The sequence below is a fragment of the Hyperoodon ampullatus genome, assembly GCF_949752795.1.
Source record: "Hyperoodon ampullatus genome assembly, chromosome: 10".
Taxonomy (NCBI): domain Eukaryota; kingdom Metazoa; phylum Chordata; class Mammalia; order Artiodactyla; family Ziphiidae; genus Hyperoodon; species Hyperoodon ampullatus.
The window spans coordinates 68,657,671-68,764,504 of NC_136923.1; the positions used below are offsets into that span (position 1 = coordinate 68,657,671).

Genomic DNA, 106,834 nt, shown 5'->3' on the forward strand with positions numbered 1-106,834 from the left:
GCCTCGACTGCCCTGCCAGGTGGCCTTCTCCTCCCGATGCTTTCCCACGGGAGCCCAAGTTAAGGTAAAAACGGGCTGCTGGTTATGGGAACTTTCTTCTTCTCGAGCTATGACTCCAGCCGGTACCCACTCAAAGTGGATCGGAATGCAAGTCAGAGGGGCATCTAATTATAAGGACCGTGGTGAATCAACTCTAATTTACCATAAAATCGTCTAAGAAGCAAGCAAGTCCCAAACTTTGGTATAATTAGCACCAATTTCTTGTGATGTGCTGGTTGGGAAAGGCTGCCTGGAGGGCTAACCTGAGAGCAAACTCACCCCGAGAAGGAGAAATCCCCTTTCCCTGTGATCCTGGTCCCTCATGGTCACAGGGACTTACATGTGAAGAGGGACAAGGAGGAAAGTGGTGTTTACTGTGCACCTAGTGCAGCAGGCCCTGTGAATGTCACATGCTTCATGCGTGCACATCTACGTGTCACTCTGACCACACAACGATCCTGCAAGAGAGGAGTGACAGTCCCATCACACAGAGGAGCAAGTCATCCTGGGCACATGACCTGTGTGGCATTTAGGCTGCCCCAAGAGCCCCGCTTTGGTGGCCACACATCCTGGTCCCTCTCACTGGTTTGGCGTCGATACCTCAGGGTAGTAGGATTTCCTTGCTTATTGCTCCAGAGCAGGGGTTAGGCCCATGAGGGTGCAACTGTGTGTGAGGCAGTGTCTCCAACCTGAGCAGGGCCTGGCACTAATGCTCAGTATATACTTGTTGAGAGATGAGTGATCAGATGCAGTAAAGTCACCCACGGAATAATCTGATCATGTTACTCACATCTCTCACTTCCTCAGTGGCTCCCTGATTCACTCAGAGTAATGCTGAAGGCCTTTCTGTGGCCTGCAAGGCCCTGCACATTCCAGATTCTCTACCCCCAACCCCATCTCCTGCATTCTCCCCTCCTTAATGCAGCTTCAACCACACTGGCCTCCTTAATGTTCTTCAAACACACCTCAGGGCCTTTGCACTTGCTGCTCCTTCTCCTTGGAGCCCTCTTGCCTCAGATATCAGCATGCCTCCCTCTCTCATTTCCTTGGGGCTCATCTAACTGTCATCTCCTCAGCAAGGCCCTCCTTCCCTGACCACCTCATCTAAAATATCACCCTGTCATTCTCTGTCCTCTTATTCTCTTATTTTTCTTTGTGACTCTTATCACCACCGGAAATTATATTATTTACCTATTACGTGCTTCCTGTGTTTCCCCTGTCCTATCTGTGTGTCTGTTGTAAGTTCCATGTGGAGACAGGGCCTATGTTTTGTTCATTGCTGCATCCTCAGTGCCTAGCATAGACCCTGGCACATAGTAGTTGCTCAGTACATTTTTTTGAACAAAAGAATGGAAGAAAGAGAGAGGAGAACCTGGACTCCGTCACACAGCAACATCTGTGCTATTTTTCACAGGAGAAAGGAAAACAAGGAACTTTAGTAAAAGAACCAAATTTACTTCAGTTTAAGGCAAATTCCACACAGAGACTGTCTTAGAGACAGGCACAGACCAGACAGCAGAGAAACACCACCATCATGCATGACAGGAAGGGAAGCAGTGTCTGGCAACAGACGGGGTGGGGCCTGGTCTCCACCCAGGAACGGGAGATTCAGTGGGCTGAGGAGCCCCATGCAGCAGGAGGGACTGGCATGCATGACCATGTGGGTAAAGGCTGGGCAGCTGGGTGGGCCCAGGGGTGAGATCATCTTTCTCACCTTTCCCACAGCAGGGGCAAGGGCTCAGGCTCAGATGCCAGAGCCCAAGGCTGAAGGACAAGGGTGGATTTGGGGTGATGGGATGGAATAGGGTGACCCTAAAAGCCAAGACGGCCTTAAGGGGTTGCACTGGTGAGGAGTGGGATGGGGGAAGCTGGGCGTGGGATGAATGTGGACTCTCAGAGTATCAGAGCTGAAGGTAAACCCAGGGCCATCTGGTCAACCCTCTTGCCTTACAGATGTGGAAACTGAGACCCAGAAGGTAGAAAGGCCTTGCTCAGGTTCCCACAGCCGGCAAGGGCTGGAGGCAGGACTTGAACCCAGGACTCCCATCCCCTATCCCCATAGGATAGAGGGGCAGTGTGGGAGTGCTGGAGCTGGGCTGCTTCTTGCCCAGGCCTCCAGGTGGGCAGCAGAGGATGGTGCCCCAAGGACCCCGGGCAGTCTCTGGGGAGAAAAGGGGAGTCCTGGAGCCAGGAGCCAACTGTGGAGGTACCTACGGGCTCAGACCACGGAGAGGCCTGTGGATCTGTGTGTCTAGAACCAGCGTCATACTGGGCTTGAGAGGCTACCAGAAAGGACTCTGTGCCTGAAAAGCCTCCATTCCTTGCCCACCATGTGGCCTCCATCCACTATCACAGCATCCCCTTCATGGGTCTGTAGGACTCCCACTGCATGCAAGGGTCCCAAGGAGGGGTCACATGTTCAGGCACTCCTGCAAACCCAGCAGCCTCACAGGGTTCACTGGAAATGGGACAGGATAGATACTGGGTGGGGGTCAGGGGCCAGGTATAGGAGTAGACACCACAGGACGAGGGGAGGGAGAAGGGGGCCTGGAGGTGGGAGGCTTAGCCCAGGCTTCAGGGTGATATAGGAGCAGATGGGATTACCCAGGTAATAGCTCAGGTGGGCTGAGCGGGACCCCAGTCGTCCTGATTAACATCTTCCTGGCTGGTCCAGAACCAGGTGTCAATCAAAGGAGAGAAGAGCAGGGGCCCAGATCTCCACCTCCACCACCCGTACCCCCAAACTCTAGGGGCTTGGGCAGTATGGGAAGGAGTCTCCAGAAGCCCCACCCGCTGTGGGCCTCCCAGGCACACGTGTTCTAAAGGCTGGGCAGGATGGTCTGTAGCTGGGTCTGGGTACCCCACCTCGCTTTCTACTGGCCTAAGCCCCAGCCATCTGAGCAGACCAGGCTCAGATGTGCGTGTGCAGGGGGGAAGCAGGGGGCGTGCGGGCGGGGGACTGCGGGGGCGAGTGCGCTGGGGCCGCGGGCAGGGTGCGAGGGCGGATGCCCTGCGCCTTCATGTAGGACACCAGCTGGTCGGGAATCTCAGCCAGCACATCGCGGGCCAGGCGCGCCATGCTCAGCACGTGGTTGCCCGTGCGGTCCACATAGTCCCTGAAGGGCACAAACTGTCCAGTGGGGGAGGCAGGGTCAGGCGAGGTCTCCCTCTGGACACCAGTCCCCCAAATCTCCAGGTCTGGGATCCTGTCCCACTCCTCCCCAGCCTCTGCCCACTTCACTCAAGCCCTCCCCGTCAGGGTGAATTCTCTGAGCGACTGTATCATAGTCCCTGTTCTGTCATTCACTCAACAAATAACTTACTGCACACCTATTCATGCCAGGAAACAATACACCACTGAACAAGATCCCTTCATCTCTGAAGTCTTGGCACCAAGCACAGGCATTTAGCAGGCACTCAGGAAATGCTGAAGGAATCCCCTGGCTTCTGGAAAATGGGCCCTGCGGGTCTCCTCCCACCTCTCCTGCAGGGCGTTCTCTTTCTCTGCTTCTGCTCTTCCCTTTCTGGGCCAACACCTACAGTCAGGCCCCTCTGGCTTTATCCCAGGAGATGTCTGCCCCCCTTCCCAGTGCCTCGGGCTCACTCCTGCCTCCAGGCCTTTGCATACACAGGTCCCACCTCCCAGACTGCCCTTGCTCCAGTTTCTAGCTCCCTGTCTTTGGTCTCTACACCTGGAATGACCCCTCCCCCTTAATTTTTTAATGGGGGAGGGAGTGGTATAGAGAATGTCAGTTTTTTATTCTGAATCTCCTAAGCACTAGGGACTCCGTGTGCAAGAGGTTCACAGAGGGATGTGCTTACTGAGGTGCATTCTGAGGCTTGACTGGACTGGGATTCCCTGAGGACAAAGACCTGTCTGCTCGTTACATTTGCCATCCTACATGGAGACGTTGATATTGATTCAATCAACCAAGCAACATTCATTCTTGGAAAGGGCTGCAGCAACACTAAAGACACCTCCCCCCGCTTCTTGGGGTTTGCCATCTCACTTAGGAAGGCAGCCCAGCAGAAAATAAAGGAAGGCACAAGTAATTAGGCCTCTGTGTTCTACAGGAGACCCTGGAGGCCTGGGGCTTAGGGAGGGCATGGCAGAGCATTCCAGTCAGGGCAACACAGTGTTAGGGGTGAGTCTCAGACATGGTAGAGGTGGGTCCAGCCCTAAGACTGACTCCTGTTTCCTTCTGTGTGGCCAAGCCATTCTAGGGCTCTCAGTGCATCCTTCCAGGGCCCCTTTCCAGAGAAGCCCCTAGAAGGGGGAGTTAGGTCAGCCTGCCTAGAGGGGCTCTTGCATTTTCCGTGGGGCGGGCAGGGTCTGGGCTTCACCTGGACAATGTCCCGCTCGGCCAGCTTTCCCCGGGAGGAGATCCGCACGTCATCACCATCCAGCTCCACCATGGCTGTGGGGGGGGCGGGGGCAAAGGCATGGGGTTGGGGGACTAATTGGTGGGCACCTGGGCCTGGCAGGACAGAGACTGCCAGCCCAGACCCCCATGTTAGAGATGAGAAAACTGAGGCCAGGAGACAGGAGGAGCCCAACCACGTGAGTCTCTGACTTCCAGCCCATGGTGCCACTCCCCCACCCTCCACAGGCTCCCAGGGTGGAGGAGGGAGGAGTGACTTGGGGCCTCCTCCCCACAGCCTTGGTGTGTGGGTGTGCAGTACACACCTTGACACACCCCTACCTGTACAAACAAACGTACACTCACACCCTGCCTGCTCATCCAGATAGTTGCACACACCCTGGGGTGAGCTCTCACTCTTTTGGGAGGGGACATTCCCAAGGGCCTGAAGCCTCTGGGGGGAACATCTAGGGGGGTGGGGACTCACCATCGAACTCTGCCTGGCCCACGCCGATGATGATGATGGACATGGGGAGTTTGGCAGCCTGGGAGACAACATGGGAGGTAGGCGGGGTGGTACCCAGCCGAGGGGCCAGTTACAAGAAACGGGAGATCACAGGTAAGGACAGGAAGGGGTGGGTCAAAAGAAGAAAGGCAGGAGGACAGGGAGGAAATGGAGGAGAGAAGGATGGAGACATACAGAGAAACACAGAAAAGGGGGAGGAGGAGGGAGAGAGGATAGCCAAGGATACAGGGACACCAGAGAGGAAGAGGGGGTGGAGAGGGCAGGAGGCAGAGGGGGAAATGGGTCATAGGTTTGCTTCTGCAAGACACTCCTGTCCCCTCTTCTGCCTCTGGGCCTCCATCACGTGTGACAGCTGTCATGTGGGACAGCTTTTACGTGGGCACAGAGGGAGGGCCAGCTGTGGCTGGGGCCCCTATATAGGAAGACGACCCTGTAGGGGGAGCCATGTTCCTGGGCCTCCCGCTCTTTGGACCTCCCTCCTCTTCTACCTAGCCAAGCCAGTCTGGGGTTTGGGGCAGCAGCCCTAGAGATGGGTTAATGAGGGCACCATAGGAGTCTGGAGGGAGTGGACCATCCAGTGTGATGAAGAGGTAGGTAGAGAGCTCGCCAGCCAGATCCTTCATCACCCGGAACCCCCTCCACCCCCAAAACCCTACTGCTGGCCCTCTAGGCTCTATAGCAAGAACCCAGGAGTGGTCCCAAAGATGGCAGGGAGAGGAGAAGTCATGCCCCAAGGGTTTCCCTAAAGGAGGGGGGAGGTGCACCCCCAGGTTTCCCCATGCTCCATCCCCATCCCTGCTCACATTGACGATAGCCTCCTTGGTCTGTGCCATGTCTGAAATGACCCCATCCGTGATGATGAGCAGCACCGAGTACTGGGAGCCGTCCTGCACCTCAGCCGCATTCCTGGGACAGGGTGGGGGCAGAGGTCTGTCTGGTGGGACTCTGGGCATGTCGTCCCCCCAACACAAGGACCCTTAACACTGGTGGGGACAGCTCTTCGGTGGGAGGGGGTCCCTTTATGGTCAGGCCTCCCTGAAAAGCAAATCAGTGGGAAGGGACACTCCCTCCCGCCTTCCCGGGAGGACAGTGGTAGAAGGAAGCACCTTGCGAGCTGTGGGGATGGTCCAGTGACCGCCACACTCACCTAGCCACATGGGTGACCACGGGGGCGAAGTTAGTGGGGCCATAGAGCTGCACCGTGCGCAGGCTGTGGTGGTAGGCCTCCAGGATGCCATCAATGCCACAGCATGAGGGGTTCTCCTGGTTGCCGTTCTGGGGAAACAGAGGGCGAGGAGGCTGAGCCCAGGAAGAAAGGAGGGATGGGAAGGAGGGCAGCTGGGTGGTCTGTGGGGGCAGAGCCAGGGTTGGGGAGGCCGACAGGCCTGGGGTCTCCTAGACTCTTCTCTGGTCGGGCTTCGGGGGTTCGGGGCAGGGGAGGGAGCCCTCGGGGCCCACCGTGAAGGGCAGCACATGCTCTAGGTGAGCAGGGTCCAGACCTGCTCCTTGCCCGACTTCCTGTACCTGCTCAGACAGCATCCCCCTGACCCGCAGAGCCCTGGCTGCTTAGGGAACCTTGGGCAAACCCGCCACCCCCTAAAATGATTGCAGAGTCTGAGCTGCTCTGGAAGGGCCAGCGGCTGCTCCATCCTCCTGTGTCCTGTGCCCAGCATGGTGCCTGGCACCCTACGGGCATGGGAGGGACATTTGCTGTGAGTGATCCAGCAACCGACTGAGTGTCCCCAGCTCATGGGAGGGAGGGGAAGGAGGTGGCCTGAGGAGGCATCTCCACAGGGCCCCCATTTCAGACCAACCCAGGGAACTCCTGGAACTACCCACAGTTGTCCATATCCAACCCACACCCTTTTAGCCTCATTTCTGGGGCCTTGGGGAATAGTTCAGCCACATCCCCACTCCACCTCCACCTGGGTCTTGTTAGGAAAAGGAGGGCAGAGCCCACTATGGACGGCTTCAGACTTGGAGGGGACGTGCTCGTGACTGAGGTGGGGAGTGGGTTTCTGGAAGCTCTGATACAAGCTCCCCTACATCCAGCAGGCAGCCTACCTCTGCAAAGACTGCACCTCAAGTCCCTAGGCGGGCAGGATAGGAATGCCCCCCACCCCAGGCCTGTCACCACACCCCCAGCCTGGTCAGCCCTCAGCCCTTTCTCCCAGGACCTCCTACCAGCGGGAACTCATGGGATACCCTGCCGTCAGGGGGTAGTTTGGCCCCGAAGCCAAGGGCAGGGAACATCTTGTCGCTGTCGTAGTGCTGGATGATCTCCCCGACGGCGGTCAGTGCGAGCGCGTAGGCGTTCAGCTGGTAGGGGCTCATGTAGTGCAGGGACGTGGACTGCGAGGGGTTCCCTGCAAGACAGGGCATGGCGACATTTGCCGGCCTGGACACTCCAAGCCACCAGGCTCAGAATGCAGAAGGGGGCATCCAAGGGAACGCCTTTCTTTCTCTCTTACCGCACATTCATTCCTTTAGCAAATCATGGCTGCTAAACCCTCAGAATCCCACCTATACTTCTCCCCTCCTCCATGATACCATCCTCTTGCTCATAGGACTGCAGCAGCCCGATCTCCGTCTTTCCACCTTTGTGTCCATACTCAGCACACCAGCCAGAGTGAGTCTATGTCAAAACTCAGGCAGCTAATCACACCTCTTCTCTGCTCAAAATGCCCCAGTGCTCCCGTTTCACCAGGAATTAAATCTGAAGTCCTTACAAGGGCCCACAAAACCCCACTTGATCTGGCCTGCGGTTACCTCTCTCCTAATCTCCTACCATCCTGTCACTCACTCAGTTCTGGCCTCTCACCATTCCCACCTCAGGGCCTCGGCAAAGGCTGTTCCCTCTGCTCTGGGACGCTTTTCCACAGATATGCACATGGCTTGCTCCCTCACCTCTTGAGGTCTGCTGTGGTCTTCCCCGAGCAGCCTATTGAAAGTTACAGCCTCCTCCATACTCTCTATCGCTCTTCCTGACTTGTTTTTCTCCACAGCCCTTGTCACCACTAATATTGTCCATATTTTAGTTACTCGTTTATGAATAAGAGGCAGTACAGCACAGACTGCCATGTATTAATCCTTTCTACCTCCTACTAGCTTTGTGATCCTGCATAAGTTTCTTAACCACTCAGCCTCAGTCTCCTCATCTGTAGAATGGGGGTAATAACAGTCCCCACCTCGCTGAACTGTTGTGAGGATTAAACAGATGTTATTATAACTGTCCTCACTGTTATGAATACTAAGGCCCCTCCCAGCTCTGACATCCCACCACTCTGTGATGGGAGGGCCCGCAGCCATGAGGGGGGGTTTCTGACACACCTGTGGAGTACGAGACCTGGGCATCTTCTGATTGGCACAAAAATGAGCATTGAGCACTGCTAATGGGGGTCCAGAATCCAAGGAAGATTGTGATGTTTCTAACAGTGTAAAGTTTGGCATTGATTGCTCCCGGCCACTTGGTCACAGCCCGACACTGGAGAAGGTCAGAGGAGGAAGGAAGCCCGAGCAAGGGTGAGGAACGGAGCTCCTGGGCATTCCTGCCTCCCTGAGGACCACAAGGCTCAGTCTTGCCTCTGGCTCTCCCCTCCAGCTTGTGGGGTGGACTGCACAGGGGCTGCGCAATCTGATCCTGTGAGGAAATACCTCTGCTCCACGGCTCTCCATGGGCCCAGAGGAGCTGTCTTATTCCCCTAGGGAGAGTGGGTATCCTCAAGGGCAAGGCTGTGGCTCAGGGTATGTAGGCCCAGAGGCCAGATTTGTTAGTGACCATGATCCAATCTGGGGGTACCTTCGCCACCTTGGTTGCATCTTTGGTTCTCTAGGCCTAAGTTCCTCCTCTTCGGTGAGGATGAGGCCAGAGAGTATGGGAGATCTACTCCCAGCTAGGGCCAACTACCACAGCCCTGAAAAGCCCTCCCCTTTCCAGGCCCCCAGCCCCCATCCAGCTCCTCTGCCCATGCCCCCACTCACCATTGGAGGCTGTGAAATCGATGGCCACCGTGAAGTTGATCTGGGTCCTAGAAGAGGAAGAACGGCAGGGGAGTAACCTGGACAAAGGCAGGCCTGTACTGGACAGGGAGTGAGAAACCTGGCCTCCACCCCAGCCCCACTGCTTGTCAGGTATGTAGCCTTGGTGAAGTCACTCATCTCCAGTTCTGGAAAACCGGGATAGTATCATCAGCTACACCCTCCCCCAAAGGACTGTTGTGAGCATCAAAAGAGTTAGGCAGTGTGACAGCTCTCTGGAGATGATTATGTTCTGCTGGGCACATGGCTGTGATTTCTTATTTCCTCTCCAAACCCTGCCCCTGGGTCCACCTGAGGCCAGGGAAGCAGGGTTTCCCTGTGTTCCTGGCACAAATTTGGAGTCAGATTCAGGGTTAAAACTTATTTGGCAAAAAAGAAAGACAAACAGGCATTGTGCATCTCCTGAGGGAAGAACAAATGAAGTCATCTTGCCAAAAAACTGAACTGGAATCTAACTGAGCTTCCAGAACTATCTACTGGTTGTTTACAGGAAACACAGGGGATAGAGGAATATGTTAAATGACACCATGGGGGATGCGGCCAGTAAAAGCCAGTCTGTGGGTCTGTGGGAAATACTGTAGGAGTGCTACTGGAAGAGCACCCACGGACCAGCAGAATCAGGATCACCTGGGAATCTGTGAGGAGTCTCAGGCCCCCCGTGGACCTACTGAATCCGAATCCCTTGGTGCGGTGCAGGAATCTGTTTTAGCAAATCCTTCAGGTGCTTGGGGGAATCACAAGATGAAAAGATAATTAGGAATTCCCTGGAAGTCCAGTGATTAGGACTGGGCACTTTTACTGCCGTGGCAACTAATCCCATGCGCCACAACTACTGAGCCTGTGCTCTAGAGCCCGTGAGCCACAACTACTGAAGCCCACGCACCTAGAGCCGTGCTCTGCAGCAAAGGGAAGCCACCACAATGAGGAGCCTGCGCACTGCAACAAAGAGTAGCCCCGCTCGCCGCAACCAGAGAAAGCCCGCGCACAGCAGCGGAGACCCAGTGCAGCCAAAAATAAATAAATAAATTTATTTAAAAAAAAAAATGATGAGGCAGGGCTCACCTCACCTGCATTTAGCAGATGGTCCCTATCAGAAACCACAGCCCTCTTTCCACTTCATCACAGCAGAGCTGCTGCTCAGGCACCCTTCAATCTCCAGGAAAGGTGAAGGACATGGTTAGCAGGAGACCCCACCCAGGGTCTGCTGGCCAGAGACAGTCCTCCCCACACTCTTTCCCCCTCGTCTGCTGCCTGGGGGCAGAGCATTCAGTAGACTCCAAGCTCTGAGGGAGAAGGAGCCACAAGATGACAAGAGGTGGTTCTGGCCTTCAGGACTACAGCTGAGGGACATTGTTGGCCTGGCTCTTCCAAATAAAGGGTGAGGGGAGAGTCAGGCTTTTTTTTACTCCTTAAGTAAAAACCTGCTCTGGGTTCTGAAACAGCTAAAAGAAGGAAGGGACTGGAAAGCAGCTACTTTTGTGGAAAAGGTACTCCCTGCAGGCTGCTCAGCAACCAGCTCCATCTCGGACTCTGACGTGGGGGCAGAGGAGCCCACAGCCTTCCTCCTGGTCCAGGGGGGCGGGGGAGGGAGGCCAGGGAGGAGAGAATCCTAGACAGAGGCCTCCATCAGCTGCCTGCCTGGACACACACACCGGCCTCTCACGCAGGTTCTCCAGAGTGTGAAGACGGCCGAGGAGGAGGGCCAGGGCTTGCCTCCGTGAGCTCCTTCTCAATGAGACAGCACCCAGCCCTTCAACTCATCCATCTCTATCACACCTCACCTGGGAGCTGCGAGGTGGGTTCATTACTATGGAAGTGGTGACGGAATGCCCTGCCACCGACTAAGTGCTGGGGCCTTGGACAGGTTATGTAAAGTGGAGATAATCATCTTCACCCAGCCCACTGTGTTCTGTAAATCGGGGGCACTATGTAAATGAGAAGGATAAACAGGATGAGGATTGTTTGAAAATTACCATGGAATATAAGGGGTGGTTGCTTAATAGATGGAGAGCAGATAGAGCAGTTTCGATGCGGGAAGGGAGCCAGGGCAGGGCCTGGAGAAGGCACGGAGGAAGGGCAGGAAAGCCTGTGGGTGACTGCAGGAAGGGCATGTGCTCAGCGGGTAGGAGGAGAGCTCGAACCTGGGCGCTGCAGGCTCAAGGCAGCAGGGAGCCTTGTCATGAGAAAGTAAGTGTGGCTTCCCAGGGCCTGACTTTTCCCTCTGCCCCGGAGAACCAGGCGGCCAAGCGCCCGCTTGGCTGGGATAAGCCTTTGGCAACCGCCCTGCCTGTCTCCTTTCCAGACAGGTGTAGTCACTCACCTGCCTGCACCTGTCGGCTCGGCTACCCACACCCGGCCCTGGCACCTGTCCTGGCAGGGAGCGTGCTGCGTAGGACCTCACCTTGGAGTCAGACTCTCTTTCCATGAGCTGTTGGCTGGAGCCACCAGGTTTCTCTGCCTGCCTGGATGCCGACCCTTCTGGTTCTTTCTGCTCCTTAAACTTGTGTTTGACCATCCCCTGGCTCATTTCCCAGTTCCTCCTGCCCTTTGTAGGTCTCTAATGACACCGTGAAGGTTAATCACTGCCCGCCCCCCACCAGAGAGACCATCGGTATCAGAAGCTCAGAGCAGGAAGGAACCTTAGAATTCACTTAATTCCAACTCTCTGTGCAGAGGAGACTGATGCCCAGGGAGGGAGAGTGACATGCCCAAAGTAACCCAGCAAATTCAAGGCAAAGAGGGGCCTAGGGCCTGGGCCTCCTGCCTCCTAGACGGGGGCTCCTTCCACCTCCCTAAGCCCATTTCTCTGTCATAGAGTCCCTACCACCTGCAGGTCCCATCTCCGCACAGGGACCTCACGGGACCCAGGCTGGCCTCCGTGGCTCAGTAGTGCCCTCCGCAGCCACTCAGGATCAGGGGCATGCAGGGCTCTGGGTGAGTTGTCTGAGGGTCTGCTCAGAGCCCATGATCGCGGGCTTCGGCCATGGCCTTGAAGAGGCCAGGTGGGGCTGCTCATGTCGATGTGCGGGGCCCCTTCCCTCTCCCTGAGGCCGAAGAAATCAGGCTGCAACTCTTCTCACCCTCCTTTGATGTAGTCAAGAAATGTGCACTCTGACTCCACAGCAAAAGAAAGCAGCGTGACCTTGAAAACAAAAAGAAGCTTGGTCAGCGGGGAGCACTAGGCAGAGGGAGAGCATTGCTGACAGTTATGGAGCACCCAGCACATGCCAGCATTTGCCTACTTCATTGCAAACAGTGCCCACAACAACTCTATGAGGTACTATTATTATCTCCATTCTACAAACAAGGAAACTGAGGCTCAAAGAAGTGATGCAGTGTGTCCAAGGACACTACCAGGACATGGCCAAGTGAGATGGGAACTCAGGTCTGTCTGGAACCAGACCCTGTGCTCTTGACCTTGATGCCAAACTGCATCTTTGGAAGGGTCCTGTCTCTGTCACTGGAGTACAGGGGCTCAAGCCAAGGAATTGAGTTTCCCCTAAGTGGACACGGGTGTGGAGTGTGGAGGGAGAGTGGGGTCTTCCTGACATAGGACTAAGATCTGCCAATGCTGACAAGCTCCATGCTTCCGCTAACTGTTAATCCTGAAATGTGTCTCTTTGGTCTGCAATTGTTTTAAATCTTACTTGTCCCACCTCATCCCTCTAGCGTCTTGATCTCTACCCTCTCAGACACAAGACCTTCCTGCTAAGCAGCCTGTCCTTTCCCTGGAGGTAACTGAGCACCTGGGGCCCCATCTCCCAAGCAGAGGTCTCTTGATCTATGCCCCTGGCAGCTCTCTGGCATCAGCTTTCCAAAGACAGGTAGCTATCTGGCAGCTCTTTATGAAAATGATTTAGGATGGTGGAGACAAGTGAAAAGGTTGGCAGCTAAAATCAATTAAATGAGGGAAGATTGGGGCGGGGAAACTTTTACCTGTGTCAGACAACTCCACTCTAGGATTTGGGGCGGCCCCTACTGGTACAGATTCAGTCATCTTTATCAACTCAGTGGGAGGCCAGGTAGTGCCTCTGCTTGACAAAGGGACGAGCCATTAGCCCGAATAATGGGAGGGTCTGTGAGTACTGAGCTGGGCCTTGGAGACCCCCACTCGCTGTGGTTACAGTGTTAGGCACCTGGATGGACAAAGCCTCCTTTCTCTAGGAATGGACTATGACAGTGGCCTCTACTCTGACTGTGGTCACTAGACTCCCTGGGAAGCTTTTAAAACATCTTGCAGCTGGAGTGAGGACCCCAAACCAATAATATGAGGGTTTTTGGGATAGGGCTCTGGCCCTGCATTTTTTTTTTTTTTTTTTTTAGCTCCTCACATGAGTCTAACCTGCAGCCAGAGTTGAACCCTGCTCCAGGCCCTGGGATGAAGTAATTGCCTAACTTGCCTGGCCATATGGATTGACCCAGGGACTTGGTACTCAAAGTATAGTCCCCGAACAACAGCATCAGAATCACCTTGATGCTGAGTAGAAATGCAGATTCTTGGCATTTTAACAAGATCCCCAGGAGACTCTGCACATAGTAAGTAAGGTATGAGAAGCACAAAATACAGATTCCTGGGCTCCAGCTTGGCTTTCCTAAAATGGAACCCCAGGGAACTGGCCTGGGCATCTGTATTTTAACAAGCATCCTGGACTCTGAGTGATTTTTTTATGGTAAAGATTGGGAAATACTGGAGCAAGGGAAAGTCAGGAGACCTCAGCCCAGTCCTGCTCTGTCCCTAACTCACTGTGTGACCTGAGACAAATCATATCTCCTCTCTGGGCCTCAGTCTCTTTATCTCTAAAGTAAGAAAGCTGGATGAGATCAGTGGTTTTCAACCTTTTTTTTTTAGCTGTACGTCTAATATTTCTTAGCTGGGGAACGTGTTGCCTCTCCTAGGTGCATTTGGGAGTCTGAGGGAGAGTTTTGGGGTCTCATGATGACTGGGGCTCTATTGCTAGCTATGCGCTGAGGCCAGGGGTGCTAAGCATCCCACCATGTATGGGGAAGTCCTGTGAGACAGACAAAAGAACTATTACTCCAAGCCTGCGTGTGAAACAATTACAATCAGAGAAGCAGTGGTCAGCCCCCTCTGAATGAGCAGAGTACTTTGCAATTTACAGTCCTGCATCTCCCATGTGTCTGCCACAGCCACCCTGTGCATTAAGCAGGGGAGGGATGATGTATTAGCCCCATTTTACAGATGGAGAAAATAAGGTTCCTTGGAGGAACGCTGGAGTTCCCTGTCTGTGACCTCTTCTAGTCTGGAGTTGCAGTTGGCCTGACTCAAATGGCTACATTTGGCTGTATTCGGTGATGGGGCTGTGGCCCTCTAGAGTGGGAGGGACATGAAGGGTACAGACTTGGGTGCGTTTGCACTGCAAAGACATTGGTTTGCACTGGTGGGCTCCACCTCAGGGCCTTTGCACATGCTGATCCCTACAGCTAGAATTCTTTTTCCTCAATATCCTCAGTACTTGCTCCTTCACCTTCTTTAAATCTCTGCTCAAATGTCACCTTCTCAGAGAAGCTTTCCTTGACTACCATAACTAAAATAGTAGTTTCATCTCTCGCATTCCCTATCCATTTACCTCACCCTGCTTCTTCCCACAGCAATCACAACCACCTGACACACACAGGTATTTGAGTGTATATTCATGTTCTGTCTCCCTCCCGCTAGACGATAAGCACAAGGAGGGAAGGGATTTGGGTCTGTCTTGTTCCCAGCTGTATCCCTCGTGCCTGGAAAGGCACCTGGCACATGGTAGCACACAGTAAATATTTGTTGAAGAAAGGCACGAATGTCCTGAAGATCAGCCCCCAGAAGCCACTGGGCCGGTATAATCCCAGCATGGTCATGGTTAAGCAGGGGTACAGCCCACAGCAGCTGCAAGCTCTGAATTTAATTGTTGTGCTCACTGCCATGTCTACCACCTTCTAGCTCTGTGACCTTGGTTGAGTCACTTCCCTGCCTGCGGCCTTGGTTTCCGCTTTCATGACGAGGTGATGATAATGTCTGCCTCTTAAGCAAACAACCTGTGAAAAGCACCCAAATGGGGAATTTCCCAGAGTAAGGGCCCAATAAATGCGACTCTTTTTCCTCTTCCTTCCACAGGAAGTCCCCATGGTAGTTTCTCTCTGGGATGTCTCATTCTGTATCACAGGGCCTGGTGTCTCCTACACGTCTACTTCGTGTTGCTCCATCGGCCCCATCCCTCCCAACCTCTAACCCTCCAGGTCTCGTTCCCACACCCCGCAGGAGCACACACAGACACACATGACTCCTGCCACCAGACCTAGCTCGGGGCTCAGGATGTCTACACCCATGGCAGAAAGTGGGTGGCTACTCACTGTGCCAGAATTCACATATTTCTTTTTCTTCATTTTCTTTTTCGGGTTTACCACCTGCAGAAAAAAAAGTGACCAGGTAAGAAGGAGCTTTTCCAAGCAGTCAGGGCTGGGCGTGGCCCTGAAGGCAGGAGAGAGGCAGGAGTCATGGGTGACTAGGTAGACACAGAAGGAAGAAAGAACTGGATTTCGGGCACAGGTGGGAAGTGCAGGTGGGAGGCTAGCAGGCTGTGCAGGTGGAAACTGAGAGCCTGGGGAGAGAAGCCCAGAACAACCTTGGAGCCACCACAGGCATGAAATTCTCCCAGATGACATGGTGCTCACTGACATATTCATGGGACGACAGCTTGCTAGGCAGCCTGTTGAGATGAGGGCACACTGCAGCCCCAAGACTACACTGTGCCTCAGTTTCCCAACCTGTTCTATGAGGGTGTGGAACTTTTAGAATTTACCGGATCTCAAACTTTTACTCCAAAGTAGCCCCCCCAGTGGAGGAGAATGAACATGGACTCCTGGGGGCCTGGGCATCGCTGAAAAATCTGGCCTCAAGCACATTTCTTTGAAGTCTTCTCTGTTATCTTTAAATTTGCCTGTATTCCACATTTCCACTCTCTAATTATAACTGTTTTAATATTAAAGCACTGTTTTGTTCTCAGATCTTCCTGTGAAGTGGGCACTGAGAAAGCATCCTGTTTGTTCTGAGGTTTCATGCATAACCTGGCACACAGCACCCCCCCCATACCAGCCTCTCCAGCCCTAAGCGGCTGCACCCGAACTCCTTGTGGGGGACCAGCACCCCCTAGGGGCCAGCCTAGCAACCTCCCAACTCCTGAGCTGGAGTTCCAAGCCTTCTCCTCTCCCTCTCCTCACATCCCCAGGGTCTCCAGGGCAGGTGTGGGGTCTGCCCTCCTGTGCAAGGGGCACTGAGTGGCTCCCAGGACCAGCAGCGGTGCTGGCTCTGGATACAGTGGTAAGACATTGCCCCCATTCCTGAGGACATCGTGGTCTTTGAGGGGGCAGGAAGTATGATAAACAGGTAATAGGTATGGGAGTGGGGTGGGGGGTGGAGCAGGAGCACCAAGGAGAGGCATCCACTTGAGACCTTGGGGTAGAGTGGGTGTGCAGGTGGGGGCTTCCTGAGGGAAGAACAGCAAAGGGAGTCTCCAAGGCCCAGCAGGCCCCACCAGGTGAAGAAGAGCAAAGGGAGCCCCAAGGGAGGCACCAGCACAAATGGAGCCACAGAGACTGAGACAGCATAGAGGTTCAGAGAGCCTCAGATGGCATGATGGGGCTGAAAGTGGGATGGGTAGAGGGAAGCGGACAGGGCTAGACCCTAGGGGCTCCTAGAGCTGTGATGTATATGGCTGCTTACACACACACACACACACACACACACACACACACACACCCGGTTGCACATAGACTGCGGGTCACTGGGGCGTGGCACCCGTGTGAAGGAGCTTGGACTCCCCTTGTAGGTAAAGGGCCCTTTAGGATCTCAGCTGGTGTGGAGGCTCCCCACTCCCCTGTGCAAACCAGGCAGAGGCAGTGGGTGACATGCACAGTCGGGGGTTAAGCAGGGCAGCAATGTGGTCAATTACAATTTTGGAGGAGTATTTGGGTTACTGAGTGGAGGACGGAAGGAGGCGGAAAGGCCACTATGGGGCTGTCACAAAGCCCCTACACAGGGGAGACGGTGACAGTGGGGGTAGACGGGAATGAAGAGGACAAATGTCAGAATATTTAGGTGGCAGGAGGAGTAGGATTCAGTCATGCACTGGGTGTGGGATGAGGGGCAGGAGGTGTCAAGGATGCCTCCCCAGGTGCCATGGCCGCTGTGATGACAACACAGGAGGAGGAGCTGGCTGGCCAGGGGGAGATGAGGGCTGCAGGGACTTTAGCCAGTGCATTCAGTTTGGGAAGGCTGAGTCTAAGGAGTGGCCAGAAGACAGCTGGGCATATGCGTTAGACACCCAGGCTGATGCCGGGGCCTGAGATGAGGGTCTTTCCTGGCAGAAGCCTGTTCTCTCTTCAGGCACTTCTGACTCTAGAAGGGCCTTCCTGAGCCCAAACCGGCCTCCCAGGGATGCCCTCCATGGTGCAAGTCCTGCCCCTGGGCTGCCAGAGTTAATTCCTTTTCTACCTGATGGCGTTTCAGATGTGTGAAGACAGCACTTCTTTTCGCCAGCGCTGCAGTTTCTCTCATTGATTGCAAGGGGGCAGGGATCGATGACTGAGAAAACAAGTCACTGAAGCCTGAGAGATCGTGGCCTCCTCATCTGAGCCTGTCAAGCATCCTTAGAATCAAACTCCAAGAGACCTGACCCCTTCCCTTCACTTCCCTAAAAATCTCCTTAAAAGAGTCCAGAGACGGAGCGTGCTTCCCTCTGCCTGGGTGAGGGGACAGAGACAGCTCTGTCCTTTGTCCTTACAAAAAGCAAAGCAATTAACTGTGAGGATCAGGGCTCTTTCAAAGAAATCCATCCACATTCCATTCTCACAAATAGTCTTGTTCAACTGAATTCAGTGTGAATGTATAATAAGCACCTACGGTGTACCCAGGAGGGCCCAGGCCAGTGTGACCAGGGCAACAGGAAAGGCTGTCACTTTGTCTGCCCTTGGGGAGCTTCAGTCTAGTTGGAACACAAGACCTGCCCACTCGGAACAGAAATACAGGTTGAGGGAGTGGATGCATACAGGGATTAGGGTTCAGAGATGGGAGTCAAAGCCAGCTCTAGCTGAGTGATGTAAGGATAGACCCAGTTTGTAGGATGGTTGTGAAATTTAAATCTCCTGGCACCCAAGCGCTCAACAGATGAAACTAGGAGATAGCACTGACGTAATGCTCACTAGTGGCCAGACATTGTTCTAGTAACTTATTTAATTCTCAGTGTTCATGGCACAGAGTGGGGCAAGAACTCAGCCAGGGTCGCACGGCTAATACATGGTGGAGTCAGGATATGAACCCTGGGCTGTAAATTAGGGTTATAAGTATCTGCAGTTCAGTAGGTCTGGCATGAACTATGCTATCCATGAAGTTCATAAGTGGGAGAAAATAGGTCACCAGAGGAGGAGGACCTGAGCTAGATGTGGAAGGTGGGAGGGTATCCTGAGAGGGAGCACACACACAGGCAAAGGCTCAGCAGTAGAAAGTGTCCTTGGAGGGCAGACGATATTATCCCCAGAGAGACTGGATGTCTTGTCCAACGTTCTCTGGTCTAGATGGAGGTATCCTGATTCTTGTTCCTCTCTTTCCTTCCAGAAAAGAGAAGATATTCTGCAGGCCCGGAGACTGCTCTGATTAAAGGCAGAAGGCTACTTGAACTCAGAACCTCAGGTCTTGGGCCTGGAACCTTCTGATACTGTTCCCCACCTTCTGCCCACCTGCACTTCTATTCCCCCACCTTGTTGGAAGAAGTCTCTCAGTGGGGGACACTATAACTCAATGATTTGGAGTCAGATAAGCTTAGGTTGTTTGCCTCTTGATTCTGCCACTTACTGGGCTTTGGTCAAGTCCCCTCACTTCTCTGAGATTCAGTCTCCTTAACTGTGAAACGGGACAATAACACCCACCTCACAGGAGAACATGCAAAAACCCCAGCCATGGGCTTCCCTGGTGGCGCAGTGGTTGAGAGTTTGCCTGCTGATGCAGGGGACACGGGTTCGTGCCCTGGTCCAGGAAGATCCACATGCTGCGGAGTGGCTGGGCCTGTGAGCCATGGCCGCTGAGCCTGTGCGTCCGGAGCCTGTGCTCCTCAACGGGAGAGGCCACGACAGTGAGAGGCCCGCGTACCGCAAAAACAAAAACAAAAACAAACAAACAAACAAAAAAACCCAGCCATGGCTCACTGTTAGTCCTCAGCAACTGGGAGCTACATATAGTCAGAGCAAACCCCAGCCTTCAGGTGTCTGCCTCACCTCATAGATGTTGAATTGGCTCTGCCCGCGGGCCAGCTCCCGGTAGCTGGTGGTGAACTCCCCAATGAAGTCATGGCTGCAAGGGAAAGTTGCTGCTGAGGCCGCGAGGCGCAGGCTGTGCGCTGCCTCTGCTCAGCCCCCTGCCTCTCATGTCCCTTCCCCTGGCTCCCAGTTCTGCCCGGGGCCTCTGCTCCAGGGGTACACACCAGCAGAGAGGGTGGGCCCCTGGGAAGAGTCCAATGTCACCCATGGAGCAAGAAACCCAACAGCCACCCAGCAAAGACCAGGGTCCTGGAGAATAGGACCCACTTCTAATACTTGGATTCTTATTTGAACGAACGAGCAATAGTATGTATTTTGGGGACAACTGGGGAAATTTGAACATGAAATGAATATTAGATGGTATTCAAGAATTATTGTTCAATGTGTCAGGTGCAATAATGACATTTGTAGTTATGTAGAAAAATGCCCTTATTTTTTAGACACTCCCAATGAGATATTTAGAGGTAAAAATGCTATGAACTGTAACTTACACTACATCAAAACATAGATAAGGCAACTGTGGCAACATGTAACACTTGTTAGATTCAGGTGATAGGCTTAAAGTGTTCATTAAACTCTTCTCTCTACTTTTCTGTGTACTTGACATTTTTCCAATAACATTTTTTGAAAAGACAATTAGCTCTAGGTCCGTCCAGGCAGCTTGAGGTGCTTTCTGCAGTGTTTACACCTTCTGCGTCTCTGCCCCACAAGCACGTGTTGATGGTAAGTGCAGCAAAACCTTGTACAAAGCAGAACTCCCATCTGCCCTGCGGTTGGCTGCCTTTCGCCACCACTCTCCCTGATAGAGGGCAGTGGTTAACATGCTGGCCGGGAATGCCTGCTGGAGTGTGATGCCCAGGAGGTGCCCCTGGGGCCTTGCCCCACCTTGAGTCCACACTGTCTTTTGTCTACATATTTACAGCTCTCAGCATTCAGACTACGAGCTCCTTGATGGTGGGACCCAATGGCATCTGGTAGCTGTCTCCAGCTTCCCTGGTAAAGGAAAGGTATGGGGAACTCCAGGGTAAGACGATGAGGTGAATCATGGGTGGAAGCCTGAAGCGGACTTGCCTGTGATGTGGTTAAAGCGAAGAGAGGAGGGGACAGAGTGAGCTGGCAGAGTAGTGTTGGCACTAGAGTTTCTCTATAGGAAGGTGTTGGGCAGGTGAGCTCCTTGGAAGGAGCTCCGGCCTAATTTAGAGCTGTACTTGCACAGCCCTTCACGGCATCCCCCATCCATGTCACAGACTTGATAGGCACCAGTGGAGATTAGAGGGCTTAAAGCCCTCCTATGACCACCCTGGTAGCACCACAGGATGGAGGGCTCACAAAAGTCAGGAAGGATGACATGCTTGGATTTGGTTCAACAGACAAGCAGGAGCCGGTGAGGGTTCTACTAAAGTTGTGAGAGGCCTGTTCTGGTCCTCGTCTATGAATTCCTAGTGATACTGGCTCCTTGGGGGCACTTAGATCCACAGAAGAGGAAGTCCCTGGCCTCCCCAAGGTCAGGCTCAGCCCTACTCAGGCTCTGCCTTACCGCTCCGGGGTCCACTCATCTGCTCACCTTTCCCATATCCCACTCCGTCAGCCCTGCTCCCCACAAACAACTCCTCTGAGGAGTCAAGGGCCTCCTGCTAGATTTCAGGGAGTCTCTGAGAGCCAAGCTCATCTTCTGCACTTCAGTCACCACACGATGCTTAGCCTCACACAGAGAACGTGGTCATGAATGCTCAGGAGGTCACTAATATCTGCCTGTACCTTAGAACATGCACATTTCAGAAAATCCTATATTCTTCCAAATGTGGGGAGATTTTAGACACTGGCTGGCTGCTAGGCAGCTATTTGAGGAAAAAAGGCCTCTTACACCCCTTGCACCATGTCCTGCAGGACACAGGCCCTCTGGTGCCTCAGTGGAGCTGGGCACGGAGGAGCCACCGAAGCAGTGGTCCCTCCACAGGAAACCCAGGCCCCTCACCCCCCGAGCTGCCATGGGTGGGGACCTGGGCACAGCTCTCTCCATGAGAGGGCAAGACCCACCTCCCTCCCAGGGGCTGTCCCCATCCTTGCTCACCTTCTGTCCTTCTGCCAGCTTACCTGCCATCTCGATCCCAGTCGTATACCTCCACCTTGATGGTCCTGTAAGGCAAAGGGCCCATGGTGGGATGGACTTGACCCAGCACCTGTGTGGCCTGCTCACGCTCCTGGGCCAAAAGGGGATGGAGGAACACCCACCAGGCTCCAAGGGCCCTCGGTGAAGAGGCAGCAGCACAGGAGACAAAGGAACTATCTTGAAGCCTTTAAAGGTCTTAGGGACAGAGGCAGCTCCAAAGCTGCATTGGGACTTCCCTGAATTTCAGGGAAGATGTAGAAAAGCAGCCTCAGACTTCAGTTCACCCCACCTTCTCTTGGCCAACCCAGATGGGGCACAGATCCCAGCATGAAGCCATACTGCAGTTTAGCAGGGGTGGGGCCATTAGAGTGTGAGTGTGGTGCCCCCTAGATCCAAGGCCTAAGCAGGGTAGGCTCTCCTGGTGGGACCCTGGGGTCCGAGGAGTCTGAGTGGGGGGGAGCTACCCCGCATGTCAGGGATGGACCCAGGGGTCCTGACTCGGGATGGCTTGCTGAGCTTTTCCATGCCAGACTGGCTCCTGAGTGAGGGTGTAATTATCTTCACATTTTAGCCTGGCTGCTTTAATTAGTTTGTTTTGACTCCTGAGCTTGGGGCTGGGCTTTGGGAGCCCATTTTATTTTTAGCCTGTTTCTATGGCAACAGGCTAGCAGACCAGAGGCAGAGGAGGGAGGTGGAGGGTTGCAGGTTAACCCTTGGTACCAGCAGTCCTCCAGGGATGCCCAGGGATGGGGCAGATGCCAGGGTCCCTCTGCAGGGTCAGGGTCTGGAGAGGTGGAAGAGGCATGGGGGAGCTGGGTCTCCAGCCTTCAGTTCTAAATGGGGCACACAGAGGCGGCTGCCCAGGCCTGTGTTCTATGAATATCTCATCATTTGGCCCATGGCCGCGGCCCATCTCCTCAAGTCTGCAGGGAGTCGGCCTTGGAGTTCCAGAACCCCCAGAAGGAGGCGCTGTCTCCCTTCAGATGAGCCTTCATGGGGCATGGGGGTGGGATGAGGATTCTCCTGCATCAGGGTAGAAACTGTTCAGGAAATGAAGGGATGCCCCAGTACGCTGTGCAGCAACTGGATTTTTGTTACCAAAATGTAAAATGGGGAAGGCATAGAAGCCCACCATTTAGAGAAATCCTTTAAATTTTTGTGAAAAACAAAAAACTATGTCTCTCTGAGGAGAATTATTATGGAAAGAAAAATAAAATCTAGGCCTCTGAAGGTAGGCTGGTGATCTGGAAAGAGTGGAAAGTGGCTGGGGTGTGGACTTGGATGCTGGGCCCTTTGCACTGGGACCTGGAGATGTTGCTTAACCTCTCTGAGCCACAAAATCACTTTAAAGTAGGGATAATAACAGCCCTATAGAATAGCTGTGGAGACAAGTTGGTAAAACTGCCTGGCATGTGTTGGATCTCTATAAAAATGCCTCCTGGGCTTCCCTGGTGGCACAGTGGCTGGAAATCCGTCTGCCAATGCAGGGGACATGGGTTCGATCCCTGGTCTGGGAAGATCCCACATGCCACGGAGCAACTAAGCCCATGCGCCACAACTGCTAAGCCTGCTCTCTAGAGTCCGCAAGCCACAACTACTGAAGCCCGCATGCCTAGAGCCCGTGCTCTGCAACAAGAGAAGCCACCACAGTGAGAAGCCTGCGCACCACAATGGTGACACAACACAGCCAAAAAGAAATTTTTTTAAAAAAGCCTCTTCTCCACTTAGCATTTGGGCCACACCTGGGATAGTTTTGTTTGTTTGTTTTTTGTCTTTTTTTGTTTTTTTAAATAAATTATTTTATTTTATTTTATTTATTTATTGTTTCTGGCTGCATTGTGTCTTCATTGCTGCACGTGTGCTTTTCTCTGGTTGCGGCGAGCAGGGGCTACTCTTCGTTGCGGTGCACGGGCTTCTCATTGCAGTGGCTTCTCTTGTTGCGGAGCATGGGCTCTAAGCACATGGGCTTCAGTAATTGTGGCACGTGGGCTCAGTAGTTGTGGCTCACAGGCTTAGGTGCTCTGCGGCATGCAGGATCTTCCCAGACCAGGGATCGAACCCCTGTCCCCTGCACGGGCAGGCGGATTCTCAACCACTGCACCACCAGGGAAGCCATGGCATAGTTTTTCACATGGAATTTACTTAAATCAGGGACCTGAGCCTGGGTACCTGGGCTCTGCAACTTCCAATTCCTGGAATGACAAGGCTGAAAGTGACCTTGGTGGCATCCTAGCCTGGCTACTTGGCAGATCACCAGGGAGCTTTTCAGACACACAGACCCCCAGGTCCAGTTCTTGGCAGCTCTGGACAGGGTCCAGGAATCTAGGTTGAAAGGCTTCCCAAGTGGTTCTGGTGTGCATGTTCTGGAGGGATGACCTCCAGCCCCTCATTTTCAGATGGGGAAACAGCCTTAAGGGCGCCCAGTGACTTGCCCAGGGTCACACAGCTGGTGCGGGTCTGAGCCAGGACCCTGCCCCACAATGCTGAAGTCTCCCAGTCCTTCCCCAGAGCCCCCCAGCTCTGCAGGGGACCTTCAGGGACCCCAGCAAGGAGTGCCTCTCTTCGGACCACCAACACCAGTCCCTCAGGTGACTAGATCAGTGACAGCCAACATGCTCAGAGGCTATAGGAAGACCCCAGTCATAGCCACCGCCAAAAAAATCACTGGGGAGAATTTTTTTTAAATCTCACTGCCAGAAGGCATGATTTAATTGGTCTGGATAGGGCTCAGGCACATGTAGTTTTTAAAAGTCCACTGGCTGATTCTAATGTGCTTCCAGAGCCACTAACCTCTCTAGATGAAATTACTGGTTTTCAAACTTGGTTACACATCGGATCCCCCGGGGAGCTTTAGCAATCCTGATGCTGATGCCTCACCCCAGAGATTCAGAATCAATTGGTCTGGGGGTGCAGCCTGTGCAGGGGAATTGTTAAAAGCTCCTCAGGGGGGCTTCCCTGGTGGCGCAGTGGTTGAGAATCTGCCTGCCAATGCAGGGGACACGGGTTTGATCCCTGGTCTGGGAAGATCCCACATGCCACGGAGCAACTGGGCCCGTGAGCCACAACTACTGAGCCTGCGCGTCTGGAGTTTGTGCTCCGCAACAAGAGGGGCCGCGACAGTGAGAGGCCCGCACACCGCGATGAAGAGTGGTCCCCGCTCGCCACAACTAGAGAAAGCCCTCACACAGAAATGAAGACCCAACACAGCCTAAATAAGTAAATTAATTAATTAAAAAATTTAAAGCTCCTCAGGGGATTTGAACTCGCAGCTGAGGTTGAGACCACTGAGTATGAGATTCCTGTGCCAACTCACCTCAGTAGCAGTCACAGCCAAGTCTCCAGGGATGGCTGCAGGGAGTCAGATTAGCTCGGAGACCGAAATCTCCAGAACTGGGGAAGAAGGAGGTGCCCAGAGGCAGGGGAAGGCAATGGCAGAAGCCAGACACAGCTGGTCAGTAGCAGTTCTTGGCAGGGAGCCAGTGTCCTGTGGGTCTCTGAACGTGTGGGGCAGGAGTGACAGAGCAGGGTATGTGAGCCTCAGCAGGCCAGCAAGGATGGGGGACGCTGGCAAAGACGCCAGGCTTGCCCCCCAGCACACCAAGCAGCTCTGTCCATAGCCTCCTCTGAGCCGAGCTGCAGGTCTGCTCCTAATGAGCCTCTCCCTCTCCCAGGCAGGAAAAACAGGAAGAGGTATGTTTCCCTGATGCTTACAAGTCCCGAAGGCTGACAGGCCTTGAGGGGTTCGCCCTAAACTAACTGAGTCAGTCCATTACTCTGAGAAGCTGCTGGGAGGAAGAAGAGCATCGAGCCTCACAGGCCCAGGGCAGTGAGGCTTGATGGCAGAGGTGCTGTGCAACCCCAGCTGTACTGCACTGACTGTGGCTCCTGTGTCTGAGTTCAGCTTGTGCATGTGTGAACCAGGGATAAGACACTCCTAACTGAGGCCATAGTATTGGGCCCAGCCCCTCCTGGTGCTCAGGGTGTGGTGGGGTTCAAAGGAGAAGCAACTGGTTCAATCCAGGGGGCCGAAGTTTGGGTGATGTGACAGCCCCCCAGCTCCTGGGAACCCTTTCCCCTCTCCAGGTGAAGACCCAGTACCCTTAACACCCTTTTAAAACCTACTTATTCACCATGAAGGTGTGAGTGAGTGACAGCAGCCCGACCCAGAGGAATTTGGTTTAACAGGGACAAATCCTCAAGTCGCAGAATATTCAAGGACAGAGCAGGGGGACTTCAGGGAAGGCAGAAGTGCCTTCATCACCCTTCACTCCACTTCACCCCACTGGAGGGCTAGACTAATTCTGTCCCTGAGTCCACTTCCTCTGACTCAGGTTCTGCTCAGCTGGGTCGCTTGGGTTTGGTCTTGTGTGGACTGGAAACACAGCAAAGGCAGGGGAACCCCAAACCAGGGGAACCCCAAATTAGAGGGCCAGCTCAGAAGTGACTTCTGGAGAAGGGACATGCACCTTCTCCTTGCCCTGGCAAGTGACATAATCTGTGGTCCTCCGTTTCCCCATCTGTGAAATGGGCATGTCACTAGTACCCACCTTCTAGGGTTATTGTGAAATTTAAACTCACAAAATAAGATACTGTATTTAAACCAATTAGGACACAATTTGGCCCATGTCCTAAAGACTCAGTGAAGCTTAATAAGATTAACTCGTTTCCACCCCATCATTCCAAGAAAACTGCCCTTTCTCAGCAGATCCCTGGTTCTCACCCCCTGGCCCTCTTTTTCACAATAGTAGTTGATATTTCTGTTTGAACTCTCTCCTCTCAGCTCCCTGACTACGGCTGCCCTCCCCCTGGTCCCTTCTTGTCTCTCTGACATCCCCCTACTCCTGACCTCTGCCAGCCCCCCTCCTGGGGACTCCCAGACCTCTGTTCTCCTCTCCCCTGGGAAGAACACCACTGTACCTGTCCCATAGCCACACACTCTGGCTCCCTGTCACTCTTCCCATTTCCACTAGTGGTACCATCGTCTCTCATCCTCCAAACTCCAAACCCTAATAATCTCTACGTCGCCTTCACTCCCATATCCAGGCAGCTGTCAAGGCCTTTTGAGTCTTCCTTCTACCTCCTATCTCGAAGCAGATGTGCTCAAGCCCCTGAGCAAACTCTCCTAGAGCTGTCCTCCAAGTGTCCCACCCCACTCACCCCACACCTTGACCATTCATCAGCAGAGCACTGGAGTTTAAGAACACAGATCCTAGAGCCAGCCTGCTTGGGTCCAGATTCTGGTGCTACTGGCAGTAAGACCCTGGGTGAGTTACTTAACCTCTCTGGGCCTCAGTTTCCTTATCTATGAGATGTGGATAGTATTTGTACCTTTTTCAGAAGGGGTACTAATTGTTGGGAGGATTAAATTAGTTCACATACATCAATTACCTCAGAAGTGCCACAGGAGCCTTTGCTGTTATTATTATGACCCATGTCTCCCACATTGGCCTGGGAGCAACCTCAGAAGGAGACTTGGGTCTGAGAGCTCACTGTGTCCACAGCAGCCAACACGGTGTCTGGTGCCCTGCTGGCCTGGAAGACAGGGCTGCTGGATTAAACCCAATGTGTACTGTGAGGCTTCAAGAGGTGCCTCGGAAGTAGAGGAAAGCGGCCTTGTTTTCCTGAACAAGGTCCACCCTCTCCTGCCCTACGGAGGCCTCCCAAATGCCTGCACCTCCTGAGTGGCTGTTGGGTATGTGGGTGACCCTAGGGCTCAGCAGGGGGCAGGCCTGCTCGCTCACCAGGCCAGTGTGACACACCTGACATCTCCATTAGCACCACTGTCAGTCACATCACAGTAATCTGTTCCTGGCTTTGGAGGAGGGCCCAAGCTGCCCAGCCATCCTGGAGGGAAACCAGTCCAGGGCTCAGCCTGGGAGGGGGATGGGAGCCCACCTGGGCTTTCCTCAAAGCCTGCACCTTCCCCCCACACCCGCAGCTCCTCCGATGGCTGAACGGAGAGCCCAGGCCTCTGAGCTGGGCTGCCCTCCTTACAAGGCTGGATTCTGAGGCCCTAGGAGGCCTTCCCTGGGATGCGGGTTGTGGGGGGTCAGCTGGACACCCCACGAAACCTCTAGGCAGTGCGGTCAGAAATCCCAATTCCTTCCACCCCTATGAGACTGGAGCTGCCATGTTCTCCCATCCCCCAACCTTGAATTTCCGCTCCCTTCCTCTCTATCCCAACCATTTTTCCTACATCCCTTGTCCCCAGGAACTGACGCCCCCCGCAACCTTCCACCCTGCCCTGAGCCTCCTTTAGACCCTATTGCTTCAACCCCTCCCATTCCCCACCACTCCAGAAGCCCCAGGACCTGGCTAGACACGGAACAGGGGTTTGTTTGGCTGAAATGCCTATTTTTGTTTCCAGTCTCATTTTGCACAATTATTTAGCTATCTAAAATATACGTGTGCACATCTGAGCTCCCTGTAAGCCCCCTGAAGATGGAAATGCGGCTACATCCCCTTGAATGCCACACAGCTGCAGGCGCAGTGCTGAGCACATCTAGGTGCTTAATGACCACCTATGGAACAGACTGTGGCTTTTCTGTCCCAGCCGAGAGGCAGGAAAAGAAGCCACTTCATCTCCTGGCTCAGCAGCCTAATAGGGAGGGAGACAGGGGTGCCTGGAGGCCATCCGTCTGCTCATTCCTGTCCCCTCACCCCACCGCACATACCCTGTCAGCAGCCACTGTGAACAGAGTGCCAGGGAGCCCAAGCCAATGCCACCATCCAGGATGCCCTGAGGTATCTGTTCTGACACCCTAGGGCTCCTGTTGGAGTGGCCAGCAGAGGCCCAGCTTCCTCAGGGCTGCCTGGACAGCCCTGCCCGAGAAGCCCCTGACAGCTCGCCCACCTGCTATAGCAACCACCAGGAAACCAGGCTGGGTTCTTGTGACTTAACACAGACCAATACCGTGTTACAGCGCCCATCCTACGTGTCCCCTCTCCCCCCTGCACTTGCCACAATCTGTAATTATATGTTTCTTTGTGCAATTATTGGATTAATGTCTGCCTCCCCCACTAGCATGTAAACTCCAAGAGGTTGGGTGAAGGGTGAAGACTGTGTGTTTTGTTTCCTCCTGACTTCCCAGCATTTAGTGCAGTGCCTGTCACATGGTAGGGCATCAATAAACGTTTGTGGATGAAATGCAGAAATGCTCTGCATACCAGAGCCTTAGCACGTAGGTTGTGAGCTTCAAAGCAGCCCTACAAGGTAGGTGGATGTTTAGGTACCCAGTTTACAGATAAGAAAACTGAGGCTCAGACAGGTCAAAGTTTGCTCAGGTTGAGAGTGCTTTTTTCATCACAGAGCCAGGATTGGAAACTAGGTATCTGGTTGCACTGCATCCCTCACCCCCATTTATGGCAACTTATCTGGCAGCGCATATCCTGGGATCCTGACTCCCCAGAGTCTCTCAGCCAGGAGTTGGGGCTGCCGGGGACCAGGTCACCTCTACGTGCATCTAGAGCTGCCATCTGGCCCCCACCTGCCCCTCACTGGACACAATGAAAAGACCAGCTACTGAGCTCCGGGCAGGGAGCCCAACACCCACCAGGGCTCCTCTGAAATCCTTGGTACCTCCCATCCCCCCAACCTGGGAGGGCTTCCACCAATGGGAACGTCAGACTGGGAGGAAAAAAGCGGGGTGTGGTGAGGGAAGGGCAGGGAGCCAGAGGGATCCCCAGTTCCACCCTGTGCAGGGCCACCAGCACGCAGCTCCAGGAGGCTCTGATCGCTCGTACTGATGGGATGGCCCTCATCAACGTGACCGTGCCACCCGCACCTGTGCTTGGGGACAGGGGACATTTTCTCATCTCACCGATCATAGTCCCCGTTGCAGAGGGCTCTCACAGGAATGGAGAAAGTTTGCCAGACTGGGTTTAGGGTGTTCTTCATGACCTCAGTCTTGTGGCAGATGGTGAACCTGGCAAAGAAGAGAGGGATGTCTGTCAGTCCTGACTCCAAGGGAGGCAGAATTCAGATCACCAGAGGGGCTGGCTTGTTAATCTCTGCAGTTGCCAGACAGTAGAAACAATGGCTTTGTGAGGTGATGAGCTGCCTGTCACTAGCAGCATCCAGGCAGAAGCTAGACAGCCATTCCTTTTTTTTTATCTTTGTATAAACTTCAGTTTATTTTATTTTATTTTTTTTAACATTTTTATTGGAGTATAATTGCTTTACAATGGTGTGTCAGTTTCTGCTGTATAACAAAGTGAATCAGCTATACATATACATATATCCCCATATCTCCTCCCTCTTGCATCTCCCTCCCACCCTCCCTATCCCACCCCTCTAGGTGGTCACAAAGCACCCAGCTGATCTCCCTGTGCTATGCAGCTGCTTCCCACTAGCTATCTATTTTACATTTGGTAGTGTATATATGTCCATGCCACTCTCTCACTTCTTCCCAGCTTACCCTTCCCCCTCTCCGTGTCCTCAAGTCCATTCTCTACATCTGCGTCTTTATTCCTAGACAGCCATTTCTTGATAACACTACAGAAAGGATTCCTGCACCAGGTAGGAGTGTCAGGAGATGTGGTTCTGGCCCCCGTTCTCTGTCTGACCTTGAGCAAGGCTGTCCCCCTCTAGGCCTCTATTTCCTCGCCTATAAACCCAGGGAGTTGGCCACTATTAGACTTTCTTCATCTGAGATCCATGGAAGGATCTGGGGATGGGCTTTAGGGGTCTGTGAACCCTTGAAATCGTCAGTGGAACTGGGTGCCTGAGTTTCATGTGCGTGCTGTTCCCCTGTCTGAAGGGCTCTCTCCCAAATTTCCATGTTAACGGCTCACCTCCTCCCTTCCTTCAGGTTTTGCTCAACTGTCATCTCTTTGACATGAGCACCTGCCCTGAGAACCATTATCTAAAATTTATAGCCCCCTGGTTCCCTGACTCTGAGATCTCCTAGTCCCTTCCCATACTGCTTTTTCCATCCCATCTGTTACCATTTGACATTTGACATGGTCTACATTTCTCCTTATTTCTTTCATAGTCTGTCACTAAAATGTAAGCTCCATAAGGGCAAGGGTTTGTCTTCCTTGTTCACTGGTATATCTCTAGTGCCCAGAATAGCACCTGGCACTTAGTAAGGTGAATGTAATATTTTTTTCAGAATGAACTAATGAATAAATGTATTTCTCAGAGGAGAGTTTCCATAGCTCTCACTGGCATTTCAAGCCAGTGAAATTAAAGCCCCTGGCTTAGATGATCTCTAAGACCCTTTCAGCTCTTGTAGTCTGAATCCATGAGCTTGCTTTGCAAACTAAAAGTGCAGAATTGGCTTAATCCCAGCTGGGCCCCAATCCAGCGCCCCTGCCCACTCCCCATGCAGTGCCTGACGGACCCCGCCCTGGAAGCCTGCCCTGCCACGTGGAGGGGCAGTCGGAAGCCAGAGTGGAGCTCAGGGCAGGGGCTGTCCCCATGAGATTTCCCAGCATCCACCCCAGCTACCTCCTGGCTTGGAAAGGTCATCCAGGAAGGTGCCTGGGCCCCGCCCATACCCACACAGCCTGTGCCATTTCTTCTCTGGCAATTTTCAAGTCAAAATGTCATTCCTGTCACCATGGCTCAGCGTTTCTCTTCTGTGCTCCTTCTCGCCCACCCACTGGAGTGTGAGGTACATGTGGGAGACCTCCCCACACACTCCAGAGCTGGTGATGGGGACAGGAATGGGGACGGGGAAAGGAGGGGCCACAGCTCCCCATGGCTGGGGCAGTAGGTCGGGCAGGAAGAGGAGCCTGGACTGGGGGAGGGGGCAGGAGGGAGAATCAGGAGGAGCAACTGGTGGTGAAGGGAGGGAGGTTCGCACCCTGCAGAAGCCCTAACCTCCCACCTGGAACAGTCGCACAGACCTGCTGTGGACCCTCCTCGTCTCCCCACCTCTTTGGAACCACTGCCTTCTCTAGCTCCTCTCGCTTGCCAGCCAAACTGCCTGACCAAGTCTTCTAAGCTATTAGCCTCATTTCCTCCCTAGGTCTTTCTTCCTGAGCCCTGTGTGGTCTGTTTTCTGCTTCAGACTCTTGCCTGAAACCACTTTCTTTAAACTCCCCCAAGCCCCCCCACCCCTTTGCCATCACTAAATCCACAGGCCCCTCGATCCCCTGATGTACTTGCCGTGGGGGATGAGGCCCTAGTGTGGAAATGGTCCCTGCAGTCATCTCCCAGCTCAACTCAATTCATTTCAACACACACTCGGGACGTGGCCGTGGGGTGGGGGTGTGAACCAACGCGGTCAGACAGATGTGGGCTCCGGCCCCAGGACCACTACCTCCAGCTGTGCAGCCCTGGGCAAGTGACTGAGCTTCCCAAAGAACTGTAACTAACGCTGCCAGACCCTGTTCTAATAACCCGAATTAACTCATTTAATCCTCACGGCTTCCCTGGGAGGGAGGTGTTATGATTCTCCCCATCACACACACCAAGAAACTGAACCGCAGAGGGTAGGGCCCCACTGTCCAGAATGGTAGCCACTAGCCTCACGTGGCTATTTACATTTAAATTAACTAAAACGAAATGACAAAGAATTCAGTTCCTCTGTCGCACTAGTCCCTTTCAAGGGCTCAGCAGCCATACGTGGCTGATGGCGACCATAAGGGACAGTGAGATACAGAACATCTCCACCATCACATAAAGTTCCATTCAGTTAGACACTTGCCTAAAATTACAGAGTTAATGATTGGCAGCGACTGGCCGAGCCTGGCTCTCCATCACCACATTCTTGCTCCCAGACCAGTGATTCTGATTGAGGAAGACAAGGTATGTGCAGTGCCAGGAGCACGGGTGCTCTGTGGATGCTTCCTGCCCTTTTCCCTCCTGGCGTGGCCTTTCACTCCCTGTGGTCCCTCTGGATCGGTTTCCCCAGCTGCCCTTGGTGTCCCCTCACCCCAGACAGATCCAGCCCATGCTTCAAGTGAAACTCGCCCCCAAATAAACCCCCATCGCCTGCCCCATCTGACCAGCTCCTTTGCCATTTTCAACAGTCTGGGTTCCCTGCAGCTCGTCTGCCAGGGAGGGGGCGGTGGGTGGTCCCCACCCAAGTTCCGCAGAGCCAGGTCTTGCCCTGACCTTTTGCCCATGTCCTCCTCTCTCTGCCTCCTCCCCTGCATTTCCACAGCTCGCCTGGCGCAGCACCTCCCACCTGTTCACCGCGTCAGTCACGAGTCTCTCCCTCTCCCCCGCCCCCTCCCCACCCAACCTACACACCGCTCTGCTAGAATAATCATTGGCAAACACTCTGCAACATGTCCATCTCCTGTTCCACAACCCAAATCCCTCCCTCCTGCTGGCCAGCCAGCCCTCGCCGCTGAGACAGGCCCTGGGGCAGCCCCTGCCCTCCTTTCTGGAGGGGACTTGCATGGACATTTCCATGGGCGCCCAGAACATTACTCAGACCTTTTCCTCCCTCCCTCAAATCAAGTCAAAGTCAACAAGAATTATTTAAAGAAATCCTGCTAGGAGTCCTACGGTGAGACAAAAGATCCTTTTGTTATGCAAATCATCGTACCTAATTTCCCTTGTTTTGTACTTAGTTTAAAAATCAGTTTTCCCTCTGACTGAAACATACCTCCTCCCTGCTGCTGCCCTGCCTCCCAACACACACACACACACACAGCACGCGCACACGCACACACACTCACACACACACACACACACACACACACAGAATTTCAGATTCTAGGGGTCTTAGCGAGGCCTCCCTGCCCTCTGTTCAGGGCACACTTGCTTTGCACACACTGTTTCTCTAGCCTGTTATTCTTCCCTGCTCCTCCCCCCACCCCCAAACCCCAAACCCCCGTGGACCCATTTTTTCCCTCTCCTTCAAAACCTTCTTCCTAGTTCCCTTCTCCAGCAGCGTTTCTCTAATTAACCTCCCTGGCCCCGTCGCTTCCTCATTCTGCAGAATCCCAGCTAAGCAGCCGCAGCCTTCCAGAGCTGTGGTGCTTAGAGACCATGGAGACCACCTAATCTAACCAGATCATTTTACTGATGAGAAAACAGGCCCAGAGAGGGGGCATACTTGTCTAGGGTCACAGAGTGAGTTGGAAAAGAGGCTTACATCCCAAGACCCTCAACCTAGAACCTGTCCCTCTGTGTACATCACTGACCTCCTACATTGCCCAACGAGTTGTGTGTCTTTCCATCATATTGTGGGTGGCTTCCAGATTAGGGAGAGGAGAGAAGGAAATGGAGGCTTCAAAGATGGGAGGGATTTCGAATGAAGCCTGGGGGAAAGGGGTCCAGATTTGCCAGGCTGAGTAGGAAGTAGTGGGGGGAATATGTGTAGTGGGGTGTTAGGAAGGCTGTGGGTGAGTGAGGACAAGGCTTAGAGATGTGGACTGATGCATGTGAAAGAAGGAATGGACTATCAGAGGGGCCCCTCATTCCTGCCCTAGCCCTGTTTTTGCCCGCTCCCTCCATCTCTGACATGCCCAGTGCCACCCATTTAGTAATGACCCTCAGAATGGCACTGTGGGCTTGCAGTCTGCCCGTTATCCCCCACCAGCCCCATCTGTGTGGCCAGGGTACTACCTTGGAGCCCCTAACTTCCACCCAGAGCCCCTGCCCTCTCTAGAGCAGGGGCCTCAGGGCAGCAGCAGGAGGAGATGGTCCAAGCCACCCCCGCCCGGCAAGTCACCACGGTCCATCCCTCCCCCCAAAGCCCATGCCCCCAGAAGTAGGGGGGAAGCGTTGCCGGAGAACTCACGTTCCGTCCTCGTTGCTTCTGTAGAACACCAAGAAGGGGTCAGACTTCCCAAAGAAATCCTTCTTGTCCAGCTTGTTGGCACAGAACTGCATTGTGGCGACATCCTGGTGGGAAGGAGGGAGAAGAGGGGTGTGAGGCACAGAAGGCTGGAGGGGGGCCCTGTCCCTATGGGGACACAGCCCCAGGGCCTGGGGATTCTGGGCCCCAAGCCAGTTAGAAAGGAGAGCAGCTCACACTGCCCCGCACCACGTGCCAGGCCCTGAGCTAACACTTTGGAGGGTCTCATTTCATCTTCAAACAATCCCACCCGGCAGGTCTGGCGGAGCAAGCCGGGCAGTGAAGCAGGTGGATTCTGGAGCCGGCTGACCCAGTTTGAATCCTGGCTCTACCACTTTGTAGCTGTGTGACCAGGCCAGGGAGGCAACCTCTCAGAGCCTCAGTTTCCCCTCTGTAGCATGGGTCTGATTGCAGTACACACTTCAAAGGGCTGTGGTGAGGGCTGAATGAGATCAAGTGTGCGAAGTCTAGAGCAGAGTGCAGGCACATCACCCACTTGGTCAAGGTTCATGCACGAGGTATCATCGCTATTGTACTGAGCGGCTCAGAGGGAGGTGCAATGACTAACTCAAGCCACTCTGAGCTTGGTCACCTAACCCCAAGCCCTAGCCCCAAGCCCTCGCTGGCCACATCGCCTCATTCCCTTACATGACTGTATGGTTCCTAGAGGACATTCAAGTTTAAGTATCACTTTCACATGCACTGACTCACAAGAGGCTCATCTAACTCTGAGGTAGCTAGAGCTGGACCATGACCTCCCCATTTTACAGCTGAGGAGCCTAAAGCTCAGAGCAGGGAGCAACCCCTACAAGTTTATCAAACAGGGCCCTGGGTTTCTGACTCCCCTGACTAGTTCACGGCTTTGGCTGACCCAGACCTAACACTCAACCCAAGAGCATAAGGAAGGTACCAGGCCTAGTGAGAATCGGTTGACCTCTCCTCTCACACGGCTCCTAGCCCCTCAGCTCGCTGCAGCCAGCTGGGCACTGGGCAGAGATGCCCCTGTGTCCTCCTCTTTGCCCATCCCCGTGTGGTCTCTTCAACCTGAAAGCTCTGCATCCTGACAAAGCAACTGTCAACTGGCCAGAGCTCAAGGCTCTGTCAATAGTCCCTGGGGCCTGGCCTGGCCCTTGAGGGAAGCAAGGCAGGAAGCAAGCCACCCAGCTCTCTCACGCTGCCCACTTCCTCTCAGTGGCGAAGAGGGTCTCTGGAGATCAGTGTCCTACAGCCCAGTGAGGACCAAAATGGTGGCAGGGATGAAGATGCAACCTCTCACAGCTTGAAGGACATGGTCAAAGGTTGGGGCAGTGGGTACAATATAATGGTTAAGAATATGGTCTCTGGAGCCAGGCTGCCTGCTTCCATTCCATCCCCTTACTAGCTGTGTGACCTAGGGCAAGTTACTCACTCTCTCTGTGCTTAGTTTCCTCATCTGTAAAATGGGGGTACAGGCAAGGCCTACCTCATAGGCTTGTGAGGATAAAATGAGTTAATTGAGTACAGCGCTGAGAACAGTATATTGCACACACTAAGTACTGTGTGTGTACAAGTTATGACGATTTGGATATTTCTCCCCTCCCCCCATCCACTGTGTATGGTCTCTGTCCCTGCCCCACTCCCACCTCTACCACCTCATATGCCTTCCCTCAAGGACATCTGACAACAGCAAACAGAACATCCCTCCATTCACTTGCTCATTCATTCATTCAACAAACATGTATTAGATACCATCTGTGTGGGCCTGTCGCTGAACTCAGTGCTTTACAGCCTTATCATATTTAGCCCTCAAAATAATCCTTTGTTGCTTTTTACAAATGAGGACGCTGGGGGTTGGAGAAGCTAGGTAACCTGCCCAAGATCACCAGCTGGCAACTGGTGGAGCAGAAATTCAACATGTATGAACTCAACATAATTTCAAAGTCATGCCTCTTCCAGCACAGAGCACACTATAGTTCACAAGGCCCGCTTCCCTGTATCTTTAGAGTCGCTGATTTCTTCTGACTCGGGTCAGGGCTGGACTCGGGTTAGCCTGGGCTGAGAGGGTCTCCTGAAGGGAGGCCCTGAGGGGCAGTGCTGGAGCACACTGGCCAGAACACGGAGGTGCCCAGGTAATGATGGCTTTTATCATGTCCCTCAGCATCACCCACCTGAGAGGGACAAGGAGGCCGGATTGGGGGCTTCCAAGGCCTAGAAGCCCCAGGAATCTGAGAGCCTCCTGAGAAATCTAGGACTTCAGACCTGGAATAGAGAATGGCTGATTTATCGAGCACTTACTCAATGCCAGGTGCTATGTTAAGCCTTCTCTTTACATACATTATTTCACTAAATCCTCATTATAACAGTATGAAGTAACTCCTCTAGTCTCCCCAGTTTACCGATGAGGAAACTGAGGTTTTTAGAGGTCATCCAAGATCACACAGTGGTGGTAACAAAGGCAGTTAGACTTCAGGGGTTTCCCTCACACCCTCCCAGAAAGATCTCTAGCCTTCTAAGTCCATCCCCAGCAGTCACTATCTTTCCCCGGGAGAAAGTCGCAATCCCATCCCATGCTGGATGGAGGGAGCACTTTAAATGCCTCCCTGGGGAGTTCCATCCCAAGGCCTAGAAAGAGGAGGAAGCCTAGGACCTGGTAGGCTCCTCCCGGCACTGGCTATATAATTTGTGGGACCCAGTAAAAGGGAAAATGTGAGGTCCTTTGTTCAAAGAGTATTAAGAGATTTCAAGACTGTAACAGCAGAGCATTAACCAAGAGCAGATCCTGTGTGACTGAACAGATCACATGCCCATAAAGTGGGCCCTGGCTCCTCCCCATGGATGGAACCAGCAGCATCAGAAAACAGACCAGACTTTGCTGAGTAGGAGCCCCAGCAAGGAATGCAAAGCTCTGAGTTCTAGTTTGTCCCAGCAGTCCTTCAAGCCCTCTGAGCCTGTTTCCTCATCTATAAAGTGATGCACTGGACAGGATGATCATCACTGTCCTTTTCAGCTGGGCAGTTTAGGTTTTGGTGCTGATGCCACAGGGAGCATACTGGGAAAGGGGCGACATCTGGGGAAGGCTGGTGCTCAGGGGACAGTCTGGGAATCCAGGATCCCTCCAGCCTCCCCAGGCATAGCTTGGTGGTCATCACAGTGACCTCTCCCACATTTGGAGGTCACCTGTGTGACACCTTCACCTGAATGAATACAGGCAAGCCGCACATGACACCTATACTGGTTGACTACGAAATACACACATATATTTGAAACAACCAAAACAGATGCTGCAAAATCCAGAGGCAAAGCTCTTATTTTTCCTTCCTAGGAGAACCCCTGAGGGCCCTGCAAGATCAAGGAGGGGAGTAGGAATATCAGAAAAATATTAATGCAGAACTTAATAGACCCTAACTTCCAGGACTATTTAGTGCTCCACTGGGAGGGCCATGGTCCCAGCACAGCACCTGCCAGAGAGAACAGTACAAAGGAGCCACAGTCACCTGGTTGGAACCCCAGCTCTGCCATCTACTAGCTGAGCAGCCTGGGGCAAGCAATTTAACCTAAGTCTTGGTATTCTCCTCTTGAAAAATGGAGTAATAATGCCCCCTTTGAGACTGTTGGGAAGACCAAGGGAGATGATATATGTTAAGTACCAGTCCACAGTGCCCAGCATAGAACAGCTAAAAGAATAGAAGCCAACACTCGCCGAGTGCCATCTACTCCCGGGCTGACCCATATGGAATTGCCAATGTTCAACTCGTGTTTATCTACGATAACTACAATCATTATTCCCATTTTAAAGCTGAGGAGACTGAGGCACAAAGAAGTTAATACCCTTTCCTGAAGCTACAAAGCTTAGTAAGAGGAGAAGCTTGGATTGAAACAAGACAGTCTGGCTCCAAAGGTTAATAACTGAGATTCCAAATGATGACCCCGAATCATCAAGATAAGTTTAATTATGTTCTGTAGCCTCAGTTTGAGAAGTCAGAGAAGTGTGGAATCCATTTTAGAAAAGTCTCCTCTATGCAAGCTAGCTAAAAAAAAAAAAGAGAGACTGACTCTGAAATTCATCTAACTGGAAGCATCCGCCAGTGAGCCACATCTCTTTCCCCCATGGCAAATATGTGGGAGGCATTGCTGGGAGCTTATTTTGTTCTTCAACCTGATCTGCCTTCCCTAACGCCACCCAGACCCAGAAACATTCGCCAAAAGCCCATTATGATAAACTGTACGGGGCCATTGCCAAATCCGTGGGCATAAGACAGAACTTCAGAGAGCTTTCTAGGCTATAACCAAGGCAAGCTTCCTCCCTAATGGGTGTGTGGCCCATGGGGAGCCCGTGAGACAAGGAGCATGGAGCTGCTTGGGGACTTGCTTTTGAAGGTGCCTCCGGGTTATATCAATAGTCCTATTTACTATGCTTCAACTGTTCCCCTTAAATAAGGGTTAATGAATGAATCAACCCTTGATATACATGTGACCGCAGGAAGAGGCTAGGGAAGAGGCAATAAAATGCACTGGACCAGCAGGATTAGGGAGCAGCAGATTCTGGCTGAGGGTCAGAGGTCCTGCTGTTTGACATTCTCAGCCTGAGAGTGGGGCTTTCTGAACACATGATATGCCCTTCCCAAACCAGAAGCATCTCTGGAATCAACTGCAGAGATGATAAAACAGCTCCCGCAATATATAATTTTCTGCAATTTCTGCCTTTTCACCCTATCTTTTAAAAAAACATATTAAGTTCTTCTAAAACAGCAGGATTGCCTCAATTTGCATCTTTCCGCATGTTAATCAGGCTGCTTGGGAGATCACAGCAAACAGCTTTTCTCTCTGGGATGGTGGCCTGGCCCACTCTAGCATGTTAGGCCTCCCTGACCCAGGAGGTCAGCAAGTGGGCTGAAGGTTAGGGGAGGGCAGCAACACCCCGGGGTGGGGGCGGGGGTGGAGAATGGAAGGCTGCTCTGGCTTGGGTCTTGCTGGCAGCCCCCAGGATCAGAGCAAGGATAAGGCAAGTGCAAAATTTAAGGGACTCCAAAAATCTCAATAATCAAAGATTTTAATGAGATTTTTTAAAAAGATTTTTTTGATGTGGACCATTTTTAAAGTCTTTATTGAATTTGTTACAATATTGCTTCTGTTTTATGTTTTGGTGTTTTGGCCGCGAGCCATGTGGGATTTTAGCTCCCCCACCAGGGATCGAACTTGCACCCCCTGCATTGGAAGGTGAAGTCTCAAACACTGGACTGCCAGGGAAGTCCCTAATGAGATATTTAAAAAAATCAAAATCAATGCAAAAATCCATGATACATAAAATATCAAAAATCTGAATAAAGCCATTTTACAGATGAAGAAACTGAGGCACAGAGAGGTCAGGTAACCTGCCCAGGGTCACATAGCTCGTAAGCAATGGCATTTGGTCTGGATCCAGAGCCCACGTTCTTAACCACTTTGCCCTACTGTTCACACGCTGTACCCTAAGAAGCACTTTTAAATAGATGGTGGAACCATGGTGACATTTACTGTCTCTTTAATATTTGCTGCACTTTCCAAATTTCCTGGAATTAGTACATTGCCTTTTTTAGTCTGAAAAAAGAAGACATTGATTAAAAAGAAAAAACCTATATGGGAAAAGGATCCGAAAAAGAATGGATATATGTATATGTATCACTGAATCACTTTGTCGTACACCTGAAACTAACACAATATTGTAAATCAACTATACCCCAATATAAAATGAAAATTAAATTAAAAAATAAAAAGAATCATTAGCCACAACTCTGAAATTTAGCATTCCCGTAGGGAGAAACACAACTCAGAGCTGGGGGTGATTCTGTGACCAGTGACCTTCAGAAGGGCTTCTGCATTCACAGAGGGGCCCAGAGCCCCAGCCTGCCTGGGGTGTAGGCATTCAGGGATAGAAGCAAAGACTCCATAGGCTAGAGTTTATTCTAATGCAGATGGTGAGTATTAAAGTTGGTCTAGGAGGCTAGGCCTGTCGCTACATATTGATGGGAATTAACCACCTTGAGGTCAAGCTGGTTTTTCTCTCCTGTCTTAATGACTGACTTCTCAAGCAATCCAATCAGTTGTGTAACTGTTGATTTGGTCATTCAGAGGCTGAATACTCCAGATTGACCGTTTTTCCTCCTGCTCATTGAGGCTGTGTGTCTGGCATACTAACCAAAATCCATCAACTAAAGTTCAAAGAAAAATGGAACAATTCAGCTATGAGGATGTTCACTGCAGTATTAATTATACTGTTTCCTTTAAGAGAATAGCTTTAATAAATTATGGCTCATCCATAAACAGAAAAATGATATACAGCTATTAAAAATGTCTTCCAAGAATATCTAGTGACATGGGAAAAAAAATCTGGTTACCATATTCTACTAATTATAAGAAAAAACTATATATTTGTACGCCCAGAAAAAAAGCCTTGGAGGAAATGCATCAAAATGTCACAGTGATTATCTCTTGTTGATGTTTCTATTCTTTGTATTTTCCAACTGTCTGTTAGAAACATGTTATTTTTCTAGCATCAGGAAAAATGTTTTTGTTTTGTTTTCTTACATCCTTTTTTTTTTTTTTTTTTTTTTTTTGCGGTACACGGGCCTCTCACTGATGGGGCCTCTCCCGTTGCGGAGCACAGGCTCCGGACGCGCAGGCTCAGCGGCCATGGCTCACGGGCCCAGCCGCTCCGCGGCATGTGGGATCCTCCCAGACCGGGGCACGAACCCATGTCCCCTGCATCGGCAGGCGGACTCTCAACGGCTGCGCCACCAGGGAAGCCCCATTCTGTTTTTTTTTTTAACCAGAAGATAATTTCTAAGACGAAAACATTACAAATTAACTTTTTAAAAAGGTGATGTCTGGATCCTGATAATTTATCATGAAGGACACTTACACCCCTGCTGTCCACACACACATTTTTCCCAAACATCAACCTGCATATTCTGACACTCAGAAAACCTTCACCACTTCTCCCCATTTCACCTTACCTCTTTCTTCCTATCTTTCTCCCTCCCTCCCAGGACTCTTCCTAAGCCTCCCATATAGAGACACTGGGCCCTCTCTGAAGTTTGTCTTTAGAACAATGAGAGTTCTGACTTTAACAGGATTCAAAGCTAAGCTCCCCGGCCACAAGGTCCCACACAACCTGACCCCCACACTCACCCACACCCTTACCTCTCTGATGTCACTCATCACTCTTCTCCTGCTCCTGGGCCTTTGCAAGAGCTAATCTCTTTGCCTGGATCCATCTCCCCCCAGGTAGCTGCAAGGGCTCACTGCCTCACCTGTATGTATTTCGGAATAGTGTATAGTATATCCATGAATTTTCCTTCAGGATACTAAAGAGTGCTATAAAATATTTGTTATAAAAAAGAGGCAGGGGGCTTCCCTGGTGGCACAGTGGTTGAGAGTCCGCCTGCTGATGCAGGGGACGCGGGTTCGTGTCCCGGTACGGGAAGATCCCACATGCCGTGGAGTGGCTGGGCCCGTGAGCCATGGCAGCTGAGCCTGCGCGTCCGGAGCCTGTGCTCTGCAACGGGAGAGGCCACAACAGTGAGAAACCCGCGTACCGCAAAAAAAAAAAAAAAAAAAGAGGCAGGGTGGCTTCCCTGGTGGCGCAGTGGTTAAGAATCCTCCTGCCAATGCAGGGGACACGGGTTCGTACCCCGGTCCGGGAAGATGCCGTGGAGCGGCTAGGCCCGTGAGCCACAACTATTGAGCCTGCGCGTCTGGAACCTGTGCTCCGCAATGGGAGAGGCCGCGACAGTGAGAGGCCCGCGCACCGCGATGAAGAGTGGTCCCCGCTCGCCGCAACTGGAGAAAGCCCTTGCACAGAAACAAAGACCCAACACAGCCATAAATAAATAAATAAATAAATTTATTAAAAAAATAAAAAGAAGAAGCAGGGTTGAGGACCACTGCTGTACTGTGATTGCTGGTTGGCAATTTCTGTCTCTCTCTCATACTAAATTGGAAACTCTGGGAGGGCATGAACTGAGCCAAAGCATATCTGATGAAATGAAATGAATGAATACAGGAGCAGGCTGGTGATACCTAAAAGGGGCGGGGGAGGGGCAGCTGCAGTGTGAAGCTTTGACTCCCTTGGCTTGTGAGAGGTGAGCCACACTTTTCCCAGTGTGTACAGGGACCTGACTGGGAGGCAGTGAGAATGTGCATCCAGCCAGGATCCTCTGGCTCCAGAGCAAGGCTGGTCTGGGTGGCTGGGCTGGCAGCCCTAAGGGTAGCTAAGAGTCTGGGGAGGGGAAGGCAAGGAGCTATCTGCTCCCTGCACCCGCAACACCCCACTGCCTCTCTCCAGAAGCCCAGCCACTCACCATGCCTGCTAAAGGCTACTGGCCTGACAAAGACCACAAAGCCCACAGCTGTTCCATGTACCATGAAGACTCGGGACTTCCCTGGGTGAGGGAAAGACTCCCTGAACCAAGGCTTGGGCTATAATCCTGCAATCTTAGGCAGGTCACTTCAACCTCTCTGCAACTGTGCACTGGGTTACTCATACCTACCCAGCCCTGAGCCCCATGGTGACAATCAAATAGACTGTTAACATGAGAGTCTTGGTCAACTGTGAGGACTATGCAAATACTGCTCAGTATTACACGGAAAAATCATTGTTTTACTGATGAGCATAATGAACTCTTTGGTCATTCAGGGCCCCTTCAGGAGATTAACTCGTCGTTGTCAACATCAAGTATTACTGAATAATATTTTGGATCAAATTCGGATTGTTGGAACTTTCTTGGTATTTAAATTCCAGATGAGAAGGGTTTTTCTATAACCCATCAAAGCACGCTGGTGACCCGCTGGAGTCTACTCTAATCTTTTGCTGGTCCCTGCCCGCCCACACCATCCCCATGGATGAAGGGAAGGTTTGTCTGCTTTGGCAGAATATATCCATTTGAGCAGGAAGCCCTGCTCTGGTGAAAAACCATCTCTCAGACTCCACCCTCTTCCTTTGATCCTCCTACTGAATGCTGGAACGACAGAAGCAAAGCCGTTCAGATGTAATTATTTTAATTCAGCCAGATGCTGGGAATTAGTCTCTTTTCCTTGCAAGTATTCTAGGGAAAGACAGAACTCAGCCAAAGATGCCCCAAAAGAAAAGGAGCTGACTATATCAAGAGGAAGGGAGGGAGCCCCCCAACCCCCACTTGCTCTGAAACAGCTTAAATCAAAGAAACTGCTGTCATCCCTGGATGAAGGAGGGGAAGGGAGGAGTGGGGAAGGAGGAGGAGGAGGCACAGCCTAAGTGGTATTAAACCCAGACTGTTTACCAATCCTGGAAAACTAGACGAATAACAGCACCCAGCATTGTCTAGAGCTTTAGAATTTCCAAAGCACTTTCACTTACATTACTTTCTTTAATTATAAACTAGGGAGGAAGTCACCGACTGAGTTATAAGCATGGGGGCAAACTGAATCTAGGCTTCAGGGAATTCAGATTCACCCTTTCCTAGACACCCACTAGGAGCCCAGCCCCTGCTAGGCACAGTCACCTTCACGATCTCCTTTGATCCTCACAGCCACCCTATCAGCCCCAGCATACATGTGGGGAAACTGAGGCTCAGGAAGCTTGAACAGAAGCTCTAGTCTATGCATCAGCTGCATTCTCTCCCTTGTTGGGACTCTAACAGCGTTGAGGTCGCCAGCATATATAGGCATAGGAGTTTTCATCATCACCTGCTACTAAACATTGGTTTGTGCTTCCTGTTCATTCAATCACAGATTCACAAAAGAATCCCTGTGATCACCTACTGCACGTCACGCCCTCTGCTGGGTGTATACTAGGGGGAGGTTTAGTCTTGTGGTCAAGTTCCTCCAGACCCACTGAGGTAAACAGACAAGTAGAGAAACCAGATTGAGCAATTGTGTTTGGGATGGTTTGGTCATTGTTATACTGCCCTGTCCTAACAGTTCTGTGTCTTATTCTCCAACTGGAAGCCCCTGAAAGCAGAGTTTGGGACACTACAGCCTAGTCATTAAAGACCCTGGCTCTAGGACCAGACTGCCTGGGCTCACATCTCTTCTACTCAGTGGCTGTGTGACCTTGGGCAGGTCCCTTAACCTCTCTGTAAAATGAGGACCATAATACATCAGATATTATAATACATCATTCTACGGATTACATTACATATTATAATACATCAGATAAATAAACTGATACTATATACCACTTAGCACAGTGTGTGTCTCAGAATAATCACTCAATTAATATTGGCTAACAATTTATACGTCCATACATACCAGTAGTTCTCAAAGTATGGACCAGGAACACCCAAGGGAGTCCACGAGGCCAAAGCTATTTTCATAATAATGCTGATAAGACATGGAGTTTTCTAGAAGTTATCCAACAATGATATCATAACAGATTGACTGCAGAAGCTGATATGAGAATACAGCTCTTCTGTTAAGCCAGACGTTAAAGCAATTTTTTTTAATATAAAGCAAAGCACTCTTCTCAATAAATGACTTTTATTTTGGAAAATATACTTATTTTTCAAAAAAGATGTTACTTCTGTTAACCTACAATGGGTTAAACTATTGTTATTTTTAAATGAATTAATACATAATTTAAATTTCTTTTTTTTTTTTTTGGCAGCACTGTGCCGCCACATGTGGGATCTCAGTTCCCCAACCAGGGATTGAACCTGCGCCCCCTACAGTGGAAGCGCAGAGTCTTAACCACTGGACTGCCAGGGAAGTCCCTCAATTTTTTTTTTTTTTTTTTTTTTTTTTTGCAGTACGTGGGCCTCTCACTGTTGTGGCCTCTCCTGTTGCGGAGCACAGGCTCCGGACACGCAGGCTCAGCGGCCATGGCTCACGGGCCCAGCTGCTCCGTGGTATGTGGGATCTTCCCGGACCGGGGCACGAACCTGTGTCCCCTGCATCAGCAGGTGGACTCTCAACCACTGCGCCACCAGGGAAGCCCAAGTCCCTAAATTTTAACTTCTAATATGGTAAATACTGATAGATAATGGATACAATAGTTATACTGCCTTCCCAGGAAGGTCAGAAAATGCTGTTTCTCCTCATCCCTCCCAGGCCCTCTAATCTGAGCTGGATCCAGCCCCATAGGAAGCTGAGTTCCCAGGTTACCCCAGAATTGGTCTTGTGCTCACACTGTCACTGTCTCCTCCTTTTCTCCTTATGACACTCTACGTTCTCACCTGTGGCTCCTAATTAACCTAAGGGGCATGCAAGCCTGGGTAGTTTAGGGGAATAAGCCTGGGTTTCAGAATCAGGCTGACCTGGATTAGAACCCTGGCTCTACCACTTATTGTCCTTGAACAGGTGATTAGCCTCTCTGAACCTCACTTTCCTCATCCATAAAATGGGAATAACAGTGGTTACCCTACCTCTTAGGATTGTTGTCAGAAGTAGTGATAACATGTAAAATGCCCAGACATTGACAGAGAGAAACTATCATCATTACTGCATTTTATCAACATTATTAGCTATTGGGTCCCCTGAGCCCCTTCTTGGGTGCTTGGCTACCTGCCAGCTGTCCCCATCTCCTTCTTTTCCACAGTCCCACAGAAGAAGCAAAACCAAGGGCTGCCTAGGATTGCAGACTCTGGCTTCCCAACACACACACACACACACACACACACACACACACACACATACACACACGCACATACCACATGCTCTCTCTCCCTCAGCCCCATGCAGGGGTGTCACCCTACTCCAGAGCTAAAAGTGAAAAATGACAACTAAATGCCAAGCGCCCAGGCTCCAAGAAAAGGCCCCTCTGTTGCCAGTGTCAGTGCCAAGGCAGTCTTGGCTCAAGGACAAGTGAGCGGTGGCCATGATGGGGAGTGGACCAGGGCTCCCAGCCCAGCTCTGCTGCTGACTGTGGGCGAGTTTCCTCCTGTCTCTGGGCCTCAGCTCAGCTGTAAAAAGGGAAGACACCTTCTAGCTCCGATGTTGTGGACTTCTACGACAGCCAGGTCAGACTGAGGAGCCCTGTCTTCCCCCAGTCCCTCCAACGACACACAACGGTCACAGAGAGGCCAGCTTGCTCTCTGTCACTGCTTCATCCCCACCCCTACCAGGTCCTGTCCTGGAGTCCCTCTGCCACTCACCCTGCAGTTGCTGAGCTCCTCAGCGGACAGGATGATGGTGCCACATTTCTTCCCTGGGACACCACTGGGAGAGGAGAAGATGAAAGAATGGAAAGTCAAACAAAGACAGAGCCGCAAGCCTGAACTCTCCCTGAATCAGTCCTCTTCATCCTCCTCCCGCCCCCCCCCAACCATCCAGCAGATCTGCCCCAAAGCCCCTAAGAAGACACAGTCTCCTGTGGCCTAGGGTACTGCTTCCTGGGCCAGGCCCCCAGGCCTGGAGCTGCCCCGCCCCCTGCTCCCCAAAAGCCCGCCAAGAAGGGTACTGTCTGCAGTGAAAGTCCTAGAATTGGAAAAGCATCCAGACTCACCCGGAGGCTTCCAGACCAGTGGTCCTCAAACTTTCCATCCAAAGACCACTTCTGTGGGCAAAAGACCTCGTGGGCTAGCCACCCCACCCTGCACCCAGCTGATCCCCAGAGTCCTGGAACATTCCAGCTCTGAGCCACTCTGATTCATCGTAGGTGGGAGAGCAGTAAGAGGGGGTAAAGCAGGAGGACTGGTATGCTCTTGGTGGCAGCTTGCCGGGCCCTCTCCCATGGCTCCCTCCTCTTAAACTTCTTGGCTGGGGTCTCTCTGGGGGAGAGAGATCCCGGCCAACCATGTGCCTCCTCTTTGAGGGAGGCAACCAGGACATGAAGTCAACCCACCCAGAGAATCCCCTCTAGGAGGGCAATTCCCAGGGTGGAGCTCTACCCAGGGGATCTGCACTACCTCTTCCTTTGATCAGGAGGGCCCCCTCCCCCAGGCACCAGCCCATCCCACTTCGATTGTTTAGGACTAACCCAGGGGGGTCCCAGTGCAGCCAGGGGCCACTGGGAGGGAGAAGAAAATGGCATGTTGTCCAGTAGCTGTGTGACTTTGGGCTCACTACTACACCTCTCTGAGTCTCAGTTTCCTGGCCCATAAAATGGGTGTAATTGTAGCATCCATTTTACTAACTAATATGCACACACACAGTGCCTGGCACAGAGAAGGCCCTCAAGAGCACCATTTCTCTCCCTGCCCTGTTTCCTTTACAATTGTGCAAAGCTGATAAAATCCAGCCCCACACTTGGGCCAGCCTCAGGGCCACCAGCATGTTGACTGTGGATCACATTTTGAGAACCATTGATGGAGCTCTCCCCAGTGCCAGCTCTTAAAGGGAGAGGTTCTCAAACAGGGGAGGCATGGGAGCCGGCCCTGAAGGCTGATGAGACAGCCCAAATCTCTCCAAATCAGGTGAGCAGAGCAGGGGCTGCATCTCGAGGTTCCCCTGCCATAGGCAGGTGGCGGTGCCTGACAGCTTGTCCCCCTACACTTGGGCAGCTGAGCTGAGTAACCCAAAGCCCCTCCCTACCTCCCCCGCCCCCCAATCTGGCCCTCCTTGCTAGTAAAGATTGATTTGCTTGACCAGGGAGATAGAATCCTCACACCAGCCTCCTCTGTCCAATGGTACTCCATCTGCTCCTCTCTTTGCCTCTTAGCCCCTCTTCTATTTCCAATTTTTCCTTCCACGCTCTCAAGCCCCAATCTGCTCCCACCTGCTCGCTCGGCCTCTCTCTCTCTCTCCCTCCCTCCCTCCCTCCCTCCCTCCCTCTGGTCTTTCTTGCTCTCCCTTTCTGTTTCTCTCTCTGACTCCTGCTCCCTCTCCAATTGCTGCTTCTCTACTCTTCTTATAAATTAGCATCCATATACTTCCTGGGCTGTGAGCATCCCTGGGTCCCCTGAAGGCCTCTTTCCCACATCCCGCTAGTCTGGTGGCCAATCCAGCTGCTGGGACCCCAACTTCTAGGAGCCCTCTGCAAAGGCCAGTGGAGCTTTGCTTACTCAGCCAAAGCGCTCATCTCCAGAGGCACCTCCAGGCTGGTCCCCCAAGCAGATGCTCCCTACCCTGGCTCCCCCACCCCTGCCAGGTGAGGACCCTTTCTCCAACCAGGAGGGGAAAGGGAAAGAGTGGGAGGGTCTTGGTTGCCATATCTGCGTGAGGCCAGCCAAAAGCAGACGTTCAGGGTGGGGGCTGGAGGAACAAGGCCAGCCCGCCACTGCTGGTAAGCAAATGCAGAGAGTAAGGATTTAGCGGAACCTACTCTGTGAGCAGGCTGACATCCAGCAGTGGAAGCAATGGAGAAGAAGACGGGGAGGAGATGAAGAGAAGAGAGGGGAAAGGTGAGAGGAGGTGGGAGGTGGAAGAAAACTGGCCGGGGGGAGAGGAAGGGAAGGAAGAGTGCCCAGCCCCTGCTGATTCCCAGAAACAGCCCCTACCTCTAAGCCCCACCTTGCTCCCTGAAGTCCTATGAGCCACTGGGGCTGGGGATGCTGGAGCTCTAGCCTGGACGGGGGGGGAGGGCCAGCTGTGGAGTGGCCCAAAGTGCCACTTTAGGAGGGACCCAGGACCCTCTCTGTGTCCCTGACCAGGGCTGAAGGCACAGTGGTAGGAGCAGGGACTGGGCCAGGACTCTGAGGCCCCCTCTGCAGAGCTGGCTGAATGTCTGAGGACTCCAGGGCTAGAGATGTCTGGTGGCCTACCCGTTGGATACAGCTGGCATGGGTTTGCCTGTCCTGGAATTCAGGCTGAATGCTCCTATTCTGTGGAGAGAGAGAGAGCAGGTCATGAGCTGAGTATCCCCATCCTGAGAGGCCAGAGCACTTGGCATCTAGATTCTTGGAGACAGGTTTCTGTTCTGGGTCAAACATCAAAACAGGACCAAGAGCCACAGGCCAGAGGAAGGAGAGGTCTTCTTCCCAAACCTTGTTGTGAAGCCCTGGGCAGCTCCACCCCAGGGGTTCTCAAAGTGTGGTCCCCAGGCAAGCAGCATCACAGCTCCTAGAAATGTGTTAGAAATGTAAATTCTCAGGTCCTTGCCCAGACCTGGGGTTGGAGCCCAGTAGTCTGTACTAAACAAGCCCTCCAGGTGGTGCTGATGCCTGCTACAGTTTGAGAACCTCTGCTTTACCTCTTTGAGCCTCAGTGTTCGGGCTGTGAAATGGGGAGATTGCTGAGATAATCACATGAGGCCATGGAGACAAAAGACTGTCTGGTTCAGAACAGATGCCCAATGAAAGGGAGCCATTCATAGGTCTAGCCTGGGAGACAACTAGACTTAGACACATGAAAACTTCATGTGTCTTCAGTGGGGAGAGTAGATCCCCCTCCTTCACCAACACCCAGCATCTCGACATTTTAGATCCCGCTTACCCTTTAAGGCTCCTCCCACTAGCCATCCCCTAACCCAAGTCTTCCTTGATCCCTGTTGAAGGTGTGTCCCTCCACCAAAGGAGGGTCAGGGGACAGCACACACCCAAATAACTCATGTGTATTTGATCCAGGTAGTGGGGAACTGACAGGGGCCGACACAAACTCACTCCCGGGACCCCAAACTCTATAAACTTCAGAGCCCCCAAACATAAGTTTACTCCCTGTTCTCAATAGATGATAGCTATTTATCACTATTTTCTGTGAACCCAGAGGAAGAGATGTTTGGGGGGACAGTGAGGCATTTCTGGGGACCCTGAAGTTACCACACATTTACTGGGGGTCAGAGACAAGGGCCTGGGAGAGAGACCCCCACACACACACACACAATAACACATTCTGCAGTTATTGATCACGGTGAGGGGACAGCATTCAGTGTGAACTTGGCAGAAGCAAGTGGGGGGCTTTTCTGCCCACCCTGCCCTATGACCTGGACACTTGTCCTAGTGTGCAGGCCTCTCTTGCCTGGGCCCTACTCCTGGGGCTTCCTGAAACAGGGACAAGAGAGGTCACCCCATCACCTGGCCAATCTGGCTTGTCCCTGAAGCCACCCTCACGCTCCACTGTGACAAGACTTGGGACTCCACATCCCAGAGCCTGCTCAGTGTAATAGTCTTCCCCTAAAAGCACTTAAAACTCTGTGATGCAAGGGCAGGGTGGGATAGGGAGGGCCTCACCATGCCCAGCTCTGGCCTCACAAGGTATGAACAATCTGAGGAATACTCTTTGTGAGTAGATCCCTGGGTTCAACTCCCAGCTCTTCTACTTCCTAGCTGTGTGGCCTTGGGCAAATCAATTTCCCTCTCTGGGCTTCAGTTTCTTTCCCTATACAATGATGGGGTGGGGTGTGGGAGTGGGATAGATAGTATCTCGGGCCATGCTAAGGAACATGGGGTTCTAATAACTGAGCCAGGGTCCCTCCAAGATAACTGGGTTAAAGGCCCTGCAAGGGCAAGGCCCACGAGGTCTCCTTATTTCCGATTGTCTGTTATGACTGGCTGACTGCTTTGCCCCTCCCCTGAGCCAGCCCTCAGCAAGGATGAACAGGAAGTTGGCCCATCACTGAGGAAGCAAACCAGACAGGTCCCACTCCCCTGAACACTTACGTGAGGGACTTCTCCAGGCGGCTCCCAGGGGACCCCACAATCTCTCCAAGGGTGCAGAAGGCCTGGCCCAGAAAATCCTGCACATCCAGGGTACAGAAAAGACCACGGTCACCCACTCTGCTCACAGCCATCCCACCTCCTCCATCACCCCACCCCTGGAAGTATGAGGGCTCTGAAATGACAGGATGCAGCATCAGACACATTCTGTGTCACATTGAAGCCCAAGGCCAACTCAGAGTCTGGCATTTAAGAGACTTTCAGAATTGCTGGGCAGGCACTGGCAGAACTCACGTGTTTGGATAAATCAGGACTCTTGGAGTCAACATCATATCTGCAGGGAACAGAGAGATGGTGAAGGCAGCTGGGGCATCCTGCCCCAAATTGCCTGGATTCTTGAGCTGAGCCAGGACCCCTGCTCCCCCAAAACCAGGCACCAACACAGTGGATATTTCTGGGAGTAATAGCAGGGAGATGCAAATGGGAGCCTTCTAAGGTGCTAGTCTGTCTCTTGATCTGGGTGGTAAATGGATATCAAAATGCATCATTGGGGTAGCGCTATTAAGAGTTGGGCACTTCACTGTATATAAGTTATACCTCGTTAAAAATTGAAAAAATAAAATAAACTTGCTCTGCCACCCTGGCTGGTTCACAGATACCCGAGCCACCCTGCTCTTCACTGACTGTTCTCCCATCTTCCCAGCTAAGGCTCAGCTGCCCTTGGACTTCAGTACCTTGCCTTTGACCTTCCCTGATTGTTCCCTTTTGCCCAGGCCTGCCCAACCTGCCCTCAGGCCTGAGCACTCAGGAAAGAGGGAGGCATGAATACCTGTACCTCAGCCCGCCACAGGCAGCTGATCCTGCAGCTGGGCACCTCTCTTCACCTGGGGCTGGCTCACCCACAGCCTCACCTGCAGCCCTTCCCTCCTGCATTCCGCCTCTACTCACACTGGCCATCTCTGCAGCCAGTCATTCTAGGTACAGACAACTCCTACTGAGGGGCAGTCATCATTGTGCCAGTCCCCTTCCCTGAGCACTTTCTCTCTCCAAAGTGTCACCAGGTGACTTCCCTACAATGGGCTGCATTGACTCCTCTGGGCCTCAAGTCCTCCTAAGTCATTTCCTTTCACTGCATTTTTTTCCTGTGCTCTCTCAGGTGCCAACCCCTTTTCTTCCCCACTCAGTCCACAATTCTCTAGGGCACAGTCCTTTCTAATCACCCTAGACCCTGAAAAAACAACAAAACACCACTCCTCCACCTGCTCATCAGACTAAAACCCCACCATCATCCTTAACCTCAGGAGAGGGGCACTCTGCATCTTTGTGATAAACACACAGATGCTTTGAGCCCCATCAGCCAAGTTACCTCTGCAGGAGGGGAAACTGGAGGGGACCCTCTCCCAGAACAAGCTTTGACAGAGGGAGAGGTCAATGGGGAGCTGGGGGGAAAAGGGCTCCCCAGAATTAGAGCTGGGTTGCGCCAAGATCTTCCCTCAACCCCCACCCCCGAATCAGGTAACTTGCCCAGCACCCTCCCACACTGAGACAAACGGGGGGGGGGTGCCTTTGTTCCCCCTCCCCACCTCCTGATGAAGGTGGGGCTGGATTCAGCTAATTGTCACTTTTATCCTAGGCCAACCCTGGGTTCCTCTACTATCACAGCTCCCCCCTACCTTCCCTCGTGAGGAAACTCCCGCCCCACTACAGGTCCTGTAGCCCCACCTCCCATCCATGGTTCCTTCCCCAGCTCCATCCTCAGCACGATCTTCTACTTACAGGTCAAAACGGAGGTTCTGCTTCTCCTCGAAGAAGTAATCCACGATGAATTTGCGCACAAAGTCGGGATTGAGTGTGTTGTCGATGACTTCAGTGCGTCCGAACTACAAGAGGAGATGGGGCGTGGATCTCACGGCCAGGCTGGTGGAACAGGGGAGCACTGGGCTCGGAGCCCCTCAGTCCTGAACCCGGTAATGATGGAAGCCACGCCTCTCCCAGCTCCTGCCCCCACCCCCCCATCAAGGGGAGAGCTCCCACATCTAACAGTGGAAGCCGTCCACCTATGGCTCCAATCTCCATTGTCACTTTATTCTCCCTTTCTCTATATAGGTTCCTCTCAAGTGAGATGGTTTTGATACCTGGATACCTGAGCAGGCCTTTCACTTGCTCACCTCACTGCCTTTGCCTCCACCTGGCCTCCCCTTCTCAGCCAATGGCACATCCTCCACTCCTTCAAGGTCCGTTGCTAATGCCGCCTCCTCCAGGAAACCTTCCTGATTCCTCCAACCAGAGAATCACTTCTCTCTGAGCCACCACTGAACTTGTGCCACCTCTATGACCACCTTCCTTCTCTGACTGATTCCGCATTAGGTGTGTATTGATTTGATGCCCCAATTGTAAATGCAAGGCAGAGACAGGGACTGTGGGATCTTTTAAGGTCCCATCTCGTGGTATTCATGCCCTTGTGTAATCCCCTCCCCTTGAATGTGGGCTGGAGCTAGTGACTCACTTCTAATGAAGACTGGACTAGAGCACAAGTCACTTCCAAGGTTATGTTATAAACGACTATGGCTTCTGTCTTAGGCTCCCTCTCTCTCTTGCTTGCTCACTTTGATGAAGCCACATGCCATGATGTGAGCTGCCCTATGGAGAGGCCCATGTGGCAAAGAACCAAGGCTATCAGCCAACCCACCCCTGAGAATCTAAATCTTACCAAAGGCCACTGAGTGAACTTAGAAGTGGATCCTGCCCCAGCTGAACCTTGAGAAGACTGAGGCCCTGGCCAACACCTTGACTACAGCCTTGTGAGAGACCCTGACATAAAGGATTCCACAGAGCTACACCCAGATCCATGACCCTGTTGTTTAAGTGGTTAAGCTGTGGGCCAATCTGTTACTCAGCAATGCATAACTAATTCAGAGACTTAACTTTCTTGGTAACCCCTGCAACATATACACTAGAGTTTGGCACACACTGGACACTCAATAATTAAATCCCATTAAACTCCCTGAATGACTTAAAGTAAGTCACTCCCCATTTCTGGGCATGAGAATTACTTAAAGGGTTTGTTAAAACATAGATTGTAGGTTCTGATTCAGTGGGTTTAGGATGAGGGCTAAGAATCTGTACTTCCTTTTTTTTAATAAATTTTTTTATTTTATTTATTTATTTGGCAGCATTGGGTCTTCGTTGCTGCGCGCAGGTTTTCTCTAGTTGCGGCGAGCGGGGGCCACTCTTTGTTGTGGTGTGCAGGTCTCTCATCACGGAGGCCTCTCTTGTTGCGGAGCACGGGGTCTTCAGTAGCTGTGGCACGCGGGCTCAGCAGCTGCGGCACACGGTCTCAGTTGCTCCACGGCATGTGGGATCCTCCCAGACCAGGGCTCGAACCCATGTCCCCTGCACCAGCAGGCGGATTCTTAACCACTGCGCCACCAGAGAAGCCCAGAATCTGTATTTCTAAAAATGCAGGTGACACTGATGTTGCTGGTGCAGGGACCTCCCTTGGAGAACCACTGGGCTAGACTGTGGTCCACAGGGCTGGGAGCTCCCAGGAGCCTTCCCATGTCATGGAGGGGGGGCAGTGTGGGCACTGTTCCGGGCTACCAGTTCCATCAAAGCAGCTCTTTTACGTCTTCAATCCACTAGATATTTTTGGTGAGATTTTATTTTTAAAAAGGGACATGGGTCTAAAAGATAAAGTGTAAAAGCACTGTACACTCCATGATGGTAGGGCATGATATTCCCCAAACTAAACAAGATAGGCAGACAAAATGAAAATATTTTAAATAGGTTGTCAATCATTCTTAACATGTTTCCAGTTGTCTGGGACATAGCTAGGTGTCCCCTTCTCCCCTGAAGTAAGTTAGAAACCTGCAAAGAGAACCTCCCACCCAGGGCATTGTGGGGCCATCTGGGGAGCACTAGATTTGGCACCTTCCTGCCCTCAGGCCCACAGCAAATCAGTCTCTCATTCTCATCAATTCCATCAGCTAAATCTCTCCCCTCTCCCTGCCTCCTCTGCCTTGGCCTTGGTCTGGACTCTTCATTTTCTTGCCTCAATCACTGCAATAGCCACCTCCTGGCAGGTACCCCAGGTAGGCCAATCGCTAATGCTTAAGGACTCAGCTCCCCGGAAGTCCAGCTCTCTAACTCCCACCCCTTCCCTTGCACTCCCATAATCCTCCTCATATCCCTATGGCTGCACTCATCACAAGACCTAATAATGATCTACTCTTTCCATCCCACTAGACTGAGCTTCTCAAGCAATGGTCGGGGGGGGATCCAAGTTTTCCTCATTTTTGCAGTTCAGGACCTGACACAGTGTTTAACAGAGTCACAGGCTCACAGTCCCACATGATTATAGCACCAGCAGCTGCAGTAAACACTTCACACCGTATTACCTTATTTAATCCTTTTATGGCAGTCTTCCCTATTTTATGGATGAGAAAATGAAAGCACCAAAAAGCCAAGTAATTTGTCCAGGGTCACATGGCTAATAATTGCTGACTTCAAGGCACAACCCAGGCATTCTGGCTCACGTTCTCTAAGCCATGTTGCCCTACATATAAGGTCCTGAGGGCAAGGACAGCAGAAGCCCACTGCTCCCAGTGACTGGTATACAGTAGGTACTCATTGTTGAATGAAGTAAGGTTGAATGAGGAAATCGATGAGAGGGCCTGAGTCCCAACTTCATCACAAGCTGATTGTGTGACTTGATCGGAGACTTTCAAAGCCTCAGTTTCCTCATCAGAAGATGGAGAATAATACTCGTTCTGCTTGCTTCTTAGAGTTATCCAATTCAATTCAATTATGAATTCAACAGTTTTTAAGCACTTATAAAGTAGGCCAGGCAGTGTGGTGGGTGCTGAGTTACAAACATAAATAGAACACGAATCCTGTACTTAAGGACTTCTCTATCATAGGTGGGACAACTCAAACACAAATAACTACAATACAGTGTGACAACACTGTTAACAGAACTATATACAAAGGTCTAAGGCAGGGTGCTCCCCCCTAGCTGGGGAAGTGTGAAAGTTATTAAAATGTACAAAAAAGCAGATCACTGGGCATCCTGTTTCGCGTAGTAGTCCAGGTATCTGATTTCATAGAGGTCTGCATCGTTCATTATCTCTGAGCTACTTTACAACTCTGTAAATTATAGAAAGCATAGAGTAATGCAGATGATTTTATCCATAGAAATGCAAATGGATTTTCCTCAGTGGAATGCAATTGATTATTTGATTATTACCCTGTGGATACAGACCAATTTTGCAGTTATTTGTAAATTCATTTCAGCATTCCTGATTTCATATATGTGTGTGTTGTTGGAATTATTTGAACCAGTTATAACATCTTTCTGGGTCCCTCATTGATTAATAAGTTGCATAAATCTTTGTCGTGTGTTCATTTTATATTTCTACGGGAATCATGATTTTATCTTTAAAAAATCGTATCCTTTAACAGGAGATTTTAAAAAATACCCATGCTTGGAATTCCCTGGAGGTCCAGTGGTTAGGACTCCGCGCTTTCACTGCCAAGGGTGAGGGTTCAATCCCTGGTAGGGGAATTAAAATCCCAGGAGCCAGGAGGAGTGGCAAAACAAACAAACAAACAAAAAAACACATCCATGCTCAAGCCCTACCACAGGCCAATTAAATCCGAATCTCAATGGGTAGGGCCTGAACAACTGTATTTTTTAAAAGTTTCCTACATGATTCTAAGATGCAGATGGAGTTGAGAACCACAGATTCTCAGTAGGAACATGGTAGGAGGAAGGAAGAAAACTAACATTTACTGAGCCCCTTACTGAATGCTTAGTAGATCAAGTGGATCATTGAATTATCTCATTCAATTCTCACAAAAACCCTGTGACCATTTACCCATTTTACAAGTGAGAAAACTGAAAATCAGAGAGGTTAAGTGACTTGCCCAAGCTCACACAGCTAGGCACAGCTGGGATCTAAACCTACGAATGTCTAACTCCAAAGCTCATTTTATATTTATATATATATATATATATATTTTCTTAATTTGAAGATCTAATTGGCTTTATTAAATGACTCACGAATCGGGCAGCATCTCTTCTAGGAAGCACAGAGATACTCCCCAAGGCTCATTATATTTTTACTTCATCTAACTGCCAAGAGTCCTCAAGCATTATGAAAGCCAAATAAAGATGAGGTTTACTTCACAAGCATTTATAGAAGCCTCCCTGTGTGCAAGGCCATGTTCAGGACATTGAGTTGAATAAGACTAGGTTCCTGCCCCACCCCACAAATTCCATAACGATCTTATAACCCTGGTTGCAAAAGAGTTCCTGCATTTTCCTCTCCTGCCCTTTCTAATTCTTAATCTCGCGTGTCTTCAGATGCAAAGAAAATTTCTCCTAATAGCTTTCTAGAATGTAGACTATTCCAGGAAAACACCCAGGTTCGAGAGAATCCTCTCTTAAGAAAGGGACCTACCTCCTCCTCAATGCACTGCCTTCCTCTCTCAAACACAATAAAAAAATCCCTCCGGCAGTATTTTATATAAACCCCAGCCCAGAAGGGGCAAGTATTCCTTTGTGCAGCCTTCCATCTCCCTCCACTCCCGGCAGAGACTCCAAGGAAAACACCCATTAGGGAAGATGACAGCACTGCTTTTAAAATGGCACTTGAAGCTCAATAGGGGGAAATTCCCTAGAGATTGATCTCTGCTGGAGAAGAAAATGGAGTTCCCCTGGAAACAGGACACGGAGGGGGACTCCAAGGGCACCCAATATCTCCTAGAGCAGGAAAGGGGACAAGTGAGCCTGGCTGGGCGGTGATAAATTACCAGGACCAGGGGTAATTAACATATATGCACATCCTAAACTACTGTGAATGAAATCTTAAACCCAGGGACTTACTAAAGATGTTTTATAGCCTTCATTACTTGGGCTAATAACAAAGGAAAAAAATGTGAAAACTTGGATTTGAAAAATCCAACAAGCCACTGGGTCCGTGTCAGACCCAATTTATATCCCTATTAATGACGGTCAGAACACAGCTGAACTGATGTTTTTTTTAAAAAAAAAGGAAAAATTAATTTGGTTGTATTTCGTTCTACATAGAGAATTAGAGATTTCAAGCCAGCAGGGACTTGGAGAGATGAGGTTTTAGCAGCGGGAAGCACACAAAGGCACGAGATCTGACTCTGCTAAGGGGGGCTTGGGGAGGAGGGGAAGGTAGGTTAACCCCTCACCACTGGTAATCCTGAGCCAAGCCAGCCCTGAACGCCCTTCCAGGTCCCTGGAAGGACCTGTCCCTCCCTCCATTCCATTCTGAAGCCCTTTGTCCACACTTGGTCTCTAAGGATGGGAGGGGGCCTGACACTGCTCAAGTCTGGGGCACAGACCACCAAACACTGGTAGGCACAGGAATTCTCTGATTAACAAAGCTGCAGGGAAGCCCAAAATTTGCTTTGTTTTACCAAGTGATTCTGATGCAGAGAACCCTAGAGAATTGTTGGGTAGGTGGCAAGTGTGGACTGGGGAGGCTGTGGTGTGAAATTGGGGAAGGGGCTGAGCAGTCGGGGAGGTGAGGGGACTTTGACCCCAGGGGCTGGGACAGCCTCCCAGAGAGGAGAAAGTACAAATGAGAAATAAGCCTGGAAATTAGGGTATTCACCCTCTGAAAAGCTTACTTCTTGTCCCTGGCAACAAAACCCAGTGGGAAAAGCTCCTGACATGTCACAAAAGATGCTCCCAAGGGTTCCTAAAACCCCTATGACTAAGTCCCAAGAATATCAATTAAGCAGCATTAATTACATATCATCAGTTTGAGCGAGACCCTCAAAGGGGAGGCAGACTTGAAACTTCTTTGAGGACTAAATTAAGTGGCTCCCAGGGGCTGTGCTACACATAGAAGTCGAGATTAATGGAGGCAAGTGGGCAGCTGTCCCGCCAAACTGCCCTGCGACAAGGGCCAGTGCAGGGCTGGGATTGAGAACCCAGGTCAGGCAGTAAGGTCTTCCCTTCCCACATCCAACTACAAGGCCGGGAAGGGGCAAGCCTGTGTCAAGACATGGGCCTCCTGACCTGCAGGAGGCACTGGGCTGGCAGTTAGTCCTAGACTGATTTGGAGGCTTGTTCTCTGTGCTGGAGAGTCTCCTGCTGCCGCCCCACCCTGCCCAGCTCCTTCTCCGTCCTGCTCTACATTCCAGGAGATTGTTTCCCATCAAACTCCATCACCTGGTTCCCTTGCTCTGCGGGTTCCAGTTGGGTTTGGCCAGTGGGAGGCACTGGCAGATGGCAGATGGCAGATGGGAGATGGGAGATGAGAGGATGTGGGCTACTTCCTCTGTCTCTGGCCCAGTCTCAGCACCATGGTTCTGGGAGGGGCTGCTCCCCCCACACCCACCACCACGCTCACCTCTCACTCACACACAATAACATTGTCTCCTCCCACTGCCCCTTCAAGCCCGGGTGGAAACAGCTCCCTGTTGTTGCCAGGCCCTGGGTGCTGCACTGTCCCTGTGGGTGTCCTCAACCTCACCCGTACCTTTGAAAGAAATCCATTAAATCTCTTCAGTGAAAACAACTGAGTAGAATTCTCTTTCCTGCTGGGACCCTGACTGATATATTTTCTCTCTCATAAACACATTCACACACTCATACCATTTCCAGCTCACCTGAACACAAACCAAGAACGGTCCCCACCCCCACCCCATTCTTCTTAGACATGGTAACATTCATGTCACCAGTAAAGTGTGTGACTCCTGCCCATGCAGCCTAGGTACCCAAGGTCTGTGACAGCCCTCTGGGATGCAGGGTCCCAGCCCAGCCACCCTACCTGTGGGCCTTGGTGGGGACTCTCGGGGTCCAGGGCTCTCACCACAGCCTCTGCTTTGTAGAAAGTAGCCATCCCAGCCCCATCCACACAGATGCCAGAGAGCCCAGCAGGGAAGGGCAACTGCTAGATTAGAACCAGCTCTGAGTGGGCTGTGACACCCTGAAATTGAATGCAAATATCTGTACATGTCCTCATTTTCTGGGGAGAGAAGCCATGGTTTTCACCAATTTCTCAAAGGGAAGCAGAAAGCTTTAAGAACCACTAATTCTAGCTTTGGAAGGCAGATCTTAGGGGTTCCCACATAAGGCAGTAAAGTGAAGTAGTTAATAGAGCAGTCTGAGGCCAGGCTTCCTGGTTGCAAATTCTGGCTCTGCTATTCACTGGCTGTGTGACCTTGGCCAAATCCCTTTGTTAGGGAACCATTGACTGAAACTGCCCACCTTGGCCAGGCACCATGATAACCACTTGCATAAGTTTCTTGCAACAGGAGGTCCTGATAAGGAACATGGCGCTGCTGCTGAAAACTAACTGGGAGAATGTGGGAGGGGCCAAAAGGAAGGAGGAGACGCCAGCCCATAATATGTCCTACTAACCTCCCAGAATCCTTTCGCTGGAATCCATCTTGGCTGAGAGATGCACGCACCACCAGGAAGGACCCTGAGTCAGACCAAATCTGGGCCAAGCAAGATGACTGGCCAGAGACAACCCGGAAACTAACCCCATTACCATAAAACCTGAGACTGTAAGCCACGTGGCAGAGCAGTTCTCCTGGGATCCCTTAGCCTGCTGCTCTCCACCCAGGCGCCCCATCCCAATAAAGTCTTTTGCTTTGTCAGCGTGTGTGTCTCCTCAGACAATTAATTTCCGAGTGTTAGACAAGAGCCCACCCTTGGGCCCTGGAAGGGGTCTCCCTTCCTGCAACACCTTCACCTCTCTGCCTTAATTTCCTCTTCCATAAAATGGAAATGACCATTTATCCACACCTTATAGAGTTGTTGGAGGCTTAAATGATTTAGTGTATGTAATATACTTAGAAGAGAGCCTGGGACATAAAACATGCTCTGTAAATTTGTGATTCCACACTCTGGTTCTTTATAAATCCCAAACCCTGGCCCAGCCACCCAGGAAGTATATATCTCCCAAGTCTCTGAACTCAGCCCTGTCTATGAGATGCTCCTGGCCCTAACCGCTAACATTTCCTACCTACCTTCCATGCCTGAGAAGGTTTCTATCCTCCATCTAAAGGGGTCCTCTGTGCTTAAGTCCCCTGGAGGTCCCAGTTCTGTGTGGTTTCTCTCCAAATAACTTCCACATATAGGGTAAGGCTGAGGGGAAAGTTCAGGGCTGGCCCTTTGCTCTTACAAACTAACTGCTCCATTAAGATCAAGGCTCTGCCCTCCCTGTGGGCTCCCCTCAACACCTAGCAATGCCCCAGGCCTCAGTTAGAAAAAAGGCAGTAGAATGTGTAAATTTTGCTTAGCCTCCCAGGCCTAGAGAAGAAAATTCACTCTGGCCACTGCAGGAAAGGGAAGGCAGGAGGAGCCCTTGGGCAAGGAGGCTGCTAGTGAGAATGGGGGGAGTGGTGCCCTTGGCCCACTCATCCCCAGCTCAGACACTGGAGATGCAGAACAAAGGCAGCCTGGGAAGAGGCTCTCTCTGTTGCTTCCAGATTTCCAAAATCTGGTCCTCTTCTTCCTCACAACCCACTTGCTGGGAGCAGTGACAGCAAGCAGCTCAGGGATGTCTCCCAACATGTCGGTCAACTCCCCACAGATGCCCATGGCTGGTGGGGTGGGCACTGGGGGCTGGAGCCAGGGAGGTGCAGAGGGGTAGCCAGGCCAGTGGCCCAGGAGCCCCACTGGCCAGGGTTCTGTTACTTATTATCTATGTGAGACCACCTGGGTAACCCCTCGGAAGGTGCATTTCCCCATCGCTAAAACAGAACATCCTTCCTTCTCCAGGGGAAGGCTAGAGGGAAATGTGCATGAAAGGCTGCACAGAGCATCTGCTGCACAATTGGTCTTCAATACTGATAACAACTGTCACCAAGCCCTACCAGGTAGGTGCCAGGTGCTAAGTGTTTTCCATATATTAACTCATTTAATATTCATAATAACCTTATGAGGCAGTACTATTATCATCTTCATTTTACAGAAAAGTAAACTAAGATAAGGCTCAGAGAGACTGAGGGACTTGCCCAAGGTCACACAGCTAATGGGTGGAAGGAACAGGATTCAACCTCAGGCATTCTGGCTCCTAATCAATTAGGAGTTGATCGAGTCACTCAACAATAAGAGGTTAACACTGTGAATGAGGCTGGGACTATGTCCTCTCAGTCTTTACCCCAGCCCAACCTCTGAACTTCTTCAGTGCTGACTGTCCCTTCCACCTGGTTAATTCTTCCTGTGGAATTGGGTGGTTCTACAGGTCAGGTGGCACAGGTGAGCGCCCCTGATCTATTCCTCTGCTCAACCCCCACCGCACCTCTAACCCCTACACAAACACACACACACACACACACCCCCCACAGTCCTGGTCCTTCCTATGATTTCTGTGAACATTCATTGACTAACAAGTTGACTCAGAACTGAAGATTTTAGGGCCAGAAGGAACCAACTCCTCTCAACCAATGAGAAAAGAGAGGCAGGGAAGTGGGGATGGGGTGCTCTGACAGAGGTCACATAGCTGATTAGGAAACGGGCGGTGACTAGAGCCCAGGCCAGGCGGGGCTCTGGCTCTGAGCAGTGCCCTCTTGTCCCGGAAGCCTGTCTATGCCCTCCTCTCCCAGGTTTCTCCCTTCCATCAAATCCTCCTCCTCCTTTCGCTTTGTATCGTGACTTCTCATCTTTACTACACTTCCACACATTCATGATCTCATTTAACCCCCCACTGACCCCCATGGAGATGATTTTATTATCATCTCCATTTTACAGATGAAGAAACAGAGCTCCAGGAGGCCCGGGGGGAGGGCCAGGGCTCCCAGGAGTGACAGGATCGCGGTGTTCACGGCGATCCTCTGCCTCAGTAGTGAGTGGGTGGCTCTGCAAGCCTGAACGATCTTAACGGCCCCTGATTTAAGCAGCTGTTGCCTTTTTACAAATTACAGCTGGATGAAGCCTCAGAGACCTTCCCCCACAGCTGCGAAGCCCCCAGTGACTGTGCTGGCCAGGACAGAAGGAGGCCAGAGCTGACAGACTGCTATCTACCTCCAAGCTGCCCACCCTTCCCCAGCCGGAGCTCCCCTATAATTTTCATATATTATTGATGGCTCCTTAATGCCATATTCTAACATCTTGCCGCAGACCCCAGCCCCTGGACCCTCATGAACCATGTTCACTGGGATTAAAATTAGAGGCCAGAAATCTATCTGACTCAAATACAAATAGGACGAGGGAATCTGCTTGGCTCTGGGAATAGGGGACTGGGTGGGTGTCCAGGGCTGGGGAGAATAGCCAGAGGTCTGGGCATCAGGCAGGAGGACATGGGTTGTGGGGATGGGCACAGAAGTTCCATGCCAGGTCCACCACCGTCTTGGGTCTGGAAATTTCTCTCAGGTTCTCTCATGGGAGGGGTCCAGGATCCTGTAGCCATCTCTTCCTTGGAGAGTAAGGAAAACGAGGCCCAGAGAAAGCATGGGGCTTACCTAAAGGCACACAGAGTGAACCATGACTTCTGTGGCCTGGTGGCCTCCCAGACCATTTCCTGTTTTGTCAAGGCCTCTAGGTGAGGAAGGGCAGAGGTGGAGATGGGAGACCTGAGGCTCCAACGGCCTTCCCAGTGCTCAGGCCTGGGCAGAGAAGGTTCCTGTTCTGGCCCCACACACCAGTAGTGGCCTGTGAAATTTTATCAAGCTTTATAATAAAAGACTTCCTGCCAAAAAGCTTAGTTCCTAATTAGCCATTGTTCCAGATAATCTGTTAAATTGTCCCAGCTCCTGGGGGAGTGGCCTTTTTACCAATTAGCCTGGCTGCCAACCTGCTGGCAAAACACTCTCCACTGGCTTGTCCTTCTGGTCCTGCCTGAGCGGCTGAGCCTTGGGTCTGTCTGCAGCACTTTTGGGGGAATGGGGGAGCCTGAGAAAGCCTGCCACAATAGCACCTGTCCCCCAGCACACCCCAAAATGTCTATGATTCCTATCAAATGGCATCAAGACGTCTGACATGATAGCATCAGTGGTTCCTTCCTTATACACCATCAGTGAAATGATAGCATCAGTGGTTTCTCACTTAAAGGCTTCTTATAGGAAGAGCCATCATTGAGCATTCTCTATGTGCCAGGCCCTTTACATGAATTAACTCCTTTAATCCTCACAGCAGGCTTTTGAGCCTAAGCATTTGCCTAAGCGCCCCAGCTGGGAAGGTGGTGGCCTGGATTTGGACCCAGTTACCTTGACTTCAGAGCCTGCGTTCTCAACAGTTCAGCTGCAGCTATGAAGTGTGCCTGGACACTAACGCCAAAGAATAAATAGATATATCAGCTACCAAGGGACCTGGCCTAGATCCTCGGGGTTTACTAGAAAGGCAGGCTCCTTTCTTTAAAGGGAATCTTAGGCTCCCGCCTAATGTATCACACAGAACTAACGAACACCTCTGGCTGAATGGGGGGAGGGGTGGCAGGAGCCACACACAAATTCACAGTTGGGCCCTGAGGCACCACATCAAACCCTGGAGACAGAAAAGCCCATTTTGAAAGTCAGTGGCCTGGGCAGATGAAAGGAGCCCGGACTCAGACTCAAGACCACATCACACCCCAGCTCTGCCACTTGCTAGCAGTCGCTGGGCGAAGCAAGGACCCCCTCCATCCAACTACTTCCTCATCTGGGATGTGGTGAGGGTCAAGGCAGATCACACGGTGCTGCTGATGTGGAGACTGCATGGGTAGTAGGAATGTCAGTCATCCTCCTATAGAGGATCAGCAGGACTGGGGACAGAGCCGCCTCATAGCTTTGTCTGACTGTATTGCATAATAATAATATTTAAAGTATTGAGCACAACAAGGCACTGAGGTGATTCTGTCATTACGTCCCATCACAGCCCAATGAGCAGGCATCAGGGTCCCAGGGTCCCATTGTGCTGATGAAAAAAACTAGGACTGAGAGAGGTTATGGGAAGTGGAAAAGTCAGGATTTGAAGGGACATTGTAAGCAGGTTCTAAAGCCCTAACCTTAAAACTGGGAAAAGGTTGGGCTTCCCTGGTGGCGTGGTGGTTGAGAGTCTGCCTGCCAATGCAGGGGACACGGGTTCATGCCCCGGTCCAGGAAGATCCCACATGCCGCGGAGCGGCTGGGTCCGTGAGCCATGGCCGCTGAGCCTGCGCGTCCGGAGGCTGTGCTCCGCAATGGGAGAGGCCACAGCAGTGAGAGGCCCGCGTACCGCGAAAAAAAAAAAAATGGGAAAAGGTACCTGTGGACTCACCTGGTCCCTGAAGTAAGGCCTTGGTCCTAGACTGCCTGCTCCTGATGACAGGGAGTCAAGGCCCTGGAAATTCAGCTGTGTGACAAGGGCAAAATCCACTAAAGGCTGCCCAAGTGACCCAAGGCTCAAGAGGGACCTTTCTTTGCAGAGGCAGACTCCTCTCTGCAAAAAGGGGAGGGTCTGGAAAGCCAACACCATGCTGGCCTGGGAATCCACCTCCTAGCGAGGCTTGCCTCCTGCTTTGGGCTTTAGCAACAATAACAGTCCATTCATTACTTTAAATCTTTTGATAAAGGTCTACATTTTATGACGGGGGCCAGGTCCTGTGCTGGTCATCAGGGATCCCAACTGGGCTCACAGCCTAGTGGGCGGAAGGTCATTTCATTTCACATTTAAGCTCTTGGCCATTGGATCAAGCGGATCCCCACTGCCCTTGCCCACCCCATCTCATCCCAGGAGCTCCACAAACACTGCAAATTGTCTTCCTGCGGCTGCCCTTTCACCTACAATCTGCTCTGCACACAGGGGACAGAGTTATCTTTCTGAAACATAAACCTGGCTACATCACTCCCCTGCTCAAAACCCTCAAATAGCTTCTCATCACACTTAGAGCAGTGTCTGAACTCCTACATGGCCTACAAAGCCCTGCAGGATCTGCCTGTGCAACCTCTGTGACCATACAGTCCACTGTCTTTATTATTCACACCACTCAAACTGTACCAGTCTTTCTTTTGGTCCTTTGACAAAAAGAGCTTATTCCCACCTTGGGGCCTCTGCACTTGCTGTTCCCTCTGCCTGGAACCTCCCCACCCCCAGACTAATGCATGGCACCACTGGGGCTCAACTCAAATCATCAGCCCCTCAGCAGGGCCTCCCCTGACGCCCCTCTAACTAAAACAGCTCCCTTCTCCCAGGTAACTATCTCATCACACTGTCTTATCTTTTTCATAGCACTGATCAACCAGTACCTGAAATTATCCAATTTCTTTACTGACTACACTAAGCCTCTCCAGAGCATGGACTCTGCCTGTCTTGTTCTCCACTGTATGCCTGGATCAGTGAATGGCATATAGTAAGTGCTCAATAAATGCCAGTTCCCTGACTACTGATTCTGGAAACCCTGATAAAATCTAAGACCACATACTCCCAACAGGGCTCCCAGGGGGGCGCCGCCCTCCCCTCTGGAGCTGATCTCTAACCTTCCTCCAGCACACACTGGGCTGCAGTTGGACTGAGTCACAGCCAGCTGGCTCATGGACACGCAGGCCATTCCCACCCCCAGGTTTTGCTCATGTCGGGTCCCATTCCTGAAATGCCCTTTCCTCCTCCCACCATCCTTCAAGTCCCAAGTATGGTGCTGTCTCCCCCTGGAAGCCTCCCTAGCCCTCTTGATCTCTCCCTGCTGTGAAGTGCTGAGAATTCATGTCTAAACTACTTGGGAGGCTCTTGGACTAGTTGTGGTCTGGAACTTGGGGCCTCAGAGAGGATCTGTTCCGACACCCTCAACAAGATGAATAAATGAGGCTTTTAAATACTCCTATAGGGCTTCCCTTGTGGCGCAGTGGTTAAGAATCTGCCTGCCAATGCAGGGGACACAGGTTCAAGCCCTGGTCCGGGAAGATCCCACATGCTGCAGAGCAACTAATCCCATGCACCACAACTACTGAGCCTGTGTTCTAGAGCCTATGAGCCACAACTACAGAGCCCACGTGCTGCAACTACTGAAGCCCGCGAGCGTAGAGCCCATGGTCCGCAACAAGAGAAGCCACCACTCGCCGCAACTAGAGAAAGCCTGCATGCAGCAACAAAGACCCAACACAGCCAAAAAATAAAAATAAATTAAATAAATTAAAAAAAAATCCTTCTATATATGTGTCTGTTCTCCCCAGCTCCCTGTAAGGTCTCTGAGGGCAGGGACCTCCCTGCTACAGCTTTGCACCCCGGAGGATACCACAGTGTCTTACCTAAGTTACTTCCCTTCTCTTGGCCTCCACACTGCTATTTATAGAATGGGCTACCTGAGATAAAGTGTATAAACTGCCTGCTACATTGCCCGGCACCATCAGTGATCTATTAACAAGAGCTATCTTTTACCAAGTGCCTACCTGGCTCCCCCAACTTATCCTATGTTATCTCAAATCCTTAGACAATCCAGAAGGTAAGTATTGTTAGTTGTCCATATTACATGTGAGGAATCTGAGGCTCAGAAGGTATAAGTGTCTAGGCCACACAGCTCTAAGTAACAGGGTCCTGAAACAAACCCAGGTTTGTCTGACTCTTAAAACTGCCCAGGACCCCACCCCTCCTCCGTGGTCTGGGCATAATCTGTACCTGCCTGCAAAGTTGTTATAAGGATTAGGGATGATGAGTATGAGATGCTGGATACATGGCAGGCACTCAGTAAAGGATGCCTGTTGTTACACAGATTTTCCATACATCTTGGTTGATTCTTTGAGTAGCTTAAATAATCAGAGTTATCAGGGAGCAATCTTGGCTGCTGGGACAGAGGTGTCTGGGGAGCTCAGAGACAGCTTAAGGTAGATCAGAGCTGGATAAAGGAAAGGGCAGAATAAAAAAAAAAAAAAAAAAAAAAAAAAAAAAAAAAAAAAAAAGGAAAGGGCATGGTGGAGAATTTCCTCTGGAGGAATAGAGTGACGGTGGGCAGTACGCCAGACTGGGGGCTATGAGTGTTTGGATGCAGGGAGAGGGACAGAGCTAAGAAGAGCTTCTTCCCTAAGATAGCAGGTAACAGGCCCTGAGGTAGGGAGGGAAAAGTCTGGAGTCAAACAGCTTGGGTTTTGTTCTACTGTGTATAACACACTATTTTAAATTATTTTTTAATGAGTTTCATCCATCTTATGAGTGGGAGTTACATTTGAAAGACCCTAATTAGGAGGCCTCACCTCTAATACATTATCTCCTGGGTACTGGAGAGCCCTATTAACAGAGGGATGTTAGCAATGATTTTTCACAACCAACAGGAAAGGGTAGAGAGACACCTGGATGGTTAGGAGTGCTGTACAAGCACTTAAGCACTTGCACAAGCAGGGAGTGAGAATCTGCAGAGACCAGTGACCTCACGCCTTGGGAGTGGGCCTGGGCTTCTGATACCCCTAGGTTCTCCCACAGATGGAGGCTGCTGTGGCCTGATCCTTACCAACCTTGGAACATCATCCCTCGGCCGACTTTCAGAAGCTTTTCAGGCAAGAGGCAGGCCCAGGGACCTCTCTGAGCTTGTAAGGACAGGTGTGTGACTAGGGGTCACTTACTAATATTAGGTTAGAGTCTAACCTTAACTGTTAGACCATATGAAATTGCCAAAATTTTCAAATTGCAGATTCATACGGTTCAATCTAACTCACAGGTGCTTGCGGCAGAAATCAGCCTGAGACCTGCTTTCACGGTTGTGTAGGCCCTGGCGTCGAGGTTGAGCGGAAGCAGAGATGTGCCTGCACCCACTCTTGACTGTGGGAGGCTGCAGGTCTCTGTCCCAAAGGCCTGGCAGCTGTGGACGGCCAACCAGGGTGAGGTGGCTTCATAACAGATTGAGTACCAGCCCCACACTGATGAACTGCATGGCCTTGCACAAGCCGCTTCAGCTTTTCCCATCTCAGTTCCTACATGTGACCTGGGCCAATCACATCTCCTCACAGTTGGCTGCAGCATTAGGGATGCGCCAGCAGAGCACATAGCAAGGGCTGAATCCATGGTAGTTCCTGTCTTATGGCCATGTTTAGGGTAGTCCAAATGGGAGAGGCTCTAACACCAGGCTAAGAAGTTGATGTTTTGTCTTAGAGCCTTGGGAAATGGGTGAATTCCTGAGCTGTCATTTGGAGAGCCACAGGAAAAAGCCCTCTTCTGTTCAGGAGGAGCTAAAAAGGAGACTTTGGGGATGAGCCTGTGGGTGACCTTTGGGGCCAGAGCCAGGGAGGATGGTCGGGGTCTGATAGGGGGCAGGAGGCAGACAGGCCACCACCAGGGAGGCAGAGTTTCGTGGGCAGACTGAGAGGAGACACCCAGGATAAACGCCAGCAGGGGACAAAGGCGCCACAGAGTCTGGGAGTGGGTCTCCTGCACCATCTGCAGCCACCATCCTAGTGGCCAGTATGCCATGCTACAATGCTCTGGGCACGACACAGGGATGACATCCCTGTGTCTGGCCTTTCCTGAAAGAGCCCCTCCTGATGAGGGACTCCTCACACACAGGGTTGGGATGCTTCCCTTCAAGCCCCTCTTCCCCTGGAAGCCCTCACTCCTTGGAGCGAATCAGGTCCTACAGCCCCAGGCTGAGGAGGGAACTCGGGTTTCCCAGGAAGCTTGAGTATTTGAGAATGTTGGCTGTTGCTCCTGGGTTCCTGGTGCGGGCAGGGTTGTTTTAGTTCCCAGGGTCTCCAAGTGTGGCTGTTCCCCCTGTGAAGGGTGCCCAGGGGCCCGAGCTGGGCAATGGCACACTGCAGTTGATATTTCCAGGCATTTCACAAGCATTATCTTAGTTAGTCCTTCCAAGAAGCTCCCCTAACCCCATTTTACAGATGAGTAAGATGAGACTTGGAGAAGATAAATACCTCACCCAGGTCACGTGGTAAATCTCAGAGCTAGGATGGGCATCAAGTTCAGGGCGTCATCTGACAAGGTATTTGACTGTTATTCATGATGTCCTTAGGTACCAGACGCAGAAATATGAGATGGGTTATAACAAAGTTATGTAGATCCTAGGTGGCTGAACAGCACTCCCCAAAGGTCAACTAGATAACTGAGATCAATCTGGGAAAAGGTCTCTAGTGGAGGACCACAGCACTCCATCCCATTCAACCCCTATCACTCGCGTGGACAATGACTGCAGCTGACCCAGGACCAGGAGGCAGAACCAAGATGCTGAATGCACAGTCTCATAATTCAACGTTATCTTCACAGACCATAACGACAGACTGAATCTGCCAAATGACATGTAACAGAGATAAATGTAAAATTTCACATCTAGATTCAAAAACTCAATTGCCAAATCTGAGCTGGAGGAATTCTGTTTGGATAACAGCTTGTTTGAGGAGGATACAGGAGCCCCCAAACTCAATATGAAGTAAGTTGAAGACACCTGCCAAAAAGGCCAGTGGAATTCTAGGTAATGTCGGTAGATATATAACCCTTGGAAACAAACACACAGAATGCATGACTGTCTAGTCCAAGCCCCTGTGAGGAGGGAGCCAGCCCATGATGCTCTGAGCTGGAGAAGGGAATGGTGCAGGACACACACTTTGGGAAGAACATTGACAAATGGACGTGTGTTCCAGGGAGTGTGCCCAGATTAGCAAAGGGACAAGAGACAGTTATATAAAGAGGAACTCTTGATAGAAATGGTCACATTCTAGGTCTGCCCCAAAGCGTACTAACAGGGCCATGTGAGCTGTCCTCAAACATTGAAAGAATATGTGGGGGACTTCCCTGGTGGCACAGTGGTTAAGAATCTGCCTGCCAATGCAGGGGACATGGGTTTGAGCCCTGGTCTGGGAAGATCCCACATGCTGCAGAGCAACTAAGCCCGTGCGCCACAACTACTGAGCCTGCGCTCTAGAGCCCGCGAGCCACAACTACTGAGCCCGCATGCCACAACTACTGAAGCCCGCACACCTAGAGCCTGTGCTCCACAACAAGAGAAGCTGCTGCAATGAGAAGCCCGTGCACTGCAACGAAGAGTAGCCCCCGCTTGCTGCAATTAGAGAAAGTCCACGCACAGCAACGAAGACCCAACGCAGCCAAAAATAAATAAATTAAAGAAATAAATTTTTTAAAAAATAAAGAATATGTGGAAGAGAAAATCAACTTACTTGTACATCTAAGGAGTGTGGAATTAGGAACGAGTGGAATTTTGCCCTTTATGTATAACTCTATTATAGTTCTGACGTCATGTTCTAGAAACTACTTTCACATTAACCACTCTGTGCTTCAGTTTCCTGTTTTGTTAAATGGGGCCAATAATAATAATAACAATAATAATGCTGCTGCTACCTCCTTCACAGGGTTGCTGTGAGGATTAAATGAGTTACTACAGTAAATGTTTTTTAGAACAGTGCCTGGTACATCACTGTTAGATATGTGTTTGCTATTAGCATTACTATTGTAGTTATTGTTGTTTTTGTTACCTCCCTGAATTGAAAGTGAGCTCTGGCTGTAGACAGTGTCTGGTCACCCTTTGTGTCCCCAGCATTCATCTCCCAGCACACAGTAAGTTGAGTCAAAGTTATGTGGAGGCTCATGTCAAGATGCTCCGAGGAAGATCATCCCAAATATTCAGAGATGAACTGTCATTCCCAGCTGGTGTTAAGATGTTTAGCAGGCCGAGGTTGCTCAAAAATAGACTGAGTGCTCAGGCAGGGACATGTGGGCGTGGCGGCTGGGACCACATGCTCTGCAGGTGGTGTGGGTTGATCAGCGGGACACCCTAAGATTCCATGATACCCATCTCCTCCTTTCTGAAGGGCCCTCATCCTGGACAGCCACCTGGCAAGGGAGGGGCAGGGATCACCCCTACACTATTCTTTTTTCTTTTTTTTGGCTGTGGGGCTTGCGGGATCTTATTTCCCCGACCGGGGATTGAACCCTCACCCTCGGCAGTGAAATCATGGAGTCCTAACCACTGGACTGCCAGGGAATTCCCAATGTGAAATTCATTATTATTATTATTTTTTTTTTTTTTGCTGCACCCCTACACTTTTCAAATGTGGAACCAAGCACAGCTCCCTCTTCCTAGTGAGAGAGTTTCTGGGACTCCTCCTACCTGGCCATCCTGCCTTTCCTGGGACATGCAGAAGGACTTAGTAAGCCTTGATGCAAATAGTGGTCGATTTCCTGGGCTAAAATTACATCTTGAGTCAATTTTCACAAAGTGCAGTGACAGATTTAGGTGATGGGAAGACGGAGGTTTCTCAGAAGGCATTAAAATGACCCAAACAGTTAAAATCAGCTGAAACCAGGCAGCCAGGGGCTGCGAGAGCAGCTTTCATCCTTCTGTGGTCTTATGCAAACATGGGAGACCCTGCCTGGAGAAACTGCTGTGCTTGCACTTGACTCCCTTTGGCCATGGAATGAGTATCTCTTGGCCAAGATTCCACTAACAGAGAGACTTTTTGCAATGAACTAGCAGGTAGAGCCATGGGAATGGGTTCGTGTTTACTGGGAAAAACAGGCTTCCATCCCAGGGACGGTTCCATAGAGATGGATCTGGATTATTCTTTAAACTCTCCCTTCCTGATACTTTCCTCTGCAGGTCACACAAAGAATCAGGCAAAGTAGGGCCTTGATATGTTTGAGGGTATCTTTCCTTCTACAGAAATAGCTTGAAGTCTGTGTCCCAGGGGTAGCCGATGCAACAGAGCTCTACCACCGTCACCCCTGAAGGCTGGGCATGGTGCTGATGGTCTCTTGTAAATGGGGTCAGTCTCCTCTCCGACATTCTGACCCTATGAACCCAGCAGTCCTCAGCCTGAGAGTCATGAGCTCCCTTCAGCTGCCTCTCCCTGTATCTTACCAGCCTCACACCCTGAATACCAGCCTCACTCATCTGCTCACCCTCTGTTTTGGATGGTCTCCGTTGGCCCTCTGGATCTACTTCCAGCCCTTCCCCACCCTGCTCTGTGCCCAGGAGGCCAACCTGTGTGGACTGGATCAACAGCCACCCCCCGCTCTAAGTCTTCCAGTGGGGTTCCACCAATGGGAAGTGAAGGCACGAGAGCAGAGGGTGGGGAGAGAGTGAGGTTGCCCAGGCTGACCATGTCCCTCCACTGAGGGCCCCTGCTCCTGTAGACAAGCTCCGTTGGGGTTCCAGGAACCACCCCTGCCCCTTACCTCCTCAGGCGTGGAGTAGTCCCACTGTCCCCAGGCCCTGTGATTCACCAGCCCACGTTGGTTTCCCTAAACCCCACCCACTCCTTTATAATTAGCCCTGTATTGTATCTCCCAACTCTGCAGGACCTGGACTGGCCTGCTACTCCAGCCATCTCCATGCCTTTGCTTTCACCACCATCTTTTTTTTTTTTACAAATTTACTTATCTATTTATTTATCTATCTATCTATTTATTGATTTATTTAGGCTGCGTTGGGTCTTCGTTGCTGTGTGTGGGCTTTCTCTAGTTGCGGCGAGTGGGGGCTACTCTTAGCTGCAGTGTGCAGGCTTTGCATTGCAGTAGCTTCTCTCGTTGCGGAGCACAGGTTCTAGGCACATGGGCTTCAGTAGTTGTGGCACGTGGGCTCAGTAGTTGTGGCTTGCAGGCTCTAGAGTGCAAGCTCAGTAGCTGTGGCACACGGGTTTAGTTGCTCCACAGCATGTGAGAATCTTCCCAGACCAGGGCTCGAACCCACGCCCCCTGAATTGGCAGGTGGATTCTTAACCACTGCACCACCAGGGAAGCCCTCACCACCATCTTTGATGCTGGGCCCTTGTGTATGCCCCCCGGCTTCACTGAAACCCAGATCAACTCAGCTCCTCCAAGTGGACGCTGCCACTGCACTGGGGTCCAGCACCCTGATACCAACACATGAGGCCAATCCTGCTCCTCTGTAGGATGAGGAGGGTGAACCAGCTGAGCCCTGAAGTTCCTTCCAACCCACATTCTCCTCTGTTCCACATCATGCATCCCTTAGCCAGATAGCTGGTGTTGAGGTTCAAATTCCACTGAAAAATCCAAATGACATTCTGGCTGTAATTTTCTCTCCTCTGAACTCCCATTCTATTCTCATCAATACCTTTCATCACATCCTCTGTTAGCATTATTCATGCATGGGAATCTCCCCTTCTAGGCTGCAAACTCCCTAGTTCCATCTTGCACTTTCGGTGAAACACTTTTCTTTCTACCTATCTCCCTCTTCCCCCCGCCCCATCTCAAGAATGCTTACTGTTGTAAATATTGACTGAAATGGGGGAGGGACCAGTAAGGCTCGAACACTCTGGATGATGCTGTATAATGATATTTACCAGACAATGACTACACAGCAGGTATGTTATATCCATCATCTTGCTTTGCCCTCACCACAGGCCTACAAGTAGGTGTTATCCCCACATTACATATGTGGAAACACAGAGGTTAAAAGTAACTTGTTCCATGGGACTTCCCCAGTGGTCCAGTGGTAAAGAATCCGCCTTCCAATGCAGAGGACATGGGTTCGAGCCCTGGTCTGGGAAGGAAGATCCCACATGCCCTGGGGCAACTAAGCCCACGTACCACAGCTACTGAGCTCGCGCACCTCAACGAGAGAGCCCACGTGCCGCAACTACAGAGCCCACTTGCTCTGGAGCCCACGCGCCACAGCGAGGAACCCACGCACCGCAACAAAAGATCCTGCATGTCTCAACGAAGATCCCGCATGCCACAACTAAGACCCTATGCAGCCAAAAAATAAAGAAATAAAGAAAAATAAATAAATAAACACTGTGATTTTTAAAAAAAAAAGGGACTCCCCTGGTGGCGCAGTGGTTAAGAATCCGCCTGCCAATGCAGGGGACACGGGTTCGAGCCCTGGTCCAGGAAGATCCCACATGACGTGGAGCAACTAAGCCCATGCACCACAACTACTAAGCCCGTGTTCCACAACTACTGAAGCCCACGCGCCTAGAGCCCATGCTCCACAACAAGAGAAGCCACCGCTATGAGAAGCCCACGCACCGCAACAAAGAGCAGCCCCCGCTCACCGCCACTAGAGAAAGCCTGTGCGCAGCAGTGAAGACCCAACACAGCCAAAAATAAATAAATAAATTAATTAATCGAAAAAAAATAAATTCATTAAAAAAAAAAGCAACTTGTTCCAGAAAGGGCTGGAGCCAGAAGTGAAAGCACAGGTGTATCTGATTCCAAGGCCTGTCACCGTTCCTCCGCTCCACTCTGCAGTGTGTGTGATGACAAGATGCAACATGGGGATTTCCCTGGCGGTCCAGTGGTTAAGACTCTGCACTTCCACTGCAGTGGGCATGGGTTCAATCTCTGGTTGGGGAACTCAGATCCTGAATGCCGCAAGGCGCAGCCAAAAAAAAAAAAGATGCAACGTTGGCCCTGACCCAAATGAGACAAGTCTCATTACAGGATGTAATTAAGGGTTCATGGAGCAGCACCCTTCTGAAGAGGCCCTTCCAGACTTTCCTGAATGAATCACCGAGACATTAGGACACTACTGTTCTCTATGAAGCTTGGCCAAAAGGTCTCAAAAGTAATTAGTTCCTTTAAGCTAAACATTTCCCCAGCAATCTGGTTTATGCTTTAATTGGCTTAGAGTATTGGAGAGGGAGAAAAAGTCAACTTTAGCCTAGCCCCTGCGGAAATATTTCCCATACATTTTATGGATAAAATTCATTCCCTTTGGCCGCTTGCTTCTGCCAAGCCTGAGGGAGGGCAGATCAGGAAGCAGGACAGGTGATGCTCCAGTCAGTCCACCAACGAGGAAGGGGAGGTTCGTTTCTGAAGTCTGAATTACTGAAGCTTTACTGGCCGTTCTCATTCTCATCAAGTCACCTGGGACCACCGCCCCTGTGGGCTCTTGGCTTTGGTCATCTCATGCACCACTCCTCTTCCTTCCCTTTCCACAGGCCCTGGGGTCTGGACCTGTGTCCTTCTGCTCTTTGGAGCTGCCTCTGTTCCATTAGTCATTGATACTTCCCTCTCTCAGTGGAGACACCAAGCTGAGTCTCTATCTGGAGCCCCTGGGCCTCCCTCCCAGGTCTGGGTACAGAAGGGCATGGCTAGGGCTGCCAAGGTCAAATTCCCTCTCGTCCCACCCTTGGGCCTCTTCTGATCACCAGAAGGAGTGAGCACAGCTATGAAGGTCACGGGAAACCCCTTTCAGCTCTGAGTCCAGTAAATTCACCCCCACCTCCTCAACCCTGGAAGAAAACATTCTTCACCTCCCAGACTTTGACCTCATCCTTGCTTGGCCAGAGCCTCTTCTCCAAGAGTAAGGAGGTCTGCTCCTTCTTTGTTCAGACAGGAGCCAGGGGCTGCAAGGACCCTCCCCTTTGACCAGTTCCCCCTTTTATTCTCTGCACCTGAAAACCAGCTGGCACAGAAGGTCTAAGGGAAGAAGGAAGCAGAGACGGGGATGAGACAAGAGCTGCCACATCCTTGCCAGCCTCTGTCACCTGGCTCCTTTTCCTAATCCAGTCATTCCTTCAACAGCCATTTATTAACACCTACTGTGTGCTGGGCATCATTCCAGGTGCTCAAAATGTAAGAGTTAATGGCAGGTGAAAATCCTTGCCCTCATGGAGCTGACACATGACAAACAAGGTAAATAAGTAAACCAGAGTATCGTTTATGGCTTATGGTGAAAAGTGCTAAGGAGGCAAAATTAAGCAGGAAAGGGTGGAGAGGCTGAAATGTTAGATGGGGTAGCCAAGGGAAGGCCTTGATAGGGTGATGTCTGAGTCAAGATCTGAGGGAACTGTGGAGGGTGGCCGTGAACATCTGGGGAAAGAGCATTCCAGGAAGAAGGAACAGCAAGTACAAAGGTCCTGAGGCAGGAAGAGGCAGGTGTGGCTGGAGTGGAGCGATGGAGGGGATGAGTAGTAGGGAATGGGTCAGTCAGGTAAAGGAAGTCAGATCCTGTAGGGCCTGTTGGGCCACCACAGAGACTTTAGTTTTGCAAGATGGGAGCTACCGGATGGTTCTGAACAGAGGAGGGACGGAATTTGACTTGGGTTTTAATAGGATTCCTCTGGCTTTTGGGTGGGGAATAGACTGAAGGTATCTAGCAGCCCCCCACTAAAAGTGTCTGTGATTCTTAAGAGCGAGCACTTCAAGTCTGCTCTCTCCTTAAACGCCCTATCACAAGGGGCCAAAGGCCTCGGGTGGGGACAATGGAATTGAGACAAGGCTGGAAAAGCGGGCCATCCTGAGTTATGGCAGAGCTTGGAAGTCAGACTAAGCAGCTGAGACTTGATTCAAAGAAGAGGGGAGTCACCAAAGGTTTCTGAGCAGGAGAATCACCTAACTAAAGCCACACTCACTCACATTAGTTAAAAACCACGGGAAGGCTGCTCTGGCTGAGACATGGTGCTAGATGCTGTACCCATGTCTCAGGCCGTGATCTTGCTGGGCCTGGACTCCCTGTCTCCCCCCTCAGACTGGGGCTCCCTGAGGACAGGAACTTTCTCTCCACCTTCAGTCTCTTCTTGCATCAGCAAGGACAAGACTCTGCACGCCTTACTATCCTTCACGGGGGGTTAGATGCTGAAGTTGGAAACCCATCAGGTGGGATGACTGCAGAGTTAGATGAACAGACAGACAGACAGACAATCAGGAACAGGCTGATGTTTCCACGGTGGGAGAGGGGCTGTACCTACCTCCCGCCACTGCTTGTTCTCCATCCCTTGAGTATACATGACGCATACTGTGAGGAGAGGAGAGAAAAAAGGGTTAACACCCCAGGTCAAGAGGAAGGTGTGGGCCCCAGATGTGGAGGGCCCTGGAGGGTCAGGCGCCTCAGGAAACTACGGCCTGGGTAGCAGTGTTGGGTCTGGGTGGGGGTGGGGTCAGCTTGGAGGAGGGGGCCCAGAACATAGGTGTGTCTGGGAGGGGCACCCTTTGGGAGGAGGGTCGGGGTCACTCACATCTAGGCTAGAGCAAGTGTAAAGTGTGAGGCAGGTAGACAGGTGTGCATGATGGAGGACTGAGTGGCAGAGGTGTGGCAGGAGAGAGCATCTGAAACCCGCTTGTCCCTTTAGAGCCCAAGGTGGCCTCATGGGGCCTATTATTATCATCAGCCCCACTTCCCTGATGGGGAAACTGAGGATCAGAGGAGGCCAATGAGTTGTCTGAGGTCACATACTTGAGCGGCATTGCTTAGGGCTAGAACCCTGGGCTCCAAAATCAGTGCTCATCCCCCTAGGCCACAGACATTGGGGCTCTTAAATGCACTGGTTTCCCTGGGACTGAGACCTTCTGAGCCCTCCCTACCCACTTGGTTGTGTTGAGGCTTCACAAGTATGGGGGCTGGGAAGGGTCAGACCTCCAAGTTCTCTTTCTCCAGACAGTATCGGTGAAACATTAGATAGCCTTGATGTACTGGGAACGATGCCTAGTACATAGTGAGCACTCAGTACAGGCTCCTGTGTTGGCTACTGTAGTAGTCATAATGCCGCTGTAGCAAAGGAAACTATAAACAAAACAAAAAGACAGCCTACGTACAGACTGGGAGAAAATATTTGCAAATGATGCGACCAACAGGGCTTAATTTCCAAATATACAAACAGCTCATACAGCTCAATAACAGAAAAAGCAAACAACCCAGTCAAAAAATGGGCAGAAGACCTAAATAGACATTTCTCCAAAGAAGACACACAGATGGCCAATAGACACATGAAAAGATGCTCAACATGGCTAATTATTAGAGAAATGCAAATCAAAACTACAATGAGGCATCACCTCACACCAGTCAGAATGGCCATCATCGAAAAGTCTACAAAGAAGAAATGCTGGAGAGGGTGTGGAGGAAAGGGAATCCTCCTACACTGTTGGTGGGAATGTAAATTGGTGCAGCCAATAAGGAAAACAATATGGAGGTGCCTTAAAAAACTAAAAATAGAGCTATCATATGATCCAGCAATCCCACTCCTGGGCATATATCTGGAGAAAACTTTGATTTGAAAAGATACATGCACCCCAATGTTCATAGCAGCACTAGTTACAGTAGCCAAGACATGGAAGCAAACTAAATGTCCATGGACAGATGAATGGATAAAGAAGATGTGGTACATATATATGGTGGAATATTACTCAGCCACAAAAAGAATGAAATAATGCCATTTGCAGCAACATGGATGGACCTAGAGATTATCATACTAAGTGAAGTAAGTCAGACAAAGAGAACTATCATATGATATCATTTATGTGTAGAATCTAAAAAGTGATACAAATGAACTTATTTACAAAGCAGAAATAGACTCACAGATATAGAAAACAAACTTATGGTTACCAAAGGGGAAAGGCGGGGGCAGGGATAAATTAGAAGTTTGGAATTAATACTATATATGAAATAGTTAAACAACAAGGTCCTACTGTATAGCACAGGGAAGTATATTCAATATCTTGGAATAAACTATCATGGAAAAGAAAAAAATAAAACATAATGCCGTTGCTGTTGTTGTTACTGTTATTACTGTCAGTGCAGGACTTACATGGGTCAGACTTGGAGAACATGTCTTTGTCCAAAAGGTTCCTGAAAGAGGGGGAGAGAGCAGGAGTTAGCACAGCCCAAGGATCTCAGGGGATTCAGGCTGTTACTGAGATCCGGAGGCTGTCTTGAGCCTGGCTTCAGGCAAACGGGAAGCAGGAGCTCCTTCAGCACAGTTTATTAGGGCTCATTGGAGCTGGCTGGGCCCCAGAGGTTCCTCAGCTGAGCTCCTAGGGTGTGTGGTGCGTCCTGCCTCTCACCCCCGCCACCAACACACACTCCTGTGGACCCTGGTGCCCTGGAACCCACAGCCCCTTGCTCTTGGGCCGAAACACAATCTTCCCAATGTTGTAGAAATTGTTCTAGAAATTCTTCTTTTACCACTTCTCTGTCTCTGAAAAAATAAAGTGAAATCAAGCCACCAATGTACCATTCTCTCAGGACTCTACTTACAGCCAGTTTATTCAATCATCTCACCTGTGCCAGTGGATTAATTAATGATACCTCCCAGGAGATGCAGACTCATTTGAACAGGGTCCTTTTGTGGTCAAGGCCAGAGCTAACACATGGTCCTAACAATTAGACTTGAACTCATGCAGCAAGATGACTGGGAATTCCCTGGTGGTCCAGTGGCTAGGGCTCCGCGCTCTCATTCCCAGGGTCCCAGGTTCAATCCCTGGTTGGGGAACTAAGATTTCGCAAGCCGCACAGCGTGACCAAAAAAACAAACAAACAAAAAATGATGGACACAATGTTTGGAGGCAGAGAGCTCTCACAACAGGAGTGGAGCCCCTCCTGCCCTGCCTCTATGCAATCATGGCTCCTACTCACTATGGTGCTCCTACCCAGGCACTGCACTAAGCGTTCTTCAAATATTAGCTCCCAATTCTCACTCTGTCCTGCAAGATCAGTACTGGTTAAGCATTATCCCATCTTACAGATGGGAGATCACAGGGAGATCAGGCAAGGGCATGTCCTGCACATCTGGTGTCCCTCACTCCACGGTGACCCACTGCTGTCAGGAAGCAACATGGCTCGAAGAAAACTTGGTCTCTGGCTGGGAAGTGACTCAACCTCACTGAGCCTGTTTCCTCATCTGTACAATAGAGAGAAGAGTGCCAGCTCTGAAGGTTGCTGATGCTCAGCCCTACCCACTTCAGCCCTCCTAGTTCCTGTACACACCCACAGTTTCCTCCTACTTCTCTTCCAAGGGCTTTCTCGGGGAGGCAGGGCTGCAAATACCAGGAAGTTTACACTCCCCAAGGCAGCCAATGATGGGCAGAAGTTGGAGGATAAATGCCCGGCTTCCTGACTTCCCCCGGGACAGCTCTGAGCTGTGCTTCACACAGCCTCCCAGAGGTGCCCACCGGGAGACCTGCTCATTGAAGACCCTTGTTGACTCGGGCAAGGGTTCTATTGCTGAAGGGGCTTCCTGTGAGCCCTCCCACCTGTTGGAGCTACTGACTCCTTCCTACACTGTCCTAAAGTCAAGCTCTGCCCTTGCCAACCATCTTACCCATGTCCCACTTCCCTCCCAGATGTCCCCGGGGGTCTTCTCCTCTCCGCCTCCACTCCCCTACTCCCCCACGGGCCCCACGGTCCCTTGCACCCTTTCCCCAGAGAGGAGAAACACTAGGCTATGTGGCTTCCTGCCAGCCAACTCCAAATATCAGAGCTGGATGGGCCCCTCAGGATCATCTCTTCCACCTTCTCCTTGAGGAGGGGGAAACTGAGGCCCAGGGAGGGGCAGGGAGTAGCCATGCTGCACAAGCAGTGGCAGAGCCAGAAAGGTCTAGAAGGAGACCTCACCCTAAGTCACCATCACTGAAGCCATCAGCAGTGACAGCCTGTCTGGACAACTTGACCCACAGTCAACCCCACCTCCCATGCTCCCCACTCTGAGGTGGGAGCTAAAGACCAATCAACAGACAGATAGATGCAACAGCAGCCTGGTGCCAGGATACGGCATCCTCTGCTACCCGGGGAGGTCCCAGATGGTGCTCATCAGTCATACCAGCTCTGGTCCCCGACCAGATTCCCGTCCTCTGCTCCAGTCTCTTCATTCAGGGTCCTCTCCCCAAGGGCAGCTACCCTGCTAGCCCTCCGTGACCCAAAGGCACAGGACCCTTCTGCTGGCCTCCATCACCCCTCTCCCAGACCTGCTCCTAGCGGCTGTCCCTTTGGAAACCTTCTGATAAACCTCCCAGCCCACTGCAGTGAGCATCAGATGAAATGACACACAGGCAGCTCTGAAAAATATGCAGCAGGAGCTACAGGTAAGATACCACTTTGATATATGCTCATCCACACCGAGATGGGCTGACCTGGACCTGGGCTGACCCTCCCCTCCTGTAGTGTGCTAGGATTCGGGGCAGGAGTGTCTGTCTTGATTTAAACAAAGGACAAAATGCCTAAATTCCAAAGATGACTCTACAGTGGTGGAACTTGAGATGCAGTGAGGAGCTGGAAAGTAATAAAGAGGGTTGGGGGATGGGGGAAGAGGGGGTGGGGTGAGGGGGACTCCTACTAAAGCAAGTGCTGAGGTTTATCTTTGAATTCTGTAAGGAAATTCTATAATTACATAAAATTCTAGAATGTTCAATCTGGAAGGGACCTCAGAGGTCACCTTTTCTAATTCCTTTATAAATCAGGAATGTGAGACTCGGAGAGAAGGCAATTGACTTCTCCAAGGTCTGTGCCTCCTCCAAGTTTAGCTCTGGAACTCAGGTTCCGTCATGTCTAAGCTAGTGAGAAAGAGAGTGAGACCGTGTGTGTGTGTGTGTGTGTGTGTGAGAGAGAGAGAGGGAGAGAGAGGGAGAGATTGACAGAAAGAGAGAGAGATACAGATATGGGGTCTTATCTTCAAAGAGAAGCAGATGGGACCTGCCTGGGTGAGAGGCACACAGCTGGACTAAGAAATAGAACCCAGCTACCTAGCTTCAGTGGCTCCCTGCCCAGTGACCTCCGGACTCTCACTGAGCCCTGTGGCATGGGTCATCCTGGCCGTGGCACCTGAAGATAATGCAAACCCTCTTCCCCCTCTCTGCTGAGATTATCCTTACCATCCTTCCAGAACCATTCCTGTTCATTCTCCTCAATTCTGCATTCCTTGGACAGACACTGACCAACAACCATTTCCTTTGAGCTCTCTCTGGCCTGTACTGTGCCATCCTCTGACTTATAGGACCCATTACCATACTCAGCACACCCAGGACTGCAAAATCAGGGGTGCCTCTATCTCTCAGACTGGGCAGGGACCCCAACTCTGCTCCAGGCCAGCCTAGCACCTGACTCAGAGCAGGGTCCTGGCAAATTGGATGGATGAAGGAAAACCAAAAGGAATGGCCAATGGGTGAGCAAGGCTCTTGTCTCCCAACATGGTCATGCTCAGGGCCGGTCCCTATACTTCCTCTTAGCTGTAGAGCCTAATGGTTAAGTATATGGACTGCAGTCAGACAAGCTGGGTTCACATCCCACCGCTGGACAAGTTACTTGCCTTCCTTGTGCCTCAGTTTCCCCACCTGTAAAGTGGAGTTAAGAAACAGTTCCTCCCTTAGGACTGCTGTGGAGCACTTGGACAGAGTGAGGCTCATCAGACAGGTTAGTCTTCATCATCGGCCTGGTGCTGAGCGGGGCGGTCATTCTCCTGGTGGGTGCTCAGGCTCACTTGGTGACAAAGGAGAGACGGGACGGGTGACACAAGCCACTTCTACTTACAGGTCCCAGGAAGCCCATCCCATCACATACACTCCCAGTGCTCTGTTGAGGTTGATCCACTGAGGACTCCAAGGCTCAGAGATGGTGAGTGACTTGCCCACAGGCACAGAGCCAGTAAGAAGCCAAGGGGTAAAAAACCAGGTCTTCCAACGCGAAGCAGGGCTCAAACGGCAAGGACACAGAGAGAGCAGATCATAAGTGCTTTTCTCCACTATCTTTCTTCGGAGAGCTCAAAGAGACTTTTTTCCAACAGGCACATGTAGTTTTCCCCCCAAAAAAGCATGAAATTCTTCAGATGTCCAAGTGACAGCCTAAAGCTTGGCTTCTTTTGTTCCTTAAATCAAGATCAGGGAGCAGAGAAAAATGCTCTTTTCCTCACTGCTCTCCCCCAAAAAATCACTTCAAAAACATTTGCAGGAAGAATGACCATACACTGGGCGTTGAGAAGACCCCAGCAAAGACAGAAAGCACTGGAAAGGCTGAAATGAGAACTGCCTGGTGCTAAAGGGCAGGGCCTGAGGGTGACACCTTTGCAATGAGAAGCTTAAAAGAGTCAGAATAGGGTTTCCCTGGTGGCGCAGTGGTTGAGAGTCCGCCTGCCGTTACAGGAGACACGGGTTCGTGCCCCGGTACGGGAAGATCCCACATGCCACGGAGCGGCTAGGCCTGTGAGCCATGGCCGCTGAGCCTGCGTGTCCAGAGCGTGTGCTCCGCAACGGGAGAGGCCACAACGGTGAGAGGCCCGCGTACCGCAAAAAAAAAAAAAGAGTCAGATAGAAGCTGGGGCTCTCCAGTCAGAAAGAGGAAGAGATGCAGCCCTCCGCTCAGGGAGCCTTGTCAGAGGAAAAACAGCAATGCCATCAGGGAGCTGCAGCCTGAGGGGAGACACAGCCCCGCCCCCAGGGAGCCCCGGTCTGAGGGGAGACACAGCCCTGTCCTCGGGGAGCCCCGGTCTGAGGGAAGACACAGCCCAGTCCTCGGGGAGCCCCGGTCTGAGGGGAGACACAGCCCCGTCCTCGGGGAGCCCCGGTCTGAGGGGAGACACAGCCCCGCCCCCAGGGAGCCCAGGTCTGAGGGGAGACACAGCCCCGCCCCCGGGGAGCCCCGGTCTGAGGGGAGACACAGCCTTCTCCTCAGGGAGTCTCAGTCTGAGGGGAGACACAGCCCCGCCCCCAGGGAGCCCCGGTCTGAGGGAGACGCTGTCCTGCCTCAGGGAGCCCCACTTTGAGGGGAGACACAGCCAGACCCTTATGGAGCCCCAGCCTGTGGAAACACAATCCTACCCTCAGGGAGCCTCAGTCTGAGAGGGAGAAAACAGCCTTGCCTTTAGGAGGCCTACTCTGAGGGGAAATACAGCCCTCACTTCAGGGAGCAAAAGTCTGAGGGGAGACACAGCCCCGCCCTCAGGGAGCCCCGGTCTGAGGAGGGCCACAGCCCCGCCCCCAGGGAGCCCCGGTCTGAGGGGAGACACAGCCTTCTCCTCAGGGAGTCTCAGTCTGAGGGGAGGCACAGCCCCGTCCTCGGGGAGCCCCGGTCTGAGGGGAGACACAGCCCCGTCCTCGGGGAGCCCCGGTCTGAGGGGAGACACAGCCCCGTCCCCAGGGAGCCCCGGTCTGAGGGGAGGCACAGCCCCGTCCTCGGGGAGCCCCGGTCTGAGGGGAGACACAGCCCCGTCCTCGGGGAGCCCCGGTCTGAGGGGAGACACAGCCCCGCCCTCGGGGAGCCCCAGTCTGAGGGGAGACACAGCCCCGCCCTCAGGGAGCCCCAGTCTGAGAAGAGACACAGCCGTGCCTCAGGAAGTCCGAGCGGGGAGACACAGTCCCTCCTGTGCTAAATTGCTCAGTGAACTGATTATCACACATTCAGGTTGTCTCTAAACGAAGCCCATACATGCTCCGTGGATTTACTAGCAAATGACTCTAGCTATAGAATAAAAGGAAACACACCAAGAACACTCATCTCAGCTTTTCCTGGACTGGTGGTCCCTAATAGAGGTCCATGGACCCCTCTGAAACTATAAGCAAAATGTGGCATATTGGTGCATATGGATGCATTCTTTTTTTGCAGAATTTTCATCATATTCCCAAAGAGCTTCCTTAGGTTCAAAGGCTAAGGAAATATGGGGGGTTTTTTTGGTTTGTTTTGGGGTTTTTTTAATTTTTATTTAATTAATTTATTTATTTTTGGCTGCGTCGGGTCTTAGTTGCGGCACACGGGCTTCTCTCTAGTTGTGGTGCACGGACTCAGAGCGTGAGGGCTCTTCGTTGCGATGCGTGGGCTCTCTAGTTGTGGTGTGCGGGCTCAGCAGTTGTGGCGCAAAGGATTAGTTGCCCCGGGGCACGTGGGATCTTAGTTCTCCAACCAGGGATGGAACCCGTGTCCCCTGCATTGGAAGGTGGAGTCTTAACCGCTGGACCACCAGGGAAGTCCCCGAAAATATGGTTTAACTTCTTTCCCTAAGCATCCCTCCAACCTCTGGCAAAAAGTTGGTGGTGATGAGCACATAGCTTGGATCTTCAATGCTGGGTCCAAAACCCAGCTCTACCCCTTAGCTGTATGACCTCACTTAGCCTCTCTATGCATCAGTATCCCCATCTGTAAAGTGGGAGTAATAATAGTCCCTCTCTCCTACAGGTTTTCTGAGAATTAATGGAGTTCATATATGCAAAACAGAACAGTGTCTGGCACATACTAACTTGCATTTAAGTGCCTGGCATACAATAAATGCTCACAAAAGCCCTGTGGAGAATAAGGTGGCTTCTAGGGAATCCCCACGTTCTCCCCTCCCTGCTCCCTACTGCTGGGCTTGATCAGGACTTCGAGCACCTTCATGTCCTCGCCCATCAGGGTCCATCTGGCTGTTGTACAGCCTTCATTGAGGAGAGCAGACTGGGGACAGGTAAACCACCATCAGGGAGAAACAGGAATCCTGAAGAGGCTGGAGAGACCCCGAAGCTTGAGGGGCCCTCCAGATGCACCCTATTTCTCCATGGAGCAATTTAACACCAAACATCTGGTTAACCCCAAGCAGGCAAAGAGGGTGGGAGGGGGCCACATTAACCATGGATATAATCAGCACCAAATCCTTTGTTGTGACACCCTGTTCACCCTACGTATCAATGCTGGGAGGTAGACATTGGCCTCATTGTACAGGCAAGACAGCTGGGGCTGAGGTATGCCAGTGTCACCCAGCTTGCCAGGAGCACCGAGACTGAACTCTGAAGCCGGAGACATTCAGAGGCGCCTGCATTACCAAAATCCAGGGTCTCCCAAATCCCCACCAGCAGTGCCCCTCACATCCTCACTCTCCCGTTTCCTACCACCAGCTTCATCAGGGGTGCTCTCAAAGGAACAGCTGAAGAGGACTGGAGGGCTTCCCATCTCTCCCTGCCCTGCTCCCTGTCCTAACAGGCAGAAGTAATCCCAGGAAAGGTGAGGAGGGAGCCGGGGAGGAGAGGGACCTTGGCATCCAGCCCCTGGCACTCACCCATCTCCCCTTTCAAACCCTGTTCCTCACCCCCGTGCACTGTCTCCCTGCCAGGCAACCTCACCAAGGTCTAAAAGGCAATTTTCACGTGGCTTAAAGAGCTCTCCTTCCTGGAGCTATTTGCATTTTTGTTATTATTAATTATTGTAATAACTGTCCCTCTTAAGCTACGTGACCGAGGGAAAAGAGCCTGAGCTCTGGCCTCAGATCCATTCAAACTAGAATCTCCACACAGCCACATGGTAATTCTGTGACCCTGCACAAGCTAGTTAACCTCAGTTTCCTCATCTGTGCACGCAGTCACATACCTGCCTTGTGCAGTTGTGAAGCCAATAGCTTACAACAGAAATGTAGGAAGTGTGCTCGATTTTTCTCTCCCTCATGCCCACTCCCCCATTCCATTCATCAAGTTTTAAAATTTCTCCTACTGGGAACTTCAGGCACTATGCTAGGCCAGCAGAGGTGAGTGACATTAGGAGACAGAGGCACCTTGCAATGTTTTGGAATCACACTAAGTCTTTTTTTCTTGACCAGGAAACTAGCAGGAAAAGAGGTTGTCAGGGGTCCAGCCAAGCTGTGCTTGGAAAATCAGTCCCCAGTCACTTAACACTGGCTGTCCACTGACTGCAGGAAAATCTGAGGAGTCAGTCCTCAAAGACACCAAACTCGAGGCCCCTTGTAGCCCCAGGGATCTCAGGTAGTCTGTGGGTCACCTGGAAAGTCTCCTTGTGGCAGAGGCCATGGCTGTCCACCCAGCAAGCATTCCTCACTCCCTTCCTAATAGAATCCATGCTGGTTCAGTTATCTGATGCAGATGGCCTGAAGTCAGAGAAGGTAGGCTCCTGTCCTTTGTTGCTGTTGACTGGTTGTGTAACCCCCCAAATTTATACATTGAAACAATAACCCCCAATGTGCTGGTATTGGAGATGAGGTCTGTGGGAGGTAACTAGGGTTATTTGAGGTCATGAGGGTGGGTCCTTCACGATGGGATTAGTGCCCTTATAAGAAGAGCTTGCTCTCTGCTCTCACCTTCTCTCTCTGCCATGCGAGCACAGTGAGAAGGTGGCCACCTGAGGCCAGGAAAGAGTGCTCACCAGAATGTGACACCCTGATCTTGGACCTCCATCCTTGAAAACTGTGAGAAATAAATTCTTCTTTCTCTTGTTTAAGTCACCCAGTCTATGGTATTTTGTTTTGCCAGCCAAACTGACTAATATACTGGCCTGGGGTGGACATGAGACCTGCCTTTGGCCACTGAAATAGAAGGGGAAGTCTGCTGAGAGATTTTGGGAGTGACTGTGCTTTCTAGATAAAAAGAAATTTTCAGAGAGAGGCCTTTGGTCCAATGTCTTGCTTCCTGTCTTTGGATGTGGTTGTGATACCTAGAAAAGAGGCAGTCATTTTATAACAGTGAGGCCCATTTGGATGATGGCAGAATAGAAAGATAGCTGCATCCTTGATGGCAAAGTGAGCTGACAAACCGGAACTGAGATAACCTACGTAGAGACTCCCTGTGATCTGAGAAAAATAAATGTATTTTGGGTTTGACCTACTATCAGATTTTCTGTTACCTACAGCCAAAGCATTCCTAACTGAATCTGATTCCTCTGTGCCCCAAAGCTTGTTCCAGCCTTATTCCCCTCACCTCCTCCCCACCCTGTCTTGCCAATGGTAGGTCATCTCCAGCAATGGCCTTAGGTCTGAGCAGGGAGACCTGTGGGCTGGGAGAGGACAGATGGTAAGCTACTACCATATGGTCTAGATGCCAGGGAAGGCCAGCTGCAATCCCATGACTCCCTCTGGTCTCTTCTCCCTAGGGATTCCTCTGGTTCTGGGTTTGCCTGGCATCCCTGAGCAAGGAAGGCCTCTCTCATCCTTGGAGATAGAGTACCTACTTCTTGGCTACATCTACCATGGTTGGTACCCAGGCCCTACCGTGATTCTCATCCTTGGAGACCCCAATCCTCAAACTCAAGAGGCTCTCAAGGTTTTGAAGTCTGAGGAAACTGGATTTGGATCCCCCTCTCCAAAACACACTAACTGTACAGCCTTGGGCCGGTTCCTTAACCTGAGCCCCGATTTCCTAATCAGCAAAAAGGGAAAAATACTACTAGTATTTTTCTAGTTCATAGGATTGTTGTAGCGTTAAAAAAGATGCAGTAATTGTGGTAGGCAGAAATCTAAGATGGTCCCTGCGATTCCCACCCCCTGGTATACAAGCCTGCACAATCCCTTCCCCTTGAGTGTGAGTGGGACCTGGGAATATGATAGGATACTCACTTCTGTTACTTTATATCAAGTAGCAGACTCTGGAGAGATTATCCCGCTGGCTTTGAAGAGGGAAGCTGCCATGTTGTAAGAGGCCCACAGGGCTGGACCTGAGGGCAGCCTGTAGGAGCTAAGAGCCCCAAACCAGCAACCAAAAAAAACACAGGACTTTAATCTTACAGCTGCAAGGAATTAAACTCTGCCAGCAACCTAAGTGAGCTTGGCTTAGACCCTAAGCCTTAGATGAGATCATAGACCCTGCAGGCACCTTGATTTCAGCCTGGAGAGACCCAGAGCAGACAAGTCAGCTGTGCTGTGCCTGGGCTTCTGACCTACAGAAACTGTGAGATAATAAATGGCTGTTGTTTTAAGCTCTAGGACTATGGTGATTTGTTATGCAGCAATTGAAAACTAATATAATAGTCTGAGTTTGTACCAAATCGCTATTTGAGTAGGTTAGTAGCTGAGTACAGGCAATTGCATATGGTTCAGCCTAGTACAGATGTTAAGTGCCTGGCATGTAGTAAGCACTCAATAAATCCCACTGTTTTTATTCCTCTGGCTCCACTAAACAGTATCTTAATGTAGTCAGTGGCTGAATGGACCTCTTTTTCCTAGCAATGGCTCTAACAGCTGCCACACTGCCCCCAGGCTCCTCCTTCCCCCAAAGCCACCCTCCCTCTGCCTGTCAGAAGACAGTGTTCTGAGCCCATTCACACCCCTTCTGAGAGGCTAAGGGCACAGCTCTTGAGCTAGGCTGCCTCTCCAAAATGCCAACCTGAACAGACAGCAGAAAACAACATCTCTGGGTCAGAGGCAACAGCTGCCCACCAGCCCCACGTCAGCTGGAGGGGGAGGGCAACTGCTTGAGAGATCCCAGCAGGGCTAAGCCACCACCTGCCTCTGGACTCTCCCCTCCTTGCCTTCCCTGTGGGTCTCGGGAGCCCCGCCAGGTAGAATCGTTCAGTGGTTCTGCCAGCAAGACCCCGCGGAAGTGCACAGGTTTCCTGTTACATAAAAAATGCAAATTGCTCTTTCTAACCAACACGCTGGTCTGGATCCCGGCATCAGACGGGGCATAGAGAAATAGTGGGGCCCTTGGGAACAGGACACTGGACAGGTGAGTTTTGACTGGGTCTGCAGGGAGGCTAATAAAGTCAGGAAAGGTCTGGAACAGACCATCAGAGGAAAGAGAAGCTCGTGGCTCACACTTTCTATGATGTCTGCTGGAATCTGGTGTCACAAACCATCTACCTTACTCCCAAAACAACCCCTCAGAATCTCTAAATGTACACAGTATGTCAAATATATGTCAATAAAGCTGGGGGTGGGGGGAAATAGAACTTTCTAGATGGATCAGATCTCCAGGACCCACACAAACCACCTATAGAGAAAGATTTTTATTTACTTTCAGGTGTCAAATAATAGGCAACATAAATTACTATTCATGGCTTAAGGATCCATTTAATCCTTCTACTGTGATAAGGATTATTACACTTACTTTACAGGTGAGGAAACCACGGCCCAAGTTAAGTGCTTTACCCAAAATCACAGGGATTTGAACCCAGGTAGACAGACCCCATAGACTCATGTTCTTACAAGCATTGAGTCAGACAACCAGAAGCTTTAAAATCTTTGGCCCGAGTTTACCAAAATCAGTGAAAACAATTGTTTGGGAGTAGACTATAGATTAGCCCAGGAGATACCCAACACAAAGAAGTAGGGGCCCAAACATGTCCATCCCACAGTGTCACCTGCCTTCAGCAGAGGCTTGGATGGGCCTCTGCAGTGGTCCTGTGCTGGGGCTCAGACATGCCCCTGTGCCAGGCAGCTTTGCTCAGCTAGGAGTGTCCTAGGATAGGCATGGTGGGGGTCATGTCCTCCCCTAGGCAACAGCAGAGACCTCCTAGGGCTGCAGGGGATGGCAGGGACCTTCCTAAGGAGCAGAAGGGAAGGGAACTAGCTCACAGGAATGCTAGTTTCCAGTTCCTTTGAAACACTGGCCCCCTCATCCCCAGCTGCCCATTCTGAAGCCCCCTGGAGCTCTCAGTCCACCAACCCCTCTGCCTGCCCTACTATTCCTTGCCCACCAGCAGGTGTCACCCAGATGCTCAGGGCAGGGGCACCCTGTAGCCTCCTCCCCCGGGCTCAGTCAATGCTGACCATGAGATGCAGGGGAGGAGGCCTTGGCTCTCATTAACTGGTGGCCATGGAGTATAGAATATGCTGGAGAAAGCCATTCTGTGCAGCTCTCCCTCCTCCCCATCCTCCTCCTCCTTGCCTCCTTTTCCTTTTCTCTCTCTCCCTTTCTCGATCTGTTCTAGAAACTGGATAGTTAGACCTGGTTGAGGCACAGAGATGGATTTACAATTTCAAGTTTACCCACATTGTTTTCTTGCCTCCCTTCTGTTCCAGGTGACTCCTCCCTCCTCACCCCTTCCTACCAAAACTCATTATTCCGCACTCTCTGGCTTTTGGGAGGGTAGGAGCAGAGCCTGGGTCATGCCCTCTCAGGTTGATGTCCCATGAAAGGGAATGAACACCAGAGTTGATCCCAGAACCACATCCCCCAGGAACTCAACTGCATCCCTAGGTACTGCTTAGGCAAAAGGTTTGAGTCTTTGGACACCTCTGCTTCCAGAGAGCAAACAGGAGGGGCCAAGTGCTACTGCCTTACAGTAATCATTGTAGTTATTTATTGAGCACCTACTGTGTGCGAAGCAAGTGCAAAGCTGCATGCTGGATGCTTCACGATCCCCTACTCCTGTAAATTAATTCCTCCAACAGTATTCGGTGAGGACCTGCTACATGCCAGCCATGCTTCCAAGCATGAGGGGTACCTCTGTGAATAAGGTTTCTCCACGAATAACAGGTTCGTTGTTTGCACTTGACAAATGGGGGAAAGCGAGGCTAAAAGTTTGCCCCAAGTGGTGGAGCAGATTCCATTTTGAAGTGTCTGATTCCAAAGCCACAATGCCCTGTGCCCTCTGCCTCCTCTGGGTTCGTGGGTCTGAGTCAGGGTGGGGATCGCTGCCCTCAAATGCTTACAAAGTTGCTTTGGGGGAAGAGGAATGAAGTCTACACACCTGAGATGTCTTCAGAGGTTGTGTGCTCAGTATGTGAGAGACCCGGTGGCCCAGGCTGAGTGCTCAGGACCCAGGGAACACAGAAGGCAGTGATTTGGGCTGCGTGTCTCTCAAGGGTGAGAAGGATGGCTGGAAGTGGGGAGCACGAGGCCAGGCTTTTCAGGATGGGGGACACGAACTGGCAGAGATGAAGGCAGGGTGAGATATGGATGGAGAATGTGCTGTTCAGAGGCTCTGAGGTGAAAAGCCTCCCGAGACAGCTCCGACACAGGCATGACTGAAGGCTGGGAAGGAGCATCAGGTGCAGGGCTATGCACCAGCACAGAAGGGAGGACAGGCTGGGGCAGCTGTGGATGGCTGAGGAGGTGAGACTGGAGCTAATGGGCAGTCAGGAATCTCCCAGCAGAGTAATGGCAAGATGCAAATGGCCTTGGGAGATAATTCTGACAAAACCGTATGTGGAACCATAGGGGAGACATGTGGGGTTATCACAGGAGCCCCCAGAAGGGCCTGATGCAGGGGCCAGCTATGTTCAACTCCATCAACCCTCACTCCCACTCACCCTAAACCGCAGCCCCCCGGCCAAGTCCTTCCCTCTTTCACATCCCAGCCCAGTTCCCCTGGCTCCATCTACACCTCCCCAATGCCACAACTTGGGAACACAGGGTTGGGGTGCCATGAGGGTGGGTGAAAGGTCTGACCAAAGAGAGGCCTGGGCGATTTGGAACAAGTGCACACCCAGGATCCCGGAAATGCTGTTGGTCACTTGGGGCAGGGGAATGGCATTTCCAGCGGAAACTCAAGAGGTGGGTTCTGTGTAGGCCACAGTGCCCCCTCACAATCCCAGCAAGGCAGTGACCCTAGGCCAGCCACAGGGTGACTGCACTAGGGATAAATTCCCCCTTCCCCACTTGTATCCCTTACTGCCTGGGGCAGCCTTCCTCTCAGATAGGAGAACCTGGGGGAGACCCAGCTTAGATGGAGAAGTGACTCCCAAAGCCTGTGTGACACGACTGAGGATTTGGGGGTGGTAGCCCACAAAAACTCTCCTCCCCCTCCCCTGCTGGACTCTAAAATTCCACACTCATCGTTCTAGTCCTTTGGCTTAAGATTTTGTACCCCCAGTTATTGTTTTTTTAATGGTGCAACTTTAAGTTATCAATTCTCCACATCGCAGTATGAATGAGTCAATCTGATCCTTTCCTGAGAGTCAGTTTTGTTGTTGGAGGTGAAGAAAGGCTTTCAAATCCTGGGGTCTAGAATGGTGGGTGGGTAAGGGAGGAGAGGATGAGGGTGTTGGGGCAAAGGAGGGGGGAGAAGAGAGGGAAGGAGGGCACAGAAGGCAGAGGCTGGGCACGCCTGGGAGGGATAAGGCAAATCATTCTCTTCTGGATTTGGGGAGGGGATGATCAGAAATAGACTGCTGTGAAGACCCTGCTATGTCCTTTCACTATCTCCCTCTCCCCACACGGGCGTGTGGACCCCCGTTCCTGTGTCTTCTTCTCTCCTTGCAACAACAGTCCAGAGTGCAAACTTTCTGGGATACGACCCTAAGCCTGGCTTCCCCTTCCGCGGTCGCCACCCGTGGCTGGGCAGGGGCTCTTGCAGGACAGGCAAAGGGGCGTCCTGGAGAAGAGGACACTCTGGAAGGGGGCGCACGGAGGTAGATGGTCGGAGCCAAAGGGGCGCAGGGGCTCTGGGGCCAGGGGCGGGGCCGGGGGCCAGGGCCAGCGGGCGGCTCACCTGCAGGACACGGTGATCTCCACCTTGGTGGCCGGGATGCTGCCCGCCAAGGAGTCGAACTCGCTCAGCGACGCCATGTCCTCGGGCTGCTCCATAGCCCACCGCGCCCTCCACCCCAAATTAGTAAATCCCTGCGCGATTCACGCCTCCTCCGGAGCAACCGAAACCCTGGGCTCTCCCCCAACTCCGGAGCCGGGGCTGGGCGGCAAAGGGAGGAAAGAGGAGAGCGAAGAGGGGGCGTGGGAAGTGAGAGAGGGAAGCGGGGCGGAGGGAGCGGGGGCCGAGGATACAGGAGGGGGCGCGGGTGACGCGACGAGGAGGCTGGGGGCCCAGCGGAGAGACGCAAAGAGCACAGGGAGCTGAGGCGCAGCCGGGAGAGGCGGAGGGGCGCGGGGAGAGGGCACCGGGAGGGACGCGCGGAGTCGTGGAGGGGGCACCGGGAGAGGGGCGGGGAGCTTGGGGCGGGGACAGAAAGGGTGCAGGAGAGGAAGAGGGGTGTGGGGGGCAGGATGGGGCGCGAGCTGCGGGGGTGGCCGGACTCAGGCAGCGCGGAGCGAGCCCGGAGCGCAGGGGCTGCGGCGCCTCTCGCTGGGTCTCCGCGGCGGGGTTGGGGACGCGGCTGCGAGCGCCACCTCCTCGGCTCCGGCTCTGGCTCCGGGGCTCCCGGGCTGCGGGAAAATCAAATCTGCCCGAAGCCGCCGCCTCCCGCCACCCGGGGCGGGCTGCGCGCCGAGTCCGCGAGCGCCGGAGGGGGCGCCCGCAGGGGCCGGGGCGGGGCCGCGGGCGGGGTCTGCGCGCTAGTGTGAGTGTGTCCGTGCGAGCGTGTGAATCTCTGTGCGTGTGGCGGGCGTGGAGACGCGGCTCCAGATGCTGGGAGCCTGGGGAGTGACAGCTAGAGATGGTCTCGGCCGTGCGCGTCTCCGTCTGCGCCCGCCCTCCACTCCCCACCTCCCTGAGGGGTCTCCATCTCCGGGGAGGGAAAGGGATGTGTGAACCAAGGGGCATCTGTATGAGAAGGGTCTATGCGGAGCGGGGGTGGGGAGGGACCTGTGCAAAAGAGACAGCAACCCCCAACCAGAGGTTTGGAGGCGGGGATCTTTGCTGAGGGTGCGCCCCAACGGAGGGCAGGTCTCAGTCCAGAAACAGATTACACATCTCCTGGGGAAGCATGTGGGGCCGACCCCGGTGCCCGGAGGGCCCGCCTCGGTTTCCCAGTGAGGGTCCTTAGGCCTAGGCAGAGTGGGTGTATGGGCGCTCCCCCATCCGCCTCTGGTTCCCGCCGGGCCTGGCCATGCGGAGTCAGCCACCTAAGCCACGCGACAGCGCCCTCCCCATTCCCGGCCCGTCGTGACCACACGGCTTAACCAGCCCCCAGGTCTAGAAGCTTCCTCCAGCCAGACAGAGGGCGGCCCGAGATCCCCGGGGGTTCTCTGCAACCTGTACCAAGTAGGCGCCTGCTGTGTGCAGGGCTCTGATCCCAGCCGTGGGAGCGAGGAGAGAGTTGAGGCACCTCTCAGGCGGCCCCCCCTCCCAGCCAGGCCCGTTGCGGCCCCACCCTGCCCCAGTTTCGCCCTTCTGGGTTTGCTGCGCTGTGGCTTCTCTCCAGGAAATCTCCAGCGACCCCTCCTCAGCCTCAGTCTCACCCTTGCGGAGCTGAAAACCTCCTCCGCGCCCACCACCCTGCGTTTGGACGCGACGCGCCTCTGTGCCCCGGGGAGGGGTCCTGGCGAGGCCTAGAGCCTGAGGCTGGCCCCGGAAAAGCCACGCCCCGCGGGCCTGGCTTTGGCAGCTGGGCCTTAACAGGCGCCTCGAGATTCTGTTTGAAGTCAATTCCCGGAACATCAGATACAGCCAGAGTCAAAGATAAATAAGAACACGTTCATCGGCCTGGGTTAAGTGTTTCCCTTTTACCCATGGCTCAGGATTGGCTGCACTGTGTTCTGCAACCTGGGACCCGACAACAAGAACAAAGGCGCTGGGATGCCCAGGGCAGTGGGGGCCTGCTGTGTCAGAAGGCTCCACTCTCTGGTTTGGGTTTAAGACCCTCTCTGCAGGATAATAAGTTGGGCCTCCTTTTCTGAGGGATGCAAAACTGGGCTTGGACTCTGTTCCCTCCCCCCACCCCATACTTGTCCTAGACATGTTCCAGACATACTTGTGGAATATGTTATCCATTCATTCTACCAGTATTTACAGAGTACCTGCCCTGTGTCTGGCCAGGTGCTAGGGCCCCTTGGAAAACTTCCTTGGTAACAGTGATAACCACCATTCCATTTTCGAAGAGACTATCCTGGGCCAGACACCATGCTTAATTTTTTTTTTTAAGATATTATTTGCATATGACAAAATTCCACCATTTTGTGTACAATTCAGTGGTTTTAAATCTATTCACAAGGACTATGCACGATTATAAATTCTCAAAATAGGTACAGGCATGAGGTATTATTATCCCAGGGAAGCTAAGTAACTCGCCCATGATCACCCAGCTGGGAACTGGCAGAGTGAGAATTTGAACCCCGGCCATTGAGACCAAAGCCTGACTGAACAAATCTTGACTGCCTCTTAGGACGGGGCCAGATGATGGAGGGTCTTAAAAGTCATCCATGAAATTAGGCCCAGTTGAGGAGGACAAGAAGTGGGAGCCACTGTAGGTTATTAAGCAGGTGAGTGGTGAGACTGAAGTTCTACCACATAACCTTGTAATGTGACAGCATCTGGCATAGCAGCGCCTGATTCTCTTTCTAGAAAAATTCTGAAACTTGTCTGTTTCTCTCCATTCCCTCTTAGTCATTGCATTTCCATGGCTGGCTCTTTGGGGGAAAAAAATTATACTGGGCACCATCTCTGTGCCAGGTGCTGTGTTAGGCTTAGAGAATAGAGAGGTGAAAAGGACATAGTATCTGTCCCCAAAGAGTTCCAGGCCAGTGGGGACCCCAGGACATGCAGAAAATAAATGACAGTGCAGCATGAGGAGTGCTGTTGAGGTAGGTATAAAGGGCCCAGAGAGTAGAGAAGAGTGACCAACAGCTCTACCCCAGGAATGGGCACAAGGGAGGGTCAGGAGCAACTGCAAAAAGGAGGTGACACTGAGATGGACATTGATGATGTCTGTTTGGTTCCCTCAGAAACAGACCCCGAGAAAAAGATTTAAATGTGAACAGTTTATTTGGGAGGTTAAGGAAATGCTATGTGGGGAGTGTGGAGGTGAGGTAAGGAAGGCAGTCTATAAGGGTGGTTTATCAAACCAGTTATCACTGTGGGCAACTAAGGCTCATTCCCACTGAGGTGCTCTAGGAGACCATACAAAACACACCTCACACTTAGCCCACCAGAGGGGTGAGGGAGCAGGGGTATGTATACACCAACTTTTATCAGTCACTGGCTCAGTGGCTGAGGGCCGCTTCTGGAGGGCTTTAATTCCCTGACACGTCTAGCCTGACCAGCACAAAGTGGCAATGCAGGTTCCAGAAGCCAGAGAAAGCATCAGGCAAAGAAGTACAGGTGCTGACAGTTGGATATGGGGCTGGAGTGCACTGAAGTGGTAAAGGTGAGGGTACAGACAGGACAGTGGCTGCTACGGATGATGAACTAACTTCTGCCTGGAAGACAAGGCTGAACAGGTGCTTCTGGCAGGGGACCAGCATGATTAAGGGCCAGAGAGATGTGTTTGGGGACCCTAGTGTGTCTGGAGCACAGGATGAAAGTGGCAGAAATAGAATATGAGGCCAGAAGGTGAGGGGCCATGATGCAAGGCCATGGGCCTTGGCCTCCTCTGGGCACAGAGGCTTTTCAGAAGGGGACACTGAAGGAGGGGTGCTCTGAAAGACACCCCATAGCTACATAGCTAACCAGTGACCGCAGAACACAAAACTTGCTGATCAGGCCCAGAGCAAAATGCTCACAGTGCTCGCGCAAATGAATTGCTGATGGTTCAAAAGCAGTCTATGGGTGTTGACATTGGAGAGGTCATTTCTTCTTAGAGGGATATGACAGTGTCAAGTAACTGAGGTCACCTGTGATATTCAGGCAAGCCAGCCGGCAGGGCATCAGGTGCTGCAGACGTGTTGTCTGGGCCTGGCAACCAGATTAGAGCCAACCACAGCTCTGCCCACCCCACCATGTAACCAATGCTTGTTCCTCTGATTACAAACTGTGAGCACAGAATGGGCCATGTCCAGAAGATCTGGAATAATCAGCATCAGCGTTTTGCCTTTGCCATCCAAGACTGCAAACACACTCTCATCTAACCTAATCCGTGGTGTTAATGACGGCAGAGCAATTTCGAGAGGCAACCCGCAGCATTGATAAGGAGAGGAAAAGCACCACAGGGCTTGGGAGGCAGAGCTCACAGATGAGGCAGCTGCTGCCTTCCGCCCTCCCCCAAGCCTGCTGTGTAAATGCTGCCCTCAGATCTGCCCTGTTTGAGGCTGGGGACGGTAAGACAAAAGGAACACAGAGGAGCAGAAGATGGAGTGAGCGTGGGACAGGGGAGTGGGGGCTGTCCACACTGCACCTCAGAACAAGCTGGAAAAAGGCCTTCTTTACTTTGGGTAAATGTAACCCTGAGCTAGCCAGGGAACATGGCTTGTGGAGCAGACTATGGGCTTGATTTGAGCCTCGACTTACTCCCTTGGCTGGGTGCCCCTGTGAGGTGAATGCCCTGCACCACTGTACATGGGAGCCCTGGGGAGATGGAAAGACAGAGGGCGTGACAGGAACCTGAAACCACCGTGGCAGTAGAGAGGTAGGGGAGATGCAGTGTCTGATTCCATCCATTAATAGAAATGCTAGAAGGGGCTTGGTTGGAGACCATCTAGGTTAAACCCCTTCTTTCACTAAAAAGTTTAGAGAGGGGGAGTAAAGGACTCAAGGTCACCTGACTCTTCCCTCAGTAAGAAACTCCACTAATAACAGCAAGGTCAGGCACCCAAGTGCAGTGCGGACCTGCCTGAGAAGGTCTGGGGAGCAGCCATGTTCTGCTGGGGTGGAGGAAGAGGCACAAGCTGGCCACAGGGCTCTCCACGCCTCCAGCCCCCATTCCTCCTGGAGATGCCCCACCATCCCACCTGGAACCCCACCCTGCCCCTCCTTTCTGCCTCTCCCCACATCACAGCATGGCTAGATCAGTCATCTGGGCAAAGGGAAGCCCCAGGGCCTTCCAGCTGCTGGTGCAGCAGCCTTTCCTGCCCCTAGGATCCCACCTGTGCCCCCCACTCCCACCCCTGGGCTTCCTCTCTCACTTCTCTTGTGCTTCTCCTTCCAGCCTCTCCTGCTTTTCCAAGTGAGGGAAGCCGCCCTGCCTTTACAGTCTAGCTACTAGAATCTTCACACCAGACAGGGGATCCACTTGAAACCAGAGTCGGCTTGTGTCACTCCTCTGCTTCAGACCCTGCCCTGGCTTCCATCTCTCTCTGTGGTAAAAGGACTTGATGGGCCATGGGCTCTGCAACCTCTCTGACTTCATCTCGTCTTTCTCTCCCCCTCACAGTCCTCACTCCAGCCACACTGGCCTCCTTATTGGCCCTGCAGGCCCCTGTCTCAGGGCCTTTGTACCTGCTGTTCCTTCAGCCTAGAACACTTGTCCCGGGTCACCCAGGTCTCTGCCCAAATGCCCTCCCTGCAGGGGGCTTTCCTTGGCCACACTACCTAACACAGTACCCTGTTACACTCAGCCCCCTGACCCTCCTTTATTTTTCCTCAGAGCAGTACCCTTGTCTGTTTACCCCACTAGAATACAAGTTTTATGCAAGCAAGAGCTTTGCCTTGTCCATGGTTACACTCCCATCTCCAAAGACAGTGCCTAGCACGTAATAGGTGCTCAGTTGATCGTATGACTACATGAAAAGTTCATCTCTCCCCTCTGAAACACTGACTCCTTCATGAGGACCCTTGGCTTCCAACTAGCAGTCCCAAACAGGGCCCCAGTCTTCACTACCGCATACATCTCACATCTAGCCTTCCATTTATTGAGCAAGCATTTATTGAGCATCTATTACGAATTCAGTTGTTGAATTGACAACTATCAGATTGAGAATCTCTGGGCTCCTTGACCAGTAGCACAGAGAAGGGAAGGGATTCTTTTTTTGTGTGTGTGGTACGCGGGCCTCTCACTGTTGTGGCCTCTCCCGTTGCGGACCACAGGCTCCGGACGCGCAGGCTCAGCAGCCATGGCTCACGGGCCTAGCCGCTCCGTGGCATGTGGGATCTTCCCAGTCCGGGGCACTAACCCGTGTCCCCTGCATCGGCAGGCGGACTCTCAACCACTGCGCCACCAGGGAAGCCCGGGAAGGGATTCTTATCTATTTATTTTGTTTACTGAGAACCTACCATGTAATAAGCTTAGCAATAAGAAGTTAACATCCATCACACACTGAATCCTCACAATAACTCTATGATGCTATTGTCTTGTTTGATAAAACTTTACTCCTCTGTGGAGTGAGCTGGGCTAGTTCACTGCCAGGGATAGAGAGATGAGGGAGACCCAGTCTCCTCAGAAGCTCTGTCCAGTGGAGTTGGAGCACTCGTTTTGAGTTATGCTGTAGGAATCTGTAGAATATGGGCCTTAACTTGCCCAAGCTCACACAGATAAGTGGCAGAGACAGGATGCAAATCCAGGACTGTGTGAGACCAAAGCCCCTGTCTTTGCCTGACACCAGGCTCTCTTGTTCCAGTCTTCACTCAGGGCTTGTCTAGGTGACTCTGTCTGCAACACAGCCCCTCGCATGTCCATGGGGCCTAGTCCAGCACCATGTGATCTGTGCTCAGAGCCTTGTCCCTTCCACTTTTTACCCTGTCCAGCAGAGACATCACAGCGTGTCACTATGCGCCCTCCCCCCGGCCACACACACACATTTAACCCAGTATTTAGCTCAGTATTGTTAGTTGCGGTATTGGAAACCTCAGTGCTGCAAAGAACTTTTAAGATAATGCAACTCACTTCGATTTTACAAATCTGAAGACTGAGTCCTAGAGAGGGAAAGAAATTGGCCCAAGGTTGTTTTGCTAATAAGCAGCAACTGAAGGTAAAAACTAACAGGAGTTCAGATTAGAATCAACTCCTAGATCTTTTCTTTTCTCACCTCAGCTCCTTCAAGAAGGGATGGGTCCCCCCGACTTTATTTATAAATGCAAGTGTGCCATCTCTGGGCCTTTTGCGATAAGGGCCAATGTGAACCTCCATCTCCCCACCCCCACCATCAGCCTTTTACACCCAACCAGGACCAGCCACATGGTTGCCCCTGGCCTTTCTTCCTGCCATTTCCTCTCCACCAGGCCCACATTCTATCCTTCTTTCAGGTACAGTCTCTTCCAGAAAGCTAGCCTGGATTCACCCAAGGTCATCGAGTTTCTCCTTCCATTGAACCCCCAAAACACTTCTCTTAGGTAGATACTTCTCTCTTCTCCTGCCTAGGAGGGGGCGTGCCCTGAAGGTCTTGGTCTTGGATCTTGGTCCTCCACAGCCTAGCCTTTCCCAGGCCTCAGCCTCCCTCTCTTCCTTTTTGCTGGATTTAATTACATTTGAATATATTACCCCCCAGTCAGCCAGTCTGCTCTTGGGCCTCCTGAACTCTCTCTCCACTTGATATCAGCCCATTTCCTCTTATTTTTGCATCTTGGGAACTGGAGAATGAATCCTCGCATTTCAATCTTCAAAAGCTTAAAAGCAGCCTATGTCCCTCCCTGAAGTCCCAGCCTCCCATCAACACACTTGATGATTTCCTGATTGGCCTGGGTGAGAGATGAAAGAGCTGGACTTTCAACTGGAAAGGCTTGATCGAGTCTATTCCCCCAAATCCCTCCCATTTCTCCCCTGCCACGGTTGCTTGAGTCACAGCCTCCCACCAACACACTTGATGATTTTCTGATTGGCCTGGGTGAGGGATGAAACAGCTGGACTTTCAACTGGAAAGGCTTGATCGAGTCTATTCCCCCAAATCCCTCCCATTTCTCCCCTGCCACAGTTGCTTGAGGGTCTGCCTAGGCCTCAGGACTCTGTGCCCCTCCCCACCTCAGGCTGATGGGGTCGGGCGGGGGGCTATTTCACCCCCCCCACCCTCAGATTTTCCCTACACTGCTGCTCCTTAGCATGTCCCCTGGCTGTACCTGCACTGGGCAGTCTGAAAAGCCATCAAGGGTGAAACATTCTTGTTTTTTTTCCCCAAGCTCTAAATTCATTTTCATGCCAAGCTGCTTGTATCTGCCTGCCTGGCTGCTGAAGAAAACTGAAATGTGCACAAAATCCCACGAGCCTGGCTTTGTGTGGAAGCTGAAGTCCCAGTGGCCCTGCCCCTGGAGCCCGTCTGCTTGCATCTCCAGCTGCCTGATGTGATTTCCCTGAGTTTTATTAACTCTGGGACCTGCACTGAGAGAGGAGCTCATCAGACACACTTCACATCTTGCCTCCTCCACCCCTGGCTAAGAAAAGTTGCCCTGATTACAGGAAGTATGTGTTCCCCAGTTCTCTGATAATTCTATCAGGAGCCAGGGTGAGGCTCAGGTGTCAGGCTTTGGGAGCTGCTGCTGACAGCCTCTCAGAGGCCGCCTGCCCGCCTGCCTGGGGGCAAGAGGCAGTGCTGGGTTGTCTCCATTCCAACGATTCATGTTATGACCTTGAACCCCTCATTCTATCTCTGCTTCTCAGGTTCCCCTAGCTTAAAAAACGGGGACGATGATACCCATACGCCCATCCCCTCCGAATTGGTATGAGAGTCCAATTAGATGAGAATGTGCTACAAGAAAATACCATCATAAAACTGCCCAGGTTTAGACCAGAGAAACCAAGTCTGGCCCTCTCATTCCATAGATGGAAAAACTATGGCTCAAGGAAGTTGCCAAGGTTACACAATGACCTGGCTGGAAAATCAGCTTCCATATTTTCTGAGCTGGAGGGAGGAGGGGGCAGAGAATGGTAAGGAAACCATTCCTGTGGGAGTTTCAGGTATAACCAAGCCTGAAGCTCAGCTCTGCCAAGAGCCAGCCATCTGACATGGAGCTTCATCCATGAAATGGATTCATCTATGAAACGGACATTATGATGTCTTGTTCACAGGCCTTCAGAGGATTAAATGGAATAATACATGTAAAGCACCTGGCATGTGGTATGTTCCCCAAACATGAGTTTCTTCCCTTCTCTTGTTTTCTCTTAAAGTATCACAAATGCTTTCAAAAAGGGGAGGCACAAAGGTAACATTTTCTCTTAGAGCTGAATGTTTCCAAAGACAGTTGTGAACCTTGGACTCCCTTTCCTTGGGGGCTTTCCTTATACAGTGAATGTGAAATGGCCATTTTCCCCGTCAGCAGGACGAGGAAGTAGAAATATTGCTTTCTCCCTCCTTCCCCACCACCTCTGCTGTACAAGGGCTTCCTCACAGGTACTCGGGCCAGCAGCTTTTAATGGAGCTGTGGCCAGATCCTCACAAAGAGGAAAGTGAGTCTATGAGATTAGCTGAGTGGTGAGGCTAATACATTTATGATCCAATAAACACACTGATTAGGGTCATTTGTGCTCCTTTCCTCCCTCCCTCCTTCTCCCCCTCCTGCTGTGCCTTGGCAGGCCTAGTGCAGGCTCTGCTTAGAAGGGTCTTGGAGATAGCGAAGGCTGGAGCCTCCCAGCCAGCTTGGGCTGAGGATGCTCTAGGATGGATGGCCTGCAAGGCACGAGTTTCGGGTCCTAATGCCTGCCCTGCCACCAGATCATTCTCTTTTTCTGCACCTCATCTTCCTCCTCTGTATGTCAAAGGTAGAGATAAAAGGGCTAAACTTGGGATCAGAAGTTCTCAAGTTCAAGTCCTAGACATGCCTTTTACTAGCCCTGCAACACTGGGCCTGTTATTCCATACATTCATTCACTTTGTACAAGGCTCAGTGCTACTTGTCTTTGGTCCTCAGTCTGCTCACCTGCAAATGGGCATAATAATGCCTACCTCAGAGGATGGCTTTGGGGATTAAGAGAAAAATACATATAAGAAGCTTCCATAGACCATGGAACAGAGAAAGGGCAATAATTTCTTTTCTTCTAAGGTTTTTTTTTTTTTAAATAAATTTATTCATTTATTTATTTTTGGTTGCATTTGGTCTTTGTTGCTGTGCGCGGGCTTTCTCTAGTTGCGGCAAGCGGGGGCTACTCTTCGTTGCGGTGCGCGGGCTTCTCATTGTGGTGGCTTCTCGTTACTGAGCACAGGCTCTAGGCGCATGGGCTTCAGTAGTTGTGGCACGTGGGCTCAGCAGTTGTGGCGCATGGGCTTAGTTGCTCCGCGGCATGTGGGATCTTCCCAGACCAGGGCTCGAACCTGTGTCCCCTGCACTGGCAGGCGGGTGGATTCTTACCCACTGCGTCACCAGGGAAGTCCTCTAAGGTTCCTTCTGGTTGACTCTGAAAATATTTGCTATTGCTGGGCCCAAAAGAGGGGCTCCAAGATTACTTGCTGAATGAATGGCTTCAACTGTAAAGTGCAATATTAAGTGGCTAAGAGGGAACTGGCTCTTTACAATGAGGCATGCTACAGAACCAGGCCCCGGGCACAGGGGCTCAACCACCCTCACCATACACGGAGGGCTTCTCCTCCATCTAGTCCAGTAGACAGGAAAGAGGGCTGGTGGGCCTGTGCCGACAGAGAGCCTTCCCAGGCCTGTTCAATGCCAGGCTGATGTCTCAATTCTGGCCCCACTCAGTCTGAGCAGCTGCTGGTTTTCCACACCCAAGGGGTGCCAGGCCTGGCTTAGAATCATGAAAAGGCATTGGTAGGCATCTGTCTTTTGAAGAAGCTGCAAGGCTAAACTGTATTCACACTGGCCTCTAGTGGCAAATTTCCAAAACAGCATTCTAAATGGAAATTCGGCAGCTGAAGGAATCTTCTCAGAATGACCTAGATTCAGAAATTTAGGGCTAATAGGGGCCTTGCTCTGATCTTCGTTTGATGAATGAGAAAACCAAGTTTCAGAGGTAAAGTGATTCGCCCAAGGTCACACAAAAGCCTCACATCTCACTGTCCACAAACCTGACCCAAAACTGGCCATCTGTGGTTTCAGTTAGGGATCATGGATTACCTACTTGGAAGGACAAATAAGGACCCATTTTTCAAAATCAGACCAACCTGGCCTTAGAGTGAGACCCTAACATGTTTTCTTCCCCTATACTTTGCTTCTTTTTTGTTGTTGTTTTTCTCCCCTCTTTTATCTGTAAAAAAAATGTTGCTGGAAGATCCCTATCTGATATTTACCTGAAAAATAGTAATCTACCCTACAGGCAACAGGGCTCTGAGGCCACGAAGTGCTTTGTAGGCAGTAAACTCTGCCACTTAAACAAATGTGCTCTTCAATGTTTCCTCCTCCACACGTTGCAAGAATGTAGTGCCAGAAGGGGCCACGGTGACAGCTCAGATTGGCTCGAGGATCTGAGGGTAGGAATCGTTTTCCTTGTGCAGGGAAAGCTATTTTGACATATTCTGGAGACACAGTCCAAAAATAAATCAAGCTGAGGACTTCCACAGGGCTTAGTGGAAAGGCTTTGCTACCATACCAGCTAAAGCCTGGGTTTGGAGACTTGGGGTAATGCTATTATTTCTGCAAATGGATCTCAATCTTTTCCTGACAGAGAACAATTTTTAATTTGATGTATTCAGCAATAACCTCAAAGAATTGCATAAGGTGCTAAGAGAACTCCCAGAGGGGAATAAGACAAGGGCTTTTGCTCTCAGAGGTTAGCCCAGCGGGAGGGAGAGGTGTGCAAGGTCAGGCTGCTGCAACGTTGGTGTGAAAAGGCAGAAGTATGTGGTGGCTTCAAGGGCCGCTGGTAATAAGGACAGCTGTTTCCTAAATGCTGGTCCCTGTTCTAAGTACCTGCTCTAGCTCATTTAATCTTCACAATAGCCTTATGAGGTTATGACCATTATCCTCATTTTATAGTTGAGGAAACGAAGGCACAGAGAGATTAAGAAACTATTAATAGTCATCACACTGCTGCTAAGCAGTGAAGCTGGGCTCTGAACTCTGGCAGTCTGGTTCCAGAGCCCTTTACCCTCAATGTCATAATTGCTGATGACCTCTCCCCTGAATTTCTGTGATGTCTACTGAACCACACCATCTCACCCACTCTGGTGCCCTCACAGGATCTTAGTGTCACACATGGTCTGACGTCCGCGGTGTACTAAATGGGAACGGAAGGTGGAAGAGCATTGTTTCTTAAAGCTCAATCTTAGCAGTCAAAGCCAAGAGCTTTGAATCCCTTCAGTTTTCTAAGACCACTACTGGTCTAGGAGGCAGAAGAAAAGGTTATTGTCCTGATTGCTCCATGCTCTAGGAACCACTCCCCACCCCAATTTCATGTTGACAAACATGACCTTTAGGCTCTCACCACTCAAAGTGTAGTATCTGGACCAGCAGTCACCATCTCCTGGGAGCTGGTTAGAAACGCAGAATCTCTAGCCGGATGCTGAATCCGGATCTGCTTTCTAGCAGGCTCCCCAGTGATTCTTGAGTGTGGCAAAGAGTGAGAAGCCCTGGGCTAAGACCCTTGGGGGCCACGCACTTTCCAGTCTGGGTACCAAACTTCTAACCCATCCCATGGGCACTTGTTTGAAGGCTTCTTTCGTTGGCTTATCTACTCCCAACTTCAAGCCTTCTCTAAAAAGTCTGGAATCTCCTACCCTTCCCACCAAAGCTATGTATGTCCTGTCCCTTGATTAGATCTCACAGTCCCACAACCTATCTTCATTAATCTCCATCTAAGTTACAAACTCATCCTGCATTCTCTGCATAACCTACCTTCACCTTGATCTATTTAAGCTGTGACTGAAATGAGCTATCTGTGCCCTAGCACACCCCACTTCCACAAGACTTGTCGTAACTGTACTTTTCCAGAGAGGGTGTGGACACTCGTATGACAAAGGGATCAACCAGGATTCCTTTTACACAAGCTCCCTTTACACAGAGTCAGGAATTTCTACATCTCTGGCTAACTAGCAGAATCACTGGAAACTGAAACAGTTCAAGTTTTACTCTTTGAGGTCACATCCTTTATGAAAACTGGCATATGTTGCATGTGTGATCACCTCGGCATACATTTGGTATACTTATCCAGAAACAAGGAACTGTGCCTGTGTAGCTCTCTTCCCAGTGTAATCACAACCTTCTTTACTTCTCAAAGCAGCGATAATATGTTTCCACCACTCTCATGACCTGGGTGAAAGCAGGGATTTTCAGGATTATAATTCTGGAAGGTCAGTGGTTGAGTGTCTTATTCCTTGCTCCTAGAGGTGGGTCTAATTATGTCCACCCAGTCCAGGCTGAAAGAAATGTATTTCTATTTTCCCAGAATAGTACTCTATACCCCAAAACCATCTCTGGGAGGTTACAAAGTCATTTACATAGTTTGTTGATGAGTTTTGCTTTTTTGTTTTTGAGAGAAAAGAGACAGAAAGATGGAGAAAGAGGCTGAACATGGGGAAGGCTTGGGGAACAGAACCTTGTTTGGCCATTCCATAAAGTAAATCACCATTTCCAAAATATGTAGAGTGATAAGGATGAATAGTTAAGCTATAATCCCCTTTTCAATCAAGA

General features: G+C 51.5%; 1 protein-coding gene across 4 annotated transcripts; it reads right to left on the reverse strand.

Moving 5' to 3' along the window:
- Window positions 1-2,950: 2,950 nt before the first annotated feature.
- CPNE5 (copine 5) lies at window positions 2,951-93,372 on the reverse strand (the record flags this gene model as incomplete). Of its 4 annotated transcripts, none has more annotated exons than XM_079713149.1 (22): window positions 2,951-3,169; window positions 4,384-4,457; window positions 4,888-4,945; window positions 5,730-5,832; window positions 6,074-6,201; window positions 7,111-7,292; window positions 8,908-8,954; window positions 12,045-12,106; window positions 15,313-15,366; window positions 19,228-19,303; window positions 21,364-21,405; window positions 29,200-29,304; window positions 34,084-34,187; window positions 46,227-46,290; window positions 46,577-46,627; window positions 48,774-48,833; window positions 50,607-50,683; window positions 50,898-50,937; window positions 52,380-52,483; window positions 77,148-77,194; window positions 78,981-79,021; window positions 93,278-93,372. In XM_079713149.1, 22 exons carry the CDS (start codon window positions 93,370-93,372, stop codon window positions 2,951-2,953), a joined length of 1,833 nt encoding a protein of 610 aa, XP_079569275.1. The 4 variants fall into 4 exon arrangements, with proteins under 4 accessions (XP_079569275.1, XP_079569274.1, XP_079569276.1 ...); XM_079713148.1 differs by having other exon boundaries at window positions 77,091-77,194; XM_079713150.1 differs by lacking the exon at window positions 46,577-46,627.
- Window positions 93,373-106,834: the final 13,462 nt, after the last annotated feature.